Genomic DNA, 144,179 nt, shown 5'->3' on the forward strand with positions numbered 1-144,179 from the left:
CGTACGTACATTATCAGTAGACCCCCCCCCCTACGCAAGCTTATGCATTTGTTCTTTGTTTTTTTTTTAAAACTCCCTCTCCATGCGTGGGACCCAAAGTGGCCGAGTGGCCTAAAGCGCTTTCCGTTACGGATCACTGCCGTCTCACCTCTCTCTGAGTGGGTTCGAGTCTTGGATTCGGCCAATGTTGGTATGTGAGAAAGCTTGCCAGTAGTTTCTCATGGGTCGGTAGTTCTTTTCGGGGTTTTCCCGGGTTCTTCCTCCACCATTAATACTGGCCGCCATGTATAACCAGCCTATCGTATGCTGGAAAATGGCGTTAAACCCCACAACAACAACAATAACAACAACTCTCCATGCGTACGTACTAAATGGACGGTCCCATACTAGTTCGCATGGGGTCAGCATAAAATGCATCGATTGTAAATATGCTTTGCTAATGAACAGTTGTGGTTATCCTTGTTATGTTAATGAATAGGCGTGGTCATCCTTGTTATGTTAATGAATAGGCGTGGTCATCCTTATCCTATCGATTGGGAAATTATGACTGCAGCAACTTGGTCGTGGGAAAGGTGCAAGGTAGTTACAGCTGATGCTGTCAGGTCTATGATTTTTTAAAATATAAAATCCATCATCCGTTTTCAGAGCAAGCCCAGATCTCTTGGGAAAAAATATGCTCGTCAAACGATTGCCAAATGAAACGAACAATAAATCCCTGCTTTGTAACACACGTATATGCGTGCTTGAGTGTGTTTATTAAGTGTGTTTTTTGAAAAACAAAAATCAATACGTAGAGACACTTCCTGTTGGGGTATATTTAGGTAAATGAGAATCATAATGAGATTTCAAAACACCTGTTAATGTCATCTTTCTTTCTCATTATGCCTTTCGTTTTTGAATTCCTTCACTGGCAATGGTTCCTCTACGCTTTCTTCAGCTTGTGTTGCCATTTTTAATTTCTTTCCTGGTAAAGTAGCCATACAAAAGAGCGTAAGTTTGTCATTTACAGGTAAAAGACAGGAAAATTCGTTACAGTAGTTAACCCTGGCTTTGAGAACTAGAATAATAAATAACCTAACCTCTTTGATTTGATTCTGTCTTGACTTAAATAAAGCTCGACATTACGAATCCAGTGGTGTACGTGTGGGTGTACACCCTACACCATAGGTCCGTATCTTCCTGCTTCCGTACGCAACCCAGACTCAACTCATTGTTAGACGTGTTTACTCTGTGACGGACTAGATATACAGGCCACGGCCGGTTTCTTCTTTTTAGTGATTTATCATCTATATTCCAGTCCCGTTACTTCCAATCACTTAGTTTTATTTCCCAGGACATGAATTAAACAAAAGAAGCATATATTTTGGCAACCCTGAACCACGCATATTGGTTTGTTTATACATTCGTATTTGCAGCCGAGAATATTATAAGAAAGAAAAAAAAATACAAAATAAAACAGCAATTAGTATACCAGAAACATGTTTTTATATAGGTCTGAATAGCGATAAGGAACCCATAATGTTAAATGTTCATCGGTTTAATTTTTGTGTGTAGTCTATATGGCGACAAGAGAACATTTAATATTAAAAACATTCATAGGTTCAACATACACTTTGGCTTATTAACAACCAGTGACCTACTATGCAACACCCACACTATGCCATCAACACACCCTTTTGAGTAAAGGTACACATTTATATACTATCCAACACACTATACCATCCATCAAGCCATTTGGAGTGACCAACACCCTGTTATCTACTACCCAGAACTTAGTTATGTACTGTCGAAACACCTTTCATTTGCTATCACACCCGCCTCTTGGAGGTACCAAAACCAGTTATCTACTATGTAGCACCCGGATGTGCACTATCCAGCACCCCATTTTTACTATCCAAGATGTAGTTTGTTGTGACCATCTGAACCCTTCCAAATAGACAAAATATGAAACAATTTACTTTGTTTTTTGCTCAGTTTGCGCACGTTATCCTTTTATATATGGTACTGTATTTAATGATAGGGCAAAAAGAGATGACGATAATTAGTCTAGAAATGGCGAGTATTGGACCACCCAACCGATTTCCTTTTTTTCTTACACCATCATCACATCATATCTATTATTATTTAGCACTGTACATAATTAAAGATACATATTGTAAGTGTTAAGTAAATGGCGAGCGCTAAACCACATGTCCTGTGTATTCTGTCCTTCTACATGTAGCACTGAATTTAATTCAAAGACGAAATCTACTATCGGTGCTAGTGTGCGGAAATGAATTATGCGATTATCTAACAAACAGTAACGTTTTTATAACAGCTCTTTAATGTGAATGTTTAGTTGATTTAATTGCTGGAAAATTTCATGAGAACTTTCAAATGACTGGAAGTGAATGAAGTGTACTAGGGAAATCAAATTATTAAGCGGAACATTATGTACCACGAAAGAAGGAAAACTTCAATTATGTTTTTATGTGAATATGCTGTATCATGAAGAAATACGAGCTTTGTTTATTTTTTTAAAATGTAAATTTATTACATAATTAAAGAAAAGAAAATAACTTTTTGGGAGCGAAATGTGAATTTATTGTACAGTGAAAAAAAAAGAGCTTTGTTTTCTTAAATGTGAATTTGTTGTATCATAACAGAGAAAACATTTAACTCAGCTTTTGAAATGTGGATTCGCTGTAACATAAAAGAGTAAACATGAATTATGTTTTTTCTTCTAACGTGACTTTGTTGCACCATGAAAAAAAAACACGAACTTTGTTTGCTCTCGATAATGTTTCAGGCCAGGCTACTTAAACGTCTATACAATAGAATTGAAAAAAAAAAAAAAAAAAAAAAAAAAAAAAAAAACATTGTCCTTTCCAACTCTAAAAATACACGCTAAATATGGAATCATCCCTAAGAATTTGGTAGCATAGGGTGCCAGGATGCCCATGTGTTTTATCTTGCCGCTACAGTGCCTTTTTACACCTATAACCAAAGCATTTATCGCGACATGTCATTGAGTGTGACGCAGTGCCATTGCCATGATAAATGTGCCTTGTGTCCCGTAGTGAAACTCCCATGTTAAATTTCCATTTGGTCTTATGTACTGCTTAACGCCAGGGACGTCATTGGGGCGAGGGGGCATTTGACCCCATCCTGAATTTGCATGTGCTGTAGAATTGCTGTAGCCTATATACGAACATTAACAAGCCGTCAAGTTTTGCCCCCCCCCCCCATAAAAGTTGAAATCACGTCCCTGCTTAACGCGATTAAAAATTCTGTCTTTGTTAGAGCCAAAAGTCAACTAACCGCTTCTTCGCTCTCTACCTACGGTTGAAATAATTTCCGGCACTTTCCATGTCTCCTGCAAAGTTAATGAAACGAATGATGGACTATTTTATACAGTCTGAATAATGGATACGCATTGCTTGCGGTTAGATTTTGTTGTACTTCCATTCGGAATGAGATGTCATTATTTAAGCCAACATATAAGCTTACAGAATATTAGTGTAAATCGAATTACACTGTTATTTTCCGGCAGCGTCAATGAGGCGAAATTAACACTAAATAATTAAATTGCACTCAATCGGGACGGAAATATAATTCCTCTTGACATTGTTTATGAAAATAAACTTGGCAATCTAGGCGTGCGAATCAGCTGTTTTTCTGCCCAACCCCGACCCCCGTTTCATGCCCTTTGATAACTTGGAATACTATATAAGGGCAAGGTACCTAAGGGAATTTCAGTTAATCTATTGCAGTGGAAACAATATATGAAAATCCAGTCTTCATGAAAATAATTCTATTAAATATGGATGATGTCATAAACACTTTGCATTTTCCACCAACACACTATTTATCCACGAGAAATAACACTCAATTATTTATAAAGCTGTAATGGACAAACATATCTTAATGTATTCGTGGTCCGTAATACAATATAGTCATTGTACATATTCCATTAAATTATTACAAGGATTAAAAAATCGAGGTAGAGGACCTGTACACTAATGAATTCTATAGTGAAATCAGATTTGTGGCTTTTGGCGTGAGTAATTCAAATGGACATGGAAGAAAATGCATCGTCCATTTGTTTTTGTTTCTGTGCCGTTTCCACCACCCAAGTGTTCGATTAAAGATCTGAATGTCATTATCTGTATCATTTTGAAATTAACGCTTAATAAAATGCCAGATCTTTGCTTCAAATTTAAAAAAGGGAAAATGTTAATTTTTAAGTTAACGCTTATGAAAAAAGAAATTCATCGTCAATGGACAAAGGACAATAATTTCAGCTCTTTTAAATATTCATTAAAATATAAGACTATTACAGCTGAATTGTTGAGGGATTTGTGCGAATGCCGATTGAAAATGCGTTATGCGTTTAAGATTTCTCATAACTGTACCATCCGACAACTTCAGTTACTAAACACATACGAATATGTAGTTTCAAATAATTTTTAACACACACAGACACATACATTTGTATGTGCGCGTTTGTGCATGTGTGTATATGTGTTAACAAGTATTTGAATCTACATAGTCGTATATGGCTAGTAATTGAAGGTATTGATACGTATATTTGATTTAATTTATATTTGATTTAATTCAGTTGCTTGTGAGGTTTCCAATCTTTTTATTTTTAATTTCATTACATCTCAGTATAATGTAGTTTTATTTATTAGGAACTCGATATTTTTTCTTCAGAAAATATGTTGACCTTGACTATTCAGTTGTAAACACCTAAAGCTGACTTAGTTCCAGACATTGATTTAGAAATCAGTTAGAGAAGAAAACAATTTTTTTATTATTATTGTTGGAGTAAAATAATTGGTTTTTATCAAGGTCATACTGGGGCTACGTGATTTTTTATATGTAAAGAGCCTCCATTTCGCAATTCTGAGCTTTTAGAAATTGCGCATTAGTTAGATTTAATGGTGATGCTATGAGAGAGAGATCTCAGTTGGGGCTTTTTCTTTACACTGGAAAGTGCGTGTTTTTGACCGGTTTGGGAATTACATTTTAATTTTTATTCAGATTATTTGGATTCTAAAAGATTAAATCTTTTTCGTGGAAATGTTTGACTGCTCGTGCGGTATTATTGGACAAAGACATTTATTTAAATTTTATTCTGAAATTCAAATACCGGAATAGTATTGACTGGAATAAAAGAGAACTGTAGACGATACAACAACATACTGACTACAGTGTACGTCATCTCCTTCCATTTTGGATTTTTCGTCGGGACTCGAACTTGAATTCATTAGAACATTTCATTACTAGGACCTCTAAAATTTCATTCGTAGAATATTCTTGGAATATTTTATTGGATTTGATTCTTAAAACCGTAAGTTCTTATTTTATTCAATTTTTACAGTGTTTTTCCATGGAAATAAGTTATTTGTTAAACTTTTCAAAGTTTGTTGTTTTCACTCTTTCTTTTGTTACTGTTTATTAGAGCCTAAACAAGTAACATATGAATATATATATATATATATATATATATATATATATATATATATATATATATATATATATATATATATATATATATATATATATATATATATATATATATATAGAGAGAGAGAGAGAGAGAGAGAGAGAGAGAGAGAGAGAGAGAGAGAGAGGGGGCGAGAGACACACACACAGACTGACAGACAGACAGAGAGATACAGAGAGAGAGTGTACGATCTACATTGTAATCAACAAACACACGTATTCAGCTGAAATAGGGGTGTGGTAATAAATGCTAAGACTGACTCTTTGTCGTGTATTGCCTGGTAAATCGAAACAGAGACCTTTTATAGTTCTTAATAATAAAATGACAGAATAGCATATGAAATACAACGGAAAATCATCGTCATTGTCGTTGCTGACGCTATCACGAAAAATAGCACAACCTTTGTCATCATCATTACCAGCAGCAGCAGCAGCAGCAGCAACAGCACCACCAACATATTGCGGTGTTTGTTATCATTATTATTACAAAGGATATATTACATGAGAGAAGGGTAGAAATTAAATGAAATATTTACGTTTCAGTTAATATATCAGAAAAGTAATTATCGTTTGGCTCATACAATCACAATTTCTTTCATCCTGTAGGCAAAGTGATACAAATATACATATCTTCCTTATATTTAAACATGAAACATTAACAAACAAGAAAAAATATCAAACGTCCAAGAAAAACAACCGGTCATGTCGGAGTCAAATTGAATTTGAATTACAATTAAAAATAAAAATGAATCAAATATATTCTTAACCTAATGATCTTCAAGTTTCCCAAAAAATTATCCATATGCTACATTATAATCAAAAGAAAGAAGCGGTGTCTACTAATTAATTAGATGCTAATTAAATCATTTACACCAGTCAGTGAAGTCAGCTAAATTGATTAATTAAACATTTACATCATTGATCTTACACTATCAGCTGAACTGCTTCATTAGATAAAAAATCAAAATAATAATCAAAACATTTATTTACATAAGTAATTGCTGTAACACTCTCAGCTGATCTGATTAATTAGATAAAAATCAAATCATTTACACCAGTCATTGATCTAACACTATCAAATGAATTATATCATAATATGAAAATATTACTGTACTTTTGCCAAAAAATAATCTTAATAATCCTCACCAAGCAAATAAATAGCTATGAATGTGAGTAACTGCACGCTGTGTATGTGTGCATGCTAGACTACATGTCTAAATTGAGTCCCTTATAAGTCTGCAGGGGTATCAAAGAAAGTAAATGTAATCATGTCCTAGGAAATTATAATGATTTTGAAATAATAAGTCTATGCCAGTCAATAAGTGAAAAATAATATCTGTGTTTGAAGCTAGATTGTAAACTATCTACAACTGTTCCAGCAAGATATATATTTTTGATGTGGGATTTTTATTCTTCAGTACAGCACCATTTCGGAGCAAAACAATGTCCTTGCCTACATCAGATATACCCAATTTTACCATCCATTAGTCACGTGTTTCCCTCTGATGTCAGCAGAAAACACACGAAGTATTTCTATTCTAGAACAAGATTTTTGCCTGCAGCTGCATCATTTGCGAAAGCCGGTCTATGTATTGAACAGTGCAGATCCACAACAATTAACTTTTCGGTTAGGCATGTATATGCGAAAATTGTTTAATCTCATCAATCGGCAAATGATAAAACTGTACAGTGGGTGATAAGTTTTCGCGTCTTGTCTTTTCATGGATGGAAATATATTGGGTAGTCTTTTAAAACACACTTCAATACTAAAAAAAACAACAACATGAATTATGCACCACTACAGAAAACAAGATGCCTTCACTTACGTCCGAGCATTAATAAACAACAAAAATCTGACTGGCTCCTAGAAATTAAGAACTGATTCGCAATCCGCAACCAGGGCCGAGATCCGAATAATATAGTTCATTGTGTCATTGGGCGGTGCATCACATGACTTATTTCCAGCATTAAGAACGTACTCTCAATTCATAAACGTCCCACGCTCGTGAAGCGATTGAACTTTTCATTGTTTCCCATAAGCGTTAGAGGTACTGAGCTTTAGGCTTTGGTCACGAAAGAAAAGTTTGTTTCCTGAACAATCGGGCTTGTAATTTTCAGAAAGTTAGGGATACTGCACTTGCAGCACGTGTGCGATTTTCTTAACAGTATGACATTTATTTCTTCCTTCTTAGTACGATGACTAACGAAAGACAACATGGTAGTTGACAGAGGTACATCCGTATATTCAGGTCGACAAGAACTGGAGAACTGGTACTGTAAGAACTGGTTTAGACAAAGATGATGCTTTCCATGTCTGAAAAAAAAGCAAATGAATATATATATATATATATATATATATATATATATATATATATATATATATATATATATATATATATATATATATATATATATATATATATATATATATATATATATATATATATATATATGTGTGTGTGTGTGTGTGTGTGTGTGTGTGTGTGTGTGTGTGTGTGTGTGTGTGTTTGCGTGGCATTTGATTACAGCGAGTTTCATGATTGAAATTTAAGAGAGTACAATAATGTATCACATAGTACCAAAATCGTCAAGAGTAAAACATGCAGTCAGTTCCAAAATAGCAAATTCAAGAAAATGTATTAACGCGGACGTTTCACTAAATGCATTGTTAGGTTCGATTTATATTTAACAGAAATGCATTGCGGTATTTAAAAAAAAATCAAGGTGGGTATATGCGGTATGACCACATGATCTTTACCTGTATTTTCCATTTCTTTATTTACTGATTAGAAAACAATTTAAAAAAAAAACTCCAAAAGCAACCTAAAGGAAGCCAACTATTAGACAATTTGTCTCTGATTAAAAAAAAAATAATTTTTTCTTCGACCTAGCAGATATAAGATTTCAGCACTCGAACATGACATGGTAACTGAAATAATTTTCAGGTATTGGACAAACTCCTCTATCTTAACGTCTTTACAGTTAGATATATCAATTAGGGTTCAGTTACTTTGCATAATTAAGGAGGTTTTTATTCTTAGTTATATTGTAAGAACAGAGTTTTCATCATGTGTCCTAGCAACCAGGAATATTTACAGCCGTTGAGCAAGCGTCTATTTCAATATCAACATCCACTTCAGTACCTATTTAGTATATGTGATACTTTACGTTTTTTATATGAATAAAAGGTGTGTGTATGTGTGTAATTTGGATTTTAAACGTAGCTTTAACAATTTTTTTTCGCTACGCTATCTGCAGTATGGCAGTTTATAATGATGTTTAGCACTGGGGCATCATGCCGCAGATATGTAACATGATGTCCTACCCAGTCACATCCTGACACCAGGCCGACCTAACCTGTTAATACTGGGCGCCTAGCGAGGATGAATAAAAGGATATATATTGTTACAAAATGTTTTCTGTTAATATCATGATGGTGTGGTAAGCTTTTTTCTGGGGATAACGGTCTAATTGAATTCGAACACACACACACACACACACACACACACGTTTTTTGTTTCCAATGCTAACAACGAATTTTTAACGAATTCCATAAAAATTCGACAACAGAATTTTATTTTGCCTGAATAAGGATTGCCTTTCTACATATGCTTTCTACATTTAAGCTATGCTCTTGTGATATACTTCCGTTATGAATTTGCTTCGTCACGTGGTCTTCCCGATACATCCACATACACACAATGGGCCTCAAGATATCACAATTAGCGCTAACTCGTCATCGGTATACTCTTACGGACATTGTACTTCTGTGTGTTTTGTGTGTGTGTGTGTGTGTGTGTGTGTGTGTGTGAGAGAGAGAGAGAGAGAGAGAGAGAGAGAGAGAGAGAGAGAGAGAGAGGAGGGAGGGAGAGAGAGCGCTTACCGTTGAATTATTTTGTGTAAAATGTATTGCCATTTTAACCAAGGATATCACCTGACAGTAATGCCAGAAGTATATATTCCTGGTTAATCATCTCACATCGGACACCCGTATAGCCCATTTTGCACCTGAAATGGTAAAAATAATAGTCAAGTTTTTCTAATTAAGAAATGTATGCATTAATATAATTTCTCCCACCCTTCACCAAGAAAATGTGTAGAATATGCTATTCTGTCTATTGGCGTGCTTTCTTACATGCAAGCATGGTTAATATAACTATCATTGGCTTCCTGTACTATTTAAAACATCGACTTCTATCATAGGGACCTGATGGCAGATGGTTTGCAACGAGGTCCCAGAATTCCGAAGAACCCTTGGGAACGGGAGCTAGGATGATGAAGAGTTTGGTCACTTCGTGATAGAACTGTTGATGTTGGTGATGGTGCTATTGGTTGTGAGAGCAAGAAAGCATATGGGAGAATGACAATTAGGGCCAACGAACAATATAGCTTTGCTGAAAAACATACGTTTCTAAATGACTTGCAGTTGTGCAAGAGGATTTAGACACAAAAAAAGGATACTGTCCTGCCCCTTGGTCGACGAGTGTGTGCCTAGGTGTCTCATTTTTTTAAATTTAGTATTTTTTCTTCTTGTTTTCGTTCAGGGTAAAAGTTTAATATTGTCTAGTTCTTGATCTGATTTAAATAAGACCGTAGCCGTGCATCTCGTTTTTACAGTCTGGAAAGTCCTGTTGGGACTGGCTAGAATTCTAGCCGACGCGAAATTAACAGGCGCTGGAAGAGTTGAGTTGCTGGTAAGTGACTACAACACGGGTATATACTGCTTAGCCAACAGTGGCGTAGCAGCCGCCCAAGCAACCACCACAACTGCGGTGCGGGTATGGAGTTGGTATTCAATGGGTGGTAATGAAGGGCAGAATTTCTTGCTACGCTGCTGCTCTCCAAAGAATTACAAATATTTGGATATTGACAACTTATTCTGTTAACGCATGTCTGTGAGCAAGCTTCTGTTCAGATGGCACCCTTGCTTGTCTACAAAATGCCACTGCCACCAAATTTGTTTTTGTAAAAATATTACGCCAACTATTATTCTTGCTTTACCTGACTATCAAAGGAATTCGCAACAAAAATGTTTAGCGAACGAGAGAACGGATCTAGAACATTAGGTTTTAATTCAACACATATTTTCGCAAAATTTGCCCAAAAGACGGATTTAAATTTCAGCTGAAAAGGAGACTCTGGGGTTAAATGGCCTGTGCAGGTTGTGGCGCTCTTTACCAGTGCCATCTGGAGATCAGTCTGGTTTTTAAGATTTTCGTAGGGTACATATATTTACAACTGATGTGTGAATTTCCTGTGCTTTTCAAAACTGGCCTTGTATTTGCGCTTGAGACTTCTTGCGACTTTGCGTTTGAGAATATGCGCAAAGATAGGTCTCAATTAAAAACTTCATCGATTTAATGGATGCAGAGAGAGAGAGAGAGAGAGAGAGAGACTCCTCGCGCAATTACGTGAAGATATATCAAACGTCTAACTAAAAACGAAAAACTGTGACAGAGCAAATATTAATATTTGCCGATGCAAATGCAAAAGAATACAGATAGATAAATGTACAGAGAAAGTTTAGGCTGATCTCATAAGGCGGAGACACCTAGAAGTGATGAAGGAAAATTGTAACAAAAAATACAGGTTTGTTTACTTTCCTCGAAACCTTGCCAAACGTAATCGTCTACATATTTATTTTAAAGTTGAAGTTGCACATTAACATCGTGTTCTAAAGATGAGAGGTTGTGTGTGAAACTCGTTAAACGCATCTCCAGACTACGCCCTAGTTCCCATGTTTACTTTTCAGACGTGAGCTAACACAACCCAACTCCTATTAATATATTTGTTTTCCATATATCAAATGAAGATCATGCAGATCTGTATATTTATATTTTAAATGGTTGATCTCTCTGTGTCACGGTAGAACGTCAAAAGAATGTAAATAACGTGACAAATTATCTGTGTGTGTGTGTGTGTGTGAATGAAAGCATTATTGCAAGAAAAAGACTCGGGGTGGGAGCGTATATTGAGATAGTAACTAAACATGTATTGATAGTCATTACTTATGAGATTTCTACAAAAAAAGCTAATTAGGTTTTGCGAATGTCAACGTCCAAGGATAATTTTCTCTATACCTCTAAAGTCCTCTTTCTCACAATGGAATTTTGAAAATATTTTTCTGTGTCGTTTGCAATATATAATGGTTTCACTAAATATCGGACATTTATCAAGGATTAAAATACAGTGACGATATCTTTTACTCTCCAAGAACAGACTTGTTTTATCCTTTAGGATTCAAAAAAAAATTTACAGGTGTAAAATTTTGCCACTTTCTTTAATGCTTGTTTTCCCACCTAAAACATACTCCATTGACTAACGCCGATACTGTCATAACTCATAATTGTTATAAGCAAGATAACGAAACACTAATTTTATACAAAACTGCGGATTTTGTTTTTTAATTGGGGCCATTGCTGGAGCAGAGGATATAAAACTAAGAGCCTGAGATTGAAATGATTTTTCACTCCCAGCCAAACGAAAGCGATCCTGAACAAATAACGCTGTCAAAGATTGACAATCGGATTCAAATCAGATCTCCAGTCCTACGTATAGATCTGTTGCATGGCTGCCTGCACATAGGGGCAAAAGGTTTCACCTCTATACATGTTCTGGCCTCCATTCGCAAAACTTATTAACTGACCACTACGTGTTTGTCCACCCCACCCCGTAAAAGTTTCTGTTGGCGCCCTTGATCCGATGTACACCAACAAGAGGTCAGTTTCTTTTGACCTTGTGGTTCACCAATCGGATAAATACTTTCAAATTTCTGAAAGTGACTCATGCCATTTTGGAACATATATTTACTAACGATAACTCTGCCAAACACGAATTTGCAATGCTTTCTCAAATAGAATACTAAAAATAAGTGGACTAGAAATTCTAAAGGTCACGAAAGCATTAACTTTGTGTGTCTTTGAGAGATACACGTAGGACTGTAAGTTCTGATTTTGATCAGATTGGACAGATTGGTTGACGTAAAATATAAAGATTAAGCTCGAGCTCAAATAGGTCTACCCAATCGGAACATTCTCGAAATTTTAAATCACATGCTACAAAAATATCTCGGATGTACATAACCACCATTTTGAACTGGCCTCAAGCGAATGGATGTTATTATATCATAACAACGTAAAAGACTGCACAGTGACTAAATGACTTCTCATCATTCACAGCAACGGAAGCAATAATTTCAGGTAACTGAAACCGACCAATGTCTTCAATCGCTTTAGCTACTAAAGCTGCAGGAATAACATTGAAAATTAAAAGTACACTTATTATTTCATTGTTTGCTGAAACGTTTTCAGGTGTCGTTTTCAACACTTACAGTTTTTATAAATCTATTCCTCGAACTTTTAGCTAGATATTCGTCCGCCAAAATATTACCAGTATGAAAAGTATCACAACGATTACTCTGAATCTCTTTTAAAGAGTCGAAGCTATTCTACTCGCATCGGAAAGAAACGAGACTGTTCCTGGTGTAGGTCTGCTTTCCACTTTCATAGCTCTTTGCGCTTCGATAACCAATTGAACTAACACGCATGTAAAGAGACTGTATTAACGCCATTATTAGAATCTCTAGTGTTGACTCTACTTGGAAACGAACCATCATTCTTTGAGGCAAATATAGTATCTCTCATACTAAATGACTAATATACTTTTGAGAGTATATTATGTGTCAGAGGAACCATTTATTTGTAACTCCCCGCCCCTGCAGCCCCACCCCAGCATATATAACTAGGGTGAATTTTAAAGATGTCCTCTCATAGTGTCTACAGTCTATTGTCCGTAAATCCATGTCCTTTCTTTTTATTAATGTAGTAGGTACTCACCCTATAAAGAAAAGGTTTTTAAAATAGAAATTTGAATGAAACTTTCTTATTATTTTTGTTGTTGTTGCTTTTCTAATTTCCTGTTATTTTATATCTATATTTAGTATTCTTGTTTCTACTTCACTCCGTTTAAGTATGAAATCCTGCTGAGCGAGTTTCCTTTTCTTGCTTCTCAGTTTTTCCGAATTTTGAATAACAAGTGACCTGTTGCCGTTAAAGTAAATTTTAGTTGGGTTGTCCTTGTGTTTCTCCACTTGCATATGTGGGGTTCATTAGTGTGCAGATCTGTCGTGTGTGCTAAATCCTGTGTAAATATCAGGGGACGGACTTATAGAGTCATATTTCTTAAGTTCCATGTTATCCGTATTCTAAGTACTGTATATTGTTGTATTATGCCAGCATTTTTACTCTTTTTTATTTGTTCATTATTTATTTTGTGCATGTGTGCATATATATACATAATCACACGTGCATTTGCCTGTTTTTTTTAAATATATTCTTTGTGTGCAGCAAGGAGTCTTATGATGTCGATGAGAGGCAGAAGCACTGTTTTGACTGATACTGTTTCCAAAAACCTTTTGAAAGGCTCTTGACGAAACATTTTTTGTATTGAGACAGAAATGCAGACGAAAAGGTAATAACGTGTGTAAAACCGTTGCCAAATCGACTTGTGTGTTCGATACTTATGTTTATTTTGCAATTGGATCGTTCCAGCTCCGTGGTAGTTCCATACGCGAAATTGGTCAATTCATCTGTAGTGTGCTTTTTTTTACAACAGTGGAGCCCATTCCTGTAAAGTGGTCCAGTTTGCTAAGAAACCGTTTCGAGTCGTAGTCGTAATCACAACTTTAAAACAAGAGTCACTCGAAGGGACTTCCGCTCTACTACGCGAAAAGAATTTCCAGGAATTGAAGATAAAATCATTTCTTCCTTTTAAGTGTTAAGTGACGAAACCATCTCCAATAGTCATTAGAAATAACAAGATTTTCAAACTGGCTGTTGTGTTATACATATTGAATATCAGCTTGGCGCCATTTTCATTTAGGACATAGTGGATATCATTAGTATTCTTTTGGTGAAAACCTCATTTCCTAATGATCATCCATTCAGGGGCAGTAGTGATGACAAGATTTTTTAAGACAGTCGTCGTGGCAGCCATATTGGATGTACGACTGTCACTAATTTCATTTGGGATCACCTAGGTATCGTAAGAAGCCTACTGATGAAAATCCCATGTTGATATACCATACATTACAGAGAAGTAGAGATAATACTATTTTCAAGATATGACTTATCATTCAAGGATAGCAATAACAAGCTTTTCAAGATGGCTGCTGTGGTGACCATACTGGACTTCAGATCGGTACAATTTTCACTTAAAACCAACTGGAAATCATAAGAAGCTTTCTGATGAAATTCGTCCTCGTTATAATCTGATCACGTAGAATTGCGACAACAAAATTTTAATATGACTGCCATGGCGGACATATTTCATATTGGCATCATTCTTAACTAGGACCAGCTAGACATCATAAGAAATCTTTAAGTGAAAACCCCATACTAATACCGCCATCCAATCAGGAAGAATTGCGATGAAAATATTTTTAATGGCTGTCGTGGAGAATATATTGGCTGTCGGATTATTCCAAATTTTATTTAGCACCAATCAGACATCATAAGAAGTCTTTCAGTGAAAACCCATTGTTGATACGACCATCCATTCAGGGGGAGTAGCGATTTCAAGATGGTCACTCTGGCAGCCATATTGGACATCTAATGGGCACAATTTTCATTTAGAACCGACTTTTTGTTAACATAGCCAATTACAAAATCTGAGGACCACATGGCAGATAGGTCAGTCATGACCAAATGTGTTATCCTCATTAAAGAAAGTTTATTATTATTATTATTATTAGACATCATGAGACGTCTTTCAATGAAAGGCCCAAGTTCATATGACAATCTATTCAAGAGGCGTAGCGATAACAAGACTGTAAAGATGGCCACTGTGGCGGAAATACTGAATGTGAGATCGATACCATCTTTATTCAGAATCAATTAGATATCATAAAAGGTCTCAGTGGAAACCTCATGATGATAAGGTATCCTTTCAGAAGAAGTAGCGATAAGAATATTTTCAAGATGGCTACGACAATACTGTATGTCACATCGGCAAAATCTTCATTCGGAACCAGCAATACATCATAAGAAATCTTTCAGTGAAAACCTTATGTGGATATGACCGTCCATTCAGGAATAGTAGCGATAATAATTTTTTCAGAATTACTACAGTGGTGGCCATGCTGGATGTACGAGCAGCACCTTTTTCATTTAGATCCAACTAAACTTAGGGATAAACATTTGTGTAAAGTTTCAAGGCGACCCTCTAAGTAATTTAGGAGTAGCGATAACAAACTTTTGGTAACGGAAGGATGACGATTAATTCAGATGCATGCGATTGTATATTAAAGTCTTGATATATTAGATGTAGGAAGAAAACTGAAAGCTTGTCGATCTCTCAAATCGTAATAATAAGCTCACCTAGTTAAAGTGGTCATTACCATTATAATATCATTTTGGTTGACTATATTGTTTTCTCTTAGGAATGAAGTTTTAAGAAAAATGAATTTATCTGAGAATTTGTTAAAATCCACGACTAAACCAGTGGTGTATCAATTAAATTTTGTGCCACCCCTACTACAGTATTTGTGGGGATCACTTGCAATGTCACCGAATCAGACCAGGTTTAAATTTAAAAAAAAGGTAAAACTGTGGCTTTTAAAACACTAACTCAATAAGGAGTTGTTGGCTATAAAAACTGGAACAAAACCTACGCGGCAATGACATCTATTTTAGTAAATCTAAACATTTGAAACAAAATGCTTATGTCGACATAACCATAGAGCTTAATGTGTATTTGAAATTGTGAAACTTCATCGTGGTACGAATATTCCATAATTATGAAAGGTACGTCGCTATGGTGGGAAGCCTTCACCTTATTTCAACTGCTTGTTATCAGGGTTAGCTTTCGCAGAAGCCAAGTTTAATCTATGCAATCAGAGGGATTTTCTAGTCTTTACATTTTCCTTTTTGGGCACTTTTCAAGATAGTCTTTTGTGATCTGGACGTTTGGTAGATATTCTACACGAATGTTGAAAGCCTTTATTCAGTCAAAACACGATGATATAATAATCCTCTTATTTCACGAGTCCCTCTACTGTTACATACTGAGTTTGGGGATATAAATACACTCCTTATTTTCCTGATATCTTGTCGTGACGTATGTTTCGTGAGTTGTTTAAATTCGTGGAATTTTTTTAACTAATTTTTAGAACTTGACACTAGATAACTCACAGCATCGCAAACGTCTTTAATAAAGAATCTTGTATTCCATCACGGTTTACTCCTTGTTCATCAGCAATGCTTGCAGCGATCAATTTGACATAAAACTGCGATAAGGCTTTGGGGAGCCATGACGTACGCCCCCCGTCGTTTTAACAGCTTTCTGAGCTTTCAAATAACAGATAAAGAGCCTGAAAATTCTGCAGCGATCTAAAAGCGAGATTCTTTTTTTTTTTTACCCCACCAGAGTAAGGCTTCAAATAAAGGTCTATAGACTCACTGAATGTTCCTCTCCACGGTAAGCTTTAGTAAAAGGCGAAAGATTAATACGATGTGAAGAGAAACCAGGGTCGGGCAATAAACACCGAATTCTTCGCTCTGTTGTAAGTGTGCCTCTTTGATCTCAGACTGGTCTAATAGTTGCATTCCCTTTTCTTAAACTGCGGGTAGCAGGGATGCTGATTATAACATGGTACATGACCCTCTGACCTTTGTTGTACATGTAAACACAGGTGCGTTCATTATAATAAAAGGATCTAAACAGAACGAAACGTGTTTTTCTTCAGTAATTTGGACACATGAAAGCTATACTTTGTGTTTAGCTGAGCAGATATAACGTTTCCCAAGAGCTTTAAGGCTTTTTCTTTGTACGATGATATAATTAGGCTATCAATACAGCGCAGTTAAACCAAATTTCATGGTATAGAGGAAGCAATAGTACTGAAACACTGTTGCTATAATTATATTTCTAGAGAGAGTTTTGAACAAACAAATTCTTCAGTGACTTTGTGTGAAAATTGTCTTAAATACAACGTATCATTGTGGAACATTAAAATTATGCATTAGGAACTAATTTGGTAGCGTTTCAGAAACCTTGCAACTTGAAAATACTCAGTATAGGAGCGATTCGCACGATAATTATTTTATTAATGAGTTCATAAAATAACTCTTTCTACATGGTTTTATTTGGTACTGAAAGATTTATTATACCACTGAAATTGTTGTAGTAAATAGTAATAGTCATAATCTACAGTAGATTTTATTAATGAGACCGGGCCGCAGAGAACGATCACGGGCCCTGGGGTAAGACACACCAGGGCCTCTCCTAGTTCTTCTTCAAACAAAAAATTTCTCTTATAAAATTAAAAATTGTTCGGCCCGGGACCCCTTAGAGGACCTGGTCCCGGGGATATATTCCGGGTTGCACCACCTCCCCTTGTCGTCCCTGTAATCAGATTCGGGTATTTGTGGAGTGTTCGTTAATATTGAATTAAAAGAGTAATTCCTTTTTGGGCTGTCTTTGTCTATTCTATCCATATAATGTTGACCCAAATAATAGAATCTTTAGCCCGGCACGTACGAGACATATAGAACAGTGAGCCTGGCAATAATCTATTTTTATCGACGGTCTCATGCCCACTTTCTCGGCAGGCGAATTTAATGGAGTAGGGACTATCCATTAGCAGCGTCAAACGAAATGCGTGATCCAAAACGAATCGGACACTCGATAGGTTTGACCGAACGGGGGCGGGGTGGATGGGAGTGGGGGATGGGGGTGGGGGTGATAAGTGGCACTCAAATGCTGATTTGATGAAAATTTATTTTGAATGTTAGTAATTGAAATTGAGGGCGATGCTTGTGCTTAAGAGTTATCAAACATTATATTCTAAAACCTATCCAGCGATCGGCTGGAAAATGTTAGGTACGCACTGCATCGCAGATGGGAAATTCAAAGTGAAGTTGGTTCCTTTCCCTTTATTTCTTATTCAGTAGGATAAAATACATAATTTTTTATTCATTATTCAGTCTGAATATCCCCCCAACAACAATATTTTTGTTACCTTTATTCGTACTGAATAAGAAAAATGAGAACACTTCATTCGTTCATTTTAATTCAGTCTAATTAGGTCTAAATAGCTAAAATGAAAATGTTTATTTTCCCTTTATTTGATTCGAACCGGGAAAATAGAGATATATATATTTCTATTTCATTTATCCATATTCAATATGAATACGAGACGAAAGAAAGATATTCAGATCTTGTTACGTTAGTATCCTTTTAAAGTAATGGTATTTTCTTTCTATCAACAAAGTGTATTGTCAAGTACTGTCAAATACGTATTCAGTGTCAAATGACTGGAAACGATTTTTTCTTCAACTTACAAGTTCCTTTCTCTGGTCTATTCGGTTCAAACTACGAAAGCAAATGCTTCCTTAACCATTTTTGTTTTTGGGTGGAGGTGGGGTGGTACAAATAGGGAATAAGCAAACGTCTCCAGTTTCCTTCTTAAGACTGAATAAGGAACATAAGGAATAAGGAACCATTTCCATTTCCTTATTTGGAATGGATATGGTACAAGAAAATATTTTCTGACTGAATCAGAATTAAAGAAATGTTTCCTTTTTCCCGATTCGGTCGGATTTAGCAAATACAATGTACTACTCTTTTCCTTATTAGTTCCTTTATTCTTTATTTGGATCGAATAGGGACAAAACACGTTTCAAACTGAATTAGGAACAAGAAACTGTTTCATTTTTCCTGGTTGATCTGAAATAAGCAGACTACTAGTTCCTTTATTCAAAACAGAGAAAAAGACGGAATTGGTTCTGTCATCTTTAGCTTACATCAAATAATAAATACATGAATATTTTTCTTTTTGCAAGGTTCAAAATCAAAAAGGTAACTATGTTTGTCCTTGTTCAGTCCAAATAGGGAACAAATATTGTTTTCATTATTCAACATGAATAAGAAATATGGAAGTATTTCCTTTTTTCTATATTTGAGCTGAATATGGAATAAGCAATTATTTCCTTCGTCCTTATCCCAGTCTAAGTAAAAATGAGCCATAACTGTATGGCCACGCAGACGTAGTAGGTCATAGTGATGACAGTTACTTTAATACAGTACTGGTTCTCTCACAATTGAAATCACAACGTCCGGAACGTACATCAAGCAATAAGTTACGTGCGTGCATTTTTCATGCTCCACTAAAAAATTACTTTCTTGTTCATTTACATGTAGCAGTGTTCTAGGCACCATTGCATGTGGCGACGTAATACTTTGTGTGCAACTCAACTCTGTCACATGCGTTAGCACCATTGAAAAGTAAATGATATTTGTTTGTATAAAACAGGCATTTTTGTGTGGCCAAGATCACAAATATGTATACGATACAAATTTACTGGAAACATGTTTGTTCAACATACAATTAACTATTTGTTATAAACTTAATAAATACAGGAAGTAAAGTGAGGTTGTAATGACTTGCTCTTCTTGCTAAAGTGGTTAGATTAAGTTTATTGATAATGTTCCGACGAAGCAAAAACAGGTGTTTTTATATTTACATTTCACCTTGTTATTGATGATTTATAAGCGTGAACAAAAGTAAAAATCTTCAATTAGGATTTGATGGGAAACACGGTAATAACCCTGTTTCGTGTCATTGACCTCGTGGTGCTCTCTGTCGGTACTTTTGTATTTCTTGCAGCCCAACTGATCCATGTTTAATTTCAAGGACTGTCTATACTGAGCTGACAAAATACTACTTGACGTCTGAAAGAACTGTCTACACTGAGCTGACAAAATACTACTTGACGTCTGAAAGAACTGTCTACACTGAGCTGACAAAATACTACTTGACGTCTGAAAGGACTGTCTATACTGAGCTGACAAAATACTACTTGACGTCTGAAAGAACTGTCTACACTGAGCTGACAAAATACTACTTGACGTCTGAAAGATCTGTCTACACTGAGCTGACAAAATACTACTTGACGTCTGAAAGAACTGTCTACACTGAGCTGACAAAATACTACTTTACGTTTGAAATGAACGTCTATACTGAACGTCTATTTATCCCAGAACTCATTCTGAGTACTGATATGATTTTTCTTAACATGTTCATAACTGGTCCATATTGTAAAGTCTGTTGTTCTATCCGTTATATAAATATATTTTTATAGATACCCTGCTGTTTGCTGGTCTTCTTTATTCTAAGATGAATTCTAATGGTTAATTTCGTATCTTTTCAGAAAAAAAACTATGCTTTACGTCAGTCAATCTGGTAAAATTTCAAAGATGTTTAAATTCTACTTTTTTAATTTTAATTTTACTTTTTGTCACCAGCTATTCAAAGTCTTGTGTCCCCGTACCCACGGGGATAAAATAGCCGTTTTCCTCGTTTAGTTGTGTTGGATTTTAAAAGAATTTTCTTAAATTTATACGATTATGTTTTGCCATTAAATTTATATTTAGACCATATTAATTTCCACGACTGCTTGTGCAACCACATTGGCAAACACCATTTAATTACTTCTTTAATTTTCCAAATTTTGAATGATCAGAAAGACTTTATTAGAAGCACCATAAATTATCACGAAGAAAATGAAAAGGCTTATGATACTATTAAAAGAAGCCGTAAAATAGCCATTAAAATAGTTAATGTCCTGTTCATGCAGAAAATATCCCAACTAACGATATTTTTTGGGCATTTTGACAATAATTAGATCCTTACGTTGTTACGATGCAGTTGTTCGTTTTTTATTTTTATATTTCTTTTGTTATTCTTGTTGGGTTGGGTGGGTTGGGTTGGGGGAGAGTTGTTCTTCTCTCCTTAATACAGGTTCGTTTCTTGATGATCAACTTAAGTTATACGTATAAACCGAGTATATAAATCAAGAGAAACCATTAGAACCAGCTATACACTCGGATAGATGTAAATTCTGAGAAATGAATGAAGAATTTATGACTTTTTTAATTCAGAAGTAAGAGAATATATAGGTCATGTGACAGAGAGACCGATAGATCGAAGGACAGTTCAGTTAGTTCATTTTCATGTCACAACAAAGCGTAATAGTAAACTCTATCTGCAACGACACTCGTAGATAGATCATTTCACTATTAATGCCAATTATAGTTGAGAACACTGATGTAAATATATTCGGAAAACTTTCAACAAGACTGAGGTGTTGGCGTTGACGGGGAAAAAGGAATTGTTTCCTACCTGTGAGGTTTTGACTGATAACTCCTGGAAAGCTAACTAGTTCATACATTATTAGAATCAGTGGTTTTAAGTCCTGTAAGATAACAAGGTCAAAGAGGTTAAAGCATGTCACTTTAGGTTAAGTGGCTCGAAAGGGTCCAAGACGAATGTTTGTGTTAGTATATAAAAAAAACTAAAGTATATATTACTTTCCCTTGAAATATATTAACATATTTCATTTCGCTCTCGTGGATTATTTTATCTATGCAATTTTTTAGTATATTATAGCCTAGTTCAACAGGACAATACAAGTACATGTATATCCTTTCAGATTTCTGAACAAATACTTAACAAAATAAACAATAACTACAAACTTTGATATCACGAAACCTTTATTATTCTGAGCAAGTAAATTAATTATCGTTTCAGTTAGAAGTATAATTTTAAGCAGACGAAGGCAGATACGGGAAATCCCGTTCCAACGGCTACATTTTTGCAAGCAACTTAGGGATCCTTTTGCAAGGAATGGTGGGTAAAACTGGTGCCAAGTTATACTTTAACTAGTTCACCCCTTATATCGTTTAAAACTCTTTCAAAGACTTCCAAAGAAAGTTATACCCATAAACACCTTGCGAAACTTGACTCAAATAAATGATGCTCTTGTGAAGTTAAGATCTGTAATTATCGTTTTTAAGTTGGTTTGGTATCTTTCCAGAAATCTGGGAAGATAAACCTGTTCAACCCTGTTGAACTATACTTGAGGATATTTGTCTAAGAATATATATGCTTAACGTAGATATCAAAAGATCATTTTTGTTACACAGTTCTGACTAAAAATATCTCAAAATATAGCCCATGTATTCATAGTAAATTTGTGATCACTTCTGGAGACTTTAATTAGATAATTCTTCGAAGCTAGTGTATTCACTCTCTTCTTCATGCTTAGTTCTCAGTGTGTGTGTGTGAGAGAGAGAGAAAGAGAGAGAGGTAACATAACACTTATGTGTAACTTACCAAGCCGGATGAGGGAGGGTGTTTTCTCAAACTCCCGGCACCCTCCCCACCATAAAATAAACATACACACAGACGTACAGTCACTTGTCAACTTGAAATATGACCATCCGGGCATCGTTTTATTCTTGCAAACTTTTACTGGTTATTATGCACACTTTGAGTAAATAGACACATTGACTTTTGATTTGGTGCCCTTTCGCGGAAAGTCAGGGGCCTTTTGAAATTTTGGAATGAAAAACCCAACACTTGATTTGATCCGACTCTGTTATACGGCGTCTCCGAAGTGATAACAAACCTCTGGCCTGATTGAGATTTCCATCGGTCTGCAGCACGGTTCTGCTCGTGCTGAGGCCAACCTACACGAGGCTGGTCGATAGAGTCTTGAAATGACATGCATATGTCATTTCCATACTTTCACTGTATACCCTCAACTGCAACATTCCTAACATATTCTCAAGTTGCTGCAGCGTTATTAATTGTATTTACGCCAGAAATTTCAAAAGGAGAAGGAAGCCATATTATAATGTGAAAACCTTAGGTCAAGTTGTTCTCGGCTTGCCATAAGTTCACTATTAAGAGACTTAATTTCAAGAATATGCCATTGTAAGGATTTCTGATTCAGGAAAATAAGTCTGTTATGTTTTGAGAAAATGCCATGATGAAAAGCCTTTTAATCACATACGCTACTTTTTAGAAAACGTGGCTAACACAGTGGCCTGCCTTGTCAACTTCTGGACACAAGAACTTAGCAATTCTAATTTGGCGATCTTTAAAATGGACTTATAAATGACTCACAGTATTGTCAAAATATGTGGTCGTTAAAGTGCTACTTTGAAGATGGACTTTCTTTACTCTCAGTTTTCCAGTGCTGTTAATATGAAGCTTAGTTCTACCGTATATTTCTATCTGGTGCACAATGTGTCATGGTATATTTATCTCAAAATCTAGAACAAAATGGCAATTTAAAAAAAAACGTTCGATTTGTTTGTCAATAACTGATATATGAAGTGAATAAACAATTCATAGCAGATATATTTTTAATAATAATAATAATAATAATAATAATAATATTATTATTATTATTATTATTGTTATTATTATTTGTTATGCTATTTAAGGAGTCCTACTGGACTAAACGACGAGAAGTACACAGATGTACGCACGCGGTTACCATGACAGTTGTCATATGACCTTATTGACCTCTACTAATTATCGTAGATAAGATTTACAAGTGGCAGTGTAGCTTTAGCATGTTTATGTATGGGTGTTCAACATTTGTCAAAAGTTAAACAGTGACATTGTTTATGCAAATGTTAAATTCATTTGTTGATTGTATACAATGGCTTTTAAACTGATACTTTATTGATAAACTTCGCTTGTAATTCTTATTTTTTTAAAGTCGTCATGTATACATGGTTTGCACGATAAAGATATATTTAAGTAATTAGCTTATCTTGTACATGGTCACAATTAAGGAGTTTTCGGGAAGGGGAGGGTGTTTGATTTTATTGAGAAAGTGCTTCGTTTGAGCTTTAATGGAATCTATTCCGCTATTCAGGGAAAAATTTACTAATTTGACTGCAAAAGTAGGGCCAGAGCACAGACTGCCCAGGTCCACACAAAAACCCCGCATATTATGAGACCGTAATAAATATATATGATATCGTGACTATATAGCCAAAGGTTTTCTATGTCAACATACATTGTTTACATAATAATTGCAATGCCAGTAGCCGGTAAAGGAAATTAACATTTCCATTGGTTAGAATGTGACCATGTGATCAAAATAACGCGTTTATTTCTGTACGAACTGTGAGGAGAACTACTTTGCTAAGAATACCCACTTCTATAAATAGAGTCACGTGTACAGCATAAGATAAACACTGTCAGTGAAGGCAGACGCGAAGTAAGCATTAAAGGAAAAGAACATTCTAACAATTAAAAAAAAAAATTGAATAAATTTGGCTTCCATTGGTTGAAAGACTGGTTTTATGATGACCTTATTACGATCAAGCAGGACAATTTCAAGTGCTATAAATAGTACGTAACAGAAAACAGCAAGCATGTATTACTACGCTCAGTTAAGATTGTTTTTATATGTTTTTCAAAAAATTTTTATACAAACAAAATATCATAATGAATGATTGAAATTTCAATTATAAGAGTTTAAGGTTATTTTTTTCTGAGTTTATCGTGGTATAAACTGTCATCTGCCGACTCACACAGCTTACATAACGCCCTTCAGGCGTTATTTGCTGTGTGAGTCGGCAACTGACAGTTTATACCCAAAAAAACTCAGAAAAAAACCAACAACGTTAAGCTCTTAAATAACTGTATATTGTACCGAAGTTTATATATAAACCGTCTTGTTGAAAGTCTTTCCCATTTTGTTTCCTCCGAAATTCTAGAATATAACGTATATTTTCTTGCACCACACACAATTTCGCCTGCTTCGGCTAGTATTTTTGTTATATTTTCATCTTCACTATATTTCATCTTCACATATTGACTGCAGTTCTGCAGTTATCTCAGACAAATCCCCACACTCTAAAAGAAATCTCTCCCGTCACTGAGGTTAGCCGACCATAAAGGATTATAACGCTAGCAGGACTGCCATGCCATTAGGTAGTAGAGCCAAAAACATTTCCAACAACCAAATGTCCCTCTAAGGGACTGACGCTTTACTGGGCAAAAAGATTTTTCCAGGAATTTAAGAGAAGACCATTTCTTCCAATTACCTGTCAAATGCTGAAAGCATTTCTATATCCTTCAGCGATAACAAGATTTTGAAATTATCTGCGGTAGTGCACATAATGGATGTCAGCTTGTCACTGTTTTCTTTGGGTTAAAATGTACATCATTAGAAGTCTTGCTGGTGAAGAACTCGTGTCACAGTAGTCATCAATTAAGGGGGAGTGGTAGTATTAAATGTACGACTGGCACCATTTTCATTTTGGATCAACTAGTAATCATAAGACGTTTACTGGTGAAAGCTCATATGTCGATATAGACATCCCTTTGCGAGAAGTAGTTCTAACGATATTTTCAAGATATGACTTGTCATTCAGGAGTAGGAATAACAAGGTTTTCAAGATGGCTGCTGTGACAGCCATATTGGATGTTAGATCGGCACCATTGTCATTTAAGACCAACTTAACGTCATAAGAAGTCTTGAAGTGAAAACCTCATGCTGATACGAACATCCATTCATAAGGAGTCGCAAGAACAAGAGTTTCAAGATGGTCGCAGTGTAGTGGCCATATGACCTTCTGTTCAGGTAGAGTTATGATAACAAGGTTTTTAAGATGGCTGCCATGGCTACTATATAGGATGTCAGACAGAGGCGATTTTTAAGACCAGCTACACATCATAAGAATTCTATTATCGAAAACCCCAAGTTGAATATCCATGTAGGAGGAATAACGTTGGCAGGATTTTCAGAACGGCTGCCGTGGCGGCCATACTGGATCTCACATTAGGAAAGTTTTAATTTAGAACCAAACAGACATTTTATGACGTTTTTTGTGTGAAAAACCTGTGTTAATATAACCATTCATTCTGTTTTCAAGATGACCGCTGTGATGGCCATATTGGTTGTAAGAACATAACTATTTTCATTTAGGAAGAACTAGACATTAGAATGAATGTGTTGATAAATCTTCATGGCAATCCTCCAAATAGCTTAGGAAGATTTGCCATAACGTTGGTGCTAACATAAGACGAACGAAGGAAAAAAGACCAGTCCATAAGCTCTTCTGGTCTATGACCAGTAGAAGTAAATAAACAATAATCTAATGGTGCCATTATCTCAGACATGGCAAATTATACTATAATGACTAAAAGGGTCATGCTGAGCTCAGCACATTTCACTGACTGTTGTTCTCCCAGCTACAGGTGTTGACTTTCATTTAAAAAGAGTTTCATATCGGAGAATGCTGATCGAAAAAATTTGCAGATAGTTGCACTTAGCCATTAAGTAATATTTTCCCTGTCCTAATACCAATATATACAAAGTTTATATATTTTATTACTAGTAATAAATAATTAGGAGATTTTCAAACTTGTGCTAGGCCAACAGCAAGCACCTGGCATGGGAAGACAAGCTGAGTGGGAAATGGTAAAACTATTAAACCAGATCCAGTTCTCAAGGATCTCCACATAATGTTTATTCTAAATTAGCAGCATTCTCAAGTGGTTCATCGAGGATGATAAGAAACTGACCAATCAAACGGTGCTTTCTGGAGTAATATGTCTGACTAGTGCTGTCCTATTAATACCTAGTCGGTCTGTCAGTCTTTGAGTTAACTAATGATTTATTCCCGCTGAAAATGCTAACGTACAGGTCATGAATCACATATCAAGTTTCGCAAACTTCCCAATGTTCTAAACAACAAACGTAGGGGTCACAAGTTCCTGTTGATGATTTTGACTAAAAAGGTGGTTGAACCTGAGGTCATGCTTGTTACCCTCTTAGGGTGATGTGGTGGTTGAATCCGAGGTCATGCTTGTTACCCTCCTAGAGTGTTTGCAGATAACAACAGACATCTTTAATACATTTATTGAGGAACTTTGTGCCGTCCCAGCTGTGCAATTAAGGTCTAAAGCACATTTGTTCATGACAATCAATTATCACACACACACACACACACACACACACACACACACACACACACCTTCTGAACAACACAATAAGAGGTCAAGATCTCCTATTGATGTTTACAGAGATATACAAGCCCGAGAAGTGTAATATGCAGATTTCCAATTAGAGTGATTAGAGTGTTCGTTAACAACGGGACAGGTTCAATTAAAAAAAAAAAAAAAAAAACAAAAAAAAAAAAAAACAAAAAACAATGAAAATAGTTTTCATCGTAATTCATCACACCTTTGCATCTTAAACTGCTTGCCATTAGTACAATTTATCACGCGAAAGACTTTTTCAAGATGGACAATCTACGCACCATAGTTTCATAAAGAAATATTATTCTTTTAAAATTATAGTGCGTAACGCGTTTTACATAATTTATACCCGTCTACTCGGACATATTTTTGTCAACGGCGACCTTGCGGTTTTTGCTAGGAATAGCTGAATTAATCCAGTAGAAAAATACTTTAATTTATCCAGCAGACGACTTTAATAATAACATTGCATTCGAATGTCCATTGTAAAGGAATTTTCGGAGTGACATTCCCTAATTTTCTCAAAGGTAAATGCGGTCAAACTAAACGTTATTTATATATCTCCATGAACTTTTCTTTCAAAGACGGTATCGTATCATTCTGCGGTAGGTTAATTTCATTTGACTCAGACTAATATATTAAACCCTGCGAAGTTCCAATACACCAGACGCACGCATATGATTTTAGATGACTCCTTGTTTGCGGCTTCATTTCGCACTATTTTTTTTTCTAATGCTGAATTACTGATGAATATCTGAGTAAAAATATAAAACTGGTAATATTCATGTGGACATGTAAATGAATCCATCATCGGTCAACAAGTTTTAGTTGTTTGTGTTTTTTTCCTTTTTTTCTTCTTGTCCAGTCTGGGGTTAACGTGAAGATGCATTTCCGTTTTAGAGTCGAACATCACTGTTATCCCGTTCTTCATAAACCACCCATGGTGTTTGTTTTGGCATCAGATAAGGCAATGACATTGGATTCAGATGATCACCTTCACAGCTGCCGTAATACATTGAAACATATATCTCAGCTACAAATCAGTATATAAACTGAGGCAGTCATAAATACTTATAATCATATCCAGTCCTGTGAAAATTTTCTGGGGAAATTCTCAAGTGAACGCGCGTCTCCACGTTGTTTTCACTGCGCATACTACACAAACCCAGGGTTGGATATAGGCCTAATACTGTGTATATATATATATATATATATATATATATATATATATATATATATATATATATATATATATATATATATATATATATATATATATATCCTTTTATAATCAACATCATACCTGTCATTAAGTCATTAACTTAACAGAATATACATCTACGTAATACCTGGTATTAACCAATCGGAAATGGACATTAGTTCATTTTGAGAGTTGGTTTATCCTGGAATTATGCACATAACTCCTTTAGATTCAGTGGCAAAATACAGTTTATAAAAAAAAGTTTTCTGTTTCTTTGAAAGAAAACAAAACAGGTGTCATGAAAGCCAAATACAAGAGTTATCTTCCCAATTTTCCGAGTTTTATCTCAAAGGACTCGTTAATTATTCATAACGTACTTGACTCTCAGCTACGTAGTCACTGTGTTCCTAAACTTCGGTTATCAATGTCCAAAAACGAGCTCCGAAGATATATAGCTCAGACAATAGAAGTAGTATATCCTTGATAACTATCTTTTTCACGCGATTCTGAGAATATAAAGGGACGTTTTAATGAGTGTCCATATTTCACACTTGTGTCTTGCAGCTTTGCAAAGTGCCAACTGAAGTGTTTACTAGCGCAAAATAAATAGTAATCTGACTTAATAACTAAAACTTTAATGAATGGCAAAACAAGCTATCTAGTGAGAGGTAAGTGTTTCAGTGACAGTAACTTTCACTCGCATTTGTCTCTTAGTTGACCAATTGCAAGATTCCGAACACTGAAGAATTTTATTCAGTGGAAAGAAAAACAAAACATTCAATCCATTCAGAGTCACTGAACATTATCAACAGGCGTTAGAGAACAGCACACTTTCCTTGCCTTATTTTATCGCATGGATATAATTGAAAAAAATAGATATAAGAGTCAGCTAGAGATTTGAAAAATTTCAAAGCGTAATTGATTATATAATTTACAGAATCATTTTTAAAAAAGCCATGACTCTATGTTATTTTTTTTTCAAAGCTCCCAGGATAAAGACAGTAAAATGGTCACATACTTGTCAGGATAAAGCAATGAAACGTCTAGTAATATTAATCGTGATGTTGATAATAACTTTTAAAGTAAAATGAAAAATCGGTAAAATAAACTTAAACGTACCCCGCCAGATGAGAGTAATAGGTGTCGTTCAGGAGTACTGTTTTCACTTTTCGCTCACTCAAATGACACTTGACCGAGTGCTCAGTCGCATTACCAACTCGCTTAACAAGTTTCGCATTTTCAGAGTAGCTTTCGCTAAAATTTTAGCATTTTTGATGTCTCGATTTACTTTAAGCTTCTGATAAATTAGGGCGCTATATTCTTTTGTTTTGTAGTGCGCGGGTATCCAACGGTCTCCATCTTGAGTAAACAAGCCAGGCGTACCAATAGTTGTTATGCTTTTTTAAGTAGACGTAGTTACGCCTTACTTAAAGATTCGACAACATTGAATAATTTGCATTATATAAAAAAAAAACATAGAGACAAACATTTATGAAATTAAAGAATTGTGTGGTTTGGTTATATACAGGATATATTCAAGTTCGACTTAAATGTATGAGTGAGAGACATCAAAGTAGAGCACAAACCGATCATAAATTGGTTGCTTTATCGGACCGTTGGTGCAAAGGCAATGTGAGTTAATACTAACGAAAGTTTAATAATTATACCAAGAATCCGGTCAAAGCTAGATCCTAATAATATACCTACAACGTTAAGTATTAATAAACTAGGTACTGTTATATAAACATAAAACTATTTTACAAGAAACTGAGCTTATATAATAAAGAAAACTAATTACAAACTTACAAGTAACTACAAAGTACCGCCACATAACCGAGTAATTAGCTAGTAGTAATTGTTGGCGGTATGCATCCTTTCATCTGGGTTAGCTTTTTGTGGCTTCATTGCAAATGAAAGGAATAAGGCTAAACGACCCAGCACTACCTAAACATTCCTCATAAATTGAAGGCCAACGGGATTTATCTCTGGTTACAAATCTATGGATGGATTGCAGAACAACGAATTCTTTGTTCTGGTCATAAATCTGTGGTAGTACTGCAACAAGAAAAAAATGAATTCGTTGTTATTCAATGGGTATCACTCTCTTCATATAATTCACTTTGAACCACGGAATGACTTATCTAAATGCAAATTTAAGCCACTCAACAAGCAACAGTATCTGATAAAATAACCTAAACCAACCCTAAGCTGAAACAAAAAATGAGCTTCATGAAATATAGGTCAACGTTATCTAGTTTGCACCGATGGGTGTAATGCTCATCATGATATAATTACATAGCCAGTGATGTAACTCGAAAGAGAAATTGTGCCTAAGAAAATGAGCTAAACGCTGAGGCTAACCAAAATCACGGGACCACGAAATAAAGTTAACAAAGATCTCTTTGTCTATCAACAGTGTAGCACTCCCAATCACGCATCTAAATACTAACTTACGTGGCTCTACGGGTAATTCTGTCTGAGAAAATTATCGAAAAGTAAACCTTAACCTAGAGAACTGACCTAAACCCAAATATTTGCTCAATGCACGGATCATAAAATGTATATCATAGTGACATATTTTTGAACGATGGCTGTCAGGCGCGTAGCTAGACCATTTTTCTTCATACGCAAGTAAAGAATGACGAAGGCATTCCCCTCGTCGAGTGTATTCAATGTTAACACTAGTCACAATATCATGGAGTAACATTTCTCATATCAAGTTGCTTACAACACTAACAAATCATCCAAATAATTAGTATGAAATAAAATTTTACTTCTCTCGTCAAACTTTTCGTACGCAGCTGCGTATCTGCTTATAGGTAGCTATGAGCTTGGTTGTAGCACTCGTTATGACACAAGCAGGTCAAATTATGTAACTCCATAGCCAGTAGTACTGAGAAAATGGTCTCAATGCAACCTTAGTCTGAGTGTTGACAGTCGGACGAACGGACAGAGATCCTTAATCCACATGCCAGGGTTGCTTTGCAATCCAGCAAAAATCGAACGTGGATTGCTGAAACAATGAAGTCGATGAGTATGACTCTTAGATTCGACTGTTGATGAGTAGAAAACATAAGGATATATATGTCAATTTTTCTTATATACTTACAGAGTAAAACAATACTTACTGCTACATTCTTATTTTAAAACTGACATTCAAATACAATTTATTTTATAAAAAACAATATTCAGTTTCTTGCAGGATTACAACTTCAAGTGATTCTGTTTCAATTCAAGTATTAATTGTTCCATCCTAGCGAAAAGAGCAACGTGGAAGGAACATGACGCTTTTATCTTGTACCATTTCGCTGCCTCTCTTTCTAAAATGTTCCTGTATGCTGTAACTGCGATTTTCCAGACCTAGCCCATCATCTTTTAGACTAACACTTCTTCAGTTCGAATTGAAGCGCCTATATCACTTGTAAATATACATTAATGTGAAAAAAATAATAATTGTACATATATTTTCGACATCTGTAATGTCTGTAAATAGAATGTTTCAACTGTACCGTATTTTTCGGTTACTTGTTTCATAGCGTCTTAAGAAAAACCAGTACCCTCTCAGCTAACCTTTTCTATCTTTTAACCTTGTTTTCATGAACTTGATTCTTAAGAAATCCAAAATATGGCATTGGTTTTAGATATGATATCAAGGTACTAACGTAAATTGCCATAAATTGTGAAGTAATATTTTATTAATCAATGTACTTTCTGCCCTTCTCTGGCAGACGATATCATCTAAGAAATAAATTTCTGACTAGCCAATCAAATCCTCGGAAACATGGTACTCCGCTCAAAAGAGATAAATCAACCATACTAAAGCTAGGCTGAAGAACCGTGAATGCTCAAGGAATAAATTCTCACCATGATATGGGGCATCAAAAATAATTCAACAATGAATTCACAAACGTATCAAATAATATGATTTAACAGTGCTTATGGGACTCAGATTTCATTTAAAACTAACAACAACTATAACTCTTACAAAATAAAGCGATTACGGTTTCCGTTTTTTTCTGATATTGATGCCCTCTACACGTTATGCTCAACCAGCATCCCATAATAACTGGTACCGTTAGACCATATACAAGTTTACCTTTCAAAACGTTGAAGAGGTGAACCAGTCAGGTACTGACAGTTGTTACAGTAAAAGTTATCAGAATCCCAGATTTTTTAAATTCTGTTTCTTAGAAAATTTCGTAAAGCTTCTAAGAACAACTTTTACTCGCACTTTTTGTGGCTGAACGTTGCGTGTGACAAACTAGTTCTTAAGTAACTGAACAATAACACAATAATAAAGTTGTGGTTTGCGTTACTTTAGAGGCCAGAAAGAGGCACTTACACAATTTAAGTAGAGAATCTGCAATGAAGGGATCATTAGATTTCGAGATCGCTTCAGATCTGTTGGCTCACCTTCCAAGAGACGATCGAAAAAAATACAAGAATATGAACATTGTAAGGGTTCCATAACATAATTATTACCGTATTGCATCATAACATACCGTGTGTCTCTGCAGCGGAGGTTTTGGGGTTGGGCGGGCCCGACAATAAATGAGGACAGTGCCCCCCCCCCCTCGAATTTCTATGTCACTGACGAAATTCTGTGAATTATTCATTAAAAATACAGGTTTATCTTAAAAATCAAATTTATTTTTAAAATGTCTGCTTTAATTATAATCTGTTTTAAACAAACTCCAAAATTTTCTACCCTCCTCCCAAGTTTGTGGGCCCTGTGCGATTGTACCTTTCGCACCTCGCTGAGGCCGCTAATGATCTCTGAAAACTTGTTAACACAAAACGCAAACTCAGTGTTAGGGAACTTAGGCTCTCTAAAACATAACTCAGAATGAAGCCACAATCCTTACACTTTCAGGATTTTCATGATCTGGAGCTAGTCCTCGGAATACATGGATTAGTCTCTGGAATACAGGGGCTAGTTTGTGGGAAATAGGTGCCTGTATTTAGAACACAGCTGCAACGTTTACCTAATTTTTAAACGTGGACAAAGTTTACAATAACCCAATATACGCCATTTAATCGAAACAATTAACGACCCAACCTTCAACCCTATCTACAAGTTAGGCTTACTCAAGAGCTGACAGCTAATGGTGATTGAAACTGATATTAAGATATATAATTTTCATCTGCAACAAAAACCAATAGTAAAACGATTGTAATCCGTAAAATAGTTGATGAAAGGAAACTTGAACTGTAATGGATAAATGTTACTCTGTATAGCTGGGGAATGGAGGAATAGGGTGGAGTGGGTTGGTGGGTGGTCTTCAAAGGCTTCTTTCTCATCTTTAGCCATTCTTACCACGTGATAGCACTCTTGAGAAAATATATCGTGGAAATATATATACTAGAATCTTTCTAAAAAGTGAGCGGGGGGGGGGGCGATGTTGGAGATGGGATCAAAATCTATTATATAACAGCGGCAAAGCTTTGCCGGGAATAGACAAAAATGATCGATTCTCTTGAAGACGTTGTGCTCTGTGGGTGGCGCCCAGTGGTTGCCTCTTTAATAGACATCACTCAACCTTGTAAAACAGATCATACTCATCGTTATATATGCATATAGTTCTTCAACGAAACAGTGTCTGCGCATGTCCAAATAGTACAAACGAATCCCATCTGTTTCAAAGTCGAGCACTCGCTACATAGAGAACAGAATACAGCTTCCGTGAAGAATCACGTAGAAGATGTTGGTATAACGATGGATTGGTTTTGTGGTGTTCTAAGCAAATGATAGGCGCACAGGTGCTCGACGCTAGCTTAATCTTCAAAAAAAAAAGCAATAACCTGAAGGAAAACACCAAAACGAGTTACAAAAGTACCTCAGATTATCCCCATTGACACGTTCTGACATAGGACCCTGTCTATCATACAACAAAAGAGACAAGTCAAGTTAAAAAAATTGCGCAGTTCGTATGTTTCGGAGAATGTAACTTCAGTCTGGTTGCAACACAGAAATATCGATATGGCTTGATGACTAGAAAAATATCTCAGGAGTGAAACAAGCCATATATTATAGTCGTGTGCCTTCAAAGATGGAAATAGCAAAAGGAGATCGAGGGGTTTTGCGTGGAACGAAGTTTTTCAAAGTTACTTACCTTGTCTTTTTTATAGTATGATAGACAGGGTCTTTTATAGGTACAGGTCATCGGGGGTAATCTAAAGAAATATTGTCACTCGGAATGATTTTTTTCGTTCGGGTTATTGCTTTTTTGTAACATTAAGTTTGCGTCGAGCACCTGTGGATAGTCGCTGCATGGCGGCTTGTATATTTGGTGGAGGAAGAACAAGGAAAGACCATAAAAAGAACTGTGACCCGCGGGAAGGTTCTAGCAAGCTTTCTCACACACCGTTAGTCGAGCCGAGACTCGAACTCGCACGGACAGAGGTGAGATGTCTAAGAAATCTGTAAAGACTAACGCCTGAGACCACTCGGCCCCTCTCCTCCTCAGTATAATGAAATAACATCTGATAAGTACAAATGACCCACTGTTTCACTAAACATACGCGCAAGATTTCCACCATAATATTGAATATGGGCATACAGTTTTTCTATATTGTATTTTATGTGTGTCTGAGTTTTGACACAAGACTGAACTAATTTTCTAGTGAACTTACATTGCATTTTAAAGTGAAAAAGGAAATACACTTCTATAGTGAGATAGATTTCTTGACTCGGATAAGCACTGAAATTACATCCATACATTCTAGTAATGCACAAATGAACTGTTTCGGATACTCGAGTGACCAAGGCATGCGTCATTTAACTGATATATACTTGTAGTACCCGGAATGTTTGCTCTGAATGTACTCCATCATGGCAGTTGGTCAACCTTTGGTGCCAAATGACCCGAAATCTCGTTTAACATTACGTCAGCGTTGCCCTAATGCGAAAATGTTGAATCACATTAGAGCTGTCAGTCGGCGTTGAACTTCTTTGCACTTCTCTTCTGTTGAGTGTAACCTGTAATTGTTTGTATCAGCGGGCTCGTGGCCTGCCTAGTGTTAATGTTTGGCTTATCTTCTCACTGTTTCAAACAGCTATTTACTTTGTTGGAATGCCTTCCATAAAGGGGATTGAATTTCACAGTGTGGTATGTTTAACTGGGGAAGTATCAATGGCTGTATATAAGTATGCACGGTTGCAAAGTATCGCAGAAGATGCTCTCTCATAATTCAAAACACAATTTTCAGCGAACAATGTTTTTAATTTAGACATCATGGTTCGCGTGTACCTTGTGTTGTTCACCTGCTTACTTTCTCGTTATCTTTGAATTTAAACTTATAAAATTTAGGCCGGTTAATCTGTTTTCACTAAGGCTGCAACGTTGCACTAGTGTAATCGGCTTAGTTTAGTTAATTGTATGTAAACCTTTATACAAAACTGATACACGTTAATGAAGATCCATGGGGCTGTGAGTGACGCAGGAACTATCCAGTCCAATTAAGTTATATTTTTCCATGTCTCTGCTAAAGAAGATTTTTAGAAGGCTTTTCCAGTAATACGTCTTTTAGATAAAATATGATTTTCACATCCAATGTGACATCTCAAGGAAACAGCCAGATATAACGAGAATAGTGTGTACAGTACATTACAAAACACTACACATCTGGTTCATGTACTGAACTTTGCATATAAAAAAATTGGTTTAAACTTTATTTTCCATTTGTAAAACACGTTTGTGGGCAGAACCTATGCTTTGTAAAATGTTATTTGAATGAAAACAAAGTTATAAAGCCACCGTACAATTTCTTAGCGATCCAGCAAACGAATCGCATGCGCATGTCCAAATAGTACAAACGAATCCCATGCGCATGTCCAAACAGTAAGTCTGGGTGCTTTATCGATTTGCTTCATCATGTACATGCATTATGCAGTAGGAATCAATCTCACGACAAATCCAAGGCATGTTTACCTGAATTATGACTTATATTCAACCAAAACTTTATATTACATATTGAATCATGTTGAATCATACCATAATAATCTGTAAAAGACGACAACAACGAAACAAACTATAATATATGCCAGGTACAGCATGCATATTGTAATAGCAGTCAGCTCTTTCGCGAGCCTAACTAGCCGAAAAGGTGGCGGGGGGATTCCTTGTAGTTTCAGTTCAGCAGCATCGTTTGGTTTTTTGTGAACCGTGAACATGTGTAAAACATTTGGTAAATGTACAGCCTAAGTTTTGGCTCTCTGATTAGAGATTCTGTCCACGACTTAGAAATAGTAAAGTAGAAACATGATCTTAAATATACCAGATACGGGTAAAATAAACACAAAAAAGCAACTTCCCGAAGGCGTTCTTGTTTTAGTACATAAAAAACGAATAAATGTGGCATCTCCTCTCTCTCTCTCCTCCCACGGCTAACCGGTGTTCAAAACGAAACTTTGTTCTTGGTCATCAGGGCCTCGGATAAGATACGACACCTTAGACAAAATTCCGGGGACCCACGACAATCAGGAGGCCACCGCTGTTACAATTTGTATTTCACGTAAGCCTACAGGAGAGTTTTTCCTAGGGCCCACATTATCCTGATGGGGCATCATGCCGCAGACGTGTAGCAACATGTCCCACCAAGTAACATTATCCTGACACCAGGCTGACCAGTCCTAACATTAACCTCTTAATGCTGAGCGCCAAACGAGGCAGCTGCTAGTACCATTTTTATGTGTTTGGTATGACTCGGCCGGGGTGCGAACCTGCAACCTCCGGCATCCGAGGCGGACGCCCTAACTACTTCGGCCACCGGAGATATTGCGAATGAGGAAAACGAGTGCTGACCTAATGTTCCTTGAGCATGTGCCATATGACCAAAGTTTGGGATCCAAGGAGCAGGTGATATGATGAGAAGAAAAAAAGGTTACCTCTTAAGATAAAATGCAGGTGATGTAACGTAGAGAGTAACCAAATTGGAAGCACTATTACGAATTATTTTTATAAAAAAATAAAACTTCTCAAATAAATCTGACCAAAATAAAAATAGTTTATAAAGGAATAAATTTCGAGTGAGATGCAGTATATTTGCCTTAATGCACCGAAATGGTATGAGACAAAGTGCTTACTTGTACTCGATTCCAATAGCAGTGGCTTGGTATATTATTACTCAAGCATAAAAACAGTTACCGTCACGTGCTCGCTACTGTTCTGTCTGTGTGCCTGTCCACACGCCCAGCATGCAACCACATTCAATATTCGCGACTTGGTAACTATTACATAACACAGTTATGGAACTATTTTCATAGTAGTTGTTTATACTGTGCCATTAGTACACAACATTCGACAGTAGTGAATATAACGTGTCCGGGGATTTCACACTCCTGTCGACTGCAGCGCATTTCTGGCTCCTGAGTAACTAAACTGTTTGGGCAACAAAGAAAAAAATTAAAGTCAGAAACCAGAATTAAATATTAGAAACCATGTTTGGAGTCTTTAATTCCATTTACGTCAGTTCAATTCAATTCAATTCAATTCAATTCAATTCAGTTCAGTTTAGTTCAATTTAATTCAGTTCAGTTCAGTTCGGTTCGATTCAATTCAATTCAGTTCAGTTCAGTTCAGTTCAGCTCAGATCAAGTTTCAAATCAATTCAATTCAGTTCAGTTCAGTTCAATTCTGTGCTTCATTGCCAAGAGGATAAGCCTATATATTTGCAAAATTATGCCAAACAATAAAAATATTAATTATTGATATCACGTGACAATTGGACCTATGATGACGTGGAAATTTAGGTTGCGAGATTTGTGTAGTCATGTGACTAGCAATGCAGATGGTGAATACCAGGTAAAATTGAATTGAATTGAATTGAACGCTATAATTTCGTCTCGTCTGTCAGCATATTAGAATAACGCATAAAATACTCGCAATTTCTGAGAAAATAAATCATTTTCTTAATGATTAATGCAGGTATGACTCAATGTAAAATCGTTTAAATTTACTGGGCCTATTTGTAAAAAGCAACCCTATGCCGCCACCGCACAGTGGCAGCAAATTACAACTTTTCGATAGGCAACTGGCTCCGACCTCACACACCAACATAAATGTCCACATAGCTAAAATGGGGTGTGAGGAGTAAGATGAAACTCGGTCTAGAACTAACTGAGATCTTCTGTTTACAATTCGTTTGCAACCCAGATTCATGGTGTATAAATTGGACTAGCATGTGTTGCTTACTATACAGCGTGCTATGAGATGTTTGAATGACTTCGAAATTAAACATTTTCCAGGGGCAATACATATAATGTACGTACAAATAGAAACACATAGATATAATTTCTTTAGATTCACAACCACAATTATACAGCGTCTAGGTGATAGAGATTTTGTGATCTTCCAGTATTTTGTTCCTGTTTTCCATCAACTCAGTCCCAAATAAAGACAAACAAATGCAAGAAGAAAAATAATACATTACATAAGTTACATATTTATGATTGATGTCCATTTTTGAAGAAAATAGTCCTATTTTTTTATTCAGTTAACGTAGCAGTATATAGTCTTATGCATTTCAACTATTTGCTTAAAACATAAGTGGAATGACTTTGCATATCGAATCTGCAAGTGTAAATAATAATATTTAGCACAAATAAGTAAGAAATTAAATAAAATGTCTAGTTGGTCACTTCCTAACAATATTTCATTTTTGGACAAATGTACAATATCTAGGTAGCACAGGTGCAAAATGTTTAATAAAACGGTACCAAAACTTTGATGCAATATCAGTCATAGAAGAGATGTTCAATACTTTTGTCTTCACTCTTACAGAAAGTACATTTATCTTCCTCTAGTGTTATTTTTTTCTAACAAATATTATTAACACTTAATCAATGAATTAATTTAAATTTAAAAGAGATGAACTTGGTATCCTACATGCATAAATCTCAGACCTATCCTCCCTACTTGTATTTTTATTTGTTGTTGTTGTTGTTGTGGGGTTTAACGCCATTTTTCAGCACACGATAGGCTACACATGGCGGCCAGTATTAATGGTGGAGGAAGAACCCGGGAAAACCCCGGAAAGAACCACCGACCCACGAGAAGCTACTGGCAAGCTTTCTCACATACCCACATTGGCTGAATCTTAGACTCGAACCGCCGCAGACAGAGGTATTTTTATTTGTTACTTGCATCCTTAGCAGTGTGTTGCCTTTTACCTTTAAAACGATAGTGATAAAGAATTCCAGTAAATGTTGCTCTTTGAAGGTCATTTTTTTAATCCTCCTGCTTATCAAAATTATTGTGAACTAAACGTTTTTTAATTGCATCTTTCCATGATTTTGAAATTTTGGATATTAAGAAGTATTTCAAGAAATCTAATTTTTTATTTTTTCCATTTCAATAGGTTTTAAATTACCGTGATCATTTATTAAATCATCAAAGAATATTAAAACCGGCCTCTGCCAAAGATTTGTATTAAGAGAACATTCTGGGGGGTGGGGGACAAAATTTAAAAATCCTCAATGCTCTTGGATTAAAGCTCATTTAGACTTTGCGGTTTGTCTTTTCAATCGGATACTGCAAAAATTACATCTCTCATCCCTCCAAAAAAATTTTAATGCGCAGAACAAATTATCCTAATTTCCTTCTCTCTAAATTACAAATAATTTTTTTTCTGAATATAGCTGTACTGACTAAGCTTTGCCACGCTCCATCTTTATTTTCCATTCATTTTTTAAACCATCCTTTTCTTAATATACCTATCGAATGAATAATTGTGCATCACATTTATTCCTCCCTCAGTTTCAGTAGATACTAGGATATCACGTTTAATTCTCCCGACTTTCCAACCCCATACACATTTAACTAAGGTACGATTTCGTTCTGCTTCAATATTTACTGATGGATTTGGAATTGCTGAAAAAGATGCATGAATATGGGCAGAAAAAGAGTTTCTGCAACAATTATCTTACCGGTTACTGATGGATATCTATGACTCCATATTTTCAGTTTTCTCTTTGCATTAGTTAATATCTTCATATAGTTAATTTCCGCCATTTGTTGTAAATCAGGAGAAAGATTGATGCCAAGGAGTGTAAAGTTTGAAGAAGACCAGTTTAGGTCCATATCGGGACATATTAATTGGAAAATGGAAAATTCCTTGTTTACGTTACATTTTAGTCCAGATCACAGAAAAAAACTTACAAAATATTTATAGTTACTTTAAGAGAATTTTGAGATCGATAAAAAAAGGAATAAAACGTCATCTGCATACTGACCTAGTTTATACTTATGACATTAAAGATCAGTCCCCATACATCCAGATTTTGCTTTAAATGTATAAAACGTCATCTGCATACTGACCTAGTTTATACTTATGACATTAAAGATATACATCCAGATTTTGCTTTAAATGTATCGCTAAAATCTCAAAACCGACGAAAAATAAATAAGGTGATCGTGATGACATACTTCCATCATTTATAGCACAGCTTTATAACACAGCTTTATAACACAGTCTAAACCACTAAAAAGAAACAGAACCATCAACCTAACAAGATTTTAAGGCCTTTTCCACGAAGCCCCAATTCCATGACATCATAGAAAAACCTGGTATTTTCTCCAACAAATATACCTTTCATAAGTCATGTCTGAGTATCACTGGTTATTGATGGAGGGAACTCTTAATCCCAGCCGTAGTGGCCTCCTACGCAATCGTATAGTCAATATTTAAAAGAGATTTAGGTCTCCACCTTTTAACATATCTTCATCAGTGAGTCTGTAAATTTGAAAGTTTCCATAAGGTATATCCACAATTTATTGATCTGCATAGAAATCCACCCAAGAGTTTTTCCATCAGAACTTACAGAACTCTGCAGTGAATCCACCTCAGCTAGGACTTTTCCCGTTTTCTAGCCGTTTTAGAGACATACCCAATTAATTAATAGTAAGTATACCGTTCATGAGTCTCTTTGCTCTTGACTAAATTTAATAGTGTGATTAAAAATCAGTTCTACTTTTGTACAATTCTGTATGAAACTGTTTATGGGTTACTAAAATATGTATACATTCCTTTATTGCCTTATTGATATAATTTCTTTTTCTTCGAGATTTAAAACGTACTTCGATCTTGTTTCTACATACTCGCACCATCTATCTTTAGATCTTAATATCACGTCTTCTAATGTATTGTTTTTTTTTATAAATAAAAAAATCGATTCCTCTAATTCTGCTTTAACGTTTGCCCCAACTTTTCCAGTTTTCCAATGAATGTTATCCGATAGTCCGCTATGAGTTTCTAATATGTCATGTTCAATTACCTTTCATTTTCCCGTTTCTCTTTTGTTTCCCTAAATATATAAATATAATTTCAAAATTTCAAAGAACCTTTGATCATTACAGGAAAAATAACTGGTCGTTTTGGATCACGTCAAGGAGTGTACGCTCTCCATTGTTCTCCAGCCATAGGGCTGATTGTGACTGTCACTGTGATTGTGACTGTTGTTGTGATTGTGACTGTCACTGTGATTGTGACTGTTGCTGTGATTGTGACTGTCACTGTGATTGTGACTGTCACTGTGATTGTGACTGTCACTGTGATTGTGTCTGTTACTGTGATTGTGACTGTCACTGTGATTGTGACTGTGAATATGACTAGTGCTGTCTGAAGTTGTCTAAAGTTGTTTAGAGCTGTCTGGAGTTTCCAGAGTATTTAAGGCTGCGTGCTGTCGATACGTATGTATGTATGTATGTACGTATGTCTGTGCCACGGACGTAGACGTAGCAAATTCAGAAGGGTGCTGTATGCTGTCTGTACGTGTGTATACGTATGACTGTACACGTGGTGGATCCATAAAGGGTGCGAGCGGCCGATAAGAGCGTGGGCCAACCCAAGGAATCGTGCGAATGTACAAGGGTCTAGAAGCATACGTTTATTCAATTATTGTTCCAATTGCAATTTTATGTTCATAAGATTATTTTGAATCTTAGTTGTGTTCATAAGATTATTTTGAATCATAGTTGTGTTTATAAGATTATTTTGAATCTTAATCGGATTTCATATTCAAGATTATGTGAATCTCTCTTGTAGTGTAGAATACTGTTTGAAGCGTATCTGCAGTCCATGAGGTTTCTTGGATCTGTACTTCATATTGATTTCATATTTTTGGTTTATTTTCAATGTGTGAATGTTGTGTAGAGTGATTTGAGTCAATCGTTTGTTAAGAGTGTGAGAGAATCATTGTATTTTTACATCATATATTTTTCTTTATTAATTCATTTCATAAATTTCCATCTTTCTCATTGTGTTTGTCTTATTCATTTAGTCCAAAAACCCACTCGGTTTCTATTCTGCGACAATGGTTGGAACGTTTGGAACGTATGTTCGTCCAGAGATTATTATCGTATGTTGACACAAAATATTTAATTTGTCAAATTTAAGTGATACATATATTTAATATGGCAATACTGCTGTATTGAAGACAACAGTGTTGTTGTCGAGATCAAGACTTGATAGTTACATTACTGGCGTCAATACTTGGAAATACATTATATGCCTCAATACCAGTCATAGGCAACTTCTTCCAGGGCGTGGTCTGGGCGAGTAATTTTTAAAGCACACGCTATGATGTAAATTAACGGATTAAACAGGTCAAGGGCCGTATCTTGCCCGCCCCTGCTCTCTACGGTGATGAATTCCATGCACGAAAGTATAGCTGTTGGATGACGTTATCGACTCAAATACAGAGCGTACCTATAAGCCAAAAACGATGAAGTTGATTTCGGGAAAAATTTAATCTGGGAAAGCGCTTTATCTCTAATTTCAACATGGAATGCTCGTATTTTAGCAAAACGATAAGACACATAACGTAAAATGGGACCTTTTGATCTAAAAATAAAGTTAATTACACCATCGCATTACCGACAATGATGCATAAGAACTTGTAAACCTTAAGAGTTAGTCGCCTAAAATATGGTCTTGACTCATTATAACGCATAACAAATCATGAATAAATACGCAAGCACACTCAAGTACAACAATTTTGTGACGTGTATATGCTTTGCATTGTATTGTTTTGACTCAGTAGCGCCACACCACTTGAAGTATGTGTTGTTAAATCAAACAATAAAATGTCAATAAACATGTCACGTAGACAGGAGAATTCGAGTTCTGCTTTCTATATTTCTTAAACCGGTCATTTTGAATGTTGGGGATTAAGTTTATTATAATTTAGATATGTCAATGTGTGTGTGTGTGTGTGTGTGTGTGTGTGTGTGATTTGGAATTTTAACGTAGCTTTAACAATGTTTCAGTCAGAGGCGGTGTTAGGAGTACGCGGGGCCTAGGGCCGACCATGACCGCGCGGAGCCAGAGTATTGGTATCTCGATTGGTATGCAACCCTGCAAAAATGTGAAAAACTGAGATCCAAGTAATCGGACAGCCGTTGCCCGCTAGTATAGGTTGAGAAAATGGCTACATCTGTCTGCATCTGTGCTGCCACCTGTTAATTGCGTTACGAAGTTGACTAAGTTGACTTCGCAACTCTGCTTGCGTTACGTGTGGCCTTTATCAGCGTTTCCAATTTACCGGAGAATATGGATTGACAAACTCACAAGGACGACCTTAGGCCTGAAGCGCGGGGCCCCCTCTAGAGCGGGGCCTGGGGCGGTCGCCCCACCTGTCCCCCCCCAAAAAAAAAAAAAAAAAAAACGCCGTTCATTGGTTTCAGTCATATCGCTACGATAAATGCAGTATGACAGTTTATAATGATGTCTAGTACTGTGGCATCATGCCGCAGACATGTAGCATGATGTCCCACACAGTCACATTATCCTGACACCAGGTCGACCAGTCTTAACACTAACCTCTTAATGCTGAGCGCCAAGCTAGGTAGCTGTTAGTACCATTTTTGTAAGTCTTTGGTATGACTCGGCCGGGGTTATGGTAATAAGGGAATCTCTATTTGATCATCATTACGGACTTTAGATATTTGGAGGGGATTTCTAAGCATAAAAATATATTTGCGATTTAAGTCCATGGCTAACAAACTTAATTTCATTTTGATTTTCTTCATACAACAAACTCTACAATTACTCTTTGTTGTCGATGCAAACAAGCAAAACCACTGACTACCAATGCGAGAGCGCAAAAAAAAACACAAAAAAGAAAACGCCTGTACTTGACGAAATTATTTTGGATCTATATTTCATAATTGTTTATCCTTTTCCTATTTCATTTGAAGAAGAAGAAAAGACCCAAGCTTAAGTCTGAAAGACTGCTGAATCAAATAAAATGTATTATTATTATTATTATTAAACCTAATCTACGCGAGTCTGTTCGAGTCTTACGAACTTCTTCGATTGCCTGACGGCACGTTTGTCATCACAAAGTGGTTTTTAGCACTGGAATAGATTCTATCAGTATAAAGGGGAAATTCACCCCCTCTTCTACTTTCAATGACCACAAAGTAACTATTTCTCGTGCTTCGAACTTAAACCCTTCGATTACTCCCTGCTAATTGTCTTATACTATCTGTGCATTGAATCACTCAAAACTTACGTAAATTAGACATCTCAAACGTTTCCTCCATATTCGATTTAAGTACCTTACTGATTACCATATAGGGTAAAATGTCGTACATTTTTCAATCAACTAATCTGTTCATTTACTATACTGTACACTTACACGTTGAGGTCGTGACCCTTAAGCCATTGGCATGGAATAAGAGCTATCAATGAAGCATTCACGTTCTAGTCGCATTCTCTCGGAAGAGAAGTGACATGAAGTGTTATACTCAAGATAATTGTTGAAGTAGACAAGACATGAAGCAACGGAGAAACTTCAAAGAAATTATGCCATTAAAAGAATCAGTAAGGTACTTCAATCGCACATGGGTCCAAGTTTGGAATGTCCTACTTCACGGCGATGTAAGTTCGGAGTGACTTTATGTGCAGGTAGTATCAGACAGTTAGCATGAAGTCATCGAGGGATCTCATTTCGAACCGCGAGATTTAGTTACCTTGTGTTAACTGGGAGTAGAGGAGGGTTTAATCATAAATTTCCCCCTTCTTACAGACATAATCGAGTGCCTGTGTATTTGAGGTGCACAATAACTGAATCACTCTGTAAAAAATAAAAAAATAAAAAAAAATATACCTGACCCTACACCTCTTCCTACTCTACCTCAGAAAGGATGTTTTTTCTTTTCTAACCTTATGTACAAATAGCGCCTTGACTTATTGTCTTGCTTAGTGGAATTGTTAATTTTTCGCTAATTGTCACAAACCATCGACGACAACAGAAATACGTATGTTATTCCACCACGAACAAGAGCAAAGCAATTTCTGTCTTTCTGTACTCCAAAACACTTTGCTGAGAAACATGCCAGAATACAATATTCAGCCCAAGCCAATACTTGCTTCAACCAATCTGATGAGAGAGAGAGAGAGAGAGAGAGAGAGAGAGAGAGAGAGAGAGAGATTGGAAAATTAAATAACGGATATTGCTGGTCAAAATCAAGTAGGGGGTCATTACAATGCTTGATACGTATCCAAGTAATTATAAAATTAGTTGATTTCTTCTAACAGAGCAGGTGATTTACAACCCTTAATTATAAATTAAGCCTTCTGTTATTACGTGGTTATTGGGGAGGAAGGACGGCAGAGTGGTTCGTTACGCACTTGTACAGTTAAAGAGTGCACCTTCCGTCTGAGTTCTATACGGCGCGACGCGCGTGCAGAGCAGTGTACCTCTGATTTCCGTTATATTTAAAAGAAACCTTCTGCAAAATCACAAGCTAATGCTGTGAGTTTACTCCAAAACACCATGGCACGTGTTTCCAGATTGTATAGATGACCAAGGACTGGTGTTCGGATGAATAAATTCAGCGTTAAAGGCTGTATTTCCAGGAGCAATATTATCTGCGTTGCAAACAGGTACAAAAGATGTTTCAAGCTATGCTAGCAATGGTATCCTCAGAAATCAAGTATTGTTGGTATCAACAGACACATTTCACAGACAAAGCAATACAAACAATACAAATCAAACAGTAGTTAATTTTATTCCTATAAAATACGCATTTCATTTATTAATGCAAAGGCATGTGTGCTCACCTAATGTTAAACTTCAGACATCTATTCACTCGTGATCAAAAGTTTTCTTTTTTCCTTAGAGTTTCTCGTATCTAGTATGTTCAATTTTTTAAATAATAATTACTCTCACTCTCTTCTTCTATTTCTTCTCTCTAATCAAGATTCAAATAAAATGTCCTGTCTGTTTTTCAACTAAGCATTTCAGCATGGCATGATCATTCAGTTTCCAACACGATAATATGAAGCCTCGAGTATCTATCTATTAATACGATGGATGCCGAACAAATTTTGAGTTTAAGGACTATCTTTTGACATAAAGTGAGATTTCCAAAAAAACAGTACAAGAATCACATTATATCATTTTTGTGGCTTGATAATGACATCGAACTCTAACGAAACCTCGCAATTCTATACGTCATGGTCTTCCAGCAAATGTATCCCGTTTAAGACGTTTACGACTATCCTCAGAGCTGTAGCATGTAAATTGTCGATATTTATTTACACTATCTGCGCACTGGAATGTCCTAAAATTGTGTTAAGATTGTTTAATAGCGATGAATAAATGTGCGGTTTGTAATTTAAAAGAAGCACTTTAAAGTGTCGGTACATCGGTAAATGTGGAATTGTGTCTACGAAATATGTTTAAGACTATCCATTTAAAAAAAAAATTCTGATTCATTAAAATTGCATCCCTTCTGAATTTCAAGACGAAAGTGTATGAGCTCATGCTTAAACACTGCGAAAAATGGGACGCTGTATATTTCAATGGCGAACGGTTAAATGTCTTTCTTCCGAAAACAAAAGAGATAATAAGTATGGGAATTAAAATTAGGGTAGGAATAATTCAAATATCATGCTATCTGAACAATTTTCCTGTATTTAAACAAGGCAAACTTCCGTTTGGGTAGAATTTTCTATAACTTTATTCGCTCTACAATGTAATAAAAGCTTGCGAACTAAAGCTTTCGTCATCGACGACCCCACATGCAGTCTGCAGTTAATCAGCCATCCCTGTTTCATTGTTATAAAACACATACAAAATAAATACAGGTTAATAACTTTGTATATCTTAGCACGAGAGAATGATTTCAATGGCGGAAGTTTTTATTAAGGTCAGTGTTGACTAAGCTCGAGCTATTACAATTCTACAGCCAAAGTGCAAACATCTATCAATCCAAATATCTATTTTGCCTGTCTTTCTGTCTATACGTCGGCATGTATGTTTGTTTCCTTGTCCGTCAATCTTTCTCTTGGTCCGCATTAATTTATCTATCTTTTTGCATAATTGTATCTATCTCTAATTTTCCGTCTCTCTGTCTGTCTTTCCATTTAACTTTTGTATTTATTATATTATACACGTGTGTCTGTATCTTACTGACCTCTCTCTCTCTCTCTGTCCTGAACCCGACCGTCACTGACGATATCTGGTACGTTATCAATAGTACATTATGAAACACCAAGCCTTTAACCCTTAGCAGGCCCACAAAATGAAAAGCAATAATTGTATTTAGAAAAAATGAAAGACGAAGAACGAAAGAGTAAACGCAACCCGCATTATTGGGATGGGAGTTATTTCTACTTAAAAAAGTAAATTTCAATTATTTGAAGCATATTGAGAAGAACAGACCATGAAATTTACGTATAAGTGTGTCAAGGGAGATACAATCTGAAGATGAAAGATAAGGACTTTAGATATACATGCATCTTCTATTACAGACATGATAAGAATCTTCAGATTTGCGGTCGACAATTAAAACAATTTGAAACAAGTTCGTAGCCATTAAACCAGATACACGACAAAAGCAAATTACTACTTTAAGTCTATAACATACATATGTTTGTGGGTAAATCAAAATAGGTTCAGCTTTTACAGAATATACAATACTTACACAAATACTACACGGTAATAACACAATATGTAAAACAAACGTAGACGCCAGTGTCTCACAGTAAGTGGCACTATGTAGGGCCAAAGGCGCCAGAAGTGGATACAAAAGCATTGGTCTTCCTGTGGTTGTTAACTTGTTGACAATCTTTTTATTGCATGTTATAGTCGTGACCTTTCGAATGAAAGTAATTGAATTGAGATTAATTGACACGATATATTAAATAAATAAGTTAGAAAGGAAGGACTTCTTGAGCTATTAAGACGGTAGTGTGCTTAAATTCTAACAATAGCTCATTTATTCGATTACTTCGTTCTGTGGGTGGACGCGTATGAAAATAAGATATGAAAAGGAAACAGACTACTACTCCTACTAAAACTACTACTACTACTACTACGACTACTAATACTATGTTAATTTTAAAAAGTTATTATTTTTATTATTACTTTTGAAGCGTAAATTAATTCTAGATCTAAGCTGAATCGAGCAACATTTCATCATTTTATGTCTCGATTAATCTTACGGATACAAGTAAACATCATTTTTTACCTGTTCACATTTGTATCATTGCGAGAGTTATAAGTAGTACACAATTCGTACGCCGTGTATTACCATTATCGTTGCAATTTCAATTACTGATCTTTGATATCTAAAATGTGATTAAATGTAAATCAAAGATTATACAAAATTCTTCAGTGTAAACCTAAGTTTTTCAGCTCTATCTTAGAATAAGAAATTTTTTCAATGAGTGTTCTGTCATTTGAGGGTTACAGCAGTATTCACAATACGCCATTTTTGTTTTGGCTCTCATTTTTCATTCACAAATATGAAAAAAGCAACATCATTATGCTTTAGTGTAGGGTAGAAGCTTCCACTATCTGGATCAAAGGTTTCCGTCTGACACTTGGCACAGCATCATGTCTGGCGCAAAATTCTGACCTACAAATAGAAATTTCCTACCCATACGATGCTTCTGCTAGATTCTACTCTTCAGTTTCGTACTTTATATATAGGGCTTGATATGAAAAGACACTAAGAATTCCACATTTTTTCCTGATCGGTTTTCCTGACTATTAAAATAAGACCTTGTACATCTTAGCGATAAGAACTTTTAAGTCCTTTAGTTGGTGTATGAATGCTTGGTGTAATTTGAGTTATAAAGCATACTGCTTGGCCTTTATTCAGATACGAACTTAGCAAAAACCTGCTAGCTCAGCTTGGTCATTTTCACTTTCTGGACTTAAAATGTATAGTGTAAAAGAACATGCTGATAAAAGAATATTTCTTCCCTTCATGTGCCTAATGTCAATTTTGTATTATTCCAGCATCAAACTCCATCTCAACAATCTCTAAATTTTGTTTTTCATTTGTAAATGAAAGTAATGGGGTTGTGATTGCTGAATACAATAATCGGAGGAGGAGCTAAACTAATATACACATTAAAACATTGCAAAGACAATGTCAAAGCTAAAGACTCCATATTGATAGTGGAATAATTTCTCTGGTGCTTAAATTTTTATACAGAAAAATAGAACACTACATAAATCACACCATTTTTATCTGAATGGATCAATAATCTACCAACTCCTACATCACTTGCATGAACATACAGTTTAAATGACAGAAATTTAGAACTGAAAGAACTGGTGCATTTTTAAATATGGCTTTTAATTTGTCAAAAAATTCCTGCCACTTGTCAGACCAATGAAACTGGCGTATCTTACTCAAGAAGACTGCCAGGGGTTAGCATTTATGGAAAAAGAAAAAGAAAACTTTTCGGTAAGATCCAGCTATAACCAGAAAATCGCATCTGCTGCGTTCTTTTTACAAACAGGCACTGGGAATTCAGAAATAGTCTTGACCTTCTACAGTATTAACTTGACCTTGTCCCGATGTATGTCTAAAATGTGACACAATCAAGGCAAAACTCACTTTTTCCTTAATTATTACATTTGCATCACTGAGACGATCAAAGAATTTCTGAATGGTTTGCATATGATCCGTCCAGCTATCGTTGCAGTGGATGGTGTTATTCATAAATGTGTCACAATTACCTAGACCAGATATTATTATATTCATTAAATGCTGGAATGTTGACAGAAAATGCTTCATACCAAACGACATCACATTATATTGATACGGTTAATCTGGAGTTGCAGATACCGAAATTTAGTTTGCTCTTTCTGTGGTTGGGATTTAGTTGAATCCTTTTAAAATGTCCAACTTGTTGACATTTTTGCATTTTCAATTTTGTCCATACAGCCATATATTCTTGCACTGGAAACGAATCTGTTTTGGTGACGATTATATCTTTTCTATAGTCGGTACATGTGCGAAATGTATTCTCTTGTTAAGGAAAAAGAATACACGATGATCTGCCGTTATGTTTATTACGCTCTATAATATCATTCTCCAGTAAATATTTAATTTTTGTTAACATTCCTGCTTCAGATGGTTCATCTTGAAAGGATGCCATTTAACAGCGCAGAAGTTCCTAGTTCAATGTCATGATTAATTGTATTTGTTCATGCTGGAACATCAGGAAACAATTGCTCATATTCACAATAATTGTTATAGTTCACTCTTTGACTGTTGTTGTAGATGTAAAAGTTTCCGATTCAGATTGTTTAATATTCATGAATTTCGAAGATTGGTTAAACCAAAATCGCTACAATCAGATTGTATTCCATCGCTTGCATCATCACTATGTATGATAGGTACAACTAATTTGACTGTACTATAAACTGGGCTATCACAACCAAAATACTCTTTTAGCATATTTATATGACACAATTGTTTTTTGTTTTGTTTCAGCCTAACAGGAGTGTTCATTATGTAATTTAAGATACTCCCTATCTTTCCAATTGTATGAGGACCATACAATCTAGCCCGAATGGGATTTTGAAGAACATGCAAGAGAGCAAGAACTCGATCACCAGTCTCAAAACTCCTTTCCTGCATATTTCTGTCGTACGTTAAATTCATTTTTGACTGAGTAGATCCTTTTACAACTTATATAGCCAATAAGATTAATTTTGGAAGCTTCACTTAAATGAAGTTTGTCTTTTAATAACTTCAATGCTCCAGTGACAGTATGCCTGAAGTCTAGTTCAAAAAGAAAAATAACCAATGTTTCGTGAACTGACTCTCTAACAGCAATCAACAGCAAATGAACACCCTACATTAAATAATTTCTTGTATCAAAAGAATATAACTGAATCATATTCTTCAACGTTTGATGAAATCATTCCAAAGCCCATTGACTTTCAAGGTGATAGGCAGAAGATAGGCAGATGATTTAAACGTTTGGATCATGCATTTACTTGCTGGACAATTGCAGAAATCAAAACTGACTCTTGATCAGACTGGACAGGTCTGGGAACACCAAGTGTAAAAAAAATTATCAAAGATTTTAGTCTGGTTTCAGTTTTAATATTATTCAAATGAACTGCCTCTGGAAATTTTCTGGATTCACACATTACGGTCAGCAAGTATTGGTTGCCTGGTTTGGTCTTAGGTAATGGACCGACACAACATACACTTATTCTGCTAAACGGTTCGTCAGTGCAGATGAGCCTTAGATATCTTCTGATTGGGTTTTCCTACCATTTGACAAGTGTAACAAGATTTAGAAACATAACTTTTTCGGCTAATAAAAATGATTCAATATCTTGTATACGTCTTCTTCACACATAAATGACCAACCAACGGAGTTTCATGTGCAATGTAAGAATTGCTGTCGAACTAAATTTGATCGCTCACTGACCATTCGTCTCCACCGAATACCTCGGGTGGTCTCCGTTTTCTCATAAGAACCCATCTTTTACAAAGTAAAAACATATTGTTGCCCGGCTTCGCTAATAGCATTCTGAAAAATCTGGAGATCCCGTAATCTTGTTCATGATCGACAATGAGTAATTGTCTTTTGTCACCCTGATTAAAATAGAAAGAAAAGTAGTATATAAAAAAGGGTCACCGTGATCAAAATCGATTGATTGATCAATACTTGGAACACACGTGAAATCATCAAAAGACTGGCCAGTAAATATATCGGCTAAAGTAAAAATATCCTCGTTACCATCATTCTCAGCGGCATTCTCTGCCTTAAGTATGATAACTGCGCAAGGTGGATATAAATCATGGATTTCATGCTCAACAGGATCAACGTTTTTGACTCAAAGGAGGCTTGTCAGTTACAAGTGGATTAACCACAACCGTATATCCAGCTGGGTCATTGCCTAGCAATTCATAAATACCCCCAATGGTAAAGATTTCACTGTTCCGGCAATCACGGATCCTGAGATTAAGTCTTATGCATAACCTTGGCAAGGAACATTGACAAAACCGCACTCTACTCCCTGAATAGGAACACTTTCACTAGAAAAAGCCTTCTCCAAAAGAAGGCAAAGTGCCTAATAACACAATACTCTGTGAAGCTCATTTGTCCCTTAATATCTGAATGGAGATTAGATTGGTAGAATAACAAATAAATTATATAGAACCTTTCGACATGAATATTTCATAATTCTCCATTATATAATAAGACTTGAGTTAGTTTGACCCAACAAATGTATTCCTTTTGATGCACAACCTTGGCCCTGAACTCTTTGAAATAAGGTATTTTGGAATAGCTGTCTTTATTATGTTGCTTGTTTTTTCAACCTGTAGGAAGTGATAAGGATTTCTGACAACTCTTATGAGAAGTTTGATTTCTAAACTTTATGCTAGATTATGACGGTTTCATAATAATGATCAACCTTCTTGCTGACCAGCACCTATGAAATAGTCGTTCTTTTCCTTGCTAATTTTACATGAATTATTCGGTTACTTTTCTACAATTCCTAAACCTTTGTCGATATGTATAAATACCAACTTTAATTCCTTCAGGATGCATTTCTGAGCCCCATCATAATCAGCACTTTGTTGTACAAACAGTGAAGTGTAGACTTCATGAGCTTTGCCAATAAGTAACTTTGTAATAACAAGGTACAATGCTTTCTAGGCCATTTCAAGCTTTCAGCAATTTTCTCAAAAGATGATAATATTTATCTACTTCTTTTTCTTTTCAACGAAATACTTACTAGATATTTTTGGAACATCAAAACCTGAACTTCTATATAAAAAGGGTAGGGGGCGCGGGTTGCGCCTGCCATTTCTAATTTAATCGAATTAATTTAAATCTATACAGTATTTCCAATTCTTATCTCTCTTTGCATTTGCATTCCTCTAACAAATTTCTTTCCTTATCTCAGTCTCTCTCTCTCTGTGCATCAGACTCTCTTCTCACCACATCTCTCTCTCTGTCTCTCACACCCACTCTTAAGAACGCACGTTTCGTTTCTATCAGGTATTATATCATTGGCACTCTTAGATCAGCCATTCAACCGATAACGCTTACTTACAAAAATTGAGATCGTTAATAGTTGTGGTAATTAGCCTAGCGAACATTCATGTTTTCTACCCTGAGTCGGCATTTACTTCGAATTTAGTATATATCTGCTACAATAACAACAACAGCAGCAACAACAACAGCCAACAGTAGTCGAAACTATTTATTCATTCACCCATCTATCTATCCAACTTTATATGTGTTTGTCTATATGTCTGTCTGATGTGTCCACGCTCATTTAAAGATTTATGTTTGTAACGGATATCAGGTCTTATTTAGTAATTACATCTTGTCAGTCTCATACCAGAACTACCGGTTAATAACGATCGTCAAATGATGCCTGGTGTGAAATAAGCCCATGGTATCTTGTTTAAAAGCAACAAGTCGAATATTGCATCAGAAAAGCATAAATTGTGCTCTGTAAGAATTATTCACACTACCATATGGTAAAACATGCATCTCAACTCAATTATCCAAGGGAAGTGAGTACATTATGTAAGCCGCATGAATGCAAAAAGGTTTAAAGTCATTATACATATGGATATGTGTTTTCTGCACTTGCTATCCGGTAGTATACGAAAATATTTCAACTGATAAATAGTTAATTACACTGGAGTCATGAGGATTAATTCTTAACAGTGATTTGATTGGAATTATTTATTAACATTGACCTTAAAAGGAACTTTTCAATAAAATCTATTCCCTTTATAAGGGATAAGGCATAGCAATCCCGCTGACTTTTAAAAGCAATGTAAAGAAGAGGAAAGATATACAAAGGTCAGACACACTTTCCTTCAGAAGAGTCTATTCTGACACGTCTGGGCTCGTGGAGTAGGATGGGTGGGAGTGTGGAGTAGGATGGGTGGGGGTGTGGTTTGGTGAGTGGGGACAGAGGAGTTAATGAATAATTATTTTACAAAACCCAGACACCCATGTATATCTGATGTGGTTAACTTGGTTCACATGAAGTCCAATGTATTAGCAATTGATAATATAATCTAGATCAAATATTCCGAGAATAGTAAAAATGTGTGTGTGTGTGTGTGTGTGTACTCATATTACAAATACACATGATAGGTATATAATATCGTTTATTATTATTATTATTATTATTATTATTATTATTATTATTATTTATTTTATATATGACTTACAGGGTATCCTGGCCAAGTCAGATTTAGATCGTAATCAAACAGCGTTCTGTACATGTATAATCTGTACATGTATGATCTGTACATGTATAATCTGTACATGTATAATCTGTACATGTATAATCTGTACATGTATAGCTGATAATATGCGTCCTTGTGGTGGAGGTGGGTAAAAAAATTCATTTTGAGAGTATAAAATTCACTAGGTACGCTAACAAACAGATAAAATTCCGTCGATTCTTCCATTTTCTGTTCCAAAGCTGATACCGTATAATACACACAAACATGAAGACAAGCGTGTAAGTAAAAATATACGCACAGTGCTTAAAAACAAACAAACAAACAAACAAATGCGCGTAGATCTGAAGAGAAGAAAAAAACTTTAAAACATAAACTAACATCTTTGCTTTCTAATGATATCATAACATACCATACTATACCATACCATTGCCATACCATGCACCATGCCATGCCATGCCATGCCATACGATACGATACGATACGATATTATATTATATTATATTATATTATATTATATTATGCTGTAATCTGTTTGATAATATTCTTTATTTATATATAATTTTACTTTATATCACGCATTTTTCTGTGGGATCCAGGGAGAGCATTTGATTCTCAAACGAAAAAACACGCAACTTTTCATGAATTTATATCGGAATAAATTTCACTAACAACAGGCTCTTAACATACAAGAATCGTATGCGACATTCACTAATTTATAAAACAATGTATATTGGCTTATTAGCCAATATTATAGCATGACGTTTGAGCATTCTTCATAAGTCAAAAGGTCGCAATCTAATACCTTCTCCACCTGCCTCACGATAATCAGGTTATTTAACTCGTATGGGAACATACGTATTTTCTAATTATTATGATTACAAACTTGTACAAGGAATTCGAACTCGACAAAATTGTACGTGCGCCGAAATATTAATAAGGCCAACCACAAACATTCGTAGAATTTCTAGTTCATGAACTATTTCCTGACAAACATTACGGACTCATTCACGAAGTCAAGTGTATCTCCACTGGAAAAAAAGCTGTGCGGCGAGGCGGAATTGAAAATAGCAGCTATCTCTACTTTCTAGAGGTCACGAACGTTCGAGCGAAAGGTTGGTTGCTTCGTGTTAACGGTACTTCGAACACATTACTGGCCAAATAATATTGAGGAAACGGAGTAAAGTGTCCTACCCCAAAACGCGCCAAGGCACCAAATCCGAGCTAACCTGCACGGGCATCAAACCCGCGACTTTGCAATGAAGAATCTGGTGCACTAACACGTGAGCGGCTCCCTCGAGCTATATATATATATATATATATATATATATATATATATATATATATATATATATATATATATATATATGTGCGTGTCTTATTTCGGAATCCATTTACCAAAAATATACCATCGTGCTGTGGTGCTGGAAATATATACCTATGTTTACTTGTTTTGGGTGTAAAAAATATATCAAAATCTAATATAACACATGTGACATACTTTGAGGTGATTGTTTTTATTTCGAATCCTAGGTCACATCATTAAAAGAACTTCATAATAATTTCTCTTGAACCTCTTTCGGAAATTAGATTGGTTACAAATGTATGCATGGAGACAGTGCAGTGTTGTTGTTTTTATTCTCCACCTGTTAAAGTGCATAATTTTTTGTCTGGATTATAAGAATAAAGTCCTATCGTATGCAGCATCATGATATTGAATAAATTCGCTCGATTCCATTTCTCTTATTATCCGAGTAATTCTTGCCATAGAAAATGATACTTGCATGATAATTAACGAGTATTACATTCAATACAAGTACACAGATAGTCTTTATCTTCGTGTTTCAACAACTAAGTTATATCTCTGAAAATTATTGTTTTACGTCTGGTTTTGCCTATTGGTGTTTCCGTAAGACAAGCGTAAATGAAACTCGACTGGGTAAGACAAAAAGTTCTTGACCTCAGGAGAGAAGACATTCTAAACCAGCGTAAATGAATAAAGCGACACAGATACAAGGTAAAAAAGAAAGAAATATGTTTAGACATCAAGCAAAAGAACATTTTAATGATGGCTTCTCCTCTTAATCTCTACAGATATTTTAACACCTTCCAAAATACTATTACTGTAGGTTTTTAATGTGTGTTCTGAAGTCAGATGTAATGGGAATGACTGGTTCGCTACGTCATGACTTAAGATAACATCGATGGTAGATATGCTTAAAATCGTGAATAGGGAACCAAAAGCAGTCTCAATGTCTATAATACTTGGTGCGCATGCGTACTCCGAAATATTTTGCTTCTGTTTGTCATTGATTTGATAGATATTATTGTCGAAATGTAGAAAATAACATAGGGGCATAGTGAAAGTCATTCCTCATCCAGTCAGTCTATTAAAAAATTATTTCACCAGGTTTAAGTAGATGTTTCTAAACATATTTCTCGAGTAACAAGCATAAACCAACTTTACAAGAGTCCCTACTGCTCTACTGGGCGAAAAGAAAAATCCAACTTGAAGATAAAACCATTTGTTTCGTTAAATTGCTGAGTGTTTACAAATATCTCTGATATTCGTCAGCGATAACAAGGTTTTCAACTTAGCTGCCTTGGTGGATATAATGGATGCCAGAGTGGAACCAATTTCATTTTGGACAACTGCATGTCATAAAAATCATCCATTAACGGGAAGCAGTGACAACATGATCATCAAGACAGTCGTCGTCCGTCTGTCCATTAGTAGACTACTCCAAAGCTATTTGGAGGAATATCGCGCGCGCGCACACACACACACACACACACACTTCTCATAGTAGTTGGTCCTAAATGAAAACGGTGCTGCACAGACACTTAATATCGAACCCACTGACTAGGAGTCAGACGCCCTACCGACTAAGATGGACCGTTCCTTAAGATTCGGTTCTGGCGCCATTTATCAACCTTAAACGCTATGGGTCATTAATTTAAATTTTCCAACTGCATTTTGATATCGGAATTTCTGTGTTTATTTTTCTGTCCTATTTTCAATATAAAACGATATGTTGATGAATAGGCGATCAGCAAATGGCATAGTCCTTCATGATAATAAAGTTGCCCTTCGTACGCGAAATGATTGGGCAATCAGCAAATAGTCCCTCATGATACTAAAGGGAAAGTGAGGACGCGAAATGAATAGAAGATCAGCAAATATTATAGTCCCTTATGATAATAAAGGGAAAGTGAGGACGCGAAATGAATAGAAGATCAGCAAATAGTATAGTCCCTCTTGATAATAAAGGTACCTGACATATGCATCGTGCATTTTAAAGTTGGTCCTGTGATCTCAACATATAGAAAATACTTAATAATTGGATTATGTGTGGTACGACAAGAGGGTATTGGTAGAGCAACCGAGGTTGCTTTTCTTTTTGGCGGGAAAATGTTACATCGTCAAAATAGTTGCCTAAAAGCATTCAATCTAGTTACATTACTCACGTGATTATTATAAAATCGTTGGTCACCGAACTCATCAACATTTTTGCACATGTAAAATAGCCAGCGTAGGCATTTTCCTTGCGAATGAAAGGCAGAGGATGACGACATTATATCGTCTTTATGGATCTTGTTGAAAAGACTGATTTGAGACATAATAATACCGTTAAAACGTACCAAGTTTTCAAGAGTAATTTTTGTGTCACGGCTCTCAGGTGGTCGGTATTAACAAACTACGTTCTTTCATGAGGGATGTGTCCTAAAAAAGCGATGCTACGACATCATAGCTAGATCTGACCATAAATCCATTGCTGGCATTGGTAAATAGACAGAGTCGCCTGAAAAATACGGTTGTATATTAACAGCATTTTCAGCACACCCAAGACCGAGGAAATCTCAACTCAACTAACGCCGACGAGAAAACAAACAGCTGACTAAATATGTGCCACCAAAGAAAAACTTCCTTGAAAATGTGAAACTTAAACAATCTATTTTAAATCAGCACAACAAGCGGACAAACTGTGCATTTATTGTTAAAATAGGCTAGCATTGCTTAGTGTCAAAGCGTAATTTCAGGATTATGGTCTTGAACTGATTTTAGCAAGATTTGTTTGCTCTAGAGCTGATTCAAATTCTCCAGCATGAATTATCTTATGCGATTATGATATTTACTTTATGGTTTCAATGAAAGAGATATTTCGTTAAAAAAACATTGACTTGTTCTTTTAATCGCCTGAAACAGTTATGCTCTCTCTCTCTCTCTCTCTCAGGGACACATACACATACATACACCTGTAATCTTAGTGTGTCTGCGAGGGCAGCACCCTGCTGCACGGTACGCCCAGCACGAATGACGTCATTAATCAACATTCAACTTTGAAATGTCCATCTGCGAAATACCAGTGACTGGTATCTCAGGGCCTAGCCGTGGGTTGCCAGAAGTCATAAAATGGAAAAAATCAGAGGAGAGAGCGGAGTTGTACAATCAAAATAGTGAAGAAAATAAAGAAATATTAGTGTTTTAAATGAATCTGATTTTACGTGTATCTTAAGCATTTTAATAGACTGCTGCTAAAGTATTTGCCTGGCCACTTGGCAGTTTGAACTTCCCTTTTCTGAAGGATAACAAAATTGCACAATCCTTAGTCATTTCGTTCTTTAATTATAATTTCTAACTTGATTGTCGTGGTGGTGGTGGGGGGGGGGTCCCCCTTACAGTGCCAACTTATTGGCTTTTCAAGCAAAGCGGGATTATCCAATTTAAACAATGAGCCTCCTCACTCTCCATTTGGTTTCCAGGAAAAGTACAAATTCAATGAAGGGGTGTGGATCCTAGGACTACACACACATGGGAAATAAAACTGATATCGTCTGCAAACAATAAGTTCCATGTCTAGTTTTAATATATTTCCAATAATTAAAAAAAAAAAAAAAAAAAACGTCAAGCGGTTCTACTCTCATGGAGATGGGTTCCAAGGGATGTAACTCGCAAAGTTACAGAAGTATATTACTCTAGGTACTAAATCAGTTCCAATAGAAAACCAATCGAAACACGATTATGTTAAAAGTTCAATCACTTTAAAATTCTGAATGCTCATCACTAAAACTATATTTATCAGTATAGACACATCCTTGATGAAAGCCTCTGTGTAGAGAAAACCATACGAGCAGACGTATTTTCTAGATCTACATGTGTTTAAAATATGTCCTTTCAATTCCCCACCAGAGTCAGATGCTAATTTTAGTAAAGAGTCTTCCTAAGTCAAGTATGTAAAGGGACTAAAATTCCATCAATAAAACATTGTTTCTAAAAAATTACAGTTACAACTAGGATAAGCTCAAAAGATTATTTTTTCTAAAATCTAATTTTCATTACCAACCAATCCTGGCCAGCCAAACCCATATATACTCTTATGTTAAACTGGTTCCCATTTTTCCATATCACACCTTGAGTCCTACACGGAGCTTGTCCACGACAATTACCTACATCATGCCTGTTATATGGATAAAATAAAGAAAGACTCTCCCACGCAAATATTGATACCGTGTTAGCAAAGAAATTCTGTTTTAGTCGAAACGCAGACAAGTGTTACGGACCCTCTAGAAAACGTCGTGTTAGAAACTATACATTGATGAATTAAAAGGTTGTTGCATTTTGTTTTCATTGATGTGTTTCATTGTTAAAATCGGCAAGGGGCTACAAACGTTTGGGGAAGTAGGCGAATACAATAATAATAAAGTCGCATTTGCCCAATAGAACTACATAATAATAATAATAATAATAATGATAATAATAATAAATCGCCCCCACCCCCCCCAAAAAAATTAGTTCATTTAAGGGTCTGGTGCTTCACTGACAGTAAAAAAAATCATAAATTTATATATTTATATATTTTTATAACTTCTGAGTGTTGAAACAGTCTCTGATATTTTTGAGCGATAACATTTTCAAATGAGCTATTGTGCAAAATAGAGACAGGACTTCAATTTGTCCATTGTGGCAACGTTATTTTAGGTCAGTCAAATCGCAATGCTTTTGGTCCGGTCCATCTACGTATTATAATTTGTCTTCTGGTGAAAACTACGCGTCAATATGACATCCCATATGGAAGGAGTATCAATAACAATATTTTCAAGATGGCTGATATAGTGGTCACACTCAGTGTCAGATCAGCGCCATTTTCATTCAGTACTGGCTAGACAAAATAAGAAGTATTCCGGCGAAAAACCTGTGTTGATATGACTTTCCATCTAGAAAAGAGTTTCAATATGGCCGGTTAAGTCTTAAAGAAGTGTACTACTAATTTGGACGTGTTGTTGGCATCTTCATCTATCATTTTATATACATTGTACAGAAATTTCAACATTTTTACATTCCATATTTTATTTTGTACTTCATGTTTATATTTATTTGTAAGAGGTTGTCGTCCTAACTTTGCACGCAATCGGTTTTAAATTTCTCGAACTTTAACTTTTGTAGGCACCATGTGTCCACTATTGTGCTGAGGTGACGCGAAACGCAATCTGATTGAAGTCGGATCGTCACTGTCCTACGTGAAGATCTGATAGCGACCGCTATGGCGTTCTGTTCTGGTGACCTTTGAATTAGCCATTCAAATCGTTCGGAACACACTGATGCGCTTCAACAATACTAATCAGCCTCCCAAATGCAAAGATTTAAGAATTCACCTGAATATGATAATAACATAGCTCACCAGAATATGACCCCTAAACGGTCGCTGTCAGATCTTCACTTAGGGTTTATGTTCTGGCAAGATATGTTATTACCGTAATAGCTAATTTTATCAACCAATCAGATGAAGCATAATATGTACGCGTTTGGAGACAGAACACCGTGGATGAAGACATGAATGTGTACCGAACGATTTAATTCACTTTCACATTTTTTAAAGCTGTACTTCCAAAGGTCACCAGAACATGGCCCCTAAGCGGTCGTCGTCAGATCTTCACGTAGGACAGCGGAGTTCTGATTTTAATCAGATTGCAATGCATTTCAATGTCAAAGAGTATTATAATATACATATCTAAAATAAAATGACACACTAGGACAAAAATGAAACCATGTTACAACACCAGAAACCTTTACTTGCGTGTGTACAATTAAATATTTAAAAAAATTCACTTTGCGGCAATAAGTTCTATAATGTCAACGAATAAAAAATAAAATGTTGCTATATCGTTAAGGCTCTATTGTACAATTGTATTGATTCAAAGATGAATCAGCCGCGTATAGAATTCGAATTAACAGGAGTTGTTGGTGTGATGTAAATCAGTGGAGTATTTATGCAAAGAACTGGTCATTAAAGAACAGGGATCTGGTAAGCCAAAGCATAAATTATGATGTCGTAATGTAGCCAGACTTACACGTGTTGCCCCACCCAAAGTTTTATGCATGAACAATGTAACGTAATGTAAACCTCGCTCAATGTTCAATAACAAAGCTCTTATGAGGGAACAAATTAAATTTTACGACATCGCCTTTTAATTGGACAGTTATCGTAATTTCATGGAAATCTGAAATACGTAGGTAATATTAATGCACGAAGTATCTTTACTCATTAGGTTCCGATCTGTTTGCGATATATTTTAGGAAAGAAACATTTTTGGACCTGTCAGGACATTCAGCGTAAAGAGTCTGCAAATCTAAAAAGAAACACCCGAGTCAAGATGAATACGGTGCAATAAACATTTTCCGTCGAGCACCTTTCTTTGATTGAAGAACCAATCATACATATGTCAAAACAAAAAAGGAGAACCGGGCAAGCTACCAATATTCGACCACCAAGATAGTATACTTTTGTCACAAACAAATCTCTCTATTCTATTTCCTTTGAAGTTCCACAATCTGCGAGTCTTAAAGAACTGCTTGTTTCTGAAACACTTGCGGTAAAACAGCGCACTTGTTATTGTATGCAGCATCGTTTGGCACAAGTGGACCGCTTATTTACGTTGAAATATTGGGCTGCTTGTAAGTTTCCGATCTAGTTATACGTGTCAGAAAATGAATGCCGAGACTTTTCTTAAGAATGATTTATGTGCCCATACCTGTTTCTAATAAATTATTGACCCATAAAACTGGAAAGCAACACCACACCCTTTAAAGTTTATATTTTGGGCAGTATTCCAAGCAAAACGAGAAATAACATCTGAGGTTGCGGAGGAGAATCAAGGAAACAGACTCTCTTGAGAAGAAGTTGCTCCCATTTGCTCTTTTCCTTTTCATGATGTTGGGGAACATGAACAAGGAATGCTCTAGACTCGCTTCTGCATCGAAAAGTGTACACTCTAGTAAGACGAAAATAAATGTAAGTATTACCGGAAAACGCCCCAAAATAAAATATTACCTGGGTAGTTGAATGATTACGCGATTACTTGATTGAATGATTGACTGAATATTTAAAGAGGTAAATTAATTTTAATTGTGTCTGTTTCATGCCCATTGCTTATTTATTTATTTTTCTTTTAAAACTTTACTCTTTCTTGTAATGAAATGAATAATTATCATCTAGTGCCTATTTACCTATTGCCTCGCACTCCCAAAACGAGACAAGCATCAACTTGAACTGAGTCAAAATTCATACGTTTTTTCTTTTTGATTAATTTTCTCAGGTAAAAAGCCATAATTTCCAAAGTTTAATATTTTTTTAATTGTGTGCTCAACACATTCGTAAAATATTATTGTTGGTACAAACAAGATTTCTTAGCCGGTATCGTAATTAAATTTATCAACATTAATAAATACAAGAATGAGCAAAGACGTCAATAACCTTATATTAAACTCTCTCCACATGATGATCTTTACAAACTGACACATATGAATCAAGACAAATTTCAACTGTTAATAAATATTTAAAAAATTATAAAAGAAAAGGCACATATGATATTAAAATACGCATTATTTATCTATTAGAAATGATATCATTTAATGGTTTTGGCGCTGACAGGACGAGGTGATTGGTTAATAAATATAAACTTTAACTTCGATTTAAGTTAGGTGTTTTTTTATATAAATGATAAAAACATTTCAAAGTGTTATAGCTGTGTCAAGACTTTGCAAAATTGCAAAATATAAAAGTGTATTGTCTAATTTGTAGTCCAGAGTCAGATTTAAATTTGTGTACTCGGTTTAGTAACTACTCAACCAGGACTTGAATAAATTAAACAATCCAGTGAATTTACGTGAAACTTTGAGATGAAATATATCCATGGCTCCTTATCATAACCGCGTGCCACTTCCTGCTTTGGCTATTTTATCAATGCTGATTTTGAAAGATTGATCTTGACGGTATGATTAATTTCTAGTGACCGTCTTTCGACTATAAAGTCTAGAGTATTGTCTGTCACTTCGCTAACAATTGCAGTATGCTTCCGGTACTCGTGAGACCGAAGAGATTTAGACAAACTGCTCCCCTCTGAAACGGAAGATTTGACAGAGGGAATTTTCCAGTGAAGATGGGCAATTTCAATTTTTTCAGAAACACACGTCGGAACATTTTTTAAAAAAATTTTACTTTGTATAAATTGCAACAAAAGCATGTTGACTTTGACATGTCATCACAGCAAAAATACGCCATGGGGTCAATAATTTAAAATTATTTTGTTGGACTAGTCGATGTAGGTAAATTATCCAACACTGGATAGCTATCTCCAGATAGCAGAGGCGCTTATTTAGCGGCGATGGTGCAGAGTAGAAAACTGGTATCCTCCGATTTCATGAAAGTGCTAAATCGCTGTACTTTCTTCCCATAAAATACCAAACACAATAGTTCCTAGCTGGGCATGATTCCTGCTACACACGCCGCTACATCACTAACTAAATGGGAGACAGAGCTATGGCTAGTTACCAGCCTATGATATTGGATTGCCAATTTAGGTCGGGTATCAGCGAACTTTATCACTACATGGAATGAGTCTACCAAACGATTTCAAGACTGAACAATTGTTTCACTTGGCTTCACTAATGAGAACAGCTTCCAAAACAACTAAATTGTCCTGTCTACATAAGCCACATGGTGAGTAACGCTTGATTACCATACAAGGACAACTATTCGCAAGAGTATACACTAAAAGTCAATCCAAGTAAAATGCCAGAGACAATCCAAAATGTACACTGGTGGATCTATGGCTTTAGCAAATCTAGCGTTTGATATATCTGTTTTTCTGATTTGCAACCTAGAAGATGGTTAATTTATTCACTGAGATTTTCTAACATTAAATCATTCACTGGTACTTCATGCTAGATGTTACAACTAAAAAAAAGATACAAAAGAATTTCGAGACAGCGTAATCCAGTACGGAGTTAAAACTTATATGCATTTAATAGATTGAAGAAACGTGTAATGTCGAGAACAAAGAAATAAATCAGATAAGATTATTAGCTTGACGTGTTTCTTTTTTGCTTTTTTTGCTTTTTTTTTTTTAAATTAACGAAGTCATCTGGCCTTGCGAAAGGTCTTCACCTTTCAAACCTATGTCTGATATTCGTCTCACAGTTTGGTATGGCACTGGTAATAAATAACAGATGACATTGGAGGAGCAGTTGCTGTGTAACAAGGTTACGACAATCACCACTTTATTCTCTGCCCAACCTACCCCTGCACACCTTCACAATTGCTTTGATTGAAATACGTCCATGCATGAAGACCAATGATTTGTGATCCTGCCGTGATATGTTTATTCCTCTATCTCTCACGTGGGAATTCCTTCGATGATAACGTCGTAGCCTCGAATGTTTCAAGTAAAGTCAATTTTGGACTATAATTTGTTATGCCAGCCACTAGTTTGGGAAGTGGTTCAAATTTAGTGATCAATGAGCTGTTAATCGTGATGGATCTGCCATCAAGATGTTTTTTTCAATAGAAAATGAAATTTTTTGGGTACTTGGAGACTACGTTTTGTGTTGCGGAATTCATGCAATTATCAGGTTATTTTACAAAAACTCCGAATATCAGATGGTCTATTATTAATTTGATAAGTACTGTGGATGGCGATGCAGTGAATACTTTGAAATTTAAGGTGTAAGACACAACGTTTCAAAATATACAACTTTAATCGAATATAACCATTTCTTGAATTCATAATCGAAATCTTGGCAGTTTGCCTTTTCCCACCAATCTTCAGTTATTGCTTTTTAATTAATCAAAACATCTCTATCAGCCGTTTGGAAAACATCGGCGTTCGTACATCATCTGTCGCACAACTTTCCAGCGCTGCAGTACAAAATGAGTAAATACGTTCATATTCATCAAAATATTTTATGACAGAGCCGCGTTGCTAAGAGATCGCGAAAGGAGTCCCGAGTATTATGAACCCCTATGTTACCCATCACTGGTTGGTTTGGATGTAAAACTTTGACAAGAGTCCGTTGAAGGAACTGACACTCTACTGGACGAAATGAAGTTCCAGGAATTACAAATAGGACCATTTCGTACTTTGGACTATCGAGTGTTGACTCCATCTCTTGGTATTCAGCGATGTCAAGATTGTCACATTAGCTGCTGTGGTATACATAATGAGTGTGAGTTTCGCGCCATTTTCGTTTCAGACAAAATCGACATCATTAGAACTACTTTGGTGAAAACCCATGTCATACACTTAGAGGGACTAACGACAACAAGATTTTAAAAACCATCGTCATGGCAGCCATATTGGATTTACGACTAGCAACATCTTTATAATGGACCAATTTGGTACCATAAGAAGGCCATTGATTTAAACCCCATGTTGATACAGCAGTCTATTTCAGAGGGGTGTAGAGACAACAATATTTCAAATATGACTTTCCATTCAGGAGTATCAATAAAAAGATTTTCAAGATGGCTGCTGTAGTGACAATAATGGACCAAAAACAAAAAGTCTGCACAATTTCATTCACGACCAATTGGACATCATACGAAATATCCTGGTGAAAACTCCACGTCAAGATGACGTTCTGTTCAAGTAGAGTTGTGATAAAATAAATATTATGATGGCTGACATGACGAACATATTTGATGTCATATCGGCACCATTTTTGGGAACGGCTAGACATCATAATAAGTCTTTTGGTGAAGACTACGTGTTGATATAATCATCCATTCAGAAGCTGTAACAATATGTTATAGTAGCCATAATGATGTATCAGAAACACAATTGTCATTAAGGACATGAAGACCAGGGGATGAATGTGTATGCAACGTTTCAAAGCAATCCTTCAAGCAGTTTAGGAGGAGTAGCGATGACAAACTTGTACTAACGGACGGACGACGGACATTAGACCGCCTCAAAGCTCTTCTGGTCTATGACCAGTAGAATTAATTACATGTTCGTATGAAGGGTTCTAAATTTGCTGCCTTCCACGCAACGGCATGCTCTGGGGCATTGAGACCACTGATATACAATGGATTAAAATGGATTAATCCGCACTGGTCTACATCAGATAACCTATAAACAAATATACTGTACGATCTTCACTTGTAGCAAATGTGTCTAATTAGGCATAAAGAATGAACACCGAACCTGTATGAAACTGTTAGTCTTCACCAAATTAGCCTAGATGAACGAATCTATGCGTCCGACTGATACAATTAAACGTACCTTACAAGAGAAGGAAGGCATGAATAAATTGCGTGTCTGTGGATATATTCACAAAAGGTCAGACCTTGAAAATCTATAAATAATATATCTACACTGTTTTAGAAAACTAAAAAAAGACTTGGTGGACATACACATTTGAAAATCAGAATTGCATTTGGATATATTCTCGACACAGTTTTGTCTCTAAAATTGGGAAAGAGCGGTGACACCGGAATCAGTAAAAATATGCTAATAGAACTTAGCCAAAATATTCTTGAGATCGTGCTCAGAGATTTCTTCCATTTAAAAGATTTCATTTAGCTAAGAAAGTCAAATGTGACGAGTTTGCAATTTAAATCATACAGGTTTTGTTGAATTTTAAGACTAAGATATATCAAATTTGACGCCTTCGTTATAAGTAGAAATTTCAACATTAACATTTCTAATTTGACTCCTTCATTGCCCTTGATGTTTTAAACATTAGCATAATGTCAAAATGGGTTACTTAATTCAAACAATTAAACATGGACAAGAAGGCAATCGAAATAAGAATTTCCAGAACTAGACATTTCAAAATAAATTGAAAGGATTATAATTTGTAAAAGTAGCATTCTGACTAGAGTCAAATAGTTCTCGTTGTACTGAATGTGTGTTGTCTGTAAATTATCATATCTTAGACTCAAGATAGACAAGTCATGATATCAACACGTGGAGTTTCACAAAAGGTTATCAAAAATGAGATGATCTGTCAGCCATCTGGGGGAAAGAGGTCATCATAATGACGTCACTTCTTACTCAAAGGGAGATAATTCACACATTCCGGTGGTCGAACGACAAAGTTGGATATAACCCAGTGTTCTTTGATAGATAAGGCGCATGTAAAGTACAGTAAATGTCAGGGACGTCTATTGTTTTACCTTAGAAATGAGACAAGGAGACAAAGTCCGAAATACCTGAAAATACTCTTCATGGAAAAATACTTAAGGATTATTTATGTTTTTATATATATATATATATATATTTCAATACTTGTCTCTTTTTCTTGCACTTTTTCCTGCTCACTTTCTCAGTTTTTGAAATTTTCTGATTTTAGCTATATATCTCAGTGTCAAAGCTACCCCCTCTGTGGTCACATCTTAACTGAAAATAGGCAACTCTCTGTACAACTTATTTTTTAAGAACGGTCCAGCTATATTGTATTTTACATGCTGTTGTTGTTGTAGTTGGCGGTGATGATGATTAAGAAGAAGAAGATGATGACGACGACGACAACGACGACGACGACGATGATGATGATATATTCAGCAACAGCAAGATTTTTTACCAATGGCTCAGAACAGATCTTTGTTTTGTATTCTGGCTCAGAACAGATCATTGTTTTGTATTCTACGGTACTTTAACAAATTAAGGTTATATCGTACCGAGCCAACTGGAGTTCCTTGAGACACACAGCAGTCGAAAAGGGCTGATCTGATGACAGGACTCGAACGCGGGACATTTTAGTCGCGAGACAGGTACGAAACTGAGCCACCGCGATTCTAAATATTGCCTTTGGACAAAATTCATTATAAACAAAGTCCGCTATTTTTAACAACCTCATAAATGTACGTCTTCACACCAATGTGGTCAAGTATTCAAATCACAGTTGTCACTGGTTTCACTGTCAAGTCTTTCTGTTTGTCTATCCGTCTGTCGATCACTCTATCATTTTTTCTCTCTGCCTATTTGTCCCTGCTTACCTCTTTGAATTGTACATATCTGTACAAAAACCAAATCGCTTCAATAATAATAGAAAATGGCAATTGATGCAGCTTTGTATTCAGTTCCATGAACTTTCTCAGTTTCCTGTATCGAACTCGGATTTCTATATGTATATATTTTACAGTTTACAAAACCACTTTTTTAAAGACCTGCAACTGACGCCGCAAGGGATCTTTTTCATAACAAGTATGCAAGTGATTTTTCTATTTTCATTTTCCTGTTAGCTTTAGCAATCGTCTTTCCAACTATCGTGCCAGCTCTTCCAAAACCAATGTGAAATATCGATAATTTAGAGAACTTGCGTTAGGAATATTTTTGAAAAATTCCACTGGCCGAGAGTAAATATTTACAAGTACTAATGTTGTACTCTAGGAATAGAAAGAATGATGTTGAGAATTTTCTTTCAACAGCTGAACAGATTGCAGGCAAATACTTTTCTCGATGGCTCCAAAGATTAGCAACCAACTGTACTTGCTTGTAAGTCGAGTCCAACTGTAAACTACACAGACCCAGATCTGCCGGCGCATTATGCGCCAGCAGATCTGGGTATGTGCAGTTATTTAGGAGTATCAGTAGAACAAACAGCATAGACCTTAATCCGCAGGCGAATTTTGCTAAGGCAGATTATGATCTTTGCTGTTATCAGTTTGACTCGTCTATTAAGCAAATAAAAAAGTCGGCTCTCATCTTTTGTTTGTACATATACAAACGATTTTCCCACGTTGTTAATTTGAGATCCAACATAGCTCAAAGAAAAGCATTTGTTTTGACAGGACTGCTAATAACACACATGCTGCAATGAAACAAGTTTTGGGCTGTTATCTATACACATATAGAACAATTAACCTCCTTATAAACTATTTTGCACCTTGAGTTTGTTTTCGTAATGAAACCATTTGCAAACTGTACCAGCATCTACACGTGTAGAACATCTAGTGTGAAGGACAGTTCTGGTGAGAAATGGTCTGCTCTAAAGGCAGCTATTAGCTTCTTCATGAATCAACTGCTATGAAAGAGGACTGTCTCTCTCTCTCTCTCTCTCTCTCTCTCAAAAAACCTTATTAGTAATCCATTTGGTGCTCCAAAACTATCTACGTGAAACGTCTTTGCCAAATAAATTTACATATGTCGCCGGCAACGTTTCATTTTTGGGGACGTATTAAACATTAAGCTGAAGTTTCCTAATGCTTAACAAAATCGAAAGACAAAAAGAGTGATATTTTTATGTTACAGGGGTACATTTTAAAGTAAAATAGAAGTATTTTATCACTATTGTTATTTTTATGGTTATGGTTCATTGATAATATTAGTCCTTGAACAAAAAGTCCTTATGGCTACGATGCCTATCAAGCAACACTTTATGTGAAATGTCTGCGGCTTTCGAATTTTTATGTGTGTTTTCTCAGGATAGTGGCTATGTGGGTGTGATCTACATATAAACACGACGTAAAAAAATTTCTTGAGTTGATTAATAAATATCCTTTTATACCATCATTTCAAAACTACGACAAAATTACAAGTGAAATTGGGGCCCCTAGTAACTGAATGGTCTAAAGCGCTCTCCGTTACGGATCACTGCCATCTCACCTCTGCGTGGGTTCGAGTCTCGGATTCGGCCAATGTGGGTATGTGAGAAAGCTTGCCAGTAGCTTCTCGTGGGTCGGGGGTTCTTTCCGGGGGTTTGCCGGGTTCTTCCTCCACCATTAATATTGGCCGCCAATCGTGTGCTGAAAAATGGCGTTAAACCCCACAACAACACCTCTTTCTGCGTGGGTTCGAGTCTCTGATTCGGTCAATGTGGGTATGTGAGAAAGCTTGCCAGAAGCTTCTCATGGGTCGGGGTTTCTTCCCGGGCTTTTCCAGGGTTCTTCCGCCATGTATAGCCTATCGTGTGCTGAAATATGACGTCAAAACCCAAAACAACAAGTGAAATTTTCCTAATTGGCAACTACGAAATTTGCAAGCGCACAAACTTTTTAGAGTATACGGCATAGTTTCTTCCTACTGTTCGATAAGGCCACTTTCACTGAATTGACAAATTAATCAATTCCCAGGTATATGATTGATTTGATCAATTGCTACGCCATTCTTAGGTAATTTTTAAAACACGAATCATGTGGACAAATCGATGGAATATGTATCGATCATCAATGGGATTTATGTCTATTTATCTCAGACTAAAGGTCAAATTTAGACAGAATCTTCAATATGCGTGCTTTTATGAGTTGCGTTGACCTATATGAATAAATGAAGAAAAAAATCCACTTCTCCAGTACAATGTATTTCTGCGATATTGTTGTCATTTAGCAAGACTGGTTTATTATAGTGGTTTAGTCCTAAATAACCGATTGCCTTACTTCCCTTGAATAAGACTTCATTCACTGCTATGTCAGTACAGAATAGCTGTACATTTTCAGTCAAAGCTTTTTTTCAGACGATAAAATTAGCTCAGATTGTTCTTAGTGATATTCAGAACCGTCTCCGTTTATACGTATTTATGCTTGGACTTTGTTTTATTTGAAAATTTACACAAAATAGTTTTTTTTCTCACTGTAGAATATACTTTTAGCAATGCGCAGCGTTCTGTTTATTATAATAATTGCAAGTGTTGTTGATGATGATGATAATGTTGTTGCTTTTATATTCGTCTTCATTATTATTATTATTATTATTATTATTAGTAGTAGTAGTAGTAGTAGTAGTAGTAGTAGTATAGTAGTAGTTGTTGTTGCTATTGTAAGCGATCTATGCCTAATTTGCCTGTATGTTGGCTATATATGGAAGATAAATCGCTTCCAATTTCAATTCCTCTTTATATCAGCTCTTTTGTTTTAATCTTTCGCTAATGTCCTCCAGAATTATGATCTCTGATGATTGTTACGTTACTTCGCACAGGGTGGTAATGCTTCCTCCAATTTAGTGAGAATGGCACTTGTACGTTCAGTAATTTGAGATTTATGCACCATATTTTTTTCTCCATCAAACGGATATGGGCTTTGCGAGTTTTGAAGATTCGAAAATATCTTTCAACAGAAACTTCTAAAACAGATAATACATTAATACTCTTTCGTATTACCTGTAGCGTTTGTTTGTATGGGAGAAAACAATGCCTTTCTACAGCTGGGTCATGCACAATCGCACTATATACACATTTTACGTGATCAGTGGACATTAAGAAATTGCCTTTTCCCTTAAATGCGCCACACTGCAAGCGCATATCAAGGGTAGCGTCTAGTCGTCACTTTCACGTCCGTCAGGCAGCCGCTTGCAAGCTCAGTCCGTAACGGTAGTAAACAAATTATCAATATATAAGGTGGTCTAAACTCCAAAGACTATCAGATCCCGCAGCACAAGGCTGCAAATTAATAAACTCTTTGCTTAAGGAAGTATAACCCCAGATTAACACGTATAAGGTGGTCTAAAACCCAAGGACCATCAGATCCAGCAGCACAAAGCTGCAACGAAAAACAACACTAATTAGAATACTAAAACCCTAAAAACCAATACCAATCAAGGTGGTCTCAAATACCCAAGACCATCAGGGCCCGCTACACAAGGTGGCAACATCAAAACCCATGGCTGTCAACCTGGGTATCTATCCTTAACCTACTCTAAAAACAGCACAGAGTTATCCTCCAAATTATGCAGGACGACACTTTTAGAAACTATACCCTGGAACTTAGAAACGCAAAAAATGTGCTATGAACCGCTTCCCGATCCATAAGCCTCTTCCTCCTCTACCACGACTAGACATCAAAACATCACGCGTGCAGTGCACGCCCCCATAGCAATATACTCGAGTGCGCGTTGGGTCCAGTCCCACTCGTCTCAATCAACAAAGCAATGCAGCCTAAGCAATGAGTGCGTGCTGGGTCCAATCCCACTCACCTCGGCCATACATCCAGATCGCTAGGAACTAAATAGTACCTTGATCTGACGGCCTAATTAATAAGTGTTCCATGAACACATAAAAGCCTAGGGGATGTTGCTCTCATTCCTTCCCCCAGGAGTAATTAAATAGCACGCTGTGCGTGCATTAAACAGTGATACATGCTCCATTGGAGCGAAAATCACTTTAATCCAGTAAGTAAGTAAGTACGGTAGTAATATCTTACGACAACGGTGACAAATTCATGATTGTAAAGTCTGTAGAGTAGGCGCAAATGAAATTATTCTCTCGAATGCCAAGTACATCGAAATGGTCCAAGTAACAGCTAATGCCGCTTTCAGAGGTAATAGAAACAAATCCTTGGTATTTAACAGGACATGTGCAACCACTAAAGCACCATTTATTTGGAAGCTGCTTAAAATGTTTTAGACTCCTGATTTTAACTGATAGAGCATGGCGCTTACAATATCAATAATGTTTTCTTTCTGATCTGGAGGTAGACTAGTTGCCATATATATATATATATATATATATATATATATATATATATATATATATATATATATATATATATATATAAGCTAGTTAGATGTTAGTTTTGCACCGTTCGTTGTCAGTTTATTGCATTTTTCTTATTCAGTCCCTGACACACGTGATCCATTTCTGAATCCAATGCGCTTGAAAAGACTGTTATAGTGTGTTATAGTGTGTGTGTGTGTGTGTGTGTGAATAACACATACAAATTATGACTGATGTCGTAAACTGTTAAGATTACACCACGGTAATAAAATCAAACAGATTGTGAAAAAATTCGTGTTACGTTTCTTACTGTAAAGACTGTTATCTATCTAGCATATCTGAAGAATTGATCACGGCGATAAAAACCAAATTCGAGTTCAAATTTTGGTTTAAGTGTCGATAAAACCATATTTAACCTCGAAAATCAACCCAATAAGAACTTTTCAGGAAAGTTCGCATGACAAATCATAGCTGTTGAAACACTGACTTGTTTGCAATGGTGCAATGCATATCGCTGTCATGTTAATACACTGGGCAAATGGAGCAGTTGACCGCGTTGCATTGGTAGCATCCAGAACGTATCTCAAGATCAGGTTTACATACATGTTTAATTGGTATCTGCGGTTTCGTGTTCAATTCCTAGTTATGAGAGAATGCTCTCGCCTGTTTAAGGTCGTTGTTTTTATTTTTAATCCCCCATTGTTAGGAATCTCCTAGACCAAACACCACTCACACCAGCATCTGAATCGTCGATAGTTTTTGTTCCGGTCATTTGATTATGTACATTTGCGGTAAATTTAATAAAAGCCGAGCCTTTGCTTTCATGTCAAACAAATTTATCGAATCGCCGCTGACATTGATTCTGGTGCCTACAAGTAAATGATAGACGTTAAGACAAAAGGTTCAATGCTAGATCTGTTAGTGGTGGAAATATTCCTCCGTAGTTATCGAAAATAAATGAAGACTGCTCTGGGAAAAATCGGCTGAATATTTTCGTATCTGTCTATGCTTAAAATAGATGACATTTGCATTGAGACCTCCATCTTACGCATTATAATGGCATTACTTTTAAAAAAAACACTGACCTATATATTAAGCAAACGATGAACTGGTATTCGAAGAATTTTATTTCTACATCTATTGTAAAAAGGAGTGTTGTCTATTTTGTCGCATCAATTAGATTTTGATAGTGACCAAAACATGAAATCCCAAAACGTTCCGGTTGTGGAAGCATTTATGTCAAAAGTGATAAATTTTTATTTTAATACAGTTATCTGTTATCAGAACGTGACCTTTAAAAAAAAGAGAACAATACCCTTAGATATGTAGTGAAACAGGAAGTTGTTATATAAGGAAAAAACAAGGAGAGAGAACGAGTTCTTTCCACCTACTCGGAACAAAACACTTATTTGGTTTTGCATTTATTACATATCCTCTTTTTATTCACACATTCTTTTTATTCACACATTTCATTTAAATTGTTTGATGTATACTTTTTAAAAAAATGAACTAGGCATTGATGTTTTAAGGAAAACATGTAAAACCCTTTGAAAAGAACAAAACACGTGTACGTAAGTGGGGCTAGGCCTAGCTATATACTGTGTAGCTGCGTTTACGGTCTGTCTGCATTGCAGACATGGGTTTTTGCTCTTTAGTTTTTAATTTGTTAAGAACGTTGTATTAATGGAATTTAAACTGCTATCATAATCAAGTGGATTATTTTTCCTTACTTCTCAAATGGAGATAGGTTTTGGAACAGTAAGTGACCTTTTTCTTACATTCTACTTATTGAATACACACACTCTACTTTCAAGCCAATTTCTGGGCAAATTTCACAAACAGTAATTAAACTACATTCCTCAGGTATAGATGCTGTAGTTCGTAGGTTTCTATATACCTTTTTATTTAAGGTTTTGTGCCCAGAATTCAGCACTTAATATCAGTTAGCAAACTCATTTTAAGTTCAAATGTTGTAGTCATTGTTACCTCCCCTTTGGCTATTTATATATCTTGAGCTGATTCCCTAAAGCTTCTTTTACTTTGTCTTTCAACACAAGATTTCAGTGGTAAAGTACTCTCTCTCTCTCTCTCTCTCTCTCTCTTTCTATCTCATCTTTGATGTCACTCTGCACAACAGCTTCATCTGAAAACTCATACATACTGTCTAAAATATTGTTGTCATCGTCAGCTAACTCTAATGTATGTGCCTAGATAACGTGAAAAGTCCATATAAACTGGTCGTCGCTACATACGGTACTTTCCCATTATCCCAGCGGCAAAAGCGGCAATTTTCAACGCATATGACTGCATTTCTTAAAATGACAAGCGCTTTTAATAATTTAAGCTGTATAGCAATAAATCATTCCCGATATGTTATATGTAGAGTTTTACTATTTCCAGTTGTAAACATATTCCCAGACTGGGTGTGTGATACCGAAATGTTTAGGTGTGCCATACGGACTCACGGAATCACAGATCGAACATCTATATTCAAAAACCCCATCAGCCATGCAAGATTAAATGGGTATGTAATAAATAGTGCGCATTTACAGGGATACGAAGTTTAACTTATTCCAAACGGTGTTGACCATTTTCTGCCGTCGCGGAATGTGTCAGATCCAATAATCACACAATTATTGATATTACAGAGAATTACATATGTAAATTTTGTCCAGGTTGGCTTTGATATCTTTATGGGAGTACCCTAGGAGACCCGGATTTTACGGTATACTCTTTGTTCATTAGCAGAATTGTGTCTCCTTTTCGATATTTTTACGACACCCGTGCTTGTAGTTACCCTCATTTGTAGATTTTTAATTTGACTCTAGTTCTCAAAGATTTGTTTTTTATACTCAACCTGACCCCAGTTCTGACACCAAGGGGATTTTCGACCCGCCATCGTTCACCCACAGGAGGAACTTTGCGACATTGCCATTTCTTTATGCTACGTCACACTCATGTATCTGTATGCGTCCCGCGTGCTGTATGCGCAGCTGTAGAATATTTTATAGAACGTTATTTTATTTACAGGTTCAAAGAAACATAAACTTTGAAGAAAATAGTCAGAACTTTTCAACTATCCCTCGTACATAAAACTACATTGTTACTACAAAGTAGTCATAAGCAAGAGAAAAAAGAAAATGCTTCTTTTTAACTGCAATTCATATTGAATTGTAAATAAAAATATAAATTTTTAAACATCGAGTGCAGAAAAAAAACAAAACAAGAATGCACGACGTAAATGACTGAAAGCAACGCCATCTCGGGAGAACCCAACTTTGAATACTTTGATAGAATTTGAGAACATTTTAAAACAAGGCCTGATGAGTTCTTACAAGGGGTAACTTTCGTAATTGGGTCGAATTTGACTATTGTACTCACTTACTTATCCTGTTACATTGTGGCAGTGGGGTTTCACGTGATCATGGTCAATTTGTACTAAGTAGAGGGGCCCCGAGTGGCCGAGTGGTCTAAAGCGCTCACCGTTCCGGATCACTGCCATCTCACCTCTGTCGGCGTGGGTTCGAGTCTCAGACTCAGCTAACGTGGGTATGTGAGAAAGCCTGCCAGTAGCTTCTTATGGGTCGGTGGTTCTTCTCTGGCTTTTCCAGGGTTCTTTCTCCACCAGTTATACTGGCCGCCATGTATAGCCTATCTTGCGCTGAAAAATGGCGTTAAACACTACACCACCAACAACAACTAAGTAGATATTTATATGCCAATGTTTTATGCAACGGCAGATCTGGTCATATATGCTGGTCACAGTTCAATTCGTGTTGTTTTCTACAACAACGACAGCACGGTGTTTGGATTGAATTTCCCCCGCATAAACATCTGCGCATGATGTAATATTATCACAATGACCGGCTTCGCTAGAAGTAACCCGTATCAGTTAACATATATTTAACATCAACAATTCCTAACTTGACTCAGTTATTTGGAGGATAATACGTTAAAAGTTCTAACAAAATTCCATAACTATCAGCAATCTGGACAGTATTGTAGCTGCTGCATTATGTATTGCCGATATAAGCTGTTGCGTAGCGTTTACAAATAGCTGTTGGGCACGGTTGTTTCTTTCAAATCTCAGAGCAACAGCTGGCTTCACTTCCACCTTTACATTCATGTTTATAACTTTGAAATCACTTTTTTGTGACGATTAATAAAATTAACCGAATATTGATCGGAATATTCAAACAACCAAGCGTTTGAATTATTATGTTCATAGAAAATATAAACCATAAAATTCTTATATTTGTTTGTTTTGACTGTTCGGATAGCAGGTTCAAAGAAATGTAGCATTCGTTTTCAAGTACACATAAAGAGCCATGGGAGACGACATACGTGTTGGTAAACACTTCGACTTTACGGGACACAAAGAATGTAACCGCTAACATGAACCCGTTTCGTCTTGCCATAGAACACACGGAGACGGGATATTTTTGTTTAGAGTGAATTCTACTATTGGAGTCCCTCACATTTCACCAACAGTAACCCTGTATGATGTAACGTTATGATGTCATCACACGAGTCCTCAATATGTGGTTGAGAGGACGCAATTAGCATTCTGTAGTACAGGGAAAACAGAATGAAATCGTGTAAACCAGACGAAGTTCGTTTAATTGTCATGTCTGAATGAAGAAATACAGGCTTGAAAGCCAATATCTATATCAAACCATAATACATGTTCTCTGTGTTGCAATTTATTTTACGTAATCCCTTGCAGTGGAGAGCTCGGGAATAATTTAAATTGGCAAAATTAGAACAGGTAGACTATATTTACCGACTGAAATACTCTAAAACTGTTGATGAAAAAATATAGAAAAGTCTCAAGTTAAAATTGATTGTTAAACTGTTATGATGGATCAATCATCGATTTTACATTTCTCTCTCTCTCTCTCTCTCTCTCTCTCTCTCTCGGCACCGAAGTGAAAACATGACGTCAAATCATTTAAATGAATGCAGTGTGTTGAAACCTTAGAGCACATGGTGTTCAATTAAATACTGCCTGTTTGTAGCATATGCTACTGAACGCTATTAATTAAAACACGGGCCTAGTTACGAACGGCTTCTATACAGAAGTATTAATTCACTAAACATGTACAATTCGCTCTCTTAGTTGAAAGTTAAACCTGGCAGGTGTTTTTCCATCAGCTGATCTTTAACCCATCTCGTCTCGAAATTGACTAAACACAAACCTAAAGACGAGTCCCATTAGACCAGCAAGCTCTTCTAAGGCTTTTGATGTCTTTCTTTTCTTTAAACATGACTGGTGGCGGGAAAAAAAAGTCAGAGAACAACTTACTGGTCTAAAAAGCCATAATAAGGAAATTGGTATTAGTCTCAAATACATAACTTAAACTTTGAACAACAATTAGATGTTGTTTTGTTTCTTCTTCTAAATTAGTATATCCAGTGCATTCAACGACATTTTAAAGCCCCAATCCTTAGCTAGTGCTGTGTACTGACAGCTCTGACGGAAAATGACTAAACATTGTCATCTGACTCTAGCAGTGTACTATATCTAACGAGCTATTTCCATGGAGACTTTATTTTACAACAGTCTTCCACAAAAATAAAAAACGAAAACGAAAAACACGAACATTTTATAAAAGGTAAACAATAATGAACTGTAATGAAAAAATAATTCTCCGCAACATCGGCACGAAATTAAACGCTGCTAAAACGGCTTGTGAGTGGTAAAGCGAAATTTTGCTAACTCGATAACCACTCGGTATCGAATAGCTGAAGTTAAGCATTCTTGTACATGTGAAGCAACACATACACACGCGAGCGCGCGCGCTCTCAACAGTTTTACATGTTTATCTCTTCACTACTTTAAAATTTTGATAGTATATGTATATACATTTCGTTGATGAAGGCATTACGTGGACTTGGTTGTGCTCCATATAATCAATCAATCAATTAATCAATCAATCGATCAATCAGTCTTAATGTTAATGTGAACCATGGTCCTTTTTTAAAATGGGCAACTTAAGATACCCCCTTCATAAAACAACTCAATTAAAAATTATATACTTGTTTTTTAATCATATCAATCAAATTCAGTGTCAAAAACTGGACATCAAGTTTTCGATAAGCGTTTCTCATTGAAAGTGATGTACGTATACTTTACAAATTATGAATATTGAAAATTTGAATTTAAAAACGTGCGTCATTAATTTTGACGCATACTAGTACTTTACTAATAATTGCGCATATTACACAAACGTGGTGATGGTCTATAAAACTTCGCACTTGAGCCCAATCAGGATATACAATAAACGATCGTTCCTTTCCTATGCAAGACACTAAATATTTGTCTCCATGCGCAGTATGAACACCATTGGGATTGTGGGAGTAAACAAAAGCCATAGGAAAGATTAGCTATCAAGTCTTAACTGATGTGAAATAAGAATGATTAACGACTTGCTTTAATGGGGTTTCATTTATTAGAAATCCTTTCGTCAATAAGGGTTAAATTTAATGAAAGATTTTACTAAGAAAGAGGAAATCTTGGAACTATTTGGCATACTGACATTTTGCGTCCGACAAAATACAATGACGTACCAGTACCTAATGCAAACCAGAAGTGATGGGTTGCGAGATCTTCTTTCCCAGCCTAATGTGTCACACCCGTCCCTTTGATGTATTATTGCTAGATAATAAGAGATCATACATATGGAGAGAGAGGGGGGGGGGTGTCTGAGTAATTCAAGGTTCTGATAAATAATCCTGTTAGATAATGTGATCATATAATTTGAGATGTATCGGGAAAGGTTTTATGCACCCGAGACAGATACGCTACTTTAGAATTTAAAAACAAAAACCTCAGTTTACTTTGAAATGTCCCGCCCTCCCCAAACATTTCTTACAAAATACAATGGTGACATTTAGAACTTATTACATTCGATTTCGTATTGAAAGCTTGAAGCTGTGGGTAACAATGATCTTCGCCGAAAGTGACAAAAATGACTATACTAGTATCATCAAATATCAGTATGGTTGCAAACAAGAGACCGCGATTCCTAATGAATAAATATTTCCAGCAGTCAATCGACAATTAATAAAAAATCTTCCTCTCTTTCACACATGCCCACAAAAGAAGTTGCAATGATGTAAGTTGGTGCATTGACTCTTAGCAGTGATCATGATAGTTGTAAATGGGAGCTAGCCCTATAAAATATTGTTATAATGTACGTATGATCCAATTCATGTCAAAGTTATTAAAGAAAACAATTGTCGTATCAGATACCAGAGAAAAAAATTAGTTTAAAAATGTGAAAACAAGCTTACCTGCATGTTTTTATTTCCAGTGCTCCTACAAACACGCAGGTGCCCTCATTTAGACAATAATGGCGATCCTCTGCATCGCAGGGGGATGTGTGAGCACTGAATACAAAATCACCTGGATCTTCCTCGAACAACCCGTCTCCTGGAAATCCGAAAAAAAACGACCTCCGGTGCCGCTGATGTTTCCTGTGCTCCGGAACCACAATCGTCTCTCTGAGAAATCCTTTCAAAATTGAATTAAAGCTAAAACCTTTCGGCATCATGCCGGTGTCAGAATTATACCTCGCATTATCATTTGTTTCCAAATTCATTATCTTTCTGGACTCGTTAATTTCGTCTTTTGAAACAATGCCATGAATATCAAAAACGTCACGTTTCGGCTCTTGAGAATAACTTTTAATAACATTTCTGTTTTCTCCTTCGATTTTCTGGTTCCTTTTCAAACCAGGGGCAAAAATGAAATCCTTGGATAATTCCAAAATATTAAAATCTCTTCTATCCATTGAGTAACTATTCGTTTCGTATTCGACGGTGCTTCTTCTTTGTTTATCATATTTCTTCACAAAACTTTCTGAAAGGACACCTTTTCCCGCAAACGGAAAAGTGTACACTAACACTACCAGAAACACCAGATTGAAGAAACACATTAAAATTGACAGACAGCCCATTTTAACATCATTTTGATATATATCAATAACCAATGGCCAGTTGACATATGAAATCCAAGGGCACCATCGTTTACAGGGATGAAATAACCACAGATAAACTTCCCAACTTCAACGTTAAGTCACGCGCTGTTAGCGGCACAAATTGGTTTGAGTCTGAATGTGCTTGAAGCGTACCTATACCGCAATGGTTTCGAGTAACATAGACGTACTGTGGCTTTTTAGCTTCACTCCCAAGACAAGAAGTTCAGGTTGACTGTAGAAGGCGCATTAGCATCTGTGAATGGCCCACATTTTAGGCATGCCTCCTATGCTTTGTTCTCAACATGCATACTCTTTTGTGGTTTTGCATAAAAGACTCTTCTATCATTAACCGCGTAACATCTATCAAATGTTAGTTATTCTACGTTGCGCGCGCACGAAAATATATAAAACGAACTTCCCAGGATCAATGGAGCAAAAGGAAGGTTATCTTCTCCACCAGTCGTTCATCTATTCAGTGTAAATGATAAAAGCAACTTTCTTTGAGCAACATGCTCGTTGACATTAGCAACACGTTCAGTTGTAATGACCAAAGTACGAAAAACTACCCTATAAATAGAGCGGATTTCGTGACGTCTACTTTTGTGACGTAACAAGATTAGACACGAGCTGGACCAGGTGTTTTCCCGTTTTTTGCCCTGAACACTGGACCGGACTTTGTCAACGTCTCCAATCACGTTAGCTTTTTGTTTTCTTTCTCATCAGATTCTTCCGGCTCAAACAGTTTGCCTCTCAAGTTGCATCAACACCGTTCCTATATCCCAAGGATGTAATTAAACAGCTCAATAAGGTATTTCCGATTATATATATTTACTACTCAGATTTAGTGTCTATCACTCCACTTGACAGTTTTATTCTAATACGTCAGATCGCATTCCAAACAAGGAAAGAACTTTTTCTGTTGACATCAAGAAAGGTCATTTTTCACCTTCGAGCAATTTACAATATTGCATAAACGGATTGACTCGGATAACACGGTATCACTCTCATGATAGTACATTGGCTGATAATACAGCAACATTTACGCATGTATAAGGCTGGAAAATCCAATAAATGATGTCTATGTCTTATCAGTGTCACAGTGTCATATACAAACACTACAATGAGTTACGTTTAACGGAATGTGACGGAAATTATATCCTCTGTGTGTGTGTGTGTGTGTGTGTATATATATATATATATATATATATATATATATATATATATATATATATATACGAATTGCAGTGCTACGTGGATTTTAACTTCATCATTTGCTTATTTTCTTTCATATCTAGATAGGTCCCTTTTTGTTTGCTTCTTGACCCATTTGGCTAATTGTTAAATTCCCTAATAACCTGTTACTCATTTAATCACTTGTATACATATCATTGTAGGAGCCTGTCATGGGCTAAACTGTCGATAAGCCCACAACAACAACATATTTATGGCGTACTCCTGACTTAAACAAGTACGAATGCACTTATATTAGACTTAATCAAATCAGAACGAGTGTTCAAAATTATTTTCTTCCAAGAAAGATTTAATTAATATCGTTGCCAAAAAAAAAAAAAAACGATATGATATCTTTACAAGGCGAGTATCTTTCGAAAAATGCAAGCGACCATTCCCTTCATCAAAGGAAAAATTTCACCGAAGAAATATATCACACGAAATGCAGAGACTGACAATTTATTCGGCTCAAGAATTCACATACATATTGGCTTCGAATGTACATAACTAGGTAAGTGGGTACGTTTGTCTAATGTCCGTCATTCAGAACGTCCGTCCGTCTGTATTTGTGTATGTCTCCACCAATTATGGCAATGCATATTTGTTACGCAAATAACTTACTTAAAACCGTCGCTTCAAATTTTTTCCCACACCAACTAAATATAACTATATTCATACTATAACTTCCGCATTATTAATGTTTATCAGAAGTTGCGTGTTACAAATGACGATATAGAATCATGTACGCACTTTGCTCAAACATCTTATAAGGAAGGTCGACATGTTTCATGTATTGCACCCAAATTCCCATATAATTATAGAACACTCCAAAAGGAATTTCTGGAACTTTGTATACACGGCGTTATATTTTTATTTCATACACTTATTTTAGTGTGAACAGAGTTTCGGAGGGTTTATTATAGTTTCTTTAAAAACGGCGTATACCTGTTGCTTCCCCCCACCCCCACCAAAATGTGCGCACTGAACTTGTTAGCTGTAGAGCCGGCACATATGTCATTACGCCATGCAACGATCTTCTTCGCTTTTATGTAGTTTTAATGTAAATTAAAGAACATTTATTAACAAATTATATCTGGTACAGTCTGAATAAAGCTTTGAGACGATTTCAGAACAGTTCATTTGCATAAAAAAAAACCAACAAAAAAAATAAAACAGAACAAACAAAACAAAACAAAACAACAACAAACAAAAAACAGAGAAGGGGTGGTGGTGATTTTAATAAGTCACGAATCATAATGTAATAACAAAGAAGATGGTGTGATTTTAGAAAACATGACTCCAATAACAGAGAATGGGGTGTAATTGTAATAAGACATGACTGTAATAACAGACACGTGGGTGTAATTATAATATGACAAGGATGTAATAAAATGTAAGGGGGCGTGATTTTAGTAAGACATGAATATAACAACAGAGAAAGGGTGTGTGATTTTAAAAAGACATATTTACAATAACAGAGAAGGGGGTGTAATTTTATTAAGACATGAACGTAAAATGTAATTGTAATATGACCTAAACATAATAACAGAGAGGGGGTTGATTTTTAATAGGACATGAATGTAATAACAGAGAAGGGATGAGAATTTAATAAGATAACATTCATCGAGCAATAACATAATAAGCTATTTAGTGGAAATGTTTACAAAGTGTTGCATTAAACATGCATGAATCGTTGCATAACATACCACGTGCTCCACACTGATTACTATAATAAGTAATATTACGTCTGTTCAGAAAGGTATCCTGCACATCTCCTTGTATAGTAGATAACTATTTGAAATATTAAGTCGACCGGAAAGGCACTTATATTACACAAACCACTAAGCATTAACCTCGTTTTGTTTTCTTAACGGTGACATTGATATATAAGAAAGCTGAATTCGTAGTCTGAGTTCTATGTTAGTTCAATACTGTTTCCAAGTGGAAATGATTACAAGTGCAAATAAGTTCATGTCTGTACATCAGGTGAAACGAAATTGCAAAGACAAACGGACAAGAACACATCCAGGGAGTGTCAGATGCAAAGTATTTGTACCTTGGTAATGCAATTGAAAAACAATTTAAGAGTATATCAGTGTACATGTCTTTAGTGATAATTGCTGGGTATTTTAAAAACCCTAGAGTCAATGGAATAGTGTTTCGACGTCTTTTATTAGAATGTCTGGAACGCCCACTTGTAATATGACAATGCCATGATGTTGTGTCCGCAACACCCACTTGTATTAAGGATATGTGATGATTTTATATCGGTTACATTTTACTGTAACTGGGAAAGCCGCCTAGTGTTCTTATTCTCGTGCAAGCGCGATCGAAAAATGGCAAAGAACGCGACCACGAGCATCCCAGCCAACCAGAAAAAGGCATTGATAGCAGTCCTCAGCAAGAACCACACGATTGACCCGATTATTCAGAGCAGAGCTACCATCGTGTTTTCTGCCAGCGTTATCAGCATTCTAGCCAATCGCTTCAGATGCTCGTTCCACCCATTCGTTTACATCCACGCAGTCCGGTTTAGGTGGTTGAGCTGGAGATTGCAGTTTGAGGCCCCAGGCTCCTCTTGTGATTGCAAAAACAGCTGTGCCTATGATGAGCCCCAGCGCGGTAAGAATCGATGCTATAGTGATTCATTGTTTGCAGAAGAGTATTCTCAGCCTCTCACCGATGGTTGTATCCTCGCGGTTAACATGGCTTATAAGCTCCAGGATAATCGTAAATTGGTTGCGATGTCTACTCATAAATTGCAGGCTATCTGAGGTTGTCCATCGAATTCCTCCTCCTTAGCTGCAAGCTGGGCTTGTAGCTGCTCGTGCTCTGTTCATCGGGAGCTCGTTTGATGACTTTGTCTAACGCGTTCCTGTAGATTTTGATTTCTACGATTTTGACGATAGTGTTTGAACGCGTAACTTTGTACATTCCAACTGTCCTCCCTAGGGTAAGAATTTCTTGTTTTGTTCGAACATCAAATTTATATATTCTAAAGTCCCCGACAACAGTTACCCTGGATCAAGTCGCGGAGAGTAGCATAATATCGGACGAACGTTGTTCAAGTAGTTTTTCAAGCAATTCATTTAGGTGCTGGTATTCTTCAGAGATAGGTAGAGAATCTCCTATTTCATCTTCTTCGGGATGATAGACATCACGAGCGCAAAAATCTTCCTTTCAAGGGCAAAGCCTTTTTCGGCTAGGTTTTGCTCTTAAGCAAATAACTCTAACATATGGACTACAAACGCTTCCGACTTGTTATGATTTAAGTACATAACGTTAATACTGAAACATTCTTGACCCAATCCGCTCACTGAACCGCTCGTCTGGTTGTAGAAGGTGTTATGTATATTTTATTTAATTGATATTTGATTTAATTTAATTGTTTGTTTGATAAAAAAATTTAAATTCCAGTGCATGCTAATGTAATGTAACTTTATTTACTGGATTTGACATTTTACACAAATTAGTTTGACCTGACTGTTTTTTTCGTAAACACCTAAGAATAGAAACTTTGTATCTAATGCTGACCTAGTTCCTGACCTTGATTCAAAATCAGTAAGAGTTGAAGTAAACAACTTCTTTTTTATTTTCTTTCTCAGAGTAAAATCATTGGTTTTAGTCTAGGCCATGCTGGGAGTACGTGATGTTACTTGTTAGGCATGTAAAAAGCTTCTATGTTGTTCTAGAAACATAATCATGTGACCCTCATATGGGAATCAATTTTGCGTCTTAAATTAGTGTATAACTCTTTTGTATAGAAAATTTAGTCAGTCGGGCTTTAAACCATTGACACTTAAAGGTGTTTTGTTGTGACCAGTTTGAATGAAATTTTAATTTATTTTTCAAATTATTTGGATTCCAAGAGATTATTTTCCCTGGTAATACTTTGTGCTCTAAATTAATTCTTGGACAAAGACAGGTATAGAAATGTACACAGAATTTAAACACTGGACTATTATTTTCTGTTATTCAACAAAGAACTGTTGACACATCAGTACGACACTGACCACATCATACGTCATCGCCTTCCATTTTGGATTTTGGATTTCATCGGGATTCGAATTCAGTTTCATTATGACATTTTATTATCAGGACTTCTTTTTTTTTAGTTCTTTGATTATTCTTTGATTATTTTTGGATTCGATTCATAAAACAGATAGTTCTTTTCTCATTTTTACCTTGTTTTTTTTTAGGGAAATAAATTATTTGTTAATTTTTACAGAGCTTGTTGTCTCCGCTCTTTTGTTGTTGCGTTTGTAAGAGCCTAAACGTAACAAGGGACCAAAGTCAACTGATTATTACCCGATTTCACAGCACTGGTAGCTACGATATTATTGTGCCCGGCACTGACAGAGTGGCATCTGCAGTTGTTTTGAGCGGCGGTATAGCAACACTAGTTGACGCCAACCACACAATCCTGAAAAACTGGGCCATGAAGAAGATAAAAGCCAAACCCGAGTGCAATGAGCAAGCTAGCATCGAAAAGGCCGACATTTTGGGCGTCTACATACATTTTTGAGTGACTTAAAAAGATAGTGATCAAAGCGGTCTACCAGGGCATATTTAACGTGAATGTGACTGCATATTTGTAGGCTTTGGCAATTACGTTGCCGCCACCCTACCACGGTTGGGAACCGTTTCAAGTTGCTAAATGATCACATACCGTACTGCTAGTCTGACCTTTCGCATCGTCTCGCATTTAAAGTGACATTTAAAGAGTACGGTAGGGTGAACAAGAACAAGCTACCTTATACACGGAATCTCGAGTTCGACGTCATGACTCACACTGATCTCGAATACATAATCCGTTAGCAGTACATGGAAAACGTGTACCCCAGAGTGCTGCGCTATCGCGTGGTTGTGCTAAACCTGAGCAGAAGCACGTGGAACATCAGCCTAAATACGCCGCGGATGTGGCACGCAACACTGATTTTCCACAGGATACTATTTCAATAACCCCTTTATCAACAACATGCCGTTGACAATCGAGGGTGTCCCAAAGCAGATCTAAATGCCCACCTGCAAGAAGTTTATCATGGACACGGATCTGGTGGATATCGATGCAGGTGAATTATTAATCATTATTAATTATTTAAATTCCCAGTCAATTTAATATTTTGAAATTCATATTTTGTGGCTCGGCTGCTATTGATAAAGGTTCCAATCCCATTTCCAATAATCTTGTTCAGAGCAGATAAACAGTATAAATGGTGCCCATGACGTGGTTCTGATAAGAACTATACTTGGCATCGTTTACGTGACGATTTGCTGTCATACGATAAATACATGCCTATGGTGCCTTCGTAGGGTGTCGTAGGATAGTTGTGACTGGTTGTTAGAGATATTTTATGCGGGTTTAAGAAAGTACGCATATTAAGACAGAAAGATTATCATCTATAGTAGTTTTTCCCGTAGGTATTCATTGTACGCTGAGTTTGTAAATAACTATCAACACAAAAACAATCTTCATGTTCCTTTGTGGCTTAAGCCTCTCTAATACTCCTTGCTGTCAAAATTGTTCAATAAACTGGTCTTCCATGCATGGTAGAATGTCTGATTAACGGAATCAAGCAAGACCACAAAGATGAAAAAAAGAATTTTTAGGTTCAGAAAAGATTGGATTGAAGTCAATAACTCTAGGTTCAGTGAATGTTTTATGCAGTTGGTGCAGATATAGATATGATTACACAGCATTATAATAAGTTGACCTTTGGTGACCCAGGGACCAAATGTTTCTTTTTTCGGCAGCGGTGCGGAGGTATGGGATATTCTTTCCAACCATGCTTGTTTTTACTTTTATACTTGTCACACAATATAATGAATATAATTAGTTCTTTTCCTTTTCTACAAATGTGAGAGCAAGAATATTTTATTTTCAAGCTATATGGGAGCTGGAATTTCACTTTGAAAACAATCCAAAGCCAAGCTCCGCGACGAAAATAAAATATCGATTAAAAAGTAGCATTCATTGTGAACACTTCCTATTTGGATCAGCAAGCTTTGTAATATCAGCACAGTGTCTTTTACAGGGTGTCAGGTATATAGTAAGCTTTATGGTCCCTCTTTAGATATCGTTTTTAAATGATAACCTATATAACAAATGACTTCCGTGACGCTTCTACGCTTCCTCCCGGTACTACGCATCCTCCCAACTGCTTACGTCATAATAGACGTGATCTCAACGTGTCTTTCTTCTCCCCGATTCTCCGGTGTCACCTCTCGCTCCCACCCGGAAAGCTTCCCGTGGAATTAGAAGGGACGTATAATCTGGTCTCCTTGCTCTAATCTCGGGAGAACTACACTCTCACAGACCTTCCACCAGAATTACGGCAAATAAAATATCAGGTCAACTCACATACTCGCATTTAAATATTCCATGCCCGCTTGGTTCTACAATAATTGTGATATAACAATAACAATATTACGTTTCAATGACGTTTGATACATGCATACACATCCCTAATTATTAACTTCTCGATATAGTTAACTCTCATCATCAACAACAATCATACGCAATTCCTACCCTACGTATTATAACGACACATACAATATACAAATACCTATTGATATGTTCACAAGTCCAACAATGACTAACTCTGTATAATTCATTTTTGGCCGATGTACACGCGGTTGGTTAGCCGGCATTACATACTAAGGGAGACAACTCGTGAAATCCAATAGATGTCGCTAGGACAAAGCACTAAAATATCTGATCCATTCACCAAAGTGTGGATTGGGCTAACATATCCGAACTACAACCAATACTGAACGATGAACTGTATGAGAGAACGACAACATGTAAAGAAATCTCTGGAAGGCTGTTGCACTTTTTAATCCGAATTGAAACAGCTACAAAATGACGTAAACGAAGAAGTAAAACAAAACAATCGAGAGGTTATTTATTAGGCTAATGAATGATTTTCCATCAACGTCAGTAAATTTGCAGCAAGGTGGTTGCTAAAACAAATACTTTGTTACAGTCGCAAAAAATACGATGATTATCAGCGATAACTTTGGAATTTCACTTTGAAAACAATCCAAAGCCAAACCTCCATCATTTTTGGCTGATGTAGCACTGGGGCATCATGCCGCAGACATGTAGCATGATGTCTCACTAAGTCACATTATCGTGACACCAGGCCGACCATTCCCAACACTCACCTCTTAATCCTGAGCGCCAGGCGAGGCAGCTGTTTGTGCCATTTTTTAGAAGACTTTGGTGTGACTCGGCCGGGGTTCGAACCTCCGATCTCCCGCATCCGACGCGGAAGCTCTAACCGCTAGGCCACCGGAACGGTTTGTTAAACTGTATGTTAGTCATTATAGGAGATAAATAAAATCTCAATCAAATACATGCACATTTATATAAAATGAACAATGTAAAAACATAATACTGTCAATATCAGAGATCAAGGCGCTTTTGTCCTACACTAAGATGGTTTTCTCATAAGAGCTTTTGTCCTACCACAATCAGGAAGCTTATGTCGTATGGAGCTCTTGTCTTACATGGGCTTTTGTCCAGAACTAAGGGAATTTGTGATACACTTAGTGCGTATGTAAGTACATGCTGAATGATTCCAGGACGCTTTGTTAAAGGGCGGGAATAATAATTACTCTCAATATATATATATATATATATATATATATATATATATATATATATATATATATATATATATATATATATATATATATATATATATATATATATATATATATATATATATATATATATATATATATATATATATATATATATATATATATATATATATATATATATTTCTGCGTGGTGAATAAGAAAATAATTATTTTTATACACAATTCCATTTCATCAAGTTCATATCTCAGACTAGGCTTAAATTCTCGAATATATCGCCATGTCAAAAGGTGCAGGTCAAACATATCCCAATAATTTTAAATCCTGCAATTGATGGATAGGATAAGATTTAGTCATCTATAAGCAGTGAACAGGGAGTTTGTTTTTGTATTTTTAAATCCCAACGGGGCCTAGCTTAGCACTTCATAAATCTCTGTAATATCCGATCATCATGTTTTGAAAGAATCTTCATAAATATTTAAAGCAAATATTCATCCGTTTTGTATTTCTACATGACTAATCGATTTTGCAAGTGATATTTATCGTCACGAAATATTCGCCGTATTCTGTGTGTGGGTGTATGAGTGTGCGTAATTCGTACGAGAGACACACTTCGCCTGATCTTATGTTACACAAACTTGTCAAAGACTTTTCCGTTTCCTGGAATTGTTTGCTGAAGAAATATGAAAACCATGTCATTTTCTGTGTCATATTTATCGCACCTTTGTGAGAACTGAAGGCTCAAGCAGTAATAACCAGTCACAAAGAAGTAATATAATTCTCGCAACAACTGACTATTATAATGAAACCGAGTGTACTGTGCTATTGGAAATCCCCTGCCCAACAAATATGACCCGCTCCCTATTGTTATATTGTTATACGAATGAGGTTTATTTCACGTACCCATTTTTATAGTCTAAAATTTTTAAAAAGTAGCATGATCTTTATCTATGTCACTAACAATCATAACATTAGGACTATAAATATCAAAGAAAACAATCTAAGTTATTGAACCCGTCTGTGTATCTCACGCTATGATGTATCTCACACTATGATGTAGCGCATCTACTCGCTTATAAGTCGAACCAAACTTCAAACAGCAAAGATCCTGCAGATCAGGGTTTATGATATGTGTTCTTCTGATTACTCCCATCAAACTGCACAGACCCACATCTGCCAGCGCATTATGCTGTGGCATAGCTCTGTGTATGTGCAGTTTGAAGTTGGATTTACTTATAAGCGAATACTTACGGCAATCATGTAACTAATCAAATTTGTATCACTACACTGTTATTTAAAACGTATAACATGGCCTAGCCCAAGTTTGAAATTTGGTAGGTGCTTCCTGCGGCGTTTCATAGTCATTGCAGAGGTTGTACAGCTGCATCTGCAGGTCCTCAAAGGCTCGGTGGACATAGTTATGTGATGATTTCCCAATGGCATCCTGTTGTAGTGAGGATGACGTATTTCTGTATGCAGATGATAGGGATCCAAATGTCAAGATGACTGTAGCCAACAAGTTTGTTAAATCCAGAGTTCCAAGGCTCTTAACAAAAACCATAATATAATTATTTTATTTCAATAAAGGTAAAGGAGGGACGGGGTCTTTTATCCTCAGCCTGAGTGGCTTTAGTACTTGGGAGATTTTGTCCTAATCCTGTCAGGGGGCTTCTGTCATAGTGGCAATTTTACACCTTACGGAGTATAGGTTTCGGAAATAAAATGTAAAGGTAATGTATATGTATATTTTGAGAGCGCAGTAATTCAGTCGTTTGTTTCTATGAAATAACCTAAAATAGTTCGTTATCCTCTTTTTGTCATGCCTGACTGAAAAAAATTAAAAGCTTGTCAATAGCATGTAGCAAACACAGTCACTTATCGATAGACAAAACATGCACTCTCACTTATGTGTGAAAGATTGTTACACTGTATTGTTGAGGGCGTATTTTCTTTGACTCGAACTCATGATAAACAAGTATATAGCAGCACAGCAGTCATGAATGATAAAAGGAGCGTAGCGGATTGAGGCCCGTGGCTCGCGACGATGAAAGTCGATATGAAGATCGCCAAAACAAAATTATTATTTTGATATGTTGTTAGATCCTGTAAAGGCACGCCATAGGAGATAATAGTTCTAATATATGGCTTGAATATTATGAAACGTGTGAGCCGGAGAATTTACCTTTTAGTAGTCACTCCGTCTCAAACTCAGACTTTGACAATATGATCTGCTGGACATTTTTTCTTGAATTCTTTTGTTTTAAATCAGATTGGTATAACTTCTTGCCCGAGTAAATACAATAGTTGTAAATAGTGAGAAAAAAGTCTTAACGCCAAATGTGCGCACTCTTTGTAGCGATCACGCATTTTAAAAAAATATATTAATTTCCTATTCAATTGTTTTCTTGTCAAATTCTTGCAAGATAAAAACAGTTCTGTTGTTTGTGCGGCACTGCTAATTCACATTTACAGTTTATAATGAAATCTTAATTAGCTATAATGAACGATGCAGATACCATTTTAAATGTAAACGAATTAACTCAGCAATTTATCAGTTTAAACATTATGTCAGTATACTTACATCAATCTGCCATCAAACTATAAGGTCATTAGTGTTAGGAGTAAACATCCGAAATGAGACTACTATTGGCATATGTGACCGGCTATTTTAGTTTGAGAGTAAAATATATTTATAGATCATAGTTTAAGTAATGCTAGTTCGTGATCTGGTGGATTTTAATTTTGATAATTCACTGGGAATGGTTATCAATTTGATTGCTCACTCCACTGAATAAACATAGATTACATCGATTACATTATAACCATAGAATAACATTACCATATAATTGCACTGCTTGGTCTAGTGGCGACCTGTCACGAAGGTGTACAACGTTTGACTCCCCCAATCTTTTATTGTAGTTTTTGAATGTGCGTTTTAAACTTGAATTAAAAAAAAGTGAATTCGGTTGCTACTCATATTTTTGTGCAAATGTACACAAAACACAGCTACACATGAATGGTAAAAGCATCTGGCATTAAGATAAAAGTCTGCTTTTTCAATATGTTATACACGTGACAAGCTAAAGCTCTTGATTTAAACAATAAGAACATTTTCTTCGTACCGATTGAATAACGTATATATTTAATTTCCTGCATGAAAAACTTTTGCGTTTTCACCCTATCGATGACATATAGCTTTTACTCACTCGATACAAGTAAATATACTCTCTATATAGGAATACATGTATTTTCTATACGTAGCTCGATATCATAACCTCAGCGTTCCAATGCGAAACTATACAATCAGAGTGAACGCCAAGTTTCGGAAAGAAATCATGTGTACCAAATTAATAGGTAAAGTAAATAAAAAAATAGCTGATCAGATTTTCTTCGAATTCCTTCTTGAGAAATGCACAGTAATGTACCTACAGCTCCATGCAGGTGTTGGAAATTTGTGTTGTAAGAAGGACACGACAAAAACAGATACAGGACGTCGGCTTTTTTTTTGTGAAGCAATATTGCTATAGTTACAACTTGAATTTAAATAGGTGAAGAACAAAACTGTCTTAAATTATAACAAAATCGCCAGATAAATTGATAGAGAAGAGAATTTTTCTTCAATCGTATGAAGTTAAAAAGTCTCCGATTTGGCAGTTTTAACCGAAAAGATTGAAACTTAAGCTGACAACATCACAACGTAGTATCACTATATGGCTTTTAGATTTGGATGCCTGAAATAGATGAACTCCTTCTATATCCCATGACTTTATTACTCTTACATCTATAGTCACGCGTGAGTGTATGCGCTGTGAGATAATAAACAATACAAATTAATCGCGCCAACAACAGAGCCAGCCACATCAACACGCTCCCACTTGCGTTGCAGCGAATTTCATATAGTTCCTGTGGTTCATATTATTTATTAAGGTGGAGCAAAGATGAATTTTAGTTATTTACTTTATTGTACGTTACGAAATAAAAGATACATAACCACTAATGTGTTTACGTATCTATTCACCTGTGCGCATTGGATATAAAAAGGATTTGCAAAGCAAAATCTCCTGGCAATCAGGACTATACGATTGATTGTGAACATACTACATACCTTGAAATGCGGGAAGTCGTGGGTTCGATCCCCGGCCGAGTCATACCAAAGACTTACAAAAATGGTACTAACAGCTGCCTCGCTTGGCGTTCAGCATTAAGAGGTTAGTATTAGGACTGGTCGGCCTGGTGTCAGGATAATGTGACTGGGTGGGACATAATGCTACATGTCTGCGGCATGATGCCCCAGTGCTAGACGTTACTTTAAACTGCCATACTGCAGACATCGTAGAGATATGACTGAAATTTTTTTAAAGCTACGTTAAAAATCCAAATCACACACAAATCACACACACACACGCGTTGAAATTCTTGTTCTATGCGACTACAGCAGAAATAAAATTATTGATCGACCCTATATTATGTGTAAACTATTATATTGACAATATGTGTGCACCTTTATTTTCTCTATTTATGTTGACTTTGACAGATTGTGACGTAATATTATATTATACAATCACCTCGGTATATTAGATAAATGGCAAACCAATAACAGATTGACGCACATATTATTTTGAACGAAGTTATAAATTTTTAAAATTCCGGGATTATTTTACCAGCGCAATGGAATGTTTCTAACGTTTCAGAAAAGATTAAATTACTATTTCGTTTAAATGCATCAGACAGGTTTGTCAAAGGGGTCCCAATTGCATGATTTTTCAAAAACTTATCCGGTATATCTTGATAAATTAATCGACTTATAAATTATCTTGTAAACGCAATGACTGATAGACCAAAAAATAAAAGCCCCAATAAAAAACGTGAACAGTTATTTTATGATACTGCGCAGGAAAAAAAATGAAATCGCTAACGTTGACTAGGCCACTTAGTACGGATGATGAAGCGAGTGATTACTCTGATGATAATAACGATCATGATGTAATAAGCTAATATAGTAGTAGTAATGAAGACGATCAAAGATACATTAATTAAATAGATGTCTTTAGCAGTATGATATATGAAATCAACATCGATACATTTTTAGTAAGAATGTCACGTTTTTGTAGAAGATGAAGAGTCTAAGCGAATGGCGCAATGTTATGTGTTTTGAGCAAAGATATTCAAATGCAAAGACAAAAAAACCATGGAGTCAGCATGCAAGCAGTGCAAGACATTTTACGTCATGGGATGCCATTGTACAAGCGGCGGTCTTTAGCGAGTTGGTATAATACTCTTTAATGATCATCGTGCGGTTATTTGGCCAAATATCACATTGAAGCAAACGATATTCAAACACAAAAATCTAGTTGATAGTAATCATCTGTATATGCGGCCTGGTCAAACGGCTTGTTTACTACAATCTACCTAAGTTTGCAAGTTACTATCACAGACGAAAAGTATATTCTTATATTATATTTACAAACCTATATATTCAGTGAGAAATCCATATGCCTGAAATTACGTAACTATCAATCGAAAACATTCTATCATCGAATATATTTTGCAAATGTGTAATACTTTCGATAGCATTAGGAGACATTTAATGCAAAGGTTATGCCTTGGAAAACGTGAACTATGTGGCAGAACGTGTCGTTATGAATTCTGCAAATTATATGTTCTTGCAATGCATGTTAGTACTGGCATCCAACCATTATTTAATTGAGGTATTGATCACAGTGATCCTCTTCTAATCAGGGTGACAAACGACAATCACTTGTCGCAGAACAGGAAAAAGATCCTGAGATCTCCTGATTGTTTCAAATGGCCGTTAGTGAAACTGAATCTACTGAAGTTCCTGTCTGTTATTTCTTTAAAAATGGAATTCTTATGAGAAAATTGAGACCTCCAAAGGTACCTGCCAGTGACGAGTGTCAGTGAACTATCAAATTGTAGTTCCAAAACCTTACAGACAGGAAATACTTAGTCTGGCCCATGAAACTCCGTTGGCTGGTCATTTAGGGATTAATACGACTTATCACAAGATCTTGACTCACTTCTATCGGCCAAAAATCAAAAGTGATGCTGGTAAATACTGTAGATCTTGTCATATTTGTTAAATGGTAGGAAAACCCAATCAGAAAATATACAAGGCTCATCTACAACCTATTCCTGCCTTTAACGAACCATTTAGAAGAATTATGGTAGATTGTGTTGGTCCCTTACCTGAGATAAAGTCAGGTAACAAATACCTGTTGACCATAATGTGGGCGTCACCAAGGTTTCCAGAGGTAATTATTTTTTGAGGAATATAAAATCTAAAACAATAGTAAAAGCTTTGATAAAGTTTTTTTATTACCCAGTTTGGCCTTCCCAAATCTGCCCAGTCTGATTAAGGCTCAAATTTCATGTCTGGAAATTTCCAGCAAGTTATGTACGAATTAGGCATCCAACAATTCAGATCGTCTGCCTATCATCCTAAGAGCCAGTCGCTTTAGAAACATTTCATCAGACTTTGAAAAATATGATTGGATCATATTGTTTTGATACGGGTAAATATTGGTATGAAGACATTCATTTACTATTGTTTGCTGTTAGGGAAAAGGTTCAAGAATCCTTAGGCTTCAGTCCCTTTGAACTGGTTTTTGGACACTGTGAGTGGACCACTGAATTTGTTCAAAGAGAAACTTCTTTCTAATGAAGATACTGAAAATAATCTTCTTGATTATGTTTCCAATTTTAATTATAAGTTGTCAAATACTTGTGAGGTTGCAAGAGAGAATCTGCACTCTATTCAGTCAAAAATGAAATTAAGGTATGATACAAACTCAAAGGAAAGGAGCTTTCAGCCTGGAGATAGAGTCCTGACTCTCTTGCCAATACCAAAAAGTCCTTTTCAGGCCAAGTATTATGGTCCCTAAACAGTTGACCGGAAAGTAAATGATTTAAATTACATCATAACTACTTCTGGGAGGCGAAAACAAAAACAACTCTGCCACATAAACATGCTAAATGATTATATTGAAAGAGATGGCCAGGTTAAACATGCAATTAATTTAGTTGTACCTGTCCCACTCAGTGAAGATTTAAGTGAAGTAATATCATCGGATCTACTGATATTGGAGTGACAAATCTTCGGAATTCAGAATTTTTGAAAGGTCTGGACCAGAAACTTTACATTTGCAACAGTTATTATTTGAATATAAGTACTTATTTCCAGATGTTCATACAAGAACGAACAAAAGTTTCCATGACGTTGAAATTGTAGATTCCAAACCTGTGAAACAACACCCGTACATGATGAACCCTCTCAAACAGGAATACTTGAAAAAAGAAAGAGCCCAGTAAAAGTGACTGGAGTTCACCATGCATACTTGTTCCAAATCCAGATAAAACTCTCCGTATATTCACTGATTATAGGAAGATGAATAGTGTGACAAAAACAGATTCATTTCCATTACCAAAAATCGATGACTGTATTGATAAGATCGGGAATGCCAAGTATGTCACGAAATTTGACCTTCTGAAAAGACATTGGCAAATTCCGCTGACGGAAAGAGCAAAGGAAATTTCGGTATTCGTGACTCCAGATGGCTTTATCAATATAAAGTAATGCCATTTGGGATGAAAGGGTCGCCAAGTACTTTTCATCGTCTCATGAATATGATTACCTCTGGTCTAGACAATTGTGATGCTTACATAGATGATGTCATCATCTACAACGACACCTGGAAAGAACATTTAGCAACAATTCGGAAGTTCTTAGACAGACTCACAGATGCATGATTGACAAATAATATATGCAAAAGGGAGTTCTGCCGTGCTAGTGTAACATTTCTAGGACATATCGTGGGACATGAATTAGTTGAATCTATAGATGATAGGGACAAGGATATCTCTGAATTCCTTGTGTGTGTAAATAAAAAGCAACTGATGTGAGTTTATGTATGGCTGGATACTATCGGAAATTTTGTTCTAATTTTTCTATAATTGCTGAACCCCAGAAAAATTTATTGAGGAAAAAAACAAGTTCCTTTGGACTGGAAAATGCCAGGAGGCATTTGACATGTTAAAAGCCATACTTGAAAGCGTGCCAGTTCTTAAAGATCCAAATTTTTCAGCCAAACATTTAAACTGTCTGTTGAAGCAAGTGATGTTGGGGTTGGAGCAGTTTTGATTCAAGAAGATGAAAATAGTATTGATCATTCAGTGTGCTATTATTCTAAGAAATTAAATAAGCACCAAAAAAATTATTCAACAACCGAGAAGGAATGTCTGGCTTTGATATTGGCATTACATCATTTTGAAGTTTACCTTAGTTCAGCCCCTTCTCCGGTTATTGTGTTTAGTGACCACAACCCCCTTACTTTCATCGGCAAGATGAAAAATAAAAATCAAAGACTACTAAGGTTGAGTTTGCTGTTACAGGAATATGACACTGAGGCACATCAAGGGGAAAGATAATTTACTAGCAGGCGCACTTTCCCGTATGTAACAATGTATTATTCCTTTTGTACACGGTGTAATTTATAACAGTTTTTTTAACCTCATGCATAAATAATACATGGTAAAAAGAAAGTTTTATTATATAAATCTTTCTTTTTCTTTATGGGGGATAAGTTACGTATATTTAATTTAATTTATATTTGACTTTATTTAATTGCTAACTGGGATTACGTGCTTTTAGACGTAAATACTTCTTTACAATAACTGGAGTTGACCCTCATCCGAGAATCTGTTTTACGTTTCAAGTTACTGTATAATCTTTGTTTATAAAGATGTTTCGTCAATTGGGGCTTTTTCTTTACACTGGAAAGTGTGTGTTTGTGACAAGTTTGGGAATTAAATTTTAATTTTTATTCGAATTATTTTGATTTTAAAGGATCATTCTTTTTTCTGTAAATATTTGTTCGCTCATACAGAATTCTTGGAGAAAGATATTTATTTAAATTTTAATCGGAATTCAAGCACCGGAATATTATTTTTGTGGTTCACAAAGGACTGTACACATCGGCTCTATACTGACTACAGTATATGTCATCGCCTTCCATTTTGGATTCTTTGTCGGGACTCGAACTTGAATTCATTAGAACATTTAATCATTAGGACTTCTAAAATTTAATTCGTGGATTATTCTTGGATTATTTTTGGATTTGATTCTTTAAACGGTAAGTTCTTGTTTTTCATTTTTAGTGGTTTTTTCCCCCAGGGAAATCAGTTATTTCTTAATTTTTTCAAAGCTTGTTGTTTTCATCTTTCTTTTGTTACTGTTTATTAGAACCTAGGGCGTAACATAAGTAACCAAAGGTACTTCCATCAACAGAAGCAATTCCCGAGCCGGTCAGTAAAATTATGAATGAAGCTGTTCAACAACGCATAATTGATTCAGTGATTGCAAACGCGACAATCGGAAACGGATTGCGGTTATGGACTGGGCCTGGACGCAAGCGGCGACAGAATGTATTGGACGAAACAAATATTATATAAACAATGGCACAAGTTGATGAACTATCCAATCCCGTGTTTGATTTGAAAGTACCCTTGAATATAGATTGAAACGTACAATTGTTTCAGTATTATTCGTACTCAGCTAAGGATCCTGATCAACGATTTTGATTAGATTTACGATTACATGATATGTCTCAGTATTTTCTCGCGTGTGAGACTTTCATAGAAACTGACGGAAAACTGGTGGTTACAGATGCATTGATGTAATTTTCTTTGATAAAACGCATATAGAAAACCAGTAGCTGTACTTGCTATAATTGAACAGCGTAATATAAAAATAATATCCTATCACAAAATTAAGGTTGGTTTAGTCCAAAGCAACTTAATGGACAAAGAAGCGCAATAGAAAGCTATTGCCGAGTCACACTAAGGCTTTTTCCGAAACAGATAACTGGAAATGGCTCCTTATGGCTAACTCAAATACAACTAAATCAGCTTAATGCGGTCAAAGAAAAAGATATCTCGGGGACATTACAGTTATCTAAGCAACAGACCGGTAGAATATTTCCATTCCTCGCTGCCATTCCGGCGTTATTAATTGCTATGGATAGTGTGGTTGCAATATACCTGCTTTAAAAGCAGTCAAAATGGCACCCCTGCCCAGATTAAACCCGGGTATAGTTTGGCCCAGGCCAGAGTATACTCCGAGGGATAAAGTGTCCTAGGCTAAACTATGCCCGGGGGTGTAAAATAGCCTGGGCCAGACCATACCCCTTCAGTCCAGAATATGCCCCACTTGTATATTAAATTAATATTTACTTATCGTTCTGGAGCTTCTCGTGGGTCGGTGGTTCTTCCCGGGGTTTTCCCGGGTTCTTCCTCCACCATTAATACTGGCCGCCATGCATAGCCTATCGTGTGCTGAAAAATGGCTTTAAACCCCACAACAACAACAACAACAACTTATCTTTCTGGTCTTTACTTGTAGCAGGAAAACATGAACAACAATCATCACCGCCTTTTCTGAGTTTATTGAGGTATGTTTTAGCATCAGCTTAAAGAAATAAGAATACCATTGTGATTTAAAAACTAGAACATATTGATGGGAGTGTTGGAAATATAATAGTTAATCAATACAATTGGACTGGAAGAATGTTAGGTATATATTGTATCATGATTCTTGATTCTTCCTTCAAGTTTTCCACAAGAAGCTCAAACTGCTGTACATTGACACTACCACGATAGTGTACCACATGATTAACACTGTCTCTGGACATGAAGAGTATGTATAAATATATATATATATATATATATATATATATATATATATATATATATATATATATATATATATATATATATATATATATATATATATATATATATATATATATATATATATATATATATATATATATATGTATATATATATATATATATATATATATATATATGTATATATATGTATATATATATATATATATATATATATATGTATATATATATATATATATATATATATATATATATATATATATATGTATATATATATATATATATATATATATATATATATATATGTATATATATATATATATATATATATATATATATATATATATGTATATATATATATATATATGTATATATATGTATATATATGTATATATATATATATGTATATATATATATATATATATATATATATATATATATATATATATATATATATATATATATATATATATATATATATATATATATATATATATATATATATATATATATATATATATATATATATATATATATATATATATATATATATATATATATATATATATATATATATATATATATATATATATATATATACATAAAATCTTATCTTGTATGTATATACCTTGACAGACTACGAGTACGGCTGAAACATGTCACTTAACTTACCTGACAAAGCTGAATCCTCAATAAAATGTTGAAAAATTAAGTAATTCTTGTGTATATCGCTCAACACTATTGATATCATAGAGGTATAATTTGGCCTGAGGGGTACGAATTGGCCTAGGCCGCTTTAACCCCAGGTATACTCCGGACTGGGGGTATACTATTGCCTGTTACACCGGGGTGACTATGATAAAGGCAATTGGCGGCAGCATAGCATCTTGTAAACAAATGAAAAATGGAAAAGACGTTCGATTAACCGGGACAACTCGCAGAATAGCCTCAGGTTGAAGTCTTCGACTACCCGGCCACACGTCCATAAACAAATATTGACTTACTCGCTATAATAAAGTCAGTCGAGCATTTCCGTTGTGTTTTATGCGGAATGAACTTGCATCGATGATCCGACGGACAAGGGAAACCGGCATCATTAACCTGGATTTATAAGCAGGACCTGGAATTCATTGAATTGCATAGGCTTTGCTACCAATGGCCTACCACTGTTTTATTCAGCTCTCCCAGTATAAACTCGGCTGGACAGGCGAATATGTGGACATTTTGTTTTTGAATCGTTGCGTGCACTTGAACGTTCACCAACATCACAAACACTTATTGATTTTACACTTAATAGTATTCGAAATGTCGATTATAAACATATAAGTGGTCGAATCTGATCTTAGTTTGATGTCAGCAATATCAAGATGTTGCTGCAGATCGTTTTATATTTAAAGCACCAGTATCGTTAGTCCCTGGAGCTAAAATTCAGTTAGAAGGACTCAACATTTATCCAGACTGGTACATGATCATCTTTGGCGCTTGTGTTTAATACTAGATTTATTATTAGATATAAGTGAAGGATTCTAACCGCGGTGTCGAGGTTGCATTATTTGCCGACGGGTTGGATGATCGGGTGACCAGTGATGTTCAGATCGTTTGCAATTTCGTTTTATTTGCCGATACATAACGAAAATGGTGCTAATAAACATTCGTATACACTACAATATAAAAGTGTTAAAGGGCCAAATAGAAACACAATTTTTGAGCACTCTAATGGTCCAATACCAAAGTCGAAGTGAACTTGAAATCATTGCATTGGCACTGAATACGTCCCGTCACTGATTGCTCAGTAACGCGTGAAAACACAGGGATTGTTTCAACAACGACGAAGTGAAATTCACCGACGAATTCACTTCGGTTGCGTTTGCTGTTGATAATCTGGCAGCAGTATTAACTCAACCAAGAATAGAAAAATCTCGACAGATATTTAGCAAAGATGCACTTGTTCGGTTAATGGTGTTTGAACGAAGATGAAAACGAACGTTTCAGATACCATTCAATGGTATAATTAATTTGTTTCTATATGAACACAGTGTTAGCCACTCACAAAACACAATCGCCGCAGATTTATATATCCCTCAGGCGGAGATTTTATATAATTGTATAGCAGTTGTACGAGTAAAAAGGAATAATTGGTTCGATTGACGTGTGCGCGTGCGTGTTCGGCCTGGACATGATGAGTTTGAATAGGGTCTACCATTTGAGCAATTATACCACACGATCACATTATTACTAGAACTATGATAGACCCTCAAAATGTTAGCGACGAGAGAATATATTCGAAGCGGAATAACAACTGTGCGATGAAATCATGAATAGAACCGCGTTGCATATAAAATACAAATGTGTATGTATGATGTTAATGATGTATGCCTGGGTCACGCTGGAATTTTTGCAACAGAAACCATCATATATACACCAATCGAAAGTGTTATTGGAGTCGTATCAAAAGAAACAAGTGTCTCAGGTGGAACTGGTAAATTAACTGCGATGCGACAGTATTTGCGAATACGTATCTATTGAGAACTTCTCACAGCGGCACAAAGTAGTTTCAATGTGACTAGTAAAACATAGCTATTGAATATAAAATCATTACCGTATCTGAGTTAGAGACCGTGTTGGCGGAAATTGAAAACCGCAGACGATTCTTACATAGATATGAAAGCGAGGCGTCAGTGACCAAAAAAGGTGATTCATTTACAGACAGTGAAAATCGAGTAAATGTTGTCTGCAACGCCCAGGCTATCACTGACGTTGTCTTACTGGCAAGCTATGGATCTTCTACTTCCTAAACGAATCAATGGGTAAACCTTCGCAAACAAAAATATTAAAACAATATCAACCACACCGACTATCTGAATTTTGCTTTCAAGAATGTGGTACCGAGTTAATGTAGATGGGTAGGTTTGTTGTTGATTTGTTCATTTTTATTGTTTAATGGCCGATAGCGCATGCACTCGCCGCGTGTGACTATCGAGGTAAAAGTAATAAAGTCATGGGATATAGAAGGAGTTGATCTATCTCAGCTATCAAAATATAAAAGCTCTTTTGTGATACTACTCACAAAGTGATATTATGTGAAAGCATAGTAAAATTCATGTGTGAATATATTAGTTGTGGTCTCAATCCTATAAAAAGACAATTAAATAGAGCAATCAATTTCCGTTTAATTTTCTGTGCGTTCTTACTACTAATTCTGTTCTTCCATTGTCGACGTTCTGTTAACCAGCTTGTCATACCTACCATTCCATCAGACAGAGAGGCCATCATGAAAAATCATGTCACAAACATGTATAATAATTTCAAGTATTAACATCAGTGTGCTCCATTCAAAAGTTGGAAACTGTTTACAAAACAGAACTTCTACATAGGGGCCATGAGTGGCCGAGTGGTCTAAAGCGTTCACCGTTCCGGATCACTGCCATCTCACCTCTGTCTGCGTGGGTTCGAGTCCAAGGCTCGGCTAGCGTGGGTACGTGGGAAAGCCTGCCAGTAGCTTCTCGTGGGTCGGTGGTTCTTCCCTGGGTTTTCCAGGGTTCTTCCTTCACCAGTTATACTGGCCGCCATGTATAGTTTATCTTGTGCTGAAATATGGCGTTAAACCCTAGAACAACAACAGAACTTCTACATTGTGTGATTCACATTTTACATGAAAGCGCGTGCTATCAACCACTGAATCTCACAATTCATGCTTGTTTGTAGCTAGATCGGCACATATTCACTAATCCAAAATGCTTTGTTCTCAAGCAAAGATTAGATCAGGAAATCACTGGTCAAAAGTACACATACTCTGTTTGGAGTAGAGAAAACTTGTATGTTTTTAAGGATCTATAATGACTATTTATCGGTGACGTAACTTACGTAACTTTCTGTAGAAAAGGGGGCATCCGATTTCGCTGTCTTTTCCACCTATAACTAATTTACACGCAAACATAGAGGGGTACAGGTAAGTCATTATATAATTATCAAATTATCATCCGTTTTCTTTTGGTCAAATGGCCAGCAGGGACTTCAGGGCTTTCGGAGGCAAGGAAGGCGATCTTTCACAAAATTGACTCTCAATAAAGGAACAGTATCAGAACAAAACTTTATAAACCACTGTGATACTTCTGTATGTGTGAAATATTATGGACACACACACACACACACACACACACACACACGCGCACACACACACACACACACACACACACACACACACACACACGCACGCACACACATATTAAAATGCAAGTGATGAGAATGTATTGTGGTTGAGAAATTTTATGTGTTCATAGATATTCTATCGCCATTATTCAGTTATTTTCGCAACATCGTATTGTGTCGGCATTATATATTGTATTGACTATGTGCTTTTATTTACGTTAGTGAAATCAATACAGTTCTGCTCTGTTCTGTTCTGATAGCAGGAGAACGTTATCATGTGTTGGTTTAATTTCCGGTATGGATCTGATAATTTGTTGAAATTTTATGAAACTGATTATGTTTACCGACAATTTATCATGAAAGAGACTTTTTTGCATCGAAACCTCCTCGGACTGACATTTTAGAGTTAATGAGAGCATTGTAACCACCTATCCGTTACAGTGACTGGCAGGTGTCATTCCGTCGTGGGATTCCAAATAAGAATTATTTAGACTATTCTTCGGCCACTTGGTTTGACACCGATCTGCAGCGGAAAAAATGGCTCTCGGGAACAAGGATGCCTTTAGCTTTATTAAACCGATTCAATCTTCGATATATAACGATGCTGTAAACGAGCAAATACTCAATTAACTGAAACGTATTTGCGATGCAGTAGAAAACCAATATTTCTGAGTATAACTCTAATCGTTTTGCACAAAGTCCCAAAAATACACAATTCCAAATGTTAGTCTCTAAACCGGAAAAATCAGGGCTTATAAAATTTAAAGTTGGATAAGATTAAAATTTCGAAAAATAATTATCATACAGCATGAAGTTGGCAGCGAAACTCTTTTATTACAATAAATTTAATATTATAATTACAACAATGACAGAAAAAATAATGAATCATTTTTTATTACTACTACGTTTTCCTAATTACAATAAAAAAATTTCTTCCAAAGTTAGAAGAATCTGTGACACTCCATCTTTTACAACTTCAGACGATAAGAATAAAGAGAAAATTGCAGTTACTGAGAACATTAATAAGAGAACACCGAAATGATGACTACATTGCTTTCAGATATTTATATATAAAACATCGATGCCAATCTGAGATCCATCATTGGAATATTTTTATGATTATTCCTCCTGAATGGATCATCATATCGACATGAGATTTTCACAAAAAGACTTCGTTGATAGACCTCATCGATAAATGGTGCCGATTTGGCATCCAATCTAGTCAGAATGATAGCCATTTTGAAACTATTTTTATCACTACGCCTCCTGTACGACTGGCCATATTTGCTTGGGTATTTCACAAAGATACTTTTATAACATTTATCTTGTCAGAAATAAAAATGATAACGATGTGACATCCAAGGGATGTGCCATTTATTATATTAAAGGTTAATACCTTTTTCTGTTGATGTTGTGCTAACAACGACTGGAAGCATACATTATTTTAAGGATAAATACGCCGGAGCTTTAAAGTGAGGGGTGGAGGACGTATCTATTTTTATGTATACATGTAGAGGTAAAAATAGAATAAGATATCGACAGAAGCTTGAGTCTTACTCAAGATCTTAAGGATCGTCTTTCGCGCAAACATTAAGACTTGGTTCAAGAAGAGTCATTTTTTTAACACAAGGAATATTCACTAATATACTAGAGGAAAAATATATTATTTAAATGGCGGGAAATGACATCGATATGACAAAAAATCTTTGTGTGTTTGCGTGTGTATGTTGGTGCGGGGAGACAAAATATGTTGCTGCAGAGAAGAAACGGAGAGAACTAATACTCAACTGTAAGACATCTTTATTTATTACTTTAACAAAGTATTGAATATTTTGTTAGACATGTAGTTTCTTTCTTATTTTGCAGTTGTGATAGAAGTACGTTCAGTATTTAATGGTGGAGGTTTGGTTGGGTGTAGTTGGTACACGAATTGTATAGCAACATATATCCTTCGAAACCCCATCGAATGACCAGATTCACATTATTTGCAATTTAAGCGGGTGTCTCTGTGACTCTGTGCGCGCGCGCGCGTGTGTGTGTGTGTGTGTTATATTAAAAAGTACTCAAAATTTGTAACATCCCACCTCCTCTCCCACTGAACAATATCCATTCCATTATTCAGTGCGAATCCTTTTTTGTGTCCTTTAGTGTCGTACACCATCAAATCGAATTTCCGGTCGAGCAACAATAAATCCAAATTTCTGAAATAGAAAGGAACCGAGTATTAAAAGGATCAGTGAAATAAAGGATGAAACTCTTCGCCAGTTCGTTTGACTGTCGCCAGGTGTCTCTCTTTCTTTTGTCTCTAACTCTATCGACCACACCCAACCTAAGCTGTTCTGGAAAATTCACCTTTACAATTCCACAATGGAAACAACCCAATTCATTTGTCCTGAAAACCATCCCGATTGTGCTGCGGAATAGTTTCAGTGCTTAAATGCACTGGAGAAAATATGACTTTTTGATTTCCTATAAATGATGTTATATATTTTGAGCTATAAAATTAATAATACTCTTAGTCTAGAGGGTGTAGGCATGCGTCTCCCTCGCCTTTTGCGGGTATTTAAAGTCACTTGTGTATGAAAACCACTCTCAATTCGTCCCGTAAATGGCCATTAAATGCATCTTATTTCATTGCCAATTTAATTTTCAGGTATTAGCTATGGATGCGCGCAGGTGTTCAAATATATGCATACAGAAAAAAGAAAACATTTTTGTAGACACAAATATAAATTAAAGCCCGATTGAGAGTGTTCAAGTAGATACCTTGTGAATATCTATGCTCGGTTGGGTTAATTAGGCACCATATGTAAAAACATGAAGTTGCATGGTAATGCATGAACTACAATATTGATGTAATTGTGCTCATTCTCAAAGTCATTCGGAAATTACCCTAAGTCTATGATTTTCAGAAAGTAAAATTAAAAGATAATAGTTTCTGAAGCCGATTTTATCGACAATAATTCGATATAAAAAAGGAAAAGAACAAACATCATCTGGATTCTATGAACTACCTAATTTTATAATTACATTGTATGACGTAAAAGAAAATTTCTGTCTGTTATGCCTTTAACCGACGCCAACATTGTATGTCAAGTCAACTTGATACTAATTTTGTTTTTACACGATAATTAATGTTTACAATAGCTACTGGAGAACGCTAAAAGCGTAGCAGAGGCGAGCTGTGTAATAGTTGATGGCATTTTAGTTATTGCTGTTCCATATCAAGAAATGGTTTTCTCTATATGGCTAACAACATTATATTTGTTGTTAGTGGACATTTGGGGAGTTGAGGACTTTAGTGAAATTTTAATACGGTTGTGCATCTTTTTGCATGTGGGCGAAAGAAAAAAGTACATTGAAAATTCCAATTCCAGTACTCCCACCATTTAGCCTACTGTTAACTTTATCAGGTACTATTTTAGAAATTGAAAAATCACTAGACCAGTCTGACAATGAAGATAATGAAGCAAACGTTGTGAAGGGAACGCAAAAGAAAGGAAAATGTTAGATAAAAAAAATAATGGCACTGCATTTGAATGAAAGCTTTAGAGAGATGATAAAAACATTTCAGGAGTTTAATATGAAAGGAACAACGTTGGCATCTAAAGATAATCTCATGTACGGGATAAAAACGAAGTCAAAACAATATGTGCCCAAGAATAACAGTAGGAGAATAAAAGTGTTAATTTGTTCATTTCGAATATAAAAAGATATATTCCAATGTTTGAGAACAGATGCAGACTTACCGATAACTTTCAATGATAATAAGTATGAAATACAGACAATTATTTTTATTTGGTACCTATGAATTTTCGTATTTAACCCAATCAATTGTATATTCATCGGTGTTTACGGAAGCATATAATTTCCAAAGAATGATCATAATATTTTGTATTTTTACATTCGTGGTTTGAAGCAACCATGAACTTCACATAAACTGGTAATCCATGAAAAATAACTAATTTACAATACGTTTTCATAGCTAAATGGTTACATCAGTACAGTATGAAAAAGAAATCGATTACGTATTTGATGTGTGTAAATATGCAGATTTGTATTTGACTAAATTTACATATCAGTTTGAGGATATTATAACTTTACCATATCGATCAATACCAATTACACAATAACAGATATATAATTTGTGGAAAACAAAAATTCGATTAAATCAACACATTGCAATCCAGTATATAAAGGAACTGCAGCCAAGTCAGCAATAGCAAAAGGTGAAATTTTTTATTAATCTAAAATCATTCAAACATTTGAAAGGATTGAAGAAGCATTGCAAATTGTTGGAAATAAAATTGACTGTTATTATGTATATCAATATTTTTCCTGGTACATGAATTTGTCTAGTCTTTGTAATTTTTATTCATGGATGTAAATAGTACAAATTATCGTAAGTTAGATATTGCCCACGTTACCTAGGTCTGTTTAAGGAATATTAGGAGCTTAATATTAAATAGGATCTATAAATAGATGCTTACGTATGTGTTGACTATTACTAATAATAATCTTAATAATAAGACTTAATGACGACTTTATGATTAATTTCTCATTGACTGATGGTTTTGAACAGTCCTAGAATAATTCAGTAGCTTCCCATTGGTTAAGCTATGTCACATGAATGTGCAAAGTCGAGATAAAAATGAGTAGTAAGACCTGTCACGTGGGTTATGTTATGAAATATAGTCGTTACATAAGGTGTATATAAGGAGAGAACTGTGCAATCAGATTCATTCCTTTTTTGGAGTCATTCTTATTTCTTGTGTTCCTATTGTAAGTCATCAGACGTGTTTTATTTTGAACTTAGATATTATTCGAGAGGAAAAACATTTGTTTGGACTGTGCAGATGAAACAAAATTCTCATTGTTTGGACTATAATATTTTGGATAAAAGTGCTTTGGGTTTGATTAGTAAGTGTCTTCATCTGGCTCCGATGTGCAAATTATGGAATTGAAATTATGATACAAGAATGAAATGAAGTTAAGAAAGCTTGTGCTTGAAAAGAGGAAAGAGAAAGACAAATTCAAGAAAAAGAAAAACAAATGGAGATGAAATTACAAATGCAAACGGAAGAGAGGGAAAGGGAAAGGACGAGCGTCAAGTGCAAATACAAAATGAAGAAATAGAGATGCAAATGAAATTGAAAATACAAAAAAAAATAGGAAGAAAGGGGAATTTGAAATTGGATTAAGGAATTTTAACTGGAAAGCAGAAAGCACTGCAATGATGAAAGTTCAAGTTTTGATGTTAAAAAAATATAACATTAGCATCCCCTTTTAAAAAAGAAAATGTCAATCAATATTGTTTAGCATTTTGAAGAGAGCGCTGGATTTTGTAATTAAAGAGTGTACTTACTTGCACAGTTCGTGAAGTTTATACTTCATTGTCAATAGAAGCAAGTGCTGAATATGGTTTGGTCAAGGAATGTGTCATGATGGGTTATGAATTGGTATCTCAGGCATATCGACCGAGGTTTCGGAATTGCATAAAGGAAAATATTCAAACCCAAGTGTAGTTTGCTAGGAAAAAGAACAACTATTTGACAGGTAGCGTGCATCTAAATAGAGTAATGAATAATGATCTGACAAGAATCTTTGTACATCATAGTTTGATTAAGTAATCGGCCCCAACATTTTCCGATCCTCTGATTGCCTCGATATTGAAGCTGTAATTAATCTGTATAAGCGTACAACAATTTTGTCAAATATTTTCTTTTCTAAATGATTATAATTGAAGTTTTACTCCAATAAGTTTGATAGTTCAAGCATAACATTGTCCGTGTAAATCGTTTTTTTTTTAAAAAAAACAATGTTTGTTATCACATTTATGCCTACAAAGTCTTTATTATTCCCCTGTTCTGCATAACTGTGTATATAGTACTAGTTAGCTTACTCTAGCAAATCCTTATTTATCTTTTGATAAACTCACAGTCCATTATACTTTACTTTGATTGGTTTATGCTCTGATTGATAATCACTATGAGAGTCACGCAATTTTAAAATTATCATGACCTACATCTAGTCATGGTTTTGTGGCTTAGGTTTTTATATAAGGTTCTGATAAACAAAAGTATACATTCCTGTCTTAAAATAAGTCTTTGGTGGAATAATATATAGTCGTGTTAAGTTATAATTTGAAAGAAAATATTTATTAAAATTAGCCATTTTAATTACAAAGTTCTCGTTGATATTTTGGACTAAAATAATATTCTGCCATTGTTGTAAATTCATTCAAAGGCATTATGGATTATATTGTGATACGTAAAGACTGTTGGCATATTAATACATGCACGGCTTATCAGCACATTCAAGACTGGAATTCATTGGTTAGAGCAGAAATGGAATTTAGTTGGAACACCTCATAATTTTGGACTCGTGATAGAACGTTTAAGAACCTTTGGGATTTAATTCACAATACTGTAAGCTCCCCTTTACTTTTCATTATATAGCTTAGTGAATTAAATTATTGGTTAAATGTTTATTAATTTCGATGGGTTTTTTCTTTCTTTTTCTGTTGCTTAGTTTAGGACCATAGACCCGTAATAGAAATTGGGGACTTGCCCAGGATAGGAAATTCTTTAAAATAGTTCAATGGAATTAATATTGCTTTTGTAATTTGCATCGACTTTGTTTCCGTATTTTCGTTGTTCCTGGTAATTACTTTTATGTCACATATTTAAGAAATCTTTACTAAAACTAACAATCATTGACAAAGTTATATAATTATGTAACCTTTGTTTAATAGTCCTACCCATGAGGGCTTAGTATCGTTGCTTGAGCTTGCTAGATACGTTATTTTTGATGTAAAAGCATCTTTAATAAAGGCAGAAACAAAAATAGCTTGGTACAGTACTTGTGGTAAAAAAAGTTTGGGATTAAAGTTTTTTTTGGGTTTGCTTAGTAGTCTATATCTGGTTTTGATAGGAAATTCTAAGAATTGCATATAAAAATGCCGGATGGAATTAGAGTTAAGAAATCTTCATCGGTAAAAAAATGACGAAAATCCAAAACAAAAAAGAGAGAGAAGATAGAGAAGTACAAAGGGAGAGAGAAGTCGAAGAAAGAGAAATAAAATTATAGAAAGAGGAAAGGTAGAAAAAGAAGATAGATAAGACAATGAAATACAAATTCAGATAGAGCCATAGGAGAGGATGGCGGATCAAGAAAGAGAAATAATGAACAGAAATTTAACTGCAGAAATTAGAAACAAAAATGCCGATGCAGAGAGAAGAAATGGAAATGCAATTTAAATTAAAAGCATTAGAACTGCCAGGCGGAGCACACACACCTTTTAAATACAAATTTAGGTTTTGGATTTTTATCAGAAATATTAAGTTAGTACCCACTTTTAAAGAAAATGAAGTGGATCAATACTTTCCCCATTTTGAGAAAAATGCTGGAAATGTGAAATATCCATGAGAGCATTGGACTTTATTATTACAAAGTGTACTTATTGGCAAATCTCTGAAGTTTGCACTTCTATATATATATAAAAACACAAAGTGCTTATTAAAATGTGGTTACGGAATGTACCTTGAAGGGGTATGAGCTGGTGATTGAGGTATATCGACAGAGGTTTAGTTATTATAGAAACGAATCTGTTTGGGACAAAGAACACATATTTCATAGGTGGTACTCATCCATGGAGTTTGCTCAAGATTACTATAATGTCAGACAACTCTTATTAGTCGAAAAGTTCAAGAATTTCGTCCATTTTGATGTCAAGTCCTACCTTGATGAGCAAATTTTCGAAACTTTGGTAAATGCTTTTCGAACAGCTGATTCTAATTTCTTGACCCACAAAGTGTTTTATTTGTCAATATATCTTCTTCTCAGCAGTCGTTTGGTAAAATAAAATAATGTCAGTCTCATAAGAGTACTTTCACATCCAATCTGACATCATATTTAGGAACAAAACTTCACTTCTGATAAGATTGATCAGAAATCCATATCTCTTTAAATTACACTTAATATAGGAAGAAAGGGCACGTTATTTCTGATTGCTACATGCTGAGAAATAAGCAAAAGAATAAAGACATAATTATTTCAAATTCTCTTATTTCATTGCGATCAGGGTCTCGGTCATGTATTGAATGCAATATATTTGTTGGGCCAAGCAAACCCCAGTCTGATTTTATTATGGAAAAGTATGAACCATTCATGTCGAAAGGTTCTATATCACTCATAGAGGGCAGCTTTGCTAATTTTCCTCTCCATTGTGTTAATTTGGCTGCATATATAGTCTCAGGACCAGTGAGAGTATCCATGTATTACTAAGTAAATACCTTTCTGGAGATAAGGTATCGATTAATCCACTTGTTTGGATTAAAACATATGTTCCTATTGAAAATATCATCCCTGATTTATAAATGCATGTGCGGTCACTAGATCCATGGCAAAAAGAGTTACTGAGAATAATGTCGATCATGCAATTATTCCCTTAGCTGATACATGTATTGGTGAGGTTGCGTTTGCTTCTCTTATTGATCAATCAAGAAGTTTTAATCAGAACGATCCTCTTTTTACTTCTTTGTTCTCGTTGTTCTAATCAGAGTAACAAAAGACAATCATTCATTGTGGAACAGGATTAGTTACATGCATGGTTACATTACACATTTTGCAGACTCTAGAGATGATTCGACTCCTATGGTAATATAATCTAGTCCAAAGGTAGCAGTATTTAGTCCAAGTGGTATAAGTATCTAGTGTAGTACTCAATTAACGGACATTGCCTTTCTTGAGACGGCGCATTCGGCGAAATGTTCTCTAATAGATTTTAGGCTACGACACCTTGCCGTTTTACTGCAATTCAGTTTAATACATTAGATTGAGGAATCCACCTTAACCAAGTTAACATATTTGAAACGTTTATCGATATAAAATTTCCCTATAATGAAACTATTATTTACATATAGCACTGGTCTACAGCCAAAATGCTTCTGAAATAACTTTAGTCAAACTTTACTATTTCTGGGTCACTGAGAACGAAAATAATGCTTAAAATTGTTGATTGGCTCTAATTTAAAAGATATGATACTGAGTCAGTATATACGACCTTTGACTTGGGAATAGCGGAGGATAAGTGAGCTATAAACGGAAGGGATCTAAATTTAAACCAGAAATTATTAAAATACGTCTTTGGCTGGATATATGAATACATCTATGAAAGGCTTTAGACAGTACTTGCTTTTCAGGAAAAACAATGAATGATGCAATATGAAGCTGTTACTGCGTCATACATGATATGATATGCATAATCTTATTCCTAGAAGTCATGGATGATGCAATCAAAACTAAGTTTACACCACTCTCCTGAACAAATTGTCCTATATCAGCTCTAGAAATCATACAGTGTCGTGTTCTCTTGTTTGTCGGTGTTTGACTTTGCAAAGTGACCCTTTTCCGTTTTGCCAAAGTGAGCAGATATGCCTCGTACTTATGTGAACAATATAGATAACTTCTGTTATGTTTGTGGTGAAGTGACTATTGCATCACAAAAGCGCAGTATGACCACTAAAGTTAAGAAAGCCTATCACCTTTATTTTGCTTGCACAATTGGAGATCAGGATAAGAGGTGGGCTCCACACATATTCTGCAACACTTGTGCAACAAATGTTCGCCAGTGGATGATCAGGAAAAGAAAATACATGCCTTTTGCAGTGCCAGTGATTTAAACAGTGGTTACTTCTCCATGGTGCCTCCAGTTGGGAAAGGTATGTCAAAGAAGATAAAGTGGACTGTGTGTGAAGTGGCAAATTTCAGTCGATCTAACAAGAACACATTTGTTGAGACCAGAGAACCATTAATTAGATTTATGGAGACAGGCGCATATGATATCGCCATACTACCGTGTACGGTAATGTCCTTTAGAGGGAGAATTTTGTTCCTAATTAAGCATTTGTTTATACAGCAGCCAGGCGGACTATTAGGGACAAGGAAAACTTCATTTTTCATGGTAAAGCTGTCACAGTTGAGAAATCGCAGAAACTCTGTTACTTAAAGTACCAGGTCAAGCTGACCCTGACTTTGGCGCCTCTGGAAAAAGGCGGCAGAGATATTTGATTCTGATTGGTTACGTTAAATAAGGGGCGTGTTTCCCACACAAAATTTTCTAAGGTTTTTAAAATCGCCACATCGGTAATTCTAATCAGTCTAAGTTTTTCCTATAAGAGGAAACCCAATAAAGTAGGACTCCTTGGAATTTGCAAGAAATTCCTCGTAAAAGAACTGTTGTCCAAAGGGGACTATTGTCGAAAGGAACCGACGAAATAATTTGCCGATTAGAGTGAGGAACGTTGAAAACAAAGGTAGTGTGACAATTCCATATAATTTGCTGATGCCATATATAATGCTTTGCTGAAGTTATTTACTTGTATCTGCATGAATCTTTTTTCTACATTCGTGTAATAATTTGCTTTATGAAGTATAACTGTGTTGAGTTTATGCATAGGAAGTCGTACATTATTCTTCTTTAGATAAGTTTGACGAATTGTTTGAATTTGTCGTCTTGTTTACATAAGAATTATGTTCTAAGAATTTAATACATTACATCAATTAATATGATTACGAGAATCCGTGTGAATTTGCCGAATTTAGAAGATTCCACGTATGATTAAGAATAAGTGTGTATTGACTGAAATGATTTAGTAATCGATTGATGTGATGTATCCTATTTATTCGCTGTGTAAATTGAGGCTGGCTGAGAACCCCAGGCCTCGCCTATGTGTTAATGTGTAAGGTCAAGGCGTTACGAATTAGCCATTCGCCTAACTAGGGTCATTATAGGACATGTGGAGTCGACTGATAGCCTTAGCATCTGTTTAGCACTGATAGTGAAGTCTGATAACGAGGGAGAATAATGAAGAATTAACTGTTTCATAAATAACGGGAAATTTAGATTGTCTCTATTTATATCTATTTAAAAGGGAGAAAATAGCTCCTGAGACGTATAATCCTGAGACGTATTATCCCGAGACGCAATATGCTGGGACGTATGATGTGATGTTATTCTGAGACGTATACTGAGAAGTATAGAGAGAAGTGCAGTGGGACGTACAATTCTGTGACGCAATCCTGCGACTTATTAATTTCTGAAACGTATTCTGAGAGTATCCTGAGACGGATGGTGGAAAGTATCATCCTGAGATCCAAGGGTCCGAACAGCTACAGTGGAAGCAGAACAGACTGGGGACGAGCAGGTCATGAAATCGTACAAGACGTTGACTTCGATTGTTCACTCAATCCTATGATGAACTAAATCTATCAGTAAACAGATCGGCTATTTTATTTAAATCTGTTTGCGTTTTCTTTGTATTTCGGTGAAAGTTTAAATTTCTAAAAGCAGAATATATTCCTGATGTAAGGAATTTTCACAGTGTTTTTATGTAATTGACTAAATTGTTTGTTTACATGTACGGGGGCTCGTGTTGGTTTGTTCTATATACTTGCTCAGATCTCCATCTATTTCACATATAAGTTTCACCACTTATATTTATATTTACTCGAACCGGGCAATAACATCGAGGGCGGTCAACCCCTAGATAACGAAAACCAAATTTGGCGGGACACCCACCAGGGACAATTCTCCCCCCCCCCCCTTTACACTGTGCATTATCCAAAGATTCCATCAGCTATACGCCCAGTCCTCCACGGAGAAGGACTGCCGGTGTCTGATGTACCAGAATAATTCTCACTTGAGTCAGACGAGGAAGAGGATGAAACTTCTCGTCCCAAACCATCAATGTCATATCACCCATATTTTCTCCCATCCTCCTCCCCTGAACCACACCTCATAGCACATTGTAAACTGAATGACCTTGTCAGGGATTTGGAACTATCCAAGAGTAAGGCAGAGATGTTGGACTCCAGACTACAGCGATGGAATCTCCCGGCAGGTGAGGTTTTCCATGTTCCGTGACCGTCAAAAGGATCTCGTCCCATTTTTCTTCATGGAAGGTGATCTTGTAGCCTGCAACAACTTCGTCGGTGTGATGGCAGCCCTCAACATCTTTCATGATCCAGATGAGTGGAGACTGTTCATTGATTCATCGAAGACGAGTCTTAAATTTGTTTTGCTGCATAATGACAATGTATAGGCATCAATTCCAGCTGGTCATCTATGACAACATGAAACTGGTTTTGAATCAGTGGCAGCTTTGTGGCGATTTGAAGGTTCTTGCACTCTTGCTTGATCTGCATACTTGATACACAAAGTACTGCTGCTTTCTCTGTAAATGGTATAGTCGTGCGAGAGGTTCCCACTATATCAAGAGAAATTGGCCACTCCGACAGTCATTGGACCTGGGAGGAAAAATGTTCAGCATCTACCACTTGTTGAATCAAGGAAGAGTTTGTTAGCACCCTTGTACATCAAGCCTGGTCTGATGAAGAACTTTTTCAAGGTCATGGACAAAACACAAGCAACTTTCAAGTACCTCCGTGGAAAATTTCCAAGGTTAAGTGAAGCTAAGATTAAGGAAAGTGTCTTTGTTGGTCCTCAGATTCATGAACTTTGTCGAGATGATGTATTTGACCGTGCACTGCGTGGCTAGGAAAAATGACATGTAAAGCCTTCCATTTAGTGGTAACACATTTTCTCGGAAACAACAAGGCCTACAACTACAGTGAGGTGGTGGAAAACCTCCTCAAGGCACAAAAAGCCTTGGGTGAAACATGTCACTAAAGATACATTTTTTTGCACTCTTATTTACATTTTTCCACCGAAATGCGGAGCGGTGAGAGACGAGCACGGCGAGCGATTTCAGCAGGACATTGCAACAATGGAGAAACGCTATCAGATCAAATGCAGCCCATCAATTCTTGCAGACTATTGCTAGACATTGACAAGATATGCTCCATTTAATGAATACAAGAGACAAGCCACGAAGCACAAAAAAGACACATAATAAGGACTAAATTATGCACTCATATATACATTATAGATTTTGCCTTTCGTTCCATAATAAATTTTATTTATATATCCTTGTCATGTAAAGCAAACACATGAAAAGACCCAGGTTTACAGTTTATGATTAAAACACTAATATCACTGGACAACAAATTTTTACAAAAGTCATGTTACTGAAATAAAATTAGTCAATTCTTATCAATTTTTATGTGCTGAACACGAATATGACAGTCAAATTGCAAAATTGGCTCTAGTTTTTTTGTAATCTGCAAGAAATTAATGTTTACATAACGAAATGCATTCCAATAGTAAAAGGTCAACTGTAATAGCCTACCTATAAAAAATCAAGTCATTGACTACATCTTAGATTTCTTCGCCTGTCTCTTGTACAGCTGTTCGGGAGCATCTCTGAGGAGTGTCCAGCAGTAGTCAGCCAGCATTGTAGTGGACCATTTTCCCTGGTATCTTTGTTCCATTGTTGCGATATCTTGATGAAAACGTTCGCCGTGTTCATCACTAACAATACCACAGTTGCTAGGAAAGAAATCCAAATGGGAATGAAGGAAGTGAATCTTTAGAGACATATTGCAGCCAAGTTTCTTATACTTCATCAACATGTCTTCTACTAGTTCCTTATAGTTTTCTGCCCTAACATTTCCGAGGAAGTTTGTAGAAACTAGGCGAAAAGCATTCCATGCTTGTTTCGCGTCACCTTCCAGCAAGTTGTTGAACCGGTCATCTTTGAAAAGCTCTCGAATCTGAGGACCCACAAAAACTCCCTCTTTAATCTTTGCTTCGCTGAGTCGAGGGAATTTTTCATGCAGGTATCGGAATGCTGGCAAAGTCCGGTCAATGGCTTTCACGAAGTTCTTCATCAAACCTAGTTTGATGTGAAGGGGTGGTAGCAAGATTTTCTGAGCCTCAACCAGAGCTGGGTGTTGGATATTCTTCTCTCCAATGGCTACATTCTGCCTGTGAGTCCATTCCTTCCTCATGTAGTGCATTTCCCTTGCTCGGCTATCCCACTCGCATAAGAAACACATGTATTTTGTATATCCTTGCTGCAGTCCCATTAAAAGGGCAACTACCTTCAAATCACCACAGAGGTGCCAGCTGTACTTGTTATACTCAATGGAATTCAGTAGCTGCCTTAAGTTATCGTATGTCTCTTTCATGTGGACAGCATACGCTACTGGAATAGATGGAAGAATGTTTCCATTGTGCAAAAGCACAGCCTTGAGACTCAGTTTCGAAGAGTCCACAAATAGTCTCCATTCTTGTGGGTCATGAGTGATTTTTAAAGCATTCATGAGGCCCTCAATATCGGAACAGAATATCAGATTACTTTCCTTTCTGAAGAAAGGCTCCAATTGCTGGTGGCGCTTTCGATATGCAGTAATTGTGACATCTTCTTCTAGAAGATTCCATTGTTGGAGTCTTGATCCTAGCAATTCTGCCTTGTTCTTTGATAAGTCCAAATCACGAATCAGGTCATTTAGTTCTTCCTGTGTTATTCTGTGTGGGGTTGATGATGCACCACAGTGAAAATCTGGATCACTGCATGCTGATGGACCAGGAGAAGAACAGGTCGACTCACCTTTGTCTTCGTCAGATGAATCAAGAGAATATTCTGCTGGAGGTTCTGGAATAGGAAGTCCCTCACCATGTGGAACTGGTCTCAATGCAGACGGAATGTTTGGGTAGACTATTCTCGACTTCTTTCGCTTCGTTATTCCGCCGGAAAGAGGAGGAACCAAGCAGAAGTAACAGTCATTTAGGTGGTTGCTTGGTTCTCTCCACACCATTGGGACTGCAAACGGCATTGATGACCTTTTGCAATTCAACCACTGTGAAAGCTGTGTTGTACATGTAGCACAGCATATATGCGGAGCCCAAGGCTTGTCTTGGTCACCAACCTTGCATCCGAAGTAAAGATGATATGCCTTCTTCACTTGAGAATTGATACTTTTCTTCTGGTTGGCAAATGTCACTTCCCCACAAATATAGCAAAAATTGTCCGCGGTATTAACACACTTTCGAGGCATTACTGTTCTTTATTGTACGTAAATGGATAAAATAATAAGTTTTATGTAACAGTAGCTTGAACTGTCTCGCACAACGTCTAAAATATTTTAAATGCTGAACCTATCTGATTGGGCTTTATATAGTACACTGCTTACGTCAGCTTCAGCAGCCGCCTGGCATTAGTATAATAGGCCTACACATGTATAGTACACTGCTGACGTCAACTTACTTCAGCAGCCGCATGGCATTAGTATTGCATTGCATCAGAAAATGATGCAATCAACTGTGGATGATGTGAGCATGATGGTATTATGCAATGTTACATCATTATTCCGGATGTTGCTGCAGTCCTACTGGAGAAATTTACACAGTGAAACATAGAAAATGAGGTATATGAATATCTTCAAAACGAGAGCCAATACAAATTTTTCACGGTTATATTCGTGTTCGGCACACCAAAATACTACAGATTAGGGCCTTTTCAAGTCAGTAATGATTTCACTGTTGACCAGTGTATCTATACAATATACATATACTTAAAATGTAAAAAGTTAAATATCTTGGAAACAGTAGCCAATCAGTTGTTTTAATTGACATATTTTAATTCATCAAATCAGAATCCATAATAAATAGCACATTTTATTTCTGAAGCAGACGACTTCTAAAAAGTTGTAGACCAATGTTTCATTGAACATGTTTGAAAGTTATGGTTTGTAATTGGACGGAACAGCTCACAAATTGAATTGAGATGCTGATACAATCAACTTAACTGGGCAGCTGATTTTGTGATTTCTTAATGGTATTTAAAAGATACAAGCATCCCTAAGTTTGTTAATCAGCATATAAATTCCACATTTACTTTCAAATAAAAAATGTTGTCCGAATGCAAAATGTCTTTATCAGTCAAGATTGTTTTAATCATGTCAAAATGGAATAGATTTGAAAGAATTCAATCTGCTTTTTTAGCAGTTAGAGATACATCAAGAGCAGGAATAAAACAAAGTTGTAGATAGTTAGATATGTTACTGCCAGAAATAAGAATTAAATGATTTGGAAAATAAACCCGTTACTGGTCAGCAAAATTGACATGGACTTTCGTATTTGTAATGTGAGCTGAACATTTCAAATAATAGGATTATTTCTCTAGCGGCCAAAGATAAGCCTTTCTCCATACTATCAACACTGTGACGGATGACTCTATTGTTAGCCTGTTTCACATGGTCAGATTTTATATATTCAGAGCACGAGTTCAAACTGCCGATGAAAAATCAAAAGAACAAACGGACTTATGCTAAAACAAGCGAGCTAATAAGTTTAGCAATGAAAGGAACAACCCGATTAAAACAGCTTATTGTATGGGCAATAATTCCAGGCTAGCTGAGACAAATAATACGGGCATCTATTTCTATGTGATACAGTTTGAAAACGTTTGAAAACCCAAATAGTATAAATTTACCTTGATCAAATCACAGGTTTCATTTCCAGAGTATCTAATTAACTTTGTTATGGTATTTGATTGTTAAAAAGCTTTCCCTTGTTTAAGATTTATTGATTTTAATTTACTTGAAGGGACCCCATTTCCGGTAACGGCTGTGTTTGTACTTTTTGTCTTAACGTCATTTCTTTTGAATTTTTTTTTTAAACTGCGCAGTTATTTTCAATCACTGAAGGGCAAAGATAGGAACCTTTTGTCAACCAGGAAATAGGGGATACCAAATGCAGGTTTAGAAGATAACACAAGTTTATTTGCATTATCTTTGATATTGTGTGTGGCTGCAAGCATGTTATTGGTGACCCCTTTGTTTAGATTCACCTGGGGCCAATAAAGGGTTGGAAAACGAACAAAGTTTGCTTTACTCTGTTGTAAAAGTCACATGGGTCACGATGCGAATTTACTCATTTTAAATGAAATATACATTGTTCTTTTAAAATTAAACACTTTTCTTTAAATAAAGTCTGTTCAGATCATGATTATTGAATGATCTCCATCTTAACTGTCATCAAAAAACTTCCAGACGGAAATTATCGATCTCTATGGTCTTTTACAATGGTGGCCATGTACTAAACTCTAGTCAAGAAAAGAGCACGTCGAGTGGAATCGTCTCAACATAGGGTAGTACGAATTTGTTATCAACATGCGTGGCTTTCATTGTGACATAACAGCACGCGATATTCAGTCCGATTTGTACTGGGTCACACCTTTAGATTCATTTCATACGAAACTGTATGTGTATTTTAAAATGGATTTTGTCATGTGCACTTTTCGGGGCATCTAAATAATGACCATCGAAAGGAATGTGAATGTAAAAGAATTCAAATGACAAATGAAGTGAATACTTGCCACTGAAAGGTATATAGAATCAAATTCTAAAAAGTCACACCCATGCTGAAATGGTCGGTGTTGAAATTCCTACATGACCTCTGTGAATTGTACAATAATATGGTTATGTTCATCTCATCAGGTCCAGTCCTACCAATCAAGATTTAGCTACGATTGCAAACAATATTCAGTTGCTTGAAAGCAGGGTCGATGGCAAACTGAATCGCGACAATGAATACCTTAGATCCGAAAATAGATGAATGAAAAAGAAAATGTACAAAGTATTAGCTACTGCATATATACTGGAAAGATACATTTACGGGATAAAGGGTCAAAGCAAGGTGAAAAACTTTAGTAAGGATATGTCGAAAGTTGATAGTGATGCTTCCATTAAAAATGTCCATCGACAGCAAACTGGAATAACAGTCTTTCACTCACCCTAGACCTATTCCTACAGGGTTCAGTTTGTACAAGGCCAATTAAAGTATAGTTCTATCAGAGAGGGAAACTCGACGCCGGGTCATGCAAGACTATATCATTAATGTCAGAGAAGAGAATACGATGTTTACATCGGATGCTGAAGCTGAATGAAGTCTTATCGTATGCTTATATTACGATGATTATATTAAGAGTCTAGAAACCAATGCAACTTGTTGCAGTTAAGATTCCTTCTTGCAGTTAAGATTCCTTCTTGCAGTTAAGATTTCTTCTTGTAATATAGATGATCTTAAATTTAAATCTCTGGATTGAACAACTGAAAACTTCTTTAAAAAAAAAAAGAAGAACACGAATTTCAAGTTCTTCCAGAAACATCGGCTAATACTAATGATGAATTCAAAGACAAGGTCTGTTGTTTATGTATGAATCTTTTTGCAAAACAAAACATGCTACAGAAAGGGACTCTGGTGGAAGACAAACTGTGTCATTTTATTGAGTGGAGATATACTACTTCTGATGATGTGATATTTTTACTGACTTTAGGTTGACGGACAAGGATATGCTTTTATGTTTAACTTACATATTCCAAGACGTATCAACAATTTATGATGCAGACACTGAAAAGGATGGTACATTTTTATTCGAACAAAGACTGCTACAGTTGAGGGAGATTTGAGGATGTTTGTTCATTGCGGGTGATCTTAATAGCAGTAGTTGTTTTCTACAAGATATACATTCCCGTGACCACTATTAATCTTTTTACTGATTTGCACAGGCAAATGTGGATATAGGCGTACAAAATTTAATTTTGGAAAATCCTTGATTGTATTGTGGTTCATGCAGAGTGTTCATGTTTTGAGTGGAAGAGTCAGTGGGGATACATCTGTTGCATGGTCATATTTTGAAGCAAATGTGGTAAACGTGTAGATTACAATTTAGTACCATCAAGTTTACTTGATAAGATTCTTAATTGTCTAGTTTTAGATGATGATAATAGAGTGTGTTTTCGACTTACCTCCTCTAGACCAAATAAGACTACGAAAGACTACTCGTGACAAGCTCACGATATCAAGAAGTCTTTACAACCTGAACCGTTTCCTAAGGGGTACAAAATGCACCGACAGTGGTTTAAGTTTTCTTACCAGTATGTTGCAAAACTTGGGAAAACAAATGCTGTAAATTAGATTTTTGTGCCATTTTGAGCTTGAATGCCTTTTAAAACGAAAATGGTTTGATCTTCTGGAACAGTTTAGAAAATCAGTCGGAAGATGGTTTATTACAGAAAATACATGCCAAATGTATAACTTTGATATCAGTGTTAAATCGTACCATTTCTATACATGGCAAATAAAAGTAAACTATTTTAAAAGGACGATTATCCTTTTAACACTTTTATGCAAATACTGAGTGATTTTTATATACGTTCGCAATCTTTGTCCCATTTATAAAAGAAACATAACATTTCTTGTATAATTAGGATATTTATGACCACTGGAAGAAAGACATAAGATAAAGCAATCTATATTATTCTAATGTATTTAAATTTGTACCGGAAATGAAAATATAACTGTATCAGAGAGAGTTTGTTCCCATTTGTGGTATACTGTGTAAGAAGACATCCATTTTCACTAGTTTTAAAATAAAAAATAGCAACGAAGGTAAAAAATGTATAGTTTAAGAACAAAGGTCATTTTCGCGCTCGTACATGTTTGAAGTGACCAAATTGGCGATTGATAAGATCCACTTTTACTTATTTTGTTTGTAGATCAGTCATTTATACGGCATTATACTAATAACCGCAAAATGACTGTTCCATGATAAGAATAGTTACTACACTATAACTATATCGTTGAAGACACTGTACGGAAAGTGTTGTAAGCTGCCAAAAAATAAAAGTAAGGACATTTTTTATTGTATAGGCATTTACTAAATTTCCCTCTAACTCAGTGCTCCAAAACAGGATAGCTCTACGTCTATGGTCAGTACACACATATTTAAATGTATTTAGATTATTACATGGATCCAATGCTTCTAATAAACGCTATTTGCCTTTGACCTATGTGTGTGTGCGTGAGTGTGTGCGTGCGTGCGTGCGTGCGTGTGTGTGAGAGAGAGGAGGACGAATATATACAGCACTGCACATTTCTTTGCGGTTGTGGTGTCACAGTCTGTTAATGTTATAAGGTTGATGGTGTCACAGTCTGTTAATGTTTTAACTGTTGGTGTCACAGGTTGTTAATGTTATAAGGCTGATGGGGTCACAGTCAGTTAATGTTTTAAAGGTTGATGGTGTCACAGATTGTTAATGTTATAAGGTTGATGGTGTCATAGTCTGTTAATGTTATACGGTTGATGGCGTCACAGTTTGCTAATGTTATCAGGCTGATGGTGTCACAGTCTTTTAATGTTTTACAGCTGGAAGACCTTTGCCTACTTTTCTTCACAGCAATTGAACTTATTCAGATATTTTTGTTTACTTGGAGGCCAGCTTGCACAAATATTTCTTTTTTGTAAGTTGACATTTACTAAAATAAAATCATAGCAAGACACGGACTTTGCGTCATCTCATCTGATAATCAGTCTGGTGACTGTTACTTGGATAAATCATCAGCAAACAGAAACATTCCCATATAGCATCTTCTTCAACATATATACATTTCCGAAGAGCTTAGTATCGTTGAAAATACTTGCTACTACAGTAAATGTTCCGCTTCGGAAGCAGATCGGATACACTTGATTCAATTTGTTTACTACTAAATGGTTCTTGACAGGCTTTGCTTCAAGAGCACATTTATACACTTAAATCAAATGTGATCCGAAATATTTCCTGCAGCAGGTCGTTGTCGTTCAATGAGTTTTACTGACGATGTGTTGTCGTATCTATTGAATACAACCTTCACCTTAGAGATATACGTTTTGCTACATAACACTGATAACAGTTGCTTCTATAAAAAGATACAAGCTCTGCACAGTCATCAACAATTATAAAAAGAAATCCATTAAGAGACTGGAAGAAGACCATTAACAATATAAGCTGTTTTTCATCAGAGTTACATTGCGGCAGCTATGTTGGTCGAGCGTCAGACTCGGATTCTAACGGTTGCGGGTTTGATGCCTGTCGGCTGATTCGGTGCGTCCTTGCAGAAGGCACTTACCTCCCATATCATCGGCATAATATAACTGATAATGTTGACAAAGTACCGTTACAGCTAACAAAAAAATAATAACATTCCACATATTAGCTGATCTTTTCGAAAGTAGCTCTTTCTTTCGTTCATCGTCATGAGATAGACACAGCAGTAAATTTCCATCTAGTGTTTAAATACGATGCTCAGTTTCACAAGGCTATAAGTAGCTAAATTTAGCAAACGTTAGAAAATACAATTTCTGAACCGAAATACATTTTGTCCTGCTTTTTCCATGCAATACGGTTTCTTAAATTTCAAATATGGGCGTGTTCACTCTGGACCATGGATCATAGAAACTGTTTGAACAACTGCTACGAATACCATACTCATGAAAACGTGAGTTAGCCACTGATGTCCAATCTCCTGCAAACTGCAAATTGCGTGCTATACTTTGTCGGATGCAACGAAGTCAGTAATAATTTTGATCCGGTGCTTAGAGACATAGTTCAGTTTAAATAGATTCTGATACTTAGTGATCTTTGTCATGTCTGTTTCATTTTGAGTGTGGTATGTACATATTAATTTTCCTGGTATTATTCGACTGTTCTCCAAGACATTCTCTTCATTACTATGATTGGTAATCAGACTATAGTAAGCGAGTTCTTTTGGACGAGAAACCAATAAAACACCATAGACTTTAAGCTCCTTGGTAATAGTCTAGGCTAACATCTGATATGTTTAACATAATTGAATCTGTGCTGAGCCGTCTAAGCAAACCAAAAGCAGCATTTGTAGATGGTTGTAGACTTTGGAAAGCCTATAGATGCTTATTTTGGATAGCAGCCAATACAAAAGTAAATACGTCTGAATGATTTTGATCAGCTACCTCGCATTAGCAGAAACTCTTGCTAACAGATGTTAAATGGAGATATAAAAAAATCAATTTCACGTTCTGCGCTCTGCAATTATAGGAGTGCATGTGTTGCATGAAGGAAGCTTGCCCGGTAAATGATATAGCCTGGAATTAAAGAAAAAAACCACAACTTCAAATTTCTATGTGATTTCATTAGCGCAGTACAGCTTATCTGACACTTGTTGACACAATGAGTTAAAATTCTGTTTGGACTTGAAAGAATACTGCTAAGTTTTGAGCACCAATGTAAAATCACCGATCAACAATTTGGTCCAACTTCTGCAGCCTGGTTCTACTTATTCGAACGACACCATATACAATGCCACTATATCCAATTGGATGTTTCACATACATCTAGCAAAGTGCTTTCCTTCTTACACAAGACGAACACTAACCTTTGAATCACTCTAGATTTATATAAGTCTCCAACAACTTCATGCGTATCAAAAAGATCCAAACTGCCGTTACCGTTGGAATGGTATCCAAATCTAGTTGCAATGGTATATAATTATTATTATTGCATCGTTAAATTGTTTAGATGCAATACTAGTGGTATCAGGGTCACATGTGACTTGAAAACAGTAGTGACCAAATTTTGCCGCAATCGTTGCTAGCTGCAGCAAGGTTTTGTACATTGTTGTTGACCTACTTGGCAAAGCATCATCTGTAGTCAATACTATACGAATCGGACAATAGGCCAGGATAAATAAAGTTCATGTTGCAAGCAACATTCTGGAGGATATTTTGCTGTGCAATTCTATAACTCGAAGCATTCTAAACTAAACTGTGTACAAGTACAATACAACCCCTTTTCTTACATGTTATAACATTTGCAAAAGAGTGAGTTCAGGTCTTAATGTCATAGTTATTTCAAGATTGCTGATGCTTTCAATTTGACATTTTCCGAGAAACATTTCCAGCTGGCGTAACCTGTTGGAACACAAGTGTTTAATAATTGCGGAGTTTGGTTCCCATGTCAGCCAGACCTATTAAGCCTTCAATATCATGAACAAAATTTCACAGCCATTTCTTATTGCTGCAACACTTATCGTTTGAAATGGAAGAGATTTTATATTGTTTTAAAATGGGTGAGGTAACACTTTATCTGGAGGAACTTTACGGTTTTGATCGTTGTTATAATAAGCAGCCCGACTAAACGTTGTGACACGTGCTTAAACATACGTCCGAGAACAAACAGATCCAGAACATAAATTGTAAAGTGCCTAATTCCCACTTATCGCAGATTCTTTCGAGATGGTGAACAATGGAACTAAAGCTTGCCTTAGTTACTGTAATTTGTATTTCATTTTACTCCTTTGAACAGGGGCGTAGCTACCATATAGGACGAGTATGCAAATCATAAAGGCCCACGAATTATTTTCTAACACTATCTATTAGACAAGAACTCATCTCTAAGCTTTACACAGGTGCCCGCATTGGGGTCCAGATATCATAGCTACATCACTGCATTTGAAATTAAAATTACAAAATATTTTAGATCAGCGAGTCTTAGTATCAGAAAGGGTAGCAAACCAGAATTAGTTACAAAACTGCGAAATTATATTTTAAAAAATACACGGAGATCCTTTTATTATCGAGGCCACCTACATTAAAGTTTTATGGTGTTTGTTTTTACTTTTTGAGTATTCATTTCAAGCACAATCGTTTCCCATGCAATTAAGAAAACACTTGTATTGTGAAGGTGTATTGTTAAGGTCGTACTTATCTATCTTATCATACATTTTCTTTTTATTTCCGCTCGTGGAAAAAGTTGGTTAATAGTTATGTAACTATGTCACATAACTATTCCGACTGAGTGTTAGCCACGGTTGCGGAAATAATATTCTTCAAGGTGATGGACAGGTGACCTTTTTATTTAGATATTTGATTTGTTTTTGTTGGACCTAATTTGGTGTTCTGTTTTTTAGGCACAGCGACACTTTGAATGTTATATGGTGCAAAGGCAAATTCAGTACTTTGGCCAAGGACAGACTACGGTGGTCAGTCAGGGTTGATTCGATGGTCGGAATTGAATCAGCTCCCTCCTGGTCACGACTCTAAGAACAAAAATAACATTTAGTGCCTATGATTTATAGTTCAAGTTTAAATCTTTTTCTAATATTACAAAATGATAGAAGTAAAAAAAAAAATCAACAAATGAAAGAATAAAACAAATTTTATGTTTGCTAAGACTAATCAGATTTTGCCCGTGGCGAAGTAAATGTGCCCGTATTCCAACTTTTGGCTTAGTCGATTCGTTTCTTGCATCTATCATAACGAGGATACATTGAATGGAAATTCTTCACCAAACATTGTAAATAGTATGTACTTTCATACGTTTTGGAGATTAAGTCCCTCTGTTTAATAGAACATTTAACACGGCGAGACCAGGAATTTCACCGTACAGAGTATCTACTTGCTGTCAAGATAAACGTTTGACCTTCAGTCTAGCTTTGGCTTGTTTTGCATTATATTCCAATTTGAACAAAAGCAACAAAAATTTTATAAATTAGGAACGACATTTCACATTATGTCGATTTAAGTGGGAGAGATTCAATACTGTTCTGGGACTTTTCGCCATAAAAAGGCAAAAAGGACATTTTTTTTACAGATTCTTGAATAAAATAATATGCGTTGACAGACATTTCGAGAGAAGGAATGCATCACATGGGAAAGATTTTAGGATGCTCTTGGAACAGTAATAAAAAAGTCGACACTTTTAAAACAAAAAGACTAATTAAATTTTCTGAAGTACGGCCTCTACAGTCTGTCAGACTGATTTCAAAATCTATTAAGGCGATGGTTGATGTTCTCTGTTACAGTTGTCTGAACGGTTTATGGAATTCCTACATCCTTTTACATTCAAATTAAGTTGTGTCTATGCGGGACCCTTTAGGGAATGTTATAGGAAATCTAAATGTCTGATGTTGTTCAAGAACAATTGAGGCATGTCATCTTCTGCAGGAAAATGGGACAGTCAGGGCCGCTTACCTTTTTTGTGCCTCATTCTTTATTCCAAACGATGAGTCGTGTTCAAATTTACCGTTGTACTATGAAAGCACAGACCATACCTTATACAAAAAAGTATAGCTTATTTGTAAATATACCTACATACCTTTATGTGTCTATACATGTGTGTGCAGATATGTATGTAACACAAATGCGTATTTATGTTGTATTTGCTGTAGGTATATTTTGCCAGTTTCACGATATGCTTGCAGTATGCGTGTGTGTGTGTGTGCGCGCGTATATGTGTGTGTTGTCTATATGTGGAACTAAAGATTATTAATGTAATTTTTTTATATGTTTGCATTAATAGAATTGCATTACACATGACATTTTGGATGCAATTGGATTCAAATTTGGCTCTGTGCCAAAATTGTGGACAAATATCACACGGTCAAGCAGTTCACCTTCCTTTGGGACACTTGTCTCGAATTAAAGTCAAGCTTACCTTGAGACAGTTATCCGCCGGGAAACCAAGTGTTGTATTTTTCTTTTGGAAGCTGTGAGTTATATTCTTTCAGATCAGAAAAATAAAACGGCTGTGACGTTGCAAGGCGACAAATATTTCCTATTTTGAAAGTAATTTCTTGACGCACGTTCAAAATCCACCTTTTTGACTGTGAGATACCATTCGAGGATTTTTTTCGCTTTCTGACTTGAAAGATACTTTAACACATTGGCACTTTAAGTGCTGACTAGATTCATTTAACATTTGGTTTTTGTTCTTCTGCCGTATTAGTTTTCTGAAACGGTCTTTTGAAAAATATTTTCTATGAAATGAATAACCTTTTTCAAATTTTGTTTTGTACGATTTTAAAGCTTTTTCTCATAATACTGTGGAATTTTACAGGAAGCTTTTTGTCATTTCTCCCTCAGCTATCTCTGAATAAAACTCGTCCAGGAAAAATGTTGAATTATCAAATCAGTTAACTGAAATGTTTTTGCACCAATTTGCACACCAATGACTTTCCAAAGTTATGTCTTCACTTCAGTAATTCTGCAATATATGTATAAAAAACACTATCGTGTACAGATCCATGTATGTGTGTGTGTGCAATTATATATATATATATATATATATATATATATATATATATATATATATATATATATATATATATATATATACACATGTATATATATGTATATACATATATATACATGTATATACATGTATATACATATATATATATATATATATATATATATATATATATATATATATATATATATATATATATATATATATATATATATATATATATATATATAATATGAATATTTGGAAGAGATATTATTTAACAGAATGAATAATAAACACAGAGATGAATTTGGGAATTATTTGAGATAAAACGGGAAGAGATTTTTAGACGATTGCTTCATTATATTGAATAAACATATACTAATAGAAGAATTATTCCAGGAATTTAATAACCTACATCAGCTATAGAAATGAAGAAAAAAAATGAAAGTCAAATAAACATTCCTTTTCTAGGCATTCTTTTTAAACTATCTGGAAAGCATTTTTTTTCTGATATTTGTTTTAAACCGTCCGATGCACCTAATTTTCTCAACTTCAAATCCTGTCATGCAAAACATATAAAAGTGAACATCACTTTTAACCTAGCATCAAGAGTGATAACAATTGTCAAGAACAAAAATACACAGAAACAAAAACTGGCAGAGTTACAATAATATCTTCGGAAGCAAAATTACTCAGAGGAAATTATCAACCGAGGAATACTCAAAGCGAAAAGAAAAAAACCGATCAAGAGAAATAACCGTGAAACCAGAAACTCATCATCCAATGGAATTCCTTTAATTACATCCCATAATCTGTGAAGTACAAATATCATACCGATGGTACTATTATGTGAACAATTATTAGAATGTAGTGATAAAATGAAAAAATGTATTGGAAACAGGAAAATTATTATTATTAAGAGACAACTTAAAATTTTAAAACTAAATCTTGACAGAGCTTAAGTTGACTTCATTTAAAAAGAGGTCAGAATAACCATATGTAGCACGAGTAAATATAAAACTTGTTCAAATATAACATCAGGAAACTCAGTACAATGTAAAAATGGTAAGCTATTTAAAGTTAAACATGACATGAATTGTAGTTCAATAAATGTGATTTAGTAGGTGTGAAGTGTGAAGCCTTTTACAAAGGTCAGACGAAAAACGAACTAAGGAAGGGAATGACAGTACATAGCAAACAAAAACAGAAGAACTCCCTGTTATTCAAAGTCAATATACATATACATAACTGTTCAGGAGGAAACTTCCAAGTTTTTCTGTTACATAAAGTATTAACTAGTAAGGAATCTTTAAAATGATATGAAAGCGCTTGAAGGAATAAAGTATGGTCATTTTTCTGATTTTATATATATATATATATATATATATATATATATATATATATATATATATATATATATATATATATATATATATATATATATATATATATATATATATATATATATATCACCCCCGTCAACCTAAAGACCTCTAAAAAGGATCAATATCGCCCCAGTCATCCCCAAGCTGACTTTCTCCCACGTCTGTACTGCCAGTGCAGTCGCCTACTCATTTGAGCACTTTGAGAGTTCTAACGACTATCTCCTGATTCGCACTGAATTAGCTCAAAAGTCTTGCCAATTACAAATAGAATAAACAACATCAACAAAGGCAGAAAATAATCAGGAACAAACAGCAAAAGGAAACCCACCGGTGACAACCAATACAACAACAACAGCAGAACAAATAGCAACAAAGAATAGCAGTAACTAACCAGAAACTAACAGTAGTACAAGAGAATAATTCACAAGGGGAACAAAATCAGGAAAAACAAGTAACCAAGACATCATCATCATCATCAACAACAACAACATAATTATCACCGAAGTATCTGAAGGAACAAGAAAAGGAATTAGAAAAAGACATAATCAGAAGGAGAAAAAAAAAAAAAGAAGACAGAAGAGAGAGGAGGATGGATGAAGAATACCAACTAGAAAATGATGAAGGTTTACAATGAAGAAAAAAAAATCATATAATACAAATGTATACTCTTTTGCAAAAAATGAACAACAACTAATAAAATTTAGTACAGTAATTACATTTAGCACAGGAGGGCCTCCCTAACTGGTCTGCAAAGATCAAACAGGAGTGAGCACCCTCCAAACAAAAGTCTGCCCTAATTTGCCGACTCCGTGTCTAGCTACCATCACCTATAGTTAACGTTCAAGCAGTTAATTTACGGTCAACTCAATGCTAAAACGATAATTTTATTCGAAATTCTAGAAGTTTGATTTACAATTGACTGACACTAATAATGACTTGGAATTATTGTCACACACAGTTGTGGACCTTTTACTATATCCAGATTCAAGACTGAAACGGGTTTTTCATGCGGCCGTAATGGTCATTTGTACCTGCTGACACGAAAAGTATTACTTAACTAAAGATTTGACCAGACGTTTACTTAAGAGTTTAACGTTGTTTTTTCTGAGTTCATCATGGTATAAACTGTCAGTTGCCGACTCACACGGCAAATAACGCCCGAAGGGCGTTATGTAAGCTGTGTGAGTCGGCAACTGACAGTTTATACCACGATGAACTCAGAAAAAACAACGTTAAATTCTTATAATTGAAAATTTAATTATTTGTTATGTTATTTTGTTTGCATCATTAAAAAACAGAAATCTTAATTGAGCGTAGTAATACATGTTTGTGGTTTTTCTGTTACGTAGCTATTTATAGCACTTGGGATGTCCAGCTTGATCGCAATAAGGTCATCATAATACCAGTCCTTCAACCAATGGAAGCCAAATTTTTTCAATAATTTTTTTTTGTTTGTTAGAATGTTGTTGTTTTTTTAATGCTTACTTAATGTCTGCCTTAAATGGCAGTGTTTATCTTATGCTGTACACGTGACTCTATTTATAGAAGTGGAAAAGTAGTTCTCCTTACAGTTCATACAGAAATGAACGAGATTCGCTTTGATCACGTGGTAACATTCTGACCAATGGAAATGTTACTTTCCTGTACCAGCTACTGGCATTGCAATTATATCATGATAACGCGTATATCAATAAACATATTTTCCATTGTGTATCATTCAACAAAATTCAATATGTACTCAGTATGTCATTTGTGTAACCATCGCTCTGCATGGATGCATTGAAACATGTTTTCATGTCTAACGTCAAAATGTCTACTCATACACAAAGCTTTAAATAGATAGGTAGACTTTAGAAACAGAAAGAATAAACAGTTTATTAAATAATTAGGCCTCTGACCCATATTGCATAACATAATAAAACAGAGTAGAATACACAGTGCGCCATAAATAGTATAGTAAAATACATTTGTATAGGTGTTGAGATTGATACTTTTTAAAAAGTCGTCTCTTAGTTTAAGACGAAAAATACACAAATTATGAAACAATTTTTAATAAGGTCTATTTTCAGAGTGGACATTAAATTTATCTACTAAAAGAGTGATATGTAGATAGTTAGAAAACTGTTTCTGTCACCCATTTCTTGCGTAAGCCATGCATAATCGAAACCACGAGAGAATAAAATGTGTTACTTTACTGGTCCATGCGCTTTAGAGGCATAATATTAATTGGAAAAACAGATGACAACATATCAACTTTAAATTTATTTCCAAAGAAAATTAATAAAATCACTATTTTCAAATTTTAATAAAATTAGAAAACATTTATAGCAATAAAGCAAAACTTTTACAGGTCTCTATTTGTATTCTGCTTTTGTAAAAGGAGTACCCCGGTTAATCCAAACGTTTTTTTAGTTCCAGCGGAGATAATCTTTTTTTGATTCGATACATGTCAGATCAGGTATCGCCTGCAATAGTAAGTAGCATTAGATGCTGCTACCTGTGTCAGGTGACCCAGAGTCAACAGCTACACCTGGCTCCGTCTGATGAGTCCTTTCTGGTGGACCAGGCAGCCGAGTGGATGTCCTCATCCTCTGGCTGTAAAAGAAGATGGCGAGAGCTGTGTGGACAGTGCAGGGCAACATGTCAGGTGCAGTAAAATCTGATGGCCATCCATTGCATTAGTACATGTCACCAATCTTCATTTTGAATGTGAACTGTTAAAATGAGGGGCTATATGTGAAACAATAGAGATTTCGAACATACTGTAGTTTGATACTTGTAGCAATTATAATCGATTGTCAATGTGAACTAGACACCCTTAAGTACGTCATATACATCTAACTGCATGCGCCAAATTATATGTAACGATGGAAAATCATATCATGTCACATAGTAGTAAGCTTTCCCAGTGGTACTATTTATTGACAAAAAGAGATCACAGTACTCTACTATTGATGGACAAATGAGAGCATACACTTGTTCGTATACAATAACTGATTATATATTTGAGCATTATGCTCACAATGAATAAACACAATTGTATATGTGTGCGTTGTGTAAATATGTGCATATTATGTTCCACTCCCAATCTGATTTAAATCAGATCTCCACCGTCCTACTTGAAGATTTATCATGGACCGCTTAGGGGTCGTGATCAGATCTTCAAGTAGGGCAGTGGAGATCTGATTTTGATTAGATCTGTTCAACTCCTTTGTCCTTTATATTTTAAATCTGTGTACATGTAACATGGTATTAGTCAACCAGTTCACATGCATGTATGTGTGTATATATATATATATATATATATATATATATATATATATATATATATATATATATATATATATATATATATATATATATATATATATATATATATATATATATATATATATATATATATTATTTTCATAACTAGGTATCAAAACAAAGACCAAACAAGATTTGTAGAATTATAAATGTGTATATCTGATTGTTTGAGTTAATTCCTTTATTGCTGTTTTTAGCTGGTAGAATAGCTTCAACGAGATAGTGATTCTTATTATGTAAATGCATTTCTGACTCAAAATAATAGTTGTGTCAGTCTGTCAGACTATAGGCGTTTCCATAACCTATGTGTCTCCTTTACAATACGCTCTGTTATTAAGAATTAACTACTTCCGATTAAGGTCAGGCCAGGCTACGCCTGCTGCCGTAAGTAACAGTAGACGGCATTAGTAGCGACTCTTGACCCTGATTGAAAAGCTAGCTACACATGGCTCTCTGGAAAGTCATATCTGGTGGATCAGGCGGCCGTGCAGATATGCTTTTGCACCCGGCTGTGAAGGCAGATGGGAACAGCTGTTTCGAAAGCACAAGATATCAGCGCAGATGCAGTAGCTTTTCACTGGACATACGCAGCAGTGGAACTCGTCCGCTCCCTAAGCAATTTAGCAGCCCTATTTAGATTCACAATGACCACTTTCGAATCATGAGCATGGGGCTAGATAAAGGTTCCCTAAACATTGCTTGATTCACCTTGATCCTGTTCAGCATACAACAACTAATCGGGATCCAGCCTTAGCGGTCGCCAGTCACTCACACCCTTGGTACCAGAAACGAATGCACACAAACGGAAAGTACATCAGCAGATAGACCAGAAAGAATAACAGCTCTAGTTATAGAAGAGAAATTCAACATCCAGATAACGGCCCAACGTGAAATTCGCCTAGTTGAGGAAAGACAACTCACTGAAGCAGGAGCCGGCTAAACTTGAAACAATTCTTTGTTGAGGAAAGGTGCAGTCAACTAGTAACAACTGATGCGAACATCTCGGTTGTTTGCAAAAATCTAGGTCCCAATACACATAAACATTGAACTTTGTTGCATGAAAATAATGCCGACATAAGTAGACTACTCAAAGTGAAAACTCTGTTTAGAAGATGACATCATCATTTAATAAGGCAGTTGTCAACAATTACATGAGAACTGTCCAATCCAACAAGACTCTGGTTAAGGAGCGAGGCAGATGAAATTCAGTTTAACGCAAACATGAATGACATGTAGCACTTTTAAGATGCTTTGAAGACACTCTGCGGGTCACAATAATCAGCAACATCTCCAACATCGAGCGCTAACGGCCCCCGCGCAGCTCACTCATATAGAAAATATATTACATAGGTAGACAGACCATTTTAACAACATAACAAAACAACACTGATCAGTCAGTGAGAAGGCATTGTGTTGATACCTTCCGTGACTATGACACTGATCGATATCAGGTATTGGACTGTTGCGTATAGAGATGATACATGAAGTGATTCTTCAAGATTCTTTATTTGCTGAAGACATACCTGAATTCCAAATCCGAGTTTGACATGCAACAGAGACTGGACGATTTCTTCAGCATGTGACACTTGTGGTCCACAATCAGAATCATTAAGACCGAGTTTATATATCTAACTGCACACGAAAACCTTACATAGAGTCACCAAACCTTCCATGCAGTGAACCGGTTCATCCACATTGACAGTGCAGTGTCAAATGTAGTTCATATCGATACCGCAAACCAACACCAGAATTGACAAAGCATGTGTGACTTTCGGCCAACTACCACAAATATGTGGGAGAGCAGATGCATCAGTCTGTAATCAGAACTGAAGGTCCACAAAGTCATTATGTTACCGACCCTCTGTACAGTTGTTGTTGTTGTTGTGGGGTTTAACGTCATTTTTCAGCACGATAGGCTATACATGGCGGCCAGTATTAATGGTGGAGGAAGAACCCGGAAAACCCCGGAAAGAACCACCGACCCACGAGAAGCTACTGGCAGGCTTTCTCACATGCCCACATTGGCTGAATCTTAGACTCGAACCGCCGCAGACAGAGGTGAGATGGCAGTGATCCGTAACGAAGAGCGCTTTAGACCACTCGGCCACTCGGGGCCCCCCCTCTGTACAGAGGCCATATGAAGAACCTGAACCATTTTCACATGAGCTGTCTCAAGAAATTGACGAAGATGAGATGGAGTAAAAGGTCTCAGAAACTAAGAATCTCATACGGGCAGGCATTCCAAGCATTCACACGCTGTTGATGAAGTCACATATAAGATGGGTAGGCTAAGTCACCAAGATGTCAGACAGTCAACTGCCAAAGATTTTCTACGGCGTATTGGATGGGAGAGGGAAGCCATCCCATAGAGGTCAGAAGAAACGGTTCAAAGATATCAACTTTTAAACACTTCAAAATTGACCTTGAGTCTTGGAAAGATCTCTCATCGGATCGTTCCACTTGACGCAGTCTCAGTCTTACTGGTGCTACTGACTATGAGCTGAGGAGAATTTTAGAGGCAGTACAGAAGCGCGAGCAGCGTAAATCGCAGAACTGCAGTACGTACTCGCTTGATCAAGTAATCCCATGTCGCATCTCCTGTCCTGTGTGACGAGATTTAGATAGCGTATTAGTCTGATCAGCCTCTTAAGAAACCAGTTATTGATGTCATGGTCATGGTCGAACACGAAGGATGAAAACACTTCTGGTAGGTAATCTGGTTGCTGTACATGAAGAAAAATGCCCTAGTCGTTTCCGAATTTGTCCCGTCAAGGTGTCTTGTATTTAGTTAACACTGACGTAGTGTTGTGTGATTTCTAACCTTTCTCAAGCTTACAATTCGCTGTTTGTAAAGAAATTTGTTTCATAGACAGTTGTGTAACCTGATCCGTAGACACTATCTGTAGTTGAAAGAAATGAAACAGGATTTCAGTTCATGAAGAAAAACAAAGCGCAGAATAATTTCAAAAACTATGGTCAGCTAACATTCGGTAATAAACTTGAATTATTGGGGGTGGGAAGAAAACGTGTAGAGAAGATCCTCAGGTTAGATACACTTCACGAATGTTAATGACGCTCATTTTAAAAGAAAATCTACCGATGGACATCAGATTCTGACACCTCTCCGAGCTTTATAGACAAAGACTTCTACAACTAGTTAGCATTAAATAGACAGGGTATGTGCGTGTTTATCAGCAGGGTAATTTACTTATGCATAAAATAATCCCCAAGTAGTAAAGTAATAAACAAATGCATACTTGTCTACGTAGTATCAATGGAAGAGAAATTATGCTAACCGTCAAATAACGAACCAAGGTAAATGAAATAATGTCTGGCTAATATCTTTTGAGAAAGACCAGTTTATTTCTATTGTCGTTTTCCGACGGTACCGCTCTACAGTTATGTACTTTTCACACAGGGACCGGTAAAAGGTGAGGTTGCTTACCAAGGCAGCATCCACAGTGGAGAGAATGTTGGCAAACCTCTATGCTACCTTCATGTACTGTGACTGAAATTTCTTTACATGTGGTAATTACGGAAACAGTGCACTGTCTAAAGCAGACAGCAATCAAAATGTCTGCCCCCATGCGCTCGAAAAATGAGGCTGAACTAGTCCAAAGTACACTACCTTTGGCAGTTCTTGAAATTGGGAAAATAAATTTTGCGAGATTAGACAATACCAGATTCTGGAAAAGCAAAAAAAAAAAAAAAAAAAAAAAAAAAAGAAGACGTTTTCATCTCTTTTTTCTTCCAATTTACCTTTTAAGTCTATGATGTGAAAATGACCTAACGGAGCTAGCAGTCGTATGAGAGGTGCACATCTGAATTAAGGCAAACTGTAGAGCTCAAATTACACACATCAATCATAGATGTAATAACGGGAATTGAAAGTTATTTTAACAACAATACTACTACTACTACTACTACTAACCTATTATGTAAATCGTTTTAGAATAGAGAATCAAGTCACTTATATAGAGAGAGAAAGGAAAACGTTACCTGTTAGAATGCGTACGTGGCGCATAGCAACAAATCTCCATGACGTAGCACTGTGTAGCAAGTTGTAGCACAGTAAATTATATGCTCATAATATCCAGCATGTCAGCTGTGCTCTATAGGATACGTTTCAACTTTTGATTTTCCGTCTGTGTAAGGTCAGGCGCGAGTGTAGTCGTACATGTATGATATTTGTGAAATGAAAATGACGATACCTGCTAAAAATCAAATAATTCTCAACTGCTATCACAAATATAAGCCCAGTTTTATCAGGCACAAACTCTTTCACGTAAACGCCATAAAAATTTCACGTAGCTGTGCTGTAGATATGATAAGTACTATAAAATGTGAGTGTATATATAAAGACCTAATAATGTTTCCTACCTGAAATATTCTCAGCATGTTTTTTATTTTTTTAATGTTTTTCTAATTTCATGTTGTTTGTTTTTGTAATAATATTATTATGTTTCTTATCTTATAGGTGTTGTCTAAAGTTGTAAAGCGCTTAGAGCTTCTAAAGATTAGGCGCTATACAAAGTCCTCATTATTATATATATATATATATATATATATATATATATATATATATATATATATATATATATATATATATATATATATATATATATATATTAATTATATTATATTATATTATATTATATTATATTATATTATATTATATCACGTGTTTAGGTTCGAATAAACAGTAACAGAAGAATGAATAAAAACAACAAGCTTTGAAAAATACAATAATTTATTTCCCTAGAAAAACTCTGTAAAAATGAAGAAAAAAAAAGATGAACCTACGGTTTTATAGAATCAAATCCAAAAATAATCAAAGAATAATCCACGAGTAAATTTTTGAAGTCCTAATAACAAAATGATCTACTGATTTCAAGTTCGAATGCCGACTAAGAATCCAAGATGGAAGACGATGACGTATGCTGCAATCTTGTAGTGTTGAAGTCTACAGTTCCTTGTAGAAACAAGAATTATCACTCCGGTTTTGGAAATCTGAATAAATGTTTTATAAGAACTGTCTTTGATTAGGAATCTCTAATTAACACATCTATTTTCCCGGAAAATGACAGAATTAATCCTTTTGAATCCAATTAATTTGAACTAACTCCAATCAGAAACAACATACAACTTACAGTGTAACAGCCCGGCTTCTGCTGAGAACAATTTTCCAAATTAGAGGTTATATCGTCTTCTAAATGTAAACAGGTGGTCACGTGATCATGTTCTCGAATCTCATAGAAATTAGGTACTTGTTAAAGGTCACGTACACCCAGTGTGGCCCTGACGAAAACAATTAATTTTACTCTAAGAAATAAAAAAACAAAACGTTTACATCTTAAATACGACGTCCCATCATGACCTCGACAACAACCAATCATTTTAAAATAAAAATAGAACTTGTTTACGTGGTTGCTACAAATTTTGAAGCAAGGTCAGGATTTAGATTAATACCCGGTGTTTATGAAACGAACAGTCAAGGTCAAACAATTTTCTGAAAAAGTATCATCTCTAGTGAATAAATTTACATTAAAATATCATGTACTGAAAAATATACAAAAATTAAACTGAGAAACAATTAAATTAAAATAAATATATACTAAATCAGATATAATTAAATCAAATATGCATTATATATATATATATATATATATATATATATATATATATATATATATATATATATATATATATATATATATATATATATATATATATATATATATATATATATATATATATATATATATAGTTTCTTCCTATTTGAATTACGCGGGCTACCTATGCTCACGAGAGAGAGAGACAGAGAGACAGAGAGAGAGAGAGAGAGAGAGAGATCAGCCTGAAATATAATATAATCTAATATCATATAATCTTGTTCATTTCCAGACATTTTCAAAGACTTGTAGAATCTATGTTTGGGTTTTGACCGAAACAAGGAACTCCCAGTCAAAGGGTTATATTATTTGTCTCCGGACGAGCCTATGTAACCCCGCTACTTGGATTCCCTTGTCTTGGTGCAAACATCGACACAGATTATTTTTCTCACCAATTTTTCCAACTAAATTAAAATAACCCTGCACCCTCGCAATTTAGTTAGTAGATTCAAAACAGTATTCATCAAGTACTATTGCTTCTCAGTCTTTATAAATGTCATCAGGTTGTGCACTCTTTTATCAAAATCTGAATATGTTTATCTAAGAGGAATCTAGCTATATACGGCGCTCATAGAAAAGGTAAAAAGATGAAGAACAAATTTACATTTGTTATGTGTTGGAAGTATTGCGCAATGGGCGTATCGGACCATGTACTTTTGTTTTTCCAAAGACATACACATGTACTGCGCATTAAGACGAATATGTAAATTGTGGGTAATGGGGGTGACCTCCCAACCCTGCGTACACAAATTCTACGCATGAGAAAATAGAAACATTAAATCATTTGATATTATTACTGTGATCGATGGATATCATGTGAAATTGACAATAAATAATTTATATCTTTTATACGGTCAAGTTTTAACTGCCATCAGTTCTAATTTAGAAAACGTTTCTAAGATATGCAACGGAACTACACTGTGAAGAAGGCTCACGATATGAATATGCCTACAGGGTAGAGTTCTAACGAATTGTCTAATAATATCAGACATGTCTAATTCATGACTTTCTGGGAAATTTACATTTTCTGTCCTGGGAATGTGGCAAGTGTTGCTATCTCTATTGCGATGATACGCTACATGGAAATCATTGTGTGGAATAGCATGTGGACTGATGAATGAGCCACTCTGGTTGGTGAGTACAGACGTTTGCATTCGCAAACGCATTATTATATTTGATTCGACTGGGCGGATTGTGGATGTTCGAGAAAGTTAGAAGAAACCAGTTTGACATAACACATGTCTGTTTTTTTGCTGTTGCTGGATTGCAATAGCACTTAAGAGAGTTTGGTTTTGTGTGGTCAGTAATGTGTATTGCCCGTGTGGCTGGAGTATCATATTACTCTGCTTTTGTGTGTGTGTGTGTGTGTGCGTGCGTGCGTGCGTGCGTGCGTGCGTGTGTGTGTGTCAAAATGTTTTGTATGGAGTTATCAAAGTTGGAGAGACCTTAAGTTGCTTTATGAGTGTATTTATTTTTAGTATATATCTATTGTTGTTGTTGTTGGATTTTATAACATCTCTGTCAAGCACAGCAAAAGACAGAAAGGGTGTCTGTTTCAAAGTAGTTCCAGGCGCGTTGAGACCATAACGGATTCGAAAGGTCTGAAATAACCACACTGAGATAGATAAAGTAAGGTTAGCACAAGAGACGGATTTATCTGTCTCATGGGTGGGAAAATGGTTGCCACGATCATTTGCACAATGACACTGTAACAATTCCATAAGCCATGACCTGGAATCATTTTAGCTTCTCACAAACAATTGAATCTATTGAGATTTTGCAACAAACTTGTTTACTATATTTCTGACAATATTGGAATTTTGTTACTGGCATATATAACATAAGGGATGTAAAACAACTCCTTGATTTTAAAAATTTCACACCTGGTAGTCATTACATTCTTGAAAAACAAACGTAGAGGCATTTCTACAACTTTCAGGAGAATGCATCATATAACGACGGCTCAGAAATCTTTGATGCCAGCTTAATATTTAGCTAAGCCTCTTCGTTCCAAACCAGGTAATATTCGAAAGATAAAACCCCAAGTATGTATGTTAGAATTAAAAATCTACTATTTATTTCAATAATGAGATAATGAAATGTATTAGTAGGAACACATTAATATCGCCACTTTTATTGCCATAATTGCAATATCACTTATGGAACTACTTTCTTTCCACATTTAGGAATAAATAAATAAATAAATAAATAAATAAAACACCTGTATTTCCATGTATGGGCCTGTTTAATTTATCTTCTTCGGTGCTCTCTCTCTCTCTCTCTCTCTCTCTCATGATAAACAGATATTAAAATGTCAAGATTGCAACATTTATGTAATCAATGTATAACCAATAAACAAATTCCCTCAAAAAGAACCCTAAACAAATGCAAATTGTCAGTGACAACTTAATATTAGGTTTCTACTGAAAATTACTTGTTTAGAAAAGAAGAGAAGAAAGAAAACCCACGAAGGCGGACACATCGTTCTGGTCTATCTGGTCTACGAATGATTTTGAACCCACACCATTTTAAACAAGATGTCGATACGTTGAGCAATGAGCCACTGTGGCTGCTCATTCAGAGGGAATATATATATATATACGATTTATCTTTCATTTCGAGTGAAAGGGGGA

The 144,179-nt window shown here is 35.7% G+C and overlaps 1 protein-coding gene and 1 non-coding gene across 2 annotated transcripts; both read right to left on the bottom strand.

The window, feature by feature from the left end:
* Nucleotides 1-5,747: 5,747 nt before the first annotated feature.
* Nucleotides 5,748-82,658, bottom strand: LOC149804593 (uncharacterized). The gene is made up of 3 exons (XM_089942045.1): nucleotides 81,036-82,658; nucleotides 9,374-9,498; nucleotides 5,748-7,804 (listed from the first exon to the last, which is right to left on the bottom strand). Exons 1-2 carry the CDS (start codon nucleotides 81,698-81,700, stop codon nucleotides 9,408-9,410), a joined length of 756 nt encoding a protein of 251 aa, XP_089798171.1. The 5' UTR covers nucleotides 81,701-82,658; the 3' UTR covers nucleotides 5,748-7,804; nucleotides 9,374-9,407.
* Nucleotides 16,905-17,020, bottom strand: LOC149804594 (U5 spliceosomal RNA). Its single transcript, XR_016419895.1, has one exon. It is a non-coding gene; the product is annotated as a U5 spliceosomal RNA (small nuclear RNA).
* Nucleotides 82,659-144,179: the final 61,521 nt, after the last annotated feature.

Source organism: Sinohyriopsis cumingii, chromosome 2, assembly GCF_028554795.1.
Source record: "Sinohyriopsis cumingii isolate HCF-2022 chromosome 2, ASM2855479v2, whole genome shotgun sequence".
Lineage (NCBI taxonomy): Eukaryota > Metazoa > Mollusca > Bivalvia > Unionida > Unionidae > Sinohyriopsis > Sinohyriopsis cumingii.

What these genes read in the sequence shown, in the direction of transcription:
- LOC149804593 (XM_089942045.1), bottom strand. Translation starts at nt 81,700, where the DNA reads ATGGGCTGTCTGTCAATTTTAATGTGTTTCTTCAATCTGGTGTTTCTG. An exon ending in CTGGAAATAAAAACATGCAG is followed by an intron (nt 9,499 to 81,035) that starts GTAAGCTTGTTT and finishes TTACCATTTCAG; the next exon opens with GTGCAAAATGGGCTATACGG.